Genomic DNA, 137838 nt, shown 5'->3' with positions numbered 1-137838 from the left:
CTTAAGAAATAAGAGCCATGCTAGTGTTTGCAGACATTAGGGGATATTTATGAAAATAAATAATATTTTGTCTTCATACTAAATGATTAGATAGAAAACAGGGCAGCTAGCTTAATGAAACTGCTAAAACAACTGTTTCTTACTCACAGACCTACTTTGAATATTCTTTTGTTTAAGTATGGCCAAAACTTGGAATATCCATTTTCTTATTCCTCATTCATTACCTGCCCAAAGATATTCTGTACGATGATTTAGAAGTTCTGAGTCTTTCATTTCACTCCATGTAAAATGATAGCAAATGTAATAATCTTTCCTGAAGGCAATAGGAAGCTGCATATCTGTACAGTGGTGCAAAAATTCTAAAAGCATTGCTGAGTTCTCATTTGCCGCCAGTTTTACACAATTTTAACTGCTCTAGGATTTATGTGCACAGCATAGCAGTGGAATAAATCTAATGTAGGCAAGCAAGAAAGCAAAATGTGTTTTTTCTTTCTAAACTATTAATTGTTACACAGTGTATGTTACATTGACAACTGCAGCAAAAGTTTACTTCTTGAATAAACTCTTCAGCATGCTAGGTCATTATCTTCATCACCAGCTAACATATTCTTAGAGGGTTTCTTTGATAAGCCTAGCATACTTACAGATTACATCTTTTAAAACAGGGCCAATGACCATTCTTTGGCCAGCTGAGGACGAATGGCACAGCACACGTCAGCACACACATCCAGATGGATCTTTCTCTACTCTCAGAACAAAAGTTGTTTTGTCCTCACTGCCTTATGATAACATCCCCTTGCACTTCTATTCATTAAGTGTCCAGACATTACCTAGGAGAAATCTAGCTGGGTGAGGTGCAGTATGGATAATCTCAGGCCAGTGCTCAAGTGTGCATCCTGGCATTGTTTCATTTACCTGTGTAGATGTGGCTGTAGCGACCACGGGAAGGAAAACCCAACGCTTGATCTGGAATATTTAGCATATATTTAGGCAGTATCTTTTCCCCTAATTTTTGAATGAGTTTCTATTGCTGAGAGAGAACTTGGATCAGACAAGGATGAAATGGCGTATTTTGGTGTTTCTTTTGGTAGTTTTGTCATCCTACTATCCTACCGTCCCCTCCTGTATGCAACTTCCTGCTGGGAAAGAGGCTAGAGCTGACTTGCCTATCTAATATGATGGTGACACAAGGTGTTATGGGCTACCTGGTGAGGAATCTGGGTTGAATATGTATGTCCCACTTCATCTGTAGTCCAGTCATACTCTAAGAATGCCTGCAAGAAACCATACGTGACTTTGAACTTTCCTGGAATGCTCTGCTGATTGCCCACTGCCTGAGTCTGGGCCACAATGCATCATTTTCTAACAGTTTGGATATTAGCCAAGTAGGAGCTCAAATGCTGGCTCTGCGCTAGGTTTAAGTACGTCCTTACAAAGATATGTTAGGACACTGAAGAAGAATCCACTTGAATGTGCTCAGAGATTGAGAGAACTGGTTCACAGGCATTTAAGGAGCAGCAAAGAGCTAACCACCTTTCATTCTTTCAGCAGTAATGCAATGCTGTATTAGGGTTTGGGTAAACCCAGAACCGGTGATTTCAGTGTGCCGCATTCTGGATACTACTGGGCTGCTGCAACCACCTCTAAGAGGTCTTAACCAGATGTTAACTAGGCAAGCTGTTAGAGGCAAGAGTAGCCCAAAGCCATTCCCTTATCATTCCTGTATTAATTGATCCCAAGTCTCCTGAAGTATATTACTTTACAAAGTCTGCTCACTTTACCCTATTCAATACATATATAGCACTTGCACAATGTTCCTCTTTTCTTATTCTTCTTCTTATAAACAAATTTCTCTCTCTCCCATTATATTCCTCATTTTCATCACTGCTGTCAAGCCTGCCAAGACAAACGATCAAAATCAGAACCAAGAATTCAGGCTGCACGTATGCTGTTGCAATAAAGCAAGTTACATTTTACATACATTTTCTTAGGTAGAGTCATGCCTCATATTTATCCTGAAATATCAAAGGGATTTTGATCTGCCTAATCACGACCAGGCATGACAGCATGTACTGTGCTGCACGGTTATGGCAGAGTACTGCTATGTGCCACTGCCAGTGTAAGGTGGAACAGTTTACTGTTTATAAGGCACTTATTGTAGGTGTCCTAAAATCCTCATACTTCAGCAGATTGCATACTTCCTCAGATTGCTCACCAGCCTGCTGAAGTCCTAACATTCTCTTTCCTATGCAGCTGCTTTCAGCAGAAGTTTAAAAAATATCGTATTGCCCCTTTGTGTTGCCACTGCGGCTGCTTTTAGAGGGAAAAGGCTGTGCAAAGCAGTGCAGGAAGACGTGGGCAGGAAATGCTGTGCTGTGGAAGATGTAAGAGAGCTCAATCTTTGACTAAAACCTTTAACATCCTCTCCATGTCTGTTCCTGCTTCAAAACATGTTGCAGCTGATCCCATGGGGATTTTATTCCTGCACTGAACTTCTCCATCACCCTCTGCTTAGTCTCCCACTGCATGGCATCCCTGAAGAATGCGAAATCCCTGTTTTGAGTGTGTGGCAGAATCCAGTCTGTTAAAGCAGCTTATAGGACCCATTATTAGGCATTCAAGCCCTGAAAAATTTAATATTTTAGAATAAAGTGATCTACATTGCAATGAAGAGAACACATGCAGCTAAATAATGTACTATTCTGGAGCAGAATCTAATATCAGGATGCTAGGATGCATTTATAATTGATGCATGAAATTGCCTCATTTGAAAAATTTCCTGACCTCTGGTGGTGAATGTCTGTTCTGCATGACTATTGTACAGTTCCCCAGTAACCATCATATTCCCAAATTTGTCTGTCCTGACTGACAAATATTAGGTTTTATTATTATTACTTGCAGACTGCTCTAATTTATTTAACCATAGCGTGGCTAACCTTCTATAATGGTATTATAAAGATGCCATTCTCTGTTAAATTTTCTCTGTGTTTCCACTTCTTTTCTACTGGGGGAGGATATAGGTCTTGCAAGGCCCCCAACCTGAAATCTACTGATGTGGGAGGCCACCAAAGTTCCCTGCTGATATTCCAAGCATTCACAGATATTCATTTATAGATCTCTCATAGTGAAACAACTCAGGATTATTAACCATCAGTTCTTAAAAATAATGCAAAATTCCAATCAGCTTTCTTAGGCAGAAGTTGCTTTTTCATGTCTATCAGCTGACCTAAGGCTAAATTATAGTTAGATGACTAGTCAGTCATCTCTGCAATGGACTAAGATACCAGGAGTTCAAACCTGTACAGTCAGTGAGAAAAAAGGGTAAAATGGTTCCACATAACAGAAGGTATAATGTTTTGAGGTTGGTTGCTAACTGTGAAATTCCTGTCAAAAACATGAATGTTGTACGATAGGTACCTCTGTAACCTCATTGTACTAAGCACTGAATGAAGACATATCAAAAAAATCATTTCTAGCCTGTAATCTTGGAGAAGTCGCTAAGACAGACATCATATGTATACCATATTATAGTAAATATATGCATTTCAGAGACATTTTCTTACTTTCCCTTTTACAGAACCTTATTCCCCAGCACAGACTTTCAGTCCTGTATAATTGCAGAAGTTCATTTTTTCTGAATTGCTGTGTTATCAAGATTTACTATTTCTGGAAAATTAACGATGGTCTTCAAAGGAAGCATAGGTCACAAGATAATCCATTACACTCCACTCAGTAGAAATTTTAGAATAACCAATGGAAGCAAAAGACCAGCCACAGACTGATCAGATTTACAGATGTCCTGTTTCTTTTAAATGTACTATATACAACTTGCTGTTTTGAGTATGAGTATTATGTATATTCTGAGTGCAAGTTCAGACATAACTGGTTGAGCTGTAGAGGCAAAAGAATAGAGAAATATTTAAGCTTTATCATAGACAAACATCGCAAAGCAAGCCCACCTCAGATTCTCTAGTTGAGATCAGCTAATGTCAAGAGGAAGCTAACTAACTGATGGAATGCACTCTCACTTTGATTACCAGAAGCAGAGGATCCTGATGCAGTCTTTTGATGAGATTATGAGATTATGCAGTAGAGTGGTTCTTTTAAGAGCTTCTCAAAAGCAAGTCCTATGCAAAAAGCTGAAAGAGCTCTATTCCTTTCTTTGAGTGCAAAGGGAAAAGTACTATTAACAGACACATTTATCCAAGAAAATAAACTTTTTCTCAGTTTCTCTAGAAACACTTGAAGAGCAACTGCAACAAACACAGATTTGTATTTTATGCAATAATAGGCTCTGAGAGAGGTTCACAAATGAGAAAAGGTCTATTTCCGTAAGTCAGCATTTCCTCTAAATTTCCGATTCCTTCTGAGGAGCTTCTGTGATAAAGAACACTCAAAGGTGGAGCAAGAGATCTGAGTAAACTATGATGATGCCCTGCCCACTGAGCACCTGAGTAAAACTCATACTATGGATTAAGTGGCAATTATCCTCCCTAGGAGAGGAGACAGGCCTGCAAAGAGGCATGTCGGCAATCAGAACTTGCTGTGCCTTTGTAGAGTCTCCGTTTGCTTGTAAGGTGGGACGTTCTTACATACACCACCTAAAGCAGAGGTGTTAACCTTCCCCATGTTTCTGGGTGGAGAACAATTTAAATTATTTTTCAACAGAAACATTTTCATTATTTATCAATAAATGATAAATGAATGACACATAGATAGACTATAATAACAGCAAAGCTTCAAGTCTTGTTGGACAACCAATTCATTCATAATAGTCTGCTTGGGTCCTAGTTTTTGAGAGTAGTTTTGTATCATGCTGGCTTCAGGATACCTAAGGTAAGTCCTAAGGAGATTTGACCTTTCTCCCTGTAATTTCTGCAAGGCCTCTGGGGAGATTGTACAGGATCATTTAGAATTTTCCTACTGACAGCAACTGCTGTGGAAATGCTACAGTACATATCCAGATAGCCTGGTGGCTTAAAATAGTTTCGAATAATTCAAGGTTTGGTGTTGTATTTTGGTGTAAGATTTCTTAAGCCAATTCAACTTCGCTAGCCTTAAAGTTTCTAATTTAACACCTATATTGCTATCCCAGTATAGCATATAGTATAGTATAGTAATCACAGAATCACAGAATCATTTAGGTTGGAAGGGACCTCTGGAGATCATCTAGTCCAACCTCCCTGCTCAAGCAGGGTCACCTGGAGCATATTGCCCAGGATCACATCCAGGCGGGTTTTGAATATCTCCAGCGAAGGAGACTCCACTACCTCGCTGGGCAACCTGTTCCAATGCTCTGTCACCCTCACAGTGAAGAAGTTTTTCCTCAGGTTCAGATGGAACTTCCTGTGGTTCAGTTTCTGCCCATTGCCTCTTGTCCTGTTGCTGGGCACCACGGAGAAGAGGCTGGCCTCATCCTCTTGACACTCCCCCTTCAGATACTTGTACACGTTGATGAGATCGCCTCTCAATCTTCTCTTCTCCAGGCTGAACAGGCCCAGCTCTTGCAGTCTTTCTTCATAGGAGAGATGCTCCAGTCCCCTCATCATCTTCAGAGCCCTCCGCTGGACTCTCTCCAGGAGTGCCATGTCTCTCTTGAACTGGGGAGCCCAGAGTTGGACACAGTACTCCAGGTGAGGCCTCCCCAGGGCTGAGGAGAGGGGCAGGATCACCTCCCTCCACCTGCTGGCAACACTCTGCCTCATGCACCCCAGCATACCATTGGCCTTCTTAGCCACAAGGGCACACTGCTGCCTCATGCTTAACTTGTTGTCCACCAGCACTCCCAGGTCCTTCTCGGCAGAGCTGCTTTCCAGCAGGTCAGCCCCCAGCCTGTACTGCTGCATGGGGTTCTTCCTCCCGAGGTGCAGGACCTTGCACTTGCCTTTGTTGAACTTCGGGAGGTTCCTCTCCGCCCACCTCTCCAGCCTGTCCAGGTCCCTCGGAATGGCAGCACAGCCTTCTGGTGTGTCAGCCTCTCCCCCCAGTTTTGGATCATCAGCACACTTGCTGAGGGTGCACTCTGAGCCTTCCTCCAGGTCATTGATGAATACATTGTACAAGATTGGACCCAGGACTGACCCCTGGGGGACACCGCTAGCTACAGGCCTCCAGCTAGACTCTGTGCCACTGACCCGAACCCTCTGAGCTCGGCCATCCAGCCAGTTCTCAAGCCACCTCACCGTCCACTCATCTAGCCCACACTTCCTGAGCTTACCTACAAGGATGTGATGGGAGACAGTGTCCAAAGCCTTGCTGAAGTCCAGGGAAGACAACATCCACTGCTCTGCCCTCATCTACCCAGCCAGGCATTCCGTCATAGAAGGCTATCCGATTGGTCAAGCATGATTTCCCTTTGGTCAATCCGTGCTGACGACTCCTGATCACCTGCTTGTCCTCCACATGCTTAGTGAGGACCTCCAGGAGGAGCTGTTGCATCGCCTTTCCAGGGATGGAGGGGAGGCTGACAGGCCTGTAGTTTCCTGGCTCCTCCTTCTTGCCCTTTTGGAAGACTGGCGTGACATTGGCTTTCTTGCAGTCCTCAGGCACCTCTCCTGATCTCCAGGACCTTTCCAAGGTGATGGAGAGTGGCCTAGCGATATCATCCGCCAGCTCCCTCAGCACTCGTGGGTGCATCCCATCGGGGCCCGTGGATTTATGGACGTCAGGTTTGGACAAAAGATCTCTAACCCGATCCTCCTCCACCAAGGGAGAGTCTTCCTTTCTCCAGCCTTCCTCTCTTGTCTCCAAGGTCTGGAATTCCTCAGGACTGGCCTTAGCAGTGAAGACGGAAGCAAAGAAGGCATTCAGCAACTCTGCCTTCTCTGTATCCTTTGTCACCAGGGCACCCGCCCCATTCAGCAGCGGGCCCACGTTTTCCCTAGTCTTCCTCTTGCTATTGATGTATTTGAAGAAGGCCTTCTTGTTGTCCTTGACATCCCTTGCCAGATTTAATTCCAAATGGGCCTTAGCCTTCCTTGTCGCATCCCTGCACGCTCTGACAACGTCCCTGTAGTCCTCCCAAGTGGCCTGTCCCCTTTTCCACATTCTGTACACTTCCTTCTGCTGCTGGAGTTTTGCCAGGAGTTCCTTGCTCAGCCATGCAGGTCTCCTGCCCGCTTTGCTCGACTTCTTCCTCAGAGGGATGCACTGCTCTTGAGCCTGGAGGAGGTGATGCTTGAATATTAACCAGCTTTCTTGGACCCCTCTTCCCTCCAGGGCCCTACCCCAGGAGATTCCCCTAAGTAGGTCCCTGAAGAGGCCAAAGTCAGCTCTCCTGAAGTCCAGCGTTGCAATCCTACTCATTGCCCTGCTCCCTCCTCGCAGGATCCTGAACTCCACCATCTCATGGTCACTGCAGCCAAGGCTGCCCCCAACCTTCACCTCTCCAACTAGGCCTTCTTGGTTTGTTAGTACAAGGTCTAGCATTGCCCCTCTCCTCGTTGGCGTCTCCAGCACCTGGGTCAAGAAATTATCATCAATCCTCTGCAGGAACCTCTTTGACGGTTTGTGCCTAGCTGTGTTGTCTTCCCAACAGATGTCAGGGTGGTTGAAGTCTCCCATGAGAACCAGGGCCTGTGATCGTGAGGCTACTTCCAGCTGTCGGTAGAAGGCCTCATGGACGACTTCCTCCTGATCAGGTGGCCTGTAGTAGACCCCCACAACAGTGTCACCCAGGTTAGCCTGCCCTTTAATCCTTACCCATAGGCTCTCAACCTGCTCTTCATCCACCCCGAGGCAGAGCTCCATACATTCTAGCTGCTCCCTCACATAAAGGGCAGCTCCACCACCTCGCCTTCCTGGCCTGTCTTTCCTAAAAAGCACATAGCCATCCATGACAGCATCCCAGTCATGTGAACTATCCCACCATGTCTCTGTAACTGCATAGGATAGGAAAGACAGGAAAGATCACATGTAGATGGATTTCAAAAACTCTTAGTTAGTCCAGTAGTTCTCATGAGTAAACAGTGGAAAAACTTTTAGTTGGTTTACTAAAAACACCAAGTGTGTGCTTTCCCCATATTGCATATAAAGTCTATGTCTACGTTTATCTCTATTCTCTCCAAGCTACTTTCCAATGTACTAGTGAGATTATTTGGAGATACCCCTTCTACTCTTCAAACTTTGAGAAACCCCTTCACCAGATCGTGTCCATTCCACAACATGGACTCATAATCCCTGTACATTATTGGAATGAGATAAAACAAAGCAGATAATAATGATCTTCAGAAGGATGCAGAAGGAAGTATAGAACCAGATTTAGAAGAGTAGTAAGGCTTCAATACTTTATTTAGAAACTTTAGCCAGGGAGTGATTAGTATTTAAGTAAGTCAGAAATGTAAACAACAGTGAGCACTGAGGACTGAAAAGATCTGGGCCCTCTCCTCAGACCCTCCTCCTCAGCTTGTACTGATTTTGCCCACATATCACTGAAATGAATTACTCTTTCGCCTCAAAAGTGCTTCATGTACAATTACAGTATGATTATCTCCTTCCTCCACTGCCACATCACAAAAGCAATATGATTCCTTAATCTGTTTCCATAGCCATCTGTTCACCTTGGCCATCTACTTGCTTGGCATGTTAAGTACAGTTTAATCAAAGCAGCGCTCTTCTAAATAGTTGGCATTGTCTTGTTAAAAGCACTGCAAGACCTAATCTCACCTTGAGCAAAAGCGAAGTGGTATTTCTAGTCAAGCCCCTGTCTTCCTCCTTCATTTACCAGAACCTCAGATACAGGTGCAGTTTCTTTTTTGAGATTGTCAAAACAGAGAATAATTTTATACTTCTTCTTGAGATACACTTCAGAAGCTAGTTTTTGAAAACAGTTTGCTGAAACAAGTCCTTATGCTTCAGAGAGAAATAACATATCTTTATCATCTGGGAAGTTCAGACTCCAGTGCTCTGAGGGCTCCCTTGGCATCTTATTTTTTTAGTTTCAGTCAAAGCTAAACAGAAAGGGTCAGTAAAATCCCTGCTTAACTTTTATAATAAAGGTAAAAATAAAAGATAAAAGGTCCTGAGTACTTCAAGCTCTGGAACCTGAAGCAACAAAAATACTGAGATGAAGTCAAATGGGTTTTGAATTTGGGGAGTGAGATAAAGTTAAGGAAATTATGATGAATGCCAACTATCAAGAGATATTACCAAGCAATAAGATCTAGTAAAAACAGCTATATTTTCTTACAGACAGGAAGGAAAAGTTCCAGCACTGCAGTTTTAACCTGGACTAAGTTAACTTTTACAGAATGATCTCTGTAGATGCAGAAGAATAATCTGAACAACCAACATTCTATGTATAGAAAAAGGTTCAGATGACGGTATAGGGGTCCCTGTCACTTATGAATGGGTTCACAATTAACAGCCAGAAACAAATAACAAAGTTTAATAATATGTATCACTGGTACCAATAGCAATTAAAAACTAGTAGTAACAACAAGAGTAGCAATATACAACTAACTAATCAGTAACTGTACATTCAACTCCCCACACAACATGCATCAGGAACAATTACAGTATTTACAAATACATGAGCTCAAACCGGTAAGGGGAAAGGTACCTGGTGGTTATGCAGGAAGGCGCGCGGCTTGGGGGGGAGGGGGGGAAGGGACAAGCAGACCACGCCCGGGCGGGGGGAGGAGGCGCCACTTCAAGCCCGAGGAGTCACCCCCGAGGCGGTGTGTCGCACCAGTTACTGCTCCCCGAAGGGGACGGAGGGGGGGGTATACGCACGTGTCCCCCGATGTTAGTGGAGGTGGGGGGTGGGTCCCTAGCTGCCTGATCCAGTGTCCCAGATCAGGGGGGCACAGCGGCGCTGGCTGTCCCGCAGCCTGCCGGGGAGCAGATCTTCCTTCGGTGGGGGGGGGGGGGGAAGGGGAAGAAAGCCTTGAAAAAGGTTGCCGAGGCTTCCTCTTCCCCAGTCACTTCTCTGAATTCAGCTCTCGTCACAAAAGCCGCTGCTGGGCTCGCATGTGCCCCTTTTATACCTATCCCGCTTTGGGCCCACAGGCAAGCGATTGGTCAATTTGTCTAGACCCCTGCTCTGAGTGGTCCGTTTTGGATCCCTAATTATAATGCGGACTTGTTTGCAGACTACTGTGTAGACTCACCCTCCTTCTGGAATATTCTGCTTGATTGACAGGTACAGGCCTCTAGGGCACATGTTAGCCCTCCACCAATGATTTTAAATTGTGGCAGTGGGAGATTTCTGTGGGCTAACCACAGTCACAGAGAGGACAGGGGGTGATTGACACCTTATGCCCATTGTTCAATAAAACCCCTTTTCCTAACTTTTCTGCTAAACCACACCTTCTATGAAAAGATGTGTGAGAGCCATGAGCATGATGTCAATCATGCTTTTTGATTGACTCAATCATAAATGCCTATTTATATTTCTCTGGCTGTATCTGAGTTACAAAGTCTGTGCTGATAGACTAATGGCAAAGACAAACTGATGACTATTTAAGTGAAGGTGCTAGAAAATAAACTTAGTTATTGTAGTGTCTTTTATAATTCTTTGAGAATATGGAGTCCGTAAAAAACAAACCTTTTAAAATGTCCAAGAAATTCTGCTTCTTTTTAATATACCCTTTAAAAGTATCTATTGAGTAGCCACAAGAAAGATAATGAATGTTCTAGAACTAACAATAATGGCAATTTGTCCCTTAAAAATTCTGTAGGCCACACTGTACCTATTTTTAAATGAGAATTGTAATATATAAGATTGAAAATGATTTGATGACCTGAAGTGGGACATTCCAGGAAAGAACAAAATGTTAAATACCTCAAACAATAAAGCAACAGAGCAGAAGATAAAATAGCCTGCCTAGCCACGTTCCAGATGTAGCAACATTGCAAGATGCATCTTTTCAGAATCCTGTGCCTTCATAAATAAATAACTTAACGGGTATGACCATGGAAAGATTTCTCTATTAGTGAGCTTTTGGCCAAGAGTAAAGACTTTTTTTTAATAGTAAACAGAAATCTGTTTTTCGTCCATTCATATTAGCTTCTAAAAAACTCATGTAGTTTCCCTAATATGATGAATCTGCTTAAGTAAGGGTTTAGACTAATTTAAAATCATTTTGGTTGGAAAATACAATGTATTGCTTTAGGTATGAGCAATGTTCCAAACATTCAGGAACTGAATACATATTACTAACAATACAGTCTGTGACAAAAGCTTTTTGGCTGCTTAGATTTCTTGTAACTTTTTGTGATTATTTGCTGTTCTTTACAGTACATGCTGCTGCTAAAAGCCTCAAAATGCTACACAAGTTAATCTTATATTTTAAATTAGCCTAGTCATATTTGTAAACACTCCTATCTCTCAGAACTAGATTTACTATACTACTTTTATTAGTTTCCATACTATATTATTTCATAACTATTGGGCTGGTTAACTAGTAGCTAGACATTTGATTGTCTTGCTTTCATAGACCAAATATTAGTACTTTCTTCCTAAGTTTTCCAGGAATCATTGATTTAACATATAAATATGTATAAAATAAACCTGCACGTATCACATAATGTTACGTAAAACAGTATAATGAACCTCCAGTGAATTTGTTAGGTACTAAAGTATTTTCCTGAAGAATGCTGTGCCCTCCCCATGATAATAAATTGGGTGTGGGCACACTGAAAACAGGAAAAATGAGCTGTCTATGCTGAGATCTCACTCCCTTAAAATTCCCTCTCTGCTGTTGTATTCGTTTCAGTTACGAAATCTTCAGAACACCCTTGCCTACTTCATGCCAGTGAGCTTCAGTTATTCTACAGTGCTCCTATACGTTCTATGAATCAGTGCATGCCACAAGTCCCTGCTGCTGTGGTAGCTCTACAGTTTCTTTACATCTTTGTGACAATTATGAAAAATTATTTCTCTTCATTCAGAAAATCCACTTTGTATTGAAGTTACTGCTGTTGCAATTTTATTGTCCAAAATTTTGTAATGTTACTAGACAAAAATTGTTCATTCTGAAGTATGCACTAATTAATGTTGCTCAGATTTGTCTAAGTGTCAGATTGATGTATAATAGCCTGCTACCTCCTCTTCAGTCTTTCTGAAATGTTCCTATCAGTAAACTTAGCATCTTTGCATTAGAGGAATAAATATTAGCAGAATAAAAGCTGGGAAATTTCAGAAGTCTCCAATGCCATCAGTTTAGGACAGGAGATTAAATCATTATCAGTTCTGATGGAGTTTTGTAATGATTAGTTATTGTATTCACAAAGACAGAAAAGAGGCTTCCAGACTATTCCAGATTTTCTTTTTTTCCTTTTTAAAGGGTTGTTTATACATGACAAGTGCTGTTTTAGAGGGATAAACAATGAAGAATTTTAAGAATTTTTTCTTAATGTAACTTCACAGATGGTTTTTGTATTCATCCCAGATTTGTACCCTCTTTCCAGCTTGTGCATGTTCTTTGTGAAGGAAGAGGCATTGTTTATTAGTAGGACAGTAAAGGGTACAGCTCATAGTGAATATAAGAAGCAAGGTACCGGACAAATCTATTACTTGCCTGGTTTCCATTCCCCATAGACTATTTAAAAGAGAAGAAGAGGAAGATTCATATTTTCCATGACCCTTTCAGACTTTCAGTTCTCTATGAAATGAAGATGCAGGATGCCTTCTTGATATACATGAAGTGCTTTCAAATGTCAAGGGTTTTGGCAGCAAGTGAAAAAATCCCAATCTGTACAACATGAAGTACTTAGGGAAAATTATGATTTCTGACAGTTTATTATTCTGCTAATGCTAAACATTTCTTTTTATAATGACAGTAAAAGGCTAACCCAAAGACTTAGCTTGGCTAATGCTGCCAAGCTTCCAAAACGTGCAGCTAATCATGAACTAAAGCTGTTAAAAGAAAGTTACAACCTTTTTTTTTTTTTTTTTTTTAAATAGAAAGCACTAGACAAACTGGGCTAGAGGCTCCTATTCCTTCTGTCACAATAGTTATATGGTAATGAAGTAATTATGTTGCGTAATTACTTTTCAAATAAAAATATGCTTGGAAATTTTGAATATATTGTTCTAAAAACTGTCTATATTGAAGATCAGAATCACAGTACGTACATTTACAGTTTTATAAGGCACAAAAGATTTACAAACTTTTGGCTCACTCCTAGACCAAGGCAAAAATTTTTCAACAAATTCTTTTTCTAACAGAAAGCTCTGATCCACACCAGTTAACCAGAACATTTAAATTCAGCAACGCTTACAGCAGTAAAAATTTCTCACACGCACCAAAGGAAAAAAAGATTCTAATAACGTTCATGAGTGAATGGTGCTACCGGAGATCTAGTAAATTAGCATCTAGAAGACTTTTGTCTGGGTCATCAGAAGAATGAAGCAGAGCTGCACCTAATAACATTCTTGGGAAAACACTGTTTACTGCCCAGCTATAACTCTGATCTAAATTTCAAAGTTAGTAGTTGGAATTGTGGAGCCCAAATAAAACTGATCTTTTTGTGAATTTTACAGTTTGGGATGATCTTTATTAATGAAGATCTGTTTTGTTGTGGCTTCTGAGCATATTTTTAATGATATACAATTGCTGAAAACATAGTGAATTATTCATTTAAATCAAGAGATGTGAGGCTGGAGAAAAGTGCTTTGGAAAGATAGGTAAGTCTTCAAACAAAAGAGAAAACAGTGCCGTTTATAAGACTCTAAAACTGCAATTTAAATAAAAATACATTGTGAGAAAACAACAACAGAATTGAGAATATCAGATCTGGATCAACAAACACTGTACGACAGGAAACTGTCTTGGAAACAAAGTCTAGGTTGAAAGGGAAAGAAGACTGATGTAACCCTTCTATGAAGTATGAAGTGTTGAAAATATCAGACCGTCTAGACACTGATGCCATAAATTATACACTTGTAGGAGTAGCAAAGGAAACGATGTCTTTAGGGCAGAAAATTATTTGCTATGTTTTTGCTGTGATTCTAAAGACGAAATCTTCAGTTAAAGTAACTACTTGCAAGTAAGTTTAAAGACACACAAGAAAAACTGCTTTCCAAGGTTTATTTGTAAGAAGCAAAGAATATGGTATTTTAGACATTAAAAATGGAAAGCTAGTAAGGCTTCTGCAAGAATACGCTATCCAAAAATTAAAAATTGGCAGCGGCTTTTTTCTTCTATATGTAATACATATCTTTTTTTTTCTTGTTCAGAAACATATCTTAAGGTCTGAAGCCTCTGTCATCCTTTTAACACTTTCTAAAGCTTTCATCCTTTACAACTTTTTAAAGCTGCTCTTCTGTTTTTGATTTTGATTCCTATTTATCTATTTTCAAGGAACATGGTAGACTTGTTTAAACTCTTTGCTCATCAGTTCCTAATCATCAGCTTTTGCCTTGTTAAAATGTTTGTATACATGTTTTAATATGCAATTACTTATTTCAAAATAATAATATTTTCTCCAAAAGCCCCTAAATATAAAAATAGTGTCCAGAATCGCTAAAAGTTTGTGAAAATAATGTACAAAACATCTGTGGATATATACAAGGAATACAGACCGCTTAAAATACTGTGTTCTAAAAATTAAAAGACCTTGCCAGTAATAAATACTAACAGTATACTGAATATAATTCTGCAGATGCATTGTCAGCTGCCCATAATTAGAATGAATAGTACCTATATAGAGAACAATAATTATTAAGAAACTGTCACTACATTGTGCCTCGGCTTCAAATGAACATCCTATGCAGACTTAGTTGTAGATAATGCATTCAGCCACAAAATTATCATTGTAGCAAATAAAAATAAAAATTAACAGGTTAAAGTATGAGCTACTTCATGATTAGCTATGTTATTTACCAGTTAATATAAAACTAGGAAAGCTAAGGTATCCCATAAATAATATCATATTCTAAAATAAAGACTGGTTGTCATTACTCCATTAGCAATAGAGTTTTCTTCCACCCTCCACTTAGTAACACCATTGTATATTACTTTATTTTGGTAAGTATTAGAAAGACTGATGTCCACAATTTACTGTTATGGAAGTAAGCAATCAAAGAACTCAAGTAATTGACTGGCTACCATGGAGAAAAAAGGTTTTTTTTTTTTTAAAAAAACAAAACTATCTATGAAGTGCTTGACCAAAAACCTGCTGAACAAAGCTGCATAAAGCCCAGGGATACTATTGGACATCAGCAGTCAGGTTTTAAATTTCAAATCTCAGTTTATCTTCTTATTTATTTTACTCATGTTCTAAGTAAATGGCCTGCTTCACCCCGATGGTAGTATCTATGCTGCTTGGGATGCAATACGTTGTCGGCTAGCTACATGAAATTATTACAGTCCCCCTTCCCTACCCTTCAGCTTAATTCATGACGAAGGCACAAGATGAATTTCTGTTTCCAGGAAGGACAGCATAAAATCAAACACTAGGGCTTCCTTATTTTGTTTTTTATGAAAATTAGATCTTTCCACTCTTTCTTTCTTAAAGGAGCCTTCTCTGGATAATGAGTGCAGTACTAGCAACTGCAGCGGTTTTATCACAAGTGCAGAAATATGTGGTAGGGTATGAAATATGGTCCAGAAATATCTGGTGTTCAGCTCAAGTTATTTGAAGAAGTCTGATTTGAGTTTCTAGCCCTCATGGGGCTGTCATAGCCCCAAAAAGATTGAAAACAGAGATTGTTGAATCTTTGACATCAGAAGATAACTTTATACATAACATACATCATTATTTTAATCTTAAAAGGTTTTAGACATTCAGTCATTTAGTCAGGGTTGCTTTCAGCATCTGATGCACTGTTTTTTAACGCTTATCGTTAGTGGATCCTTGGCATTTTATTTTTGTTGCTTATTTCTGAAACATTAGGGTGAACGTGGATTTTTTTTTTCTTTTTTTCTCCTGCAACCACAAGAACTAGAAACATCTTTGAAAGACATGAACACTGAAATTCTGTTCTAATGACAGGATTAAATGAGTAAAAGTTTAGGGCTTTGAAATAAACAGTAGCATAAAACTCAATATGGAATCATGAATTCACAACAGCTAGGTATTAAATCCTCTGTAGCAATCACATTTCATGCAAATTCTTGCATCTCTGCTGTCCCCTCTTTATGACCATGGCTTGGGAGACAAAGCATAGAGAATACCTGAAGGCTTTTCTGAATCTACCATGCTTGAATTGAGGATGTGAGACACAAGATTATGAAAAAATACCTTTCTCCTTCTCCCCGAATTTAAAATTTTAGCTAAAACACTCTCCCTGAAGGAGAGGACTTCTCTGATTTCAAGTTTCACTTTTGCTCTATCCTTCTACCTGCTTGCAATAGTTAGTCAACGGTTAATCCTTAGCCATTGGGTCAATGGCTTCAAGTAAAGCTTTTAGCGTATATACCACTGAACAATCAGACTTAACAGAGCTCTGTTGCACTGTATTAGCCCACGTTCCCACTCCCTCAAGTCCGGATGTCCTCCTGGGGCTGGGGGGAACAGATGGTATGGGCAATGGTTTTCATGTATCTGTCAGTCTCCAACCCAAACTTCTGATACCTACACTTGGTGAATTTAGCAGACTGGAGGTACCAGCCTTTCTCAGGGATCAGGAGGCTCAGAGACTGCAACTGACTTGTGTAATCACTATATATACTTTTTTTTTCTTCTATGTTAAAAAACATTTTGGTGACACTTTGAAGAAAATGAGCTCTCCTATGTTTTGGAGAAGGGGGAAGAGATGTTGTCATCTGGTCAATGAATATGTAATGCTCATTTTCTAGGTAGTCACTTGCAACCTTGAAGGCTGATTTACAGAGATGCTGAGAACCTGTCATGGGAGCAGTTACAGTCAATGCAAGCTTCTCTTTCTACCAAAAAGTTAATCAGAAAGCATACTCCAAAGGGAAAAAAAAAAGTGCCCACAAACTGGGTGCCCAAACTTAACTATTTTACAGTAAGTATAAAAATTCTTTTTTTATGATTTCTACCAGTGCAGTACCTCTCAATGTTGATGGTACTGTTGAACAAAACTGCAGCAAAAAAATGCAAAGGCTTGAACTGAAATTCTTACAAATAGAGTAAGACAATTCCTTTGCAGTCACTCATGCCCTACTCCCAATTTTGTTTCTCTTTTCTACTTTTGTACAGGCATCTTGAAAGGATAAATGATGGGGGAATTAGTATCTGTGATCAGGATTTAGAGTTTTGTTAATTTTTGGATGTAAAAACATTAAGATATTTTAGTAACTTTGTGCTGATTGACTCAGAATTGTGAACAGCACCTTCAAGTTATACTGTAGTAATTGGATTACTCTGAAATTTTGCAAGTAGTTTGCTCTCTAGACGATGAAAGGAATCAAACTGTCTTACAAGAAAGTTCAAAACTGAGGAGAATGAGGAACTGGAGAAATTCACCACAGTTGGAATATGGAAATTCTCTGATTACAGAACTGAAGAAAGCAGTGAACTAGTCACGATTCACAGTAAAATGAAGAGACAGAGAATCCAGATGACTGAGCAGTGGCCCAGACAAACTGTAACATTTTAAGTAATTCATCAGCATTCATTTTCACGGGGCTACAGAATACTTTTATTCAGTGTACTAAAGGAGACTTCTGTTACTTTGGATGGGACTTTAAGTATTAAAAATGCAAGCAATAGTTGAAAGCAAATTAAGAGCTACAGCATTTAACAGTTATAATATTAAAAAGTACCTGTGCACTTGTATGTCTGAGGCAAATAATAATGCACTTTGAAAGGTAAAGTTAGGAGAGCATGTTTTAGCTATAGCTTTCAGGTCATGAAATCACCTGCACTGAAACAAGTCAGAGTGAAAAAGAGAGCAGCACAGAATTTAGTGTCCTGTCAGTGCCCAATAACAGACAGGACAGTAACACTACTTACTAAGCTGTGGTTTTGTTGTCATTGTCTGGCAGCAAGATTATTTGTTTTAATGACCTTCTGCCATCAGGGGAAGCAATAGCTCTTTTGATTGGACATGCTGTACAATTAAGGACTAATTGGTATTCCACTGACGATATACAGTAGGTACTTCATTGTGCTGCTGACAGCACCTGATGGATGCTGCTTCAAGAACATTAAGGACTTAAAGGAAATTAGTTTGATAAGAAAAAAATTGCAGTGCCAAATTTTCAAGTTACCTACTAGTGTTCTATTTCACAAGAGATATTATCCTATCCAAATTTAATACACATCAGGCAAGAAGACACTAACATGAAAATAATCCTAAACATTACTGTGGCATCTGTCATATGTTGTATGTGGTTACTGTTGTATTACAGCTTTGAAACAACTGCACCTGAAAGCAGTGATAATTTAACGAGTGAAGTCTTAAGAGTACCAGTCTATCAAAACAGTCAAGTCTTGAGGCCAACAGGTTTCCTACCCATATTTGCTGTCATACTATGACTAACATATTCTGGATTCATCTCCTTTTTCCTACTGGAAATGTTACAGCAAGTCCTGATCATCAGTGCTGGGCTGTGAGACATCTAGAAACCCTGCATATACTAAGCAATTCTATGTTGTATTTGCAGCGGTGTAGCATGTCTAGAGTGTCGCCTAGCTATGTACTTAGCTATGTAATTAGCAGAGTGTAGAGTGTATCTAGTTATGTACGCTTAACACAGTGCGTTTTGGACACAATCTATTGTGCAGAACATAAGCAAGCAGTTGGGGGAGGCCTCAACAGCTACCCAAAATATGCATTGGTGTTTCTGTCCAGAAAACTCCAGAGAGAAATATGGCAACCTTCTGCTGTTTGAGTATGCAAACAGAATTCCAATGTACAGACAGCCAGTAAGCACTTCCACTAGTGAACTAGCCCTTGTGTCAGAAGCAGTTTGATTCAAGTATGATCCTGACTGTAGTGATAAAAGCTAACTGATCAGAATTTACACTTACTCATGCGTTAAAGACAACCTTTTAAAATGGCATGGGAACGCTAGACCCAGACTGAAAAATGTAAATAAGGGGCATTAGATTCAGAGATGCTGTGCATCCGCTAGCTCAGATGAGACTGGAGATTAGGAAGACAACTTCCGGAATGCAAGCCTCGCAATTATCTCCTGTATCCAGGAGAGAGACTAGACTACAGCAAAAACGGCTGTGTTGATAAACGGTTTTTTGAATCCAGTTCTTGTCTGTGTTAGCTTTGCAGACTAACATACTAAAAATTTATTCCAATAGTATATTTAGTAGCTGTAACTTACATTCTCACAATTTTCAAAATACACCATCTAACGTGGCATCATTTTCTGCTGCGACCGAGCAAAACATGATGCAGAAAAGGAGAATATGTCAAAGGGAAAGGTGGCCAGAACAGCCACAATACAGATCATCCTACTACAACATGCTTTTTACATGGCACTGTACTTAAAATTGGAGAGAATATGCTGCTACTACATCCATCCTTCTTTACCTGGCATTTTCTCATCGCAAGTAAATCCTGTATTGCTAGCTCAGGTAAAGAAGTGGAGGTAACGGGTGTTATAAAGCCTATATTATCAGGATAAGATTTGCAGCCCGTCTTTGCTGACTGGGCCAGGTCATCTGAGATTCAGGCTTCCATTTAAGTAACCAGATGAGCAAAGAAGGAATAGATAAAACAGGAAGCTGTGGTTCTAGATACATCATAAGCATTGAAGAACACATACAGAAAACACTAACTGCAACAAAATCAAATTGTAAAATTCTTGGTTTATAAACACCTCGCAATCATATGCTCACAGCCACTGATTTCAATAAGTGATGGATCAGGCTAAAGCTAAAAAGATGTTATGTGGAAAAAAAGAAGTGTAACTTTATTTTATTGTCATTCTTTAATATTTTAATCATTTCCAAACTTATGATTTAGAAGTGACTTGTAAACAGGTCTAAAATGCAAATTAGTAACTATATCCAAAGATTTGTTAAAAAAAAACAAAAAATCAAAACGCTATCCTGACAGTGATTCACAAGGCTTTTGTGCAACTAAGCACAGCACAAAAGGATCTAATGCTCTTGCTGGGCAACTTTCAAATAATTGCTTCTGTCATTAAAACCTCTCTATTTTTGAGAGGAAAGAAAGAAAAGAATTAGTTGAAATGGGAATAGGCCACTAAAGACAGACAAGAACACAGCAAAAGGTCCTTGAGATTTTTACATTCGGATTTTTACATAAGTAAACGACTTGTGTACTGTTATACTATCTCTGCTTAAGGATGTATGTTTATAGCTGTTTTGTCACCTAAAAAAAATGACTGCTCAGTACATATGCTAATAACTGAAAAAACTCAGCTTCCAAGGCCCTGAAAAATCTGTAGCCATTCAACAGACACCACTGGTAATATTTTTTCCAGATATAAAATTGGTATTTTGAAAACGAATTCAGAATACACAGGAATAAAACTAAAGACATTGTTGCATTAAAATATTCCTTTACATAATATAATTGCTAACTAGCTATTCAGTGTATTATCAGAGAAGGGATTCCATTACCAAAAAAAAAAAAAAAAGGACTAGTTGATTTTGGGATTTCTTTACTATTGTTAAATGCTATTTACAGAACAAAAGGATTGATAGAAATTTTTAAGAGTAACATAGGAGTTTTGTCTGGAGTTATACTTGTCCAGAAATTGTGTGGTAATCGCTCTATAGTTTAAAGTAATTCTTTTTGTAACTTTTAGAGTTTTCCTTTATTTTATACATTATATCTATTCACACACTTGTTCTCAATGAAAAGTTAAAAAGCAAGTAAACATCAAACTTTTCAAATTTTAGGAAAGTTTTTGCTCATGATTTCAGAGGCAGAAGCTGTAGAGGGACCACAACAAAGCAGTGCTCAGCAACATCCTCTGGGCCCCATCCCTGCCCATTTGCCCATCACCACCTCCATAGGTGCATAGTACAGGTCTTGTGCAATGCATTTCTAATGCTACCTTGCAATAGCTTGCAACTGCCAGCAGGAGAGAAGAGACTGCAACTGCCAGCAGGAGAGAAGAGACTGCAACTGCCAGCAGGAGAGAAGAGACTGCAACTGCCAGCAGGAGAGAAGAGACTGCAACTGCCAGCAGGAGAGAAGAGACTGCAACTGCCTGGACAGCCAGCTCCTTATTGATCCTAAACTGTTAAGTTCTAAAGCACTTGCCCTGACACATATACTCATCAAAACAATCACGAAATTTCTGGGCCACACTACTGACAACAGTTAAATGGGTGGTATTATTTCATAAAACTTTACCATCATAAATTCAGAGTAACTGGGAAGACAATTCCAATGTTTCTTAGACTGTTGGTGGAGGGAAAAAAACCCCACCTTCCAAGGTTCCTAGGTGGTTTGGGAGGTAGGGGAAGATCGTACCAGCAACTGAAAGGCTGGTTACTACTCAGTAAAATACCTATCATATCATTTTTCCTGGGACACCTCCAGAGGGCTTTGCTTGGTGCCCTCTCTGCTTCTTTCTGAAGCAGAGACTCTGATCCTGGTTCCTGTGCTACTTCTGCTCTCTCAACCCAGCTAGATCTCATATTCTATTTCATCCTATTTCCTCTCTTTCTCCCTAGTTTGAGCAAGCTCAGTTTCACCATGCCTCTGGATTCACCCTTCTGCAAGAATGTAATAGCAGTGAGCAACAACGGATGCAGGACCAGGCAGGGAGAGGGAATGAGAGGGACAGGTACACAGTGCTTTCAGTAGCAGATCTATGCATCAGTAGTTTGCAGTTTAGAAACGAGACAGAGACTGTATCTTGGATTCAGTAGTACAATTCCCTGGTTCCCTGATTTTGTCCAATTCCTGTTCAAATCCAGTTTTCATGTGAAGCATGAAAAGCACCCTCTTCACAGCATTCTTCCAGGGAAGGAAAACCAATCTCCATTACATATTTACAATTACTCGGTTTTGCACCTTCTCCTATTCAATCATTACTTCTCACATTGACTGATTCACTGGACATCAATGAGAACTCTGTAACACTTTCTTGGATACAGTTCACACACTCCTTTCCTTACTTATCACACACTGCTCATGCTTCACACTACAACTATTTAATTGGTTATATTTTATCACTCTCTCTGCGATTAGATTAACATTTTTGCTCATACTGACTGCTGGAATCACTCAACTGGGTGAAGCTAAACCTAAGTAAAGAGATTCAAGACCACACAAGGCGTGACAGGTTCCAAAGCCTAATAGGGCTCCTGGTTATTTTATGACTCAAGGCCTGTCATTAGAACAAAAAACATCATAATCAATAATCTCAACTATTGGCAACTGATGGTCTTTCTGACCCTGGCCTACCCAACATCTTAAGTGTACAAGTTCCACAGCTTAATTATAAGGACATACTTTTTTTTGTGCAAAGTAAGTTTGTTTTAAGTCTGCTATCTGGTTAGTTAACAGCCCTAGTTCTTGTACTGTGAAGGCACATCATCATTCCCTTTCACCTGCTTCACAGCAATTATTATATACTTCTGTCACGTTCTTCCTCGTTCATCTGTTTTCCAAGCTGAAGAGTCCTGTTCTATTTAACCTCATGTCCTGAAAAGCCTTTCTGAACAGGAAAACCCACTGCTGGGCACATACGTAGAGTAAATCACTAGATAACTGAAAGAGTGAAAAGAGTTAAAGCCCATTAATTTTACTGTGAGATAAACTTACTGAGATCAATTCAGGTACAGTAAAATAGATCTGATCAAGTTTTACTGCAAATGTTAGATGGATTGTTTTTATTGGCACTCTTTTTTGCCAAGTTGATATGCTTTAATTTCTCAAATTAAAAAAGGAAAACAAAAGATAGTATGTTATCACTGAACGCCAGTTCTGTGTGGCATAAGCTGACACCTGAACCCCTAAATGACCATGACAGGATGTGAGAGGAAACTGCAGAACTGACATACTGAAACAGCAGGAGAAAAAGGATGCATTTGAGAGGTTGGAAAAACAGGCTCCGTCATTTAGCAGCTTGTATTTGAAAGGAGGAAAAAAACTCATCATTTACAACAACCAAGTGTCTAACATTAGCAGCTGAGAGAGGCATTAAACGTTGTGCTACTGAAATATTTATAAAGGCATCTGGTTAACAGTAGTCACACAAGAGTTACTTATAAAAGATGTTGTAAGCTTTTTTAATTAAAATGTTTCAAATGCCTCTAGCTGAAAGTTTCAGCATTTAAGAAAAAACCCACACATGCCTGCATTTTATATCCTCCCTATCTTCCACTAGGAAAAAATGAGTAAGGCTGAGGGACACAGTCATTTTTTTCCCCCAATACTTCAAAAGCCAGTACATAGAATAAATCCATAACCTTCTGATTTGTTGCTCTTTGTTTCTGGAGTTGCTCACAATCCTTAACTCCATCCCGTCCTCCAGTCAGCTGAAGTGATGAAGAAAGAGTTTTATTCAGTCACAGACTTGGAGGTATTAGTTAAGACAGATCTGTAACCTCTGAGTCTTCTCCCAACTGGCAAGCAAGGTGGTATTGTCAACAGCAACAAACAACAGAAAGAGAAACATGGCTGAGAATGGCCTGGATGTTGTTTAAATTGTTGGCAAAAGATTCAGGAGTCATCAGGAAAACCAGATTCTAGGGCAGGATTCAATGCTGCCTTCATACTTCAGTGAGCTGTAAAACTTTGGCAATCAATCACACAAAAGGGGCCAAATTTCAAATCCAGCTAGGATGCATAAACAGAACTGCTTCCAGTCTACCAGCCATATTAATTGACATGAAGGTAGAAAGTAAAAATCTGGAAGTGGAGAAGGAAGGAAAAAGCATAACAGACTAAGCCAGGAACATGCAAAGATAATAGGGTCATGGTCAGCCAGGGAAAGTGTTGAGAGTGAAGCAACACTTGAAAAATGCAGTACATCTAGTCAGAAGAAAGCTACAAAAGGCTTTCAGCCTGTTTCAAATCTTTCTCCTAAGTGACTTCAGCCCTTTTTTTCCTCTCTTTCTCTCATGTTCATGCATGAAGTGCATTTTTCTTCTTCTGCCAGATCATTAATTTTAATGATAGACTCAACCCAACAATGTTTGCTGCAATACCCCAGTGCATGCCATCACTCAGCCAGTTTCCAACTCATGCAGCAGTGTTTGCTCCCCAAACCTATGCAAGTACAGTTTTCAAGTAAGACCAGGAGTCTTTGTATGAAGCAATTTCCAATAATCTGTTACATTAAGTGCATTTTCTTAATCTACAGCCCTAAGTCTAGGATGACTTATACTGAAAGAAAGTATTGCTGACTGTTTCTGACCTGTTCTTTCTCACCTACTGTGTAGTAAACTTTAACTCTCTTTAGAGTATTTTACATCTCCCAACTAATAACCTAAGTTTTGAATGTCATTAAACCCAAATATGTTTTCAGAAATAAGAAATTAATGAGGAGTAAACCCTCTTCTTAAAACACTTTCTTTACCCACCAGCTCTTCAATCGTGCTCCTCCCTACTGCTTTACACTAGGGCAAAGGGCCCCTCAAGCAAAGCCTCCTATACAGCTGGGAAAGGCTAGGCCAAGATAGCTGTCAGCTGCTAAAACCAACCTTGCCTGTAAGCTCCCGGCCGCCTGCAGCTCCCTTCGTGCCCTCAGCTCTCACCTCAGGGATGGCCACGGGAGAAGGTGAACGAGCCACAGCTGCCTCCACAAACACTAACGGAAAACCCGAAGCGGCCCAACAGCCATTCCCACTCCTTGCCAGAGCACCACGGCCAGCACAACAGCGGCACAACCTGGCCGGGAGCACCCTAAAGCGCCTGCCAGAAAGGAAGACGCCTCAGGCTCTCTGTGGAGGGAAGCAGCCCACCCCACCGCCACACCGCAGCGCAAACCCCAGGCCGGCGTCGAACCGGCCGGCAGTTCCCTAGAGAGAGCGCACCACGCGCTCCGCGTCGCCACGTGACCACGGACTCGTTTACCCGCTAGCCGCCTGAGAGACGCCATCCCCGGAAGTGAAAAGAGCAAGTGCGGGGAGAGGTCGGGAAGGGAGTGGCTAGCGCATGCGTGTAGCGATAGATGCGGGGGGGTCGGCAGCAGTCTCGGAAGTCTCTTAATGGTTGGGTCGCGGTGCAGGAGCCTCTCCTGACGCGGGAGGTAACTTCTGACTGCGGCGGGGCAGCGGTTGGAGCGCGCGGGGGGGCCAAGCTGTGGGCAGCCGTTGAGTGGGCGTGTGCGCGCCTTTTACGGCTGGGGGCGAGGCCGGGCAGCCGCGTGGCTGCGGCGGGTAGAGTCGCCCGTACCGCCGCTGCCCGAGGTGAGGTGATGTGAGGTGATGTGAGGCAGGGCAGACAGGATGGCGGTGCGTCGTGCTTCCCCTCGCCTCTGCCCAGTTCCTAGCGCTGCGATCTGCTGAGCCGGGAGAAAGACTGGCGCTGCGCTGAGGCCTGGGCTGGGTCTTCCCACTGTCATCATGTGTGGCAGCGATTTACACCGGGAGGCTCTCCAAGCTAGGAGGGCCCAGCGCGCGCTTGAAGCGAGGGAAGCAGCAGGCAAACGCAGCCTTGTTTGTGCTGGTGGCCGAGCTGGGCGGGAAGGCGCGCGGTGTCCTACAAAGGGAGAGGGTCGAGCAGTCCCTCGCGGCGGCCGTTAGCTGGGGCGGGGAGCGGAGAGGGAAGGCAGGGCTCGCTCATGCGCTGGCTGATCTCGCTGGTGAAGGTGCTATTTCTGGGAGTATGCATCTCTGCGGGTGTTTCTTCCGCGGTAATTATTTGCAAAAATGATTGCAAATACCTGCACTTACTGTCGCCCCCCCCCCCCGCGTTCTGGGAAAACTAACGAGGGAACGCTTGGAATTTTGATTTTTTTAGCAGAAGCGTGTCCCTTAAAATACTTAGTCCCTGCTAATATGTGGTCAAAGAGCTATATTATGAAGCTTATTTTAAGTACAAGAAAAGCCTCACCTAGAACTAAATTGGTACTTCTCTGAGCATGCTCTCATTATTTTAACCTCTTTTAGAAAACGGGTTTAGGCTAAGCTAAACAAAATTAAGCTTACTTACACCTGGGGAAGTGTTTATTGCCAATGACCTCATTGTGGTATGCAGCTTCATCTTATGTTGCCTGAGGCCACACATCTGGGAGAAATATTGGATCTGTAAGAAATTTAAGTGACCCTTCTTGCTTTGATCCTTTAGCAAATTATTAACATACCTTACAGATGATAAGGTGATCAGTTGTATGCAAACTGTTAAGTTTTTATTTTTTCAGAATTTTTCACTCCTTTTCTAGTAGGAAACTGCGATGGAGAGTAGAGTATCAGTCACTTGCCTTTTATCATTTTCCATACTGTTGTGTGAAAGTTGTCATCATGGAGTGGAGACAGCTACTGTTGTAGAGACAGCAGAGAAAACTTTCCCAGAAAAGGCAGCTGGCATCAATACTGACTTGGCAGGACTAATACAGAGATTTCACCTCCAAGAACTTTTTCATCGTTATGGGGAAAACAACACTCTAACAATTGAAGGATTTAGAAAACTGCTTCGAAACATAGGTATAGATAAAATGAAAAGGATTAAAATAGACCATGACCGTGATCATCACCTTCATCATAACTACGTTACATCGAGTAAAAACTCTGAGAAGACTGTTTGCCCAAACCGTGAATATGATGCTAACAAAGATCCCAGGAACAGACACTTACACGAACTGCACAAAGTAGAAAATGTAGAACATGAGCAAAACTTCATACGCAGCAAGAACACTGTTAATGAAATAACTGCATCCATCAGTACTACTCCCACAGATGGCAATTCTGAATTACAGAATTTGGGAACTGGAGAAGTGAAGTCAGTTGCTCGTTTAGGTCTGACTAGCTCTAATGTGACAGACAGCAGTAATACAAGTTGGCCCACTAATGGAAAAGCAAATGAATCTTTTATCTTTCCAAAGGAATCAGAAAGAGGAAGTTACCTGTATTCTAAATTTAAAAACCAAAATACCCAAGAGGTGAGACTAACTCTTTTACGTTCTTGGGAATTGATGTCCAGTAGGAATTTTGTTATGGCTTATTCGTTGCAGATGCTCATTTAACTGTTGTAGTGCAACAGTCAGTACTCCTAGCAGAATATGCAATTTTTCTTGAATCTTAACTCCTTATTTTAAATGAATATTATGTTCATGAGTTCAGATGGAAGAAAATATTTATACAATATAGTTAATGTATTTTTCATTTTTTCCTTTTTAGAAAAAAATTATTAACAATGAGTATAAACTTTTAAGTTTGAAAATCATATGTTCTTAGGCAGGTATATGAAAAGTTTGTAATATGTTGTAGGAAGACTTCTGTATTTTCCTCATGTAAAAGCATCAAGGGAAGTGAAGGTACTTAATAATACTGTTTTTCAAAATAAATATCTCACTGTGTAAGTGTATCCAAGCAGACACGTAAGTATGTAGTAATTGTTGACCTTGCGTCTAGAGCTTGTGTTTTCCTGCTAGCGTATAGCATAAAAAGCTAGCGTAGTATTGTGTTTCCCTGACTTGGAAATAAGTGAATGCTGTTAGAATTTTAGAGTAACTGTATTACCTTTTTGCTTCTTGTTTAGATAGATGTAACTTGGCATTAAATTTTATTAGTAGTATATAGTGAGTAGAAAATATAGTAAATTCTTTTGGTTCAACTTGTTATGCCTTAAAGCCATAATCTAATCTTATTTTCCAAATGATATGGTGAAAACAAAAAAAAAAAAAGTGATTGCACAGATCTTAAAGTACTGCCTCACAAGGATTAGATATTCCTATGGTAGATAGCATAGAATTGTAGGGAAGTAACTGACACCCTCTTTCCTTTCTTCTCCACTTCCTTCTTTGTCCACTCTTACTTCAAGTGTTTAGCTCATCTTATGCACCTTCAGTTTATGCTATACTGTAACAGAGGAGTGGGTGGAGTGTTGGGAAACAGGAAGGAACCAGCTGATGGTAGCAGATGCTACTAGTTTTAATAAATTCTCCCTTTGACAAAATAAAAGCAAAATTAGGTTAACCTGTGAAAAAAAGTTCAAATATAACAAAATTTGCAAAAATGTCTCACTATGTTCTGCATAATTGGAGCTGAAGTAATACTGCAGGAGCCAAAAGAGTAATTACTGAACCTCCCAAAACTGTAGGTCTTGCAGTAGGAAAACATTTGCTGGAGGAAGTACATCTAGAACATGTTTTGTGTGAGACTTTCCATAGTAATGACTTCTATTAAAAGGTCTTTAACCTTCTTATTACTTCCTTATATGGCCTCTCTAAATGGGAGGCAAAAATGTTAAACTTCTAATCTAACAACAGAGCATCTGATCTGCTTGTGCTGATAATTATGCATCAGCTAGCAGAACTACCAAGCTAGCTTTCTGGGCCAGAATGTGGGGAGAGGAGGAGAAAAGCACAGCTGTACTTCAGCTCTTAACAAAGAAAAAATCCAGTTAGAGGCTATATATAACACTGATTTGTGTGGGAAGTTCTTGCTGCATTGTGTGACTTTTTTTTTTTTTTGGTTTGTTTTTTTAACCAGTTTTCAGTTACTGTTGAGCTATTTTCATATGGAATCACTGTATTTACAGTTATCTTAAAAGACCCATATGTCCTAAGTTATCACGGTATTTTGCTTCTGGTTAGTCTTTATGTCTCTTTCCACAGTGTTCCAATGCATCAAAACTGATGCAGTCCCATGGAATAGGCACTCATGTGTGGTTGACTGCTACAGAATTTAGTTATCTCTGTCCAGCTATTATTAATCAAATTGATGGCAAATACTGCATAGTCCATGCAACCAGTGAAAAAGCTGAAACTCCTCCAAAAGGCTACTCTTTGCAAATAGGTAGGTTCATTTGTTTTTTTGTTTTTGTTTTGATTTGTTTTTTTAAGTATGGAATAAAAACTTCCTGGACCCTCCTTTATTTTAGTTCTAAAACTTTAGAAGCGTGTTTCAGCATTGCAATAACATTTTTTTGGTGCTTCTCCTCTCTATATCTAGAGAGAAGTCCTCATAGAGAAGTCTTCACCCTGTACCATTTGTTAACCTCAGATTAATCAAATGTTCAGTAGTATTTGATAACAGGAATGTTAAACAACTAAAATCTCATATAACACTTCTTTGTCTCTTTTACCAGCTTGGATTGGTGGCTTTATATCAATCTCTGTCATCAGTTTTCTTTCCTTACTGGGTGTTATATTGGTACCTCTGATGAATCGCGTATTTTTCAAATTTCTCCTAAGTTTTCTTGTGGCATTGGCTGTTGGAACTTTAAGTGGAGATGCTTTCTTACATCTTCTTCCACATGTAAGTGTTTATTTCATTATTTATCTCAAAACAGAAAATTTGACATCTGACTGTAGTTTTTATTGATGGTTTAAATATCTATTAACACCTATTCAATGAGTCATTTCTCAACCTTGTGAAGTAGACTATTAGATAGAAAGGTTTCTCGTTATTTGAACCTGTTTATATTATTCATTTCATATTCCCTACAGTGTAAAAACTTCATACCATGATCCCTCAATCTTTCCTATGTTTTTTCACTCATATGTGCTGCCAAATCAGCCTTGCAAATTCATAGTTTCTTGCACATAAGAATTATACAAAATGTTTTTTTTAGGCTTTTATTGCAATGCCACCTCTTTTTTCCCCTCCAGTTTCACAATCTTTATAGTTAGCAGAGGTGACTCACTATCTTTTAAATGTAGAACAGGAAATCAGCACTTATATTAATTGCGTATTTGTTGTAATGTTTTGATCAGAACTGAGTATTTCTGAGGTTCTGGGAAAACATTACTTGATAGGCTTTGAATTTATTTATTACTTTTATGTAATATTAAGAATGAAATGGTTGTTAAATTTCTACCTCTCTTGAAGCCCTTCATAAGCAGAAGCCCCCCAAAAAGTTAACTCGCTCTGGCTTTTGGCTGAAATGCACTGGAAAGGACTACAGATCCTATGCTGGGTTCAGAGCCCTGCCTGTATTTTATAGGGTTCTTCCTTTTTCTTTCAAGTAATTTTGAACTTGTCCTGTAAAGTCCATGTAAAATCTGAATGTGTATGTGTGAATGTGCACAAGGTGCCCTGCAAGTTAAAATGGTAAGTCTGGACTTAAGGAGGGGGGAAAAATAATGTGAGGAGTACTTTCTATGTTTGTTTTTTCTTATGTTTTTGGTTCTTCTGAATATAATGACTTTCTTCATTTGGCTCTGCCCTTAGTCTCATGGAAACCATCACCATCACCATGAAAAAACTCTACCTGAACAAAACAAAGGCTCTCTCTTCAAACATCTTGTTTTTCAAAGTATAGAAGAGAGTGCTTACCTGGATTCTACATGGAAGGGACTTACAGCACTTGGAGGCTTATATTTCATGTTTCTAGTGGAGCATTTGATCACTTTAATAAAGCAGTTTAAAGACAAGAAGAAAAAGGTAGAGAAAATATATTTTGAAGCTTTATTGCATGATGTTTTCTCAATACACTCTCATAAAAAGAAAAATTTATGTATATATCTGACTATTGATTGGATTTAATAGCAAGCCAATTTTTGCTGAATTGATTAGTGTTACAATTTTAGTTTAACCACATTTATTCTTTCAAACTAGATTGTAACAAGTTTGTTTGTGGTGTGTGTGTGTGTGTGTGTGTGTGTGTAGTCATGTAGGGAGGAATTATGAGAGCTATTTCCTTAACCAGACAAGTAGTACAGGCTTAACACCACAGTGAATTGTTTAATAAGCAAACATCCAAGTACACCCTTTGTTATCTCAGTTAGTGATCTGAGAAATTACTGCTTGTTACTGACTTCCTTCTGACCTCTCGAGGAGATAGTTATCTGCTTTTTTTATTTTTTAAACTCTTATATCAGATGAAGTAAGAGACCTCATGCAGTTATACCACCCTTCTATTGGAGGGGGCACTTGCACCAAATGGGTGACGGTGGCAGTAACTTCTTACTTACCACAAATAAGCATCTGACTACCTTATAAAAAGTAATGACTTTCTAAATGCAGACTTTCCTCCCCCTAGGTCCCTCCTTTCTAGTCTTTCCTTTTCTTCTCCAAAAAAGAAGAGAATTATACAGGTTTTGGATTATTATGGTTACGCTTTATGTGGAAGGTAGAGAATAGTATGATTTTGATGGATTGTAAATGTTGGTAACTCCAGTAAAGGCCAGTACAGCAAAGACACAGATAATGATGTCTTATTCAGTAAAAGTCAGGGATTTGTTTACTACTTTTCTTGAAGAAAAGCTTAACTACTAGTTATTTAGAAAGCTCAGAAAAAGCTAGTTTCGAGGCTACCACATAGCCTCTGTCTCCAGATTTTATTTTTAAATCTGTCATTAAGGCTGCAGTCTAAATTGCCATGTAAGCTCTTCAGCTTTGGTCACAGGAGGTTGTGTTGGGCAGAAGTGGTTTATACAGAAGTAAGCTGAAATAACTGTGAGTGACAGTATCATTTTCCCTAGTTAAATTTATCTGTAGTTAAATTTCTTCATTAAGAGATGTTGAAGAGTTCCAAGCAAGGGAAATATTTGCTATGTTCCTTATCTCTCAGCCATGGGAATGGATTTCCTGTTTTCTAGATATTAAGTCACTGATCATAAATTGGTGTGATACATACATTGGTCAGAGATGATTGTAGATTTTACAGATTTTACTTGGTTTTCCTTAAGCACATTTTAAAAACTGTTAACACTGACATACAATATTTTTTAAAAAAAAAAGAAAAAACACACACACAACGCTGGTGGAATTGCTTTTGTTCAGTATTTGGTGCATTTCACTTCTCAGATGAACTTCTGCTGTCCCTTACACACAATTAATTGGTAATTATGTTTGTTTCCCTGCCCCTCCTTTGCAGTCTGAGGAACTTTTCTTTTTTTTTCTTTTTTTCTTTTTTCTTTTTTTTTTTTTTTTTACTGTACTTAGCTGAGTTTCTAATAGTCCTCTTCTGCATTCTTTATATGGCTTCCATGTTGTCCTCCTTCTGTGTAGGCTTGCATAAATGTTGTGAATATCATGTTGCTCATGTATATCCTGAAAAATAAGTAACATATTCATAACTACAGTGTTTTCTTTTGGAATAAGAAAAAAAATGAAGATGATGGAGAAAGTAAGAAGTTTTCAGCGAATGAAGAAATGTTAGATACAGATGATCGTAAGTCTCAGTAATATTATTGCACAGTTGTTGATGTGCAACAGCAGAGTTAAAATACTGTATGTGACCAAAGGCATATATGTAGTTCCCTCTACATTTCTCATGTTAGACTGTTAGACATTGTGTGTAGAAATCTAAAGAAGAGACCATGCATGTCTTAAAATCCAGGATTGGTTGTTTTGCATATTTATTTAGTTTTAAGGTTGATAATCTAAAATTCCAGAAGTTAATTGAGACATTGAGAAAACCTGATCATTTGCAGTCCAATATCAGCTATAAGCAAAAACACACCTTATTAGATACTTGTCTGCTCTTGTTGCTAAAGTATTCTGATACTAGTTTACAATAAAATTCTGAAACAATTTTTATTGGTTTGTAAATTGCTTTCAATACTGCTTTCTTGTCTACTGAATTATCCAGTTTGAAAAATTCCTGTGTTTCAATACGAATAAACATTGAGTAGTCACCAGCATCATTCCCAAAATTTAATCTTGTTCAGCAAATTAAGGCATGGATTGTGACCAAAACGCATCATTTTCTGCATGAGTGATATTTAAAATTGGCATATTGTTACAGAAAGGCTTGTGCAAAATTGTGATATCTGTTCAAGCAGACTTCATGTCTAGTATCTATTTTAAGAATCACGACCTGCCTCTGTGTTCACACAGTTCTGACATGAGCTTATTGGAAATCAAGTGAGTAGGATGACAGTATAGAAAACTAGACTTACAGTATCTCTGTGCTTTGTAGTCTTAAATCCTGGGTTTGGTGTTCTCTGATTAGTACATGAGAAATTTTTGATGTAACTGTTTGCCTCTTAGTTTCCCAGGAGACTTTTACTTTGTTCTGTCTGCTATAATTGGACTATATTTGAATTGAAACTCTTGGAAATGAAAATTACATTATAACTTATTGTATTATAATTTAAGTCTTCAGGCCTCAGCTTAAGAGGAAAATAGAACTAGAGTCAATTTACTGCAGTAGAACAATATCAAAATAGTCTGAGAAGAGGGTATTTTTCCTCCATTTCCCGATGTAGTTTGTTCTCCTTGCTTAAATCCTGAGAGCTTATTATAAAGAAGCAACATTTCCTACCTGTAACTAAGTAGCAACATTGTTTCTAGCATGTGAATTGTCTTGTTCTGCTTAGAGATTTAGAAAGCAAAATGTCCTTTTGTACTTAAGAATGCAAGAATTTAATGATTTAAATCAGACTTGGGACTGTGTTTTCTACTACAGTTGATAACATCCCATGCATGCTCTCTTAGGAAGACTTAAAATTTTAGATGCTGATCCAACGTTGCACATGCTATAGGATAGTGCAGTTTTGAGCAGAAACTTTGCCTGAGCTGTAACTGGAACTCAGTTGTTAAGATTACCACTTGTTATTTCCACTAATGAAGATGTTTTGCAGAAAGCCTATTTGTTTTTGGTGTTGATGCTAAAAAGGCTTTCACTTTTTCAGAATAACTTCGTAAGTAAAGAATGAATTGTCAGTGATGCAGACAAAATGTCCTTTTGTTCATTCAGCTGCAGGTGAAGAATTTAACAAGTTTTAGGAATATTACGAGTCAGTTCAAATAGCTGTTAATGTTTGAGGACTGTATTTTTGGGGTGTCTGTACTGGTAGTTTTATATTTGAGTGTTTATTTTTCAAGCGTTCAAGCTTAAGAACTTGCATATAACCAATTATTTCCATATGATATTCAAGAAGGTTGCCAAAGTTATAGATATAACATAACCTTGCTCTCTTGCATTCTTATTCATTATCCATAGGATAAATAAATGGCAAATGCTCTTCAGGCTTTGTTTTTCTGAAGCAATTAAGTAATGGCCTTCATGCTGTGAAAATAAGACACAAAGAGCCCTATGCTATTGTACTTAAATTGCACTAGGTCTTATCTGAAAACCTCTTTATTTTCTTATTTAATTTTTTTTTTATGAAGTATTCATGGCTACAGTGTAGGGGAGTGCTTTCTTGGTAGGAGATTGAGAAACTAAGTTTATTGTTTTGCAGTAAAGGGAATAACCTCAAAAAATCTGACTCATGAAAAATAAGTCGTGGGAATGCTTGAAAAATTATTGGTACAAGTTGCTGGGGTTTCATCCTAAACTTTAAACTTAAACTAATAAGTGTATAATGTTACACTCTGGTTTTTTTTTGTAACAGGGCCTGAGGGCTACCTAGGGACAGATTCACAAGATCCACCGCCCTTCATTTCTCAGCAACCAGCAGTACAAGAAGAAGAAGAAGTTATGATAGCTCGTTCTCATCAAGAAGAGGTTGACAATGAATATGTATCCAGGGGCTGTAGAAACAAATGTCACTCTCACTTGCATGATACTTTAGGACAGACGGATCATCTTAGTCATCATCACCATGACTACCATCACATTCTACATCATCACCATCACCAGAACCATCACCCACATAGTCACAGTCAGCGCTATTCACGTGAAGAACTGAAGGATGCTGGGATAGCAACTCTGGCATGGATGGTGATTATGGGAGATGGACTACACAATTTTAGTGATGGCCTTGCAATTGGTAAGTGTTAGTTTCAATACTACTGCTCTGTCATCTGTGATAATAGCAAGTTCTTTTGCTGTTGGTTATCTTTTTTTTTTTTTTTTTTTGGAGCATAACTAATTAATGGTGGTTCTTTTAAGCCTAAACTTTTATCTGACAGTGGTTCCAAATGAATGAGAAAAGCCTCCAGTTTAACAAACTGTGGATCAGCGACAAATGCAACAAAGCTATGTGCTGCACTACGTTTCTTTATGAAATCTATGGACTTTGCTTTATTTTCTACCTTACTTAGAGCTAAGATTTTCAAAACTGAAGTTAGGCTCATAAACCAGTATTTAGGACTTAAAAAGCTGACTTTGTATTTCAGTGCCTACAAGTGCTCAGCAATTCTCTTGTGTTCTTTAAAAACAAGTGTGTCTTTTTGGTCACATAAAGTAATTGTGTGTTTTTTTCTACTTCAGTCACTAATATCACTGGCTGTTTTTATTTCTTTTTTTTTTTTCCTTCTCCATCTTCAATTGTATTCAATAAGGTCAGGTTCTATACTTTACACATCTGGCTTTCCTTATGCTAGGTCCTGATTACGCATCATCATCTATAAATTTCCCCAGAGCTTTGAAAGGCAGGGAAACGGGACCATGATTTGCCTTAGCCTGCAGATTATCCAAATGGATTAGGCAATAGAGGTGCACAGCTGTTGTTGCATGGCGGGAGGTAGACCCGCATTCAGTTCTACTGCATGATCAGTTTGGTCCAAGGCATTGTGTTCTCCAAGATGCGTAAAGCAAGCATATAAAATATAATATGGTTTTGCACAGCACTCCTATTGCATCCAGGTTGTGAGATCTTAACATTCTATACTGAAGAGCAGGATTGCAGCTCTTCTTCCTAGTACTTGCACTAATCTTCCAGCTGTGTTTTGTGTACCAGGAGTGAATAAGTGGGACACTAGTTAGGTGGTAATTCTCAGAAATATAAGTCACAGAGCAGATATCAATTAATTTGCTAAATGTTGCACTCGTGCAGGCTTTTAGATTAAGGATCTCTATATTAATTAAAGGAGCGTAGCTGATATGGCCTCCTTTAGATGCATTCAGTGTGCTGAACAGTCTCAAAACAGATGAGGCATCTCCTCTTGGAAATCATGCTGTACTCAAAAATGTAATCTTAAAGTCTAGTTTAATGACACAGCTCTGTTCTTAATTATGGGAATTTAACTCTGCTGTTTTAAAAAAAAAAAAAAAAAAAAAAAAGTACTTGTAGGAAAAAAAAAAAATCTTTTTGTTCCTATTCCGCTCATATCCCTATTTTTCCTGTGCATGTTGTAGCTCTTCAGTCTCTTTTGACAAAGCTTCAGTGAAAAGAATTTTGTTAATCACACACACAAAAAAAAGATTAAATATTGTCTTTTGGGCTTCTGCCTTTGAGGTCAGATTTGGTGCCTTCATTTTTCTAGAAGGTTGGACAATGGGAATTCTAGATGTAAAAGTAAGTTCTAGAAGTCAAAATTAACTCAGTAATCCCAAAATCTTATTCTAGTGTTTTATAATATTGACTTTAGTGTTTAAGACTGATCTGTGACTTTTCAGGTATTGGGTTCACTTCTAACTTGTATAGCACACTGGGGTCAGTTCAGCAGTACTAGTCATTCTATAAAATATATTGTATAAACAAGCTCATTCTTTTTTGAGGAGAAAATCCAATAGTAACTCAGTATTTATCACCGTAGAGTGTGCAGTTGTTTAGATTCAGTCAATTGTGAAGAGAGACCTTTGTTTTAATCTTTTTGGATGTTAATCTTCATGGAGTGTAAATTTCCTAGCAGATCAGTAGTGGAAGAAGAAAAGATTTGCATACAAATGGTATGGAAAATCAATTATCTCCTAGCATTAGGGAGGTCTGGGGAAAGGGCTGTGATGTGATGGTTATGAAGGAGGGAAAAATATAAGGAAGGTTAATAAAAGCTTTCTGAACAAGTGAGATCATTGGCTTTTGCAAGTCCTACTGTGTAGCTTGTTCAGACTAATGAAAAGGTGGATTTCTTTCTGTTCCGGACGTGCTTGAAGATACTATGCAAAGCATTGGTCGGATGATGTTGTAAAAAGGCCAGTACTGCTTACTGCAACGTTTTCCTGTATTTAAATGATGGTAAAAATTTTTGACTGAAGAGAGGCATAATTTAAGCCTTCACTTACAAGTTTTTACTTCATGTGATCGTTACTTCTTACTTTCATCAGTTATTCCTATTTTTTTCATTGAGTGTGTTATGTTAATTATGTAGGAATAAGATTGGAAAAAAATTCTTTTGTTAAAGCACAGAGCACTTGAATCTGACTAATTTGTATAAAGCAATCTTCTGTTCATATCACTAATTTTTTTCTGAACTTTTTTGTGTCTTCAGTTAAGTAACTAAAATACAGAAGCCTGTAGTCACGTTAGTTATACTAATCTTACCTATATATTTTCTTTATATAATTCTTTTGAGAGAGATAAGTGATGTCTTAAAAGTATATTTTAAAATACTGTGCCATTATTAAATCCCCTTCTTGAGAGGGTATAATATCAATTATATTAATGTAGCCTTCAATTTGAGTGTTATCTTTTTAAGACAAACATCTGTTTATCAGTGAAAAATAAAACCATAAAGTCATCTTAAGCTTGTACTTTGGCTATAACATCAGCCACCTAGGTACTTTGCAAAGCAGTCAGGTTTTGTTTGTCTTGCCTTTGTGGTCACTAAATTAGATTTAACTTAAGTGATTAAGTTGGATTCTTGTATTTTTAATTCTTCTCTAATAAGCGATAAGACTCAGAAAACATTGTACAGGGATGATAATATAGAGGAACTTGTAGGTTCAACTTGAGGATGCAGACATAGGAGAAAGTAGACCTTCTCCCATAAGACCTTCTGCATTCCTTTCCTTATCTAGTCTCCACAGGATTTGAAGCCCAATTGAATGCTGATGAATTATTTTTGTCCTGGTAAGAGATAACTAGCCATGCTGTCTCCCTCTCAAATCTGACTCAAAAACTCAAACTGTAAAACAACACTTGGAAAAAAGCAGTTTGCTATCTATAAGTGATTGATAGTGTTCAGTAATACTCCTGCAAGTCACGTAGCAGTTACACTAGTCTACCGAGTAATTTACAGGTATAACTGAGTGTTGTAGAGTGTGGTGTCAACCACTACTGCTGAAGATAGATGTGATCCTTGGCAATATGCTCTAGAGGACCCTGCTTGAGCAGGGAGGTTGGACTAGATGATCTCCAGAGGTCCCTTCCAACCTCAACCATTCTGTGAAGACTTAAGACAAAATAGCTATAATCTTGCACTCTACACCACTTTGCATTGGACTTCATAAATAGAGTTATAGGAATGGGTGACCATGAGAGGCCATGTAGTCCAACCTCCTGCTTGAAACATGACTCTTGGCAAGCACTAGGTTAGGTCAGTCATGGCTTTGCATAGCCAAGCCTTAAAAGTCTCTAACTTCCAAGGATGGTGATTCCACAACCTCTGGCTAAGCTCTTCTAGTGATATACTATTCTAATATATAGATATTCAATATTCTAATAGTGATATACTATTCTAATAAAGAAGTTTCTGCTTTCTGCTGAACCTCCCAACTTGTGATTTGCAACTTCTCCCTTTATGTCATCTGTCACTACTTTGACAAGTGAGGCTTCCTCATACTTGTAACTGCTTTTCAAGTAGTCGTAGGTTGCTGCTAGATCTCCCGTTCACTGGACTAAGGGGTTAAGCCTAAGGGGTTAAGGTTTTAGGCTCTAGGCTCTGACTTGTGAGCCCTCTGTAGGACAGGATTCCCATCCATCTTGAACTAGGGTGGGAGGAGCGAAGGGGAGGCAAAATGGAGTGGATATCTCGAACAGCCTCAGCAGTGCTTAGCAGAGGGGGATAAAAACTCCTCTTAGGCGAAGCAAGGCCAGCAGACTATGATTGCTCATTTTTTGTGGTTTGCCTCATCATCAGAGCACACTGTTGGCTCATGTTCAACTTGTTGTCCATCATAACCCTCAGGTCCTTTTCAGCAAGGCTGCTCTTCAGCCAGTCAGTTCCCATCTTGTACTGATGCATGAGGTTATTTTGCCCCGCATGCAGAACTCTGCACTTCTTTTGTTCAGTCTTCGTTTCCCAGTGTCTTGTGTGGTCTAAGGCTCTACTGCTTGACGGGTCAACTCACCTTCCGCTCCCCTTCCTACCCCTCCTCTCCCTCCTCCCCCCAAACTTAATGTCTTCTGCAAATTTGTTGATGGTACATCCTGTTTCATCATCAAGATCATTAATTAAGATATTGAAGAATATGGGTCCCATAAAGTGGCTCTCCCAGTGAGCTTTACTTTTTAGTATCTACCAGCCAGTCAGCAAGCCCTTTGAGTCCAGTCAGTTTCAAACTCATAAAACAGTCTGTATATCCAGCCCGTATTTCTTCCACTTACACATTAGGCTGCTGTGGGGAGATAGAACTTGACTTCTGACACTATTATATCTGTTGTCCCCTGTTTATATAGTCAGCTATTTCTTGATAAAAGATAGTGAGTTGGATCAAGCATTTGGAGATGGATTCCAAGTGGACATTTTTCAGGAGGACTTTCCAGGTACTGAGATGAGGCTGACTAGCCAAATGTTCTCTGAGTCTTTTTCCTTGCCTTTCTTAAAGATGAGAATAAGGTTAACTTTTTCCCAATCTTAGGGGACTTCTCTCCATGACCATGACCTATCATAGATGATAGAATGCAGCCTTGCAATACATCAGTCAACTCTGCCAGCACCCTTGGGTGAATCCCATTTGGCCCTATTCATCTGAGCATATCCAGATTTCATAAGTAATCTCTAAACCGTTGATTCTCTGCTGTTCTCCCTTTCATTCCACAGTGAAGCTGAGACCTATGAGCAGGCTTTGTCTATGAAGACTGAGACAAAAAAGGTACCGAGTACCTCAGTCTCTTCTTCTATGTCTCTTGCTTGTCTCCCTTCCCCATCCTTCAGTAGACCCATGTTTTTCCTGAACTTCATCTTGTAGCTAGCATGCCTGTAAAATTGCTTCTTTTTATCCTTAACGTATCTTGCTAGTCTTAGCTCTAACTGGCTTTTGGCCTTCCTATTTTGTTAAAAGTGCTTTTATCTTCCTTATTTCCTGGTTTTGTCTCTTTTTCCATTTCCTGTGTGGTCCCTTTTTGCATGTTAACTCCTTAAGAAGCTCCCTGCTTAGCCAGGTGGGTCTTCTGCCGAAAGTTCCAGAGTACCTGCACAAACAGGGTCTGTCACTCATGAACTCTCAAGTGTTCTTTAAAAATCAGCCAGCTCCTCTGGGCACTGTTTTGCTTTTGGCGGCTTTCTAGGGAATTCTCCCCAGCAATTCCTTAATTAAGCCAAAGCTTGCTTTACTAAAGTTCAGGGTCCTGGTTCTGCTGCTTCCCTTCCCAATCTTCTTCTGTATCCTGGGCTCAGTTACCTCATGCTTGCTGGAGCCTCGGCTCCCATTTGTGCTGTATTTGCCATCATCGTTGTTTCTTCCTTGTTTGTGAGCAGCAGGTAAAGTAGAGCACAAATCCTGGTTGGCCCCTATAGCATTTCTATCAGGAAGTTGGTCACCAGCACATGTTAGGAACTTCCTAGGTTGCATGCCTAATGCTGTTACCTTTGCAGCTGAAATATTCCATGAGCATCATGGTCTGCAATCTGGAGATGTTTTGTGTGGTTTTCATAGAAAGCCTTATAGGCCACCTTTTCTGTTAAGGTGGTCTGTAATACTATTTTTAGTGTTATTCTCCCCTCTGATCGTGACCAGGAGACTCTCAGTAGGCACAGGATTGCATTCATACTGAGCTTTATACTGAAGCTCTCCATAGTCAAGGAACTATTTACATGTGCATCTACTGAAACATAAAGAATACAAGCAAATCGCTTCCCCTCTTGCCATCTATCTTTCCTAGACAGTCTGCATCCATCTATGACAGGCCAGATGAGCTTTGGCTGTGCCTCTATCATCATGGATGTGGGCTCCAGGCAAGCAGCAGACTTCCCTGGAGAGTAGGTCTGGTGAGCAGGGAGCAGGTTGGGGCTTCTGTCCTGTACAGGAGGGAATTGCCTACCACTAAAAATCTTTTTTTTTTTTTTTTTTTTTTTTTTTTTTTTTTAAAAAGTGCTGGCCCTAATCTGACTATCTGAAATGCTGGGTGACAAATTGCTGGGCAGATCTCTCTTCCCCCCACCCCGTTGTTGCCAGAGTTGTCCTTGTTTTCTAGATTAACTGCCGTGAATGGGGATGGAGAGTTCTTCCTGTTGCTGGATGTTGCTATTCTCAGAATTCTGCCTATCTGGGAGTTGATGTTGGATTCCTGCTCTAGTCTTGCTTTGGTCCTACTTTCCTTCTCACCCTAAAGGGGCTTGTGCTCTTGCCTCTGCAGTCTTTGAAGACCCTCTCAATCTCCTGTTCATGATCCCTGATCCAAAGATGCCTGCTCATTTCTTCTTGCTCGGCCTTCTGAGTGCAACAGCACATATCTAAGAGGCAGAGCTGCTGTCCACCTTCAGGAGCTCTGTCTGGGTAGTGGTTGCTGGAGGTGGCTGCCCCAGCAGGGACAGAGGATTGCCTCCCATGGTCTCATTGCCACTGTAGCTCATTTTCTGTGAGCAGTACTTCTGGGTCCCCTGCATGCTGTCTGCTACTAAATGGCCTCACACCTGTTTGCACATCTTATTAGCTGTACCTTGTTTGCTGGCATACTCTGGATAAATAGAAAGCTAGATGTGATTCTGCTGCACCTTTCTGTGAGACTTTCCATACATGAGAACCTCTCATGCTGAGTCGTGATTCATGGACCACTTGTGCTGCATGCTGCTTCATCCTGAGCTGTCATCCAAAAAAGGAAAATAGTAAGTAATAGAGGAGAAAACAAAGATGAGCACTGTATTTCTAGGTCAAGGTCCCCCCCCCCCCCCCCCCCCGTCTTTAAAATTTAAAAAAAAAAAAAAAAGCACCATATGTTCAAGCTGTCTAGAATTCACAAATCTTTCACTGCTGGTTTCACACAATCATATACCCTCTCTTATTATTGAATTGGCAAGCCTTTTTTTTTTTTTTTAGTACCTGACTGAGGCAGCTGAGCTGTGCTCTTCCGTTCATATCTTTCAAAATCTAGTGGTTTTTGATGATATTTGTGTGTTCTGTTTTGTGGGGAGCTTGTGTTGTTGAATGGTGTTGGGCTTAATTCAGAAATTAGATAGTGAAATCTGGTTTTCTTTAACTAGATTAGAAGATTTTAAAATTCACTTCTGATTTTAAATGTATAAATCATGCACAAAAGCTGTTGAGTTAAATTTTAAATGCATTCACAAGCATAAGAAAAGTTTGAGTGAAACTAATATGAGTGTCCTAATCTAGTATGAGCATATGCAACAACTTTTCTGTGCTTGACATCTAAATATGTAGTAATGTTTGGGGTTTTTTTTTCCCTCCTTTTTGTAGGAGCAGCCTTTACTGAAGGATTATCTAGTGGTTTAAGTACTTCTGTGGCTGTATTTTGCCATGAATTACCTCATGAGCTAGGTAAGACCACGATATTTCAGTATGCTACTTGGGTACTTACAGGTGTGCTATGGAGAACTATAGTTTATTTTATTCTGTGGCACAGTAAAATTTGTTTGAATTATTGACGAGAGAACTTCAAGTTAGAAGTGCTGTTGAGCAGATAGTCTAACTTATTTCTAATAAAACATTCATTAAAATCTACACATCTCATCTATGAGCTTCATTTACAGCTCATTGTCTCTTGTGGTTATTTGCAACTTGTCCTGTATAGTTCATTTGTACTGTATTTGTTCTGAAGTACAGCATAAATTGTGAGTTGCAGGGGAATGCCCTTGTTGGAATTTAATTTTGTCATATCCCTGCTTAATTTTATTCTTGTGTTTGTGCTGTTGAAGTAAAGGTCATGAAATTACTCAAATGCCTGCTCAGTCTTGCGAAGAATTGCCTGTAGCTCTAAATTAAATTTGCAATTAGTTAAGTCTTTCCTAGAAGTACTTTGTCTTTTCAATTCAAGTGAATTCATACATGGCCATATTTCTCATCTGGAGGTATATGTCTTTAAGTTACAAATTTAGTATTTGATCCTTTTGCAATAAAGTTCATGAGAACAGAATTTAATGTTTAGTTTAACTCACAGTGAAGCTGATCTTGTTTTCAATGGTTGAATCCCTTTGAATGTGTAACTGGCATTTCTTTTTTTAGCTGTCAGGGCCATGATCATATCTGGTGTATAGAATGAGGGAAGAACAGTCAGACACCCCCCACATCCCCTTGTTTTTGTTAATGCTCTTGAAGTTGATCAGTTTTATTTAACTGACCTTTTAAACCTGTATGTATATACATCAAGCTACTTATTATTGTGCAGATGATAAATACATCAGATGACTCTTTATGTGGAGAAAATACCAGTTTTTATGACATGGTTAGAAATGAGTCTTGGTTATCCCAATATAAATTCTATAGGAATTGTGGAACTTGTATTAATTACATGTGCATCTACTAAACGTATGTATGAGTATAGAAAATAAATTGTTATGAATGTGATATCTTGGATTCAAATGTTTTGTTTGTTTGGCAAGCAAGAAAAATCTTTTAAAATTTGAATAGAAGACAAAATATTACACAAATACCTTTTTTTAAAAAGAGATCGTGGACTGGCATCATAATACTAAAACAAATGGAGGTAGCTAAAATTAGCTGGGGAGAAAAATCTGATTACTGTTCTCATGAAAATTATTTAATGACAGTATTAATACCAATTCAGCTTAATTTTGTAACGTCTTTTGGGGAAAAGCTGTTGTAACAAATTTCTCAACTCAACTTTGAAGACTGCTCTTGTTCACTTTAACTGGAGTGAAGTGTTCTTTTTGAATAGAATCAACTTTATTTTCAAAATGCCCTTAAAAAGATTGTATTTCAGTTCTTTTACATCAATATTATGTATCCAAACAAAACAGACATACTTTGAATGATGGGAAAAACTTTCTGGCTCATAATCTATTATTCTTTCAAGTAAAATTAAGACATTACAGGTCACTTACAGAAATGAATAAAGAAATTCAAAATTTAGAAACAAGTAGACCTAAAGCATAACAAACAGGTACAGGATAACAAATAGAACCATCTTGGCACTGTTGTTTTATGCTATTAAGTGGGGATTTTTATTTGTTTTAGAAACTGTGTTGGAATGCTCATGTGTATCAAGTACTGCAACATTTTATAGTGTTGGTTTAAATACTGAAGAGACTAAAAGCTTCTTCCAGAAATCCTAGAAGTATTGTAAATTTCATAGTACTGGCTGCTGTTGTTTTTCATGTGTTTTTATTTTTTGTGTTTCCAAGTAACTTCTAATTTTATGAAGAAAAACCATAAGACAACAGCATAAAAATAGCTTAGAGATATTATAAGCGCTAAAAAGAAATAATAACTGCAATAATTACATGTGGAGGAAAATTTTGTTTTTTCCTGCTGTAGGAGATTTTGCTGTGCTTCTAAAAGCTGGTATGACTGTCAAACAAGCTGTGCTTTATAATGCTCTGTCAGCTATGCTGGCCTATCTTGGAATGGCAACTGGGATTCTTATTGGTCATTATGCAGACAATGTTTCAATGTGGATATTTGCCCTTACTGCTGGCTTGTTCATGTATGTGGCACTTGTAGATATGGTAAGTGACTAGATCTTCTTAAATTTTACATAATATAGCTTAAGTATTAGTGCCAGTTATATTTTAACCATAAAAAAACCCTTCCATCTTTTCATCATCAATAAACTGTTTTTTGGGGGGGAATTGAGGACTAAATGTAAGTGCTTAGTTAAATATTCAGATGTGAGATTCCTTTTATTTACATTAATGTTGGAACAGAGCTTTTTTCTGCCTCTGTATTTAATTGGAGGCAGCTAACAGTGGAAATAGAGTAAAACATTTGCTTCTGACAGTGGCTGATGTAGCAGATAGTGTGCAACTTGCAGTCTGATTGGCTGTCAGCACCACCAAAGATGTGTTTGACTTTTGCAGTATATCAGTAAGGCCTCTTGGAATGAAGCCAGAATAGTATAGCCAAAATCTATACTGTTCCTCAGAAGTACATTTGTACAGAAGTACAAAGTACTTGATCAAACTTTCATGAACAATCACTGTCTGTCTAAGAATAAAATCTCTAAACTGGCTTGATTAAGTCAGTTGATAAATAAGCCAACCATTTATTCAGAGTATAATTAAGACATCAGCATAATTATGAAAACAGTTTTTTGTAATTAGAGACAGAGAGAGGTTGTAATGGTCTGAACAGCTCATAGGAAAGTAGATTCTGATACTGTTACTCATGTTGGCTCTCACCTTATTCAAGGAGTAGTATTAATCAAGTCAACAGGAATGACTACCAGAATAATATTCAACTTTCACATGCCTAATGGTGAAAGAGCCTGATTTTAAATAAGTATGTATTTTGAAGTAACATACCACTTTCTTGTTTGCTTAGGTGCCTGAAATGCTCCACAATGATGCTAGTGATCATGGATGTAGCCGCTGGGGATATTTCCTATTACAGAACGCTGGGATTCTGTTGGGTTTTGGGATAATGCTGCTTATCTCTGTATTTGAACATAAAATTGTATTCAGCATAAACCTGTAGTCCTGGTTTCCAGGAGCAAAGTTTAGTGTTAAATTATAAATGGTACAGCTTTACCCTCCCGCTTAAATTCTGTAATGCAGAGGTAGGTTTGTAGATTAGATATTTTTATTGGTGTGCTTTCCCCCTCCCCCTCCCCCCCCCCCAGTAGAAATGCATACTGTGTAAGTCTTTTCACTCAGTGTTTAGTGTTGCATATGGTACTGTGGAAAGTCACACTTAGTAAAGCATGGTGAAAGTGCCAAATCCATTAAAGGAGTATCATCATTTGGGGAGAAGGGATTTTTTAAAAATTTTTTGTGAATTTATTTACTGTATGTAACTATATGAAACTGGTATTTTTTACTTGAATAGTTTTGCCAGTATAAACAAATAAAACAGTGGTTTTTATTATAGCACAATCACAAACAGTTGATACAAAGCTCAGTGACCAGTGTAAAGCAAGATAAAGATATGTAATGAGTAGCATAGTTTTGGTAGTAATTAATCACTTCTGTTTCCATCTAGTCTATATGGAACGTCAGATGGGTCCACTTCCACCTTTTTAAGGTGGTTCTACTCAGAATAGCTTGTGGATTCTTTTTCTTCATTCAGCTTGATTTCCACTCCAAATAATTCATGTGAAATCCTGTTTTAAGTGTTTGTACTAAATGCGTTTTACTTGTTTGATCTTTTTTCATGTGAGATTATTGATTTCTCAAGTACAGCTATTTTATTGTAAAAGCATAGCTATGTCTCTAATATACTCAAATTCCATCAAAAAGAGTTTTAAAGTAGAGATATATTGCATTTATGCTGCCTGAAATGGCAATATTGTGTTACAGTCTGGTTACAGTCTGGTCTCCAATTGGGGTACAGTCTGGAGGAGTGCTATAGACTGAGACAACAGTCACTTACTACAACAGCTTTTTTAGTGTCAGTATGTTCTAGGGAATTAGCTGAGTGGGAGAGCTGAGTGGTTCCAGTTCAATGTGCTTGCATACTATAAACCTAAGCTATGCAAAACTACGTTCTTTGCAACAACTTAAGCTGGTGCATCCAAAAAAGCAAAAATTCTTTGACAGCATATATAGGGAAGCAGCACGTGAAATTAAGAATAATTATTGCTAATGTAATGTGTAGATTGAGCTTACTTTCTACAGTTTAAGATTTTCACCATCCTGAAAGCAACTAAGGGAAAGAAGGATGAAAAAAATCATTGTAAAAAAAAAAAATCTATATTTGCAGGGAAGACGGACAAACATTAGTTCACATAATTTCTTATTCATTATGTAAAAGTTAAGAGACATCATCTGAATCATGCTGTCTTAACTAAATAGCATTACATACTAGAAACGAAACCACTCAAACTAATTTCTGATCCCAATTTACCACTGCTTCAAATCGCAAGCTGAATGAAAAGTTTAAAGAGGAAGCATTTGATAATACCATGTCTGATACGTTAAATGGTCTGATAGATGTTCATCTTGCATAAAATTAAAATCAAAACTACCACATCACATCAGAAATGGATATTTCAAATGAATTGAAAGGTTTTTACCAGTTAAAAAACAGTGTTTCTGCAGCCAATGGAATATTACCTGGAATTATTCCCTTTTCCTTGTCCTTTGGTCTTTCCTCAGATTAACTAGACTGAGATTTAATCTTCTTTGCATATTCATAAGATGCTGATTTTTTTTTCAACATTTCTTAAGAAAGCTGAAATAATCAGCATAGGTCTGTTAAGGTTTTAATATTAATGGTGGAGCTCATATTGATGATTTATGTAAGGATGGATTTTTCTGTTTGTTTTTTGTGAAGAATTGTTACCAAATTTTAAAAAAATCTATAAGAAATGGATTGAACTTTGTTTCTGTACTTTAAAAAAAAAATCAAGTAATATCAACTTTTCAATAGCAGTAGAAAATTAAAGGGAAGGGACAAAGCGTGCTCAGTAAAACACTTTATTTGCTCCTTTTTCTTAAGTGCTGTAAAGGTCACCTTTCCTGTCTTACAAGAGGTTCCTCCTCTTAAGGATGGGAGGGTTCTGCTGACAATTCCCTGTAATTTCCTCTTCTAAAGTAGTTTGAGCAGTGCAGGAGCCAGCAGAGCTCATCATCATTCACCTGATCCATATGGTGATCCTGCAAGTTGAGAACTGCACCTTCAAAGGAAATCTCTCATTTGTTACATCCTCATGTATTCAGAGGAGGACAAGTTGATTTCCTCAGTATTTGAACATTGCATATGAAACAGGATTTCAGTCTCCTTGCCTTTCAGTAAGTGAAGAAAGGCATCTCTATAGCTATTGCAGCCTGAGGGGAGCCCCCTCAGGTGTTGGGGTCTTACCCAGCTCCCCCAAATCTGCATGTATATGAACCTGCATATCTCTTTGTTCAGTGATCCACAGAGAAGACCAGACTTTTCTGGGGAGTGCTCATTTTCTTCTTTTTTTTTTTTTTTTTTTCTTTTCCTGCTGACTTACATGCAGAAACCAATCCAGAACAGGACTTTCATGTTGAACAACACTATTGAGAAAATAGGTATGTTGAGGTGTATTCCTTCCATTCCTCAAGCATTTAGAAGTTCTTTTTTTTTTTTTTTTTTTAATTTCATTCTACACTTCTGAATTTTCATTCTGTCTCTGTACTTGCTTAAGAAGCAAACCTCTCTTAACAAAACAAAACTCAAAAAGCAGATGCAGTCTGCCAGGAGGAATTCTATAACTTGAGGTGTTGAGAAGCCATTCCATGGTATGATAGCAGTTTGGTATGTTTTCATGGTATCTCCTGGATTGTCCATTCTGTGCTACCTCAATATAATTTTTCTTACATTAGTCTTATTCTGATGTTTCCAAGCCTGAATTAATAGCTCAGAGTATGATGAAAATAGCATCTATATCCACACCCCTCTGCCATATATTCCATGCTCTTAAACTTTTAGCTCATGTGAACTCAATCTGAAGAGAAAGTAACTCTGAATTTTTCAAGCCACCTAAATTCTTAAGACACTTCTGCCCTTACCCTTACTGTGATCTTGCCTTGACTTTGTGATAACTGAAACTATGCCCCCAAAATGGCTGCTGATTCTCAGCTTCCCCTCACTAACCAGCCTTAGTGCTGAATTCATAATCTTTGGCTGATGTGAAGCTGTTAAGTTTCCAGCATGTGCACATCACTGCTTAATGTTGTAGAAAAACGAAGAAAGCCAAGACAAACAAAATGTCTCTCCCTCATGCGTGTGCGCACACATGCACGTTTCTGACTGCAGCCATAGCATAAACCTGTCAAAATTCTGAATCGTTCTTGCCTTGACTAATGCATTCTCGTCCACTCCGTCCTTCATTTTTGGCAGTGCCATCTAGCTCAGATCTCTGAAATTGTGGCTGCTTTTTCTCTAGAAGTCTCTTCCTGATCTCAGTCTTCAGTATGTGAAATGTCACCCTTGTTTTTTAAGTAGTCCAACTTGACCCGGTCCTGTCTAAATATTTCCCAGAGTGATGGTTCTAGTCACTATTAGAGCTTATATCTTTTTGTGCTTGTTCCCCTATTGCTCCTCATGAGCAGAAGACCTACCTGGACAAAAATTTGGTAAGGCTACTACTGTCATTCCCCTGCCACCCAAAAATCTCTTCACAACTGTGTTTTACTGAAATGCACTGAGATAGAACCTTACTGGATCCTAGTGGGTTTTATAGTGTTTGAGCACTATGTACGACTTTTTTTTTTTTTTGTTCTTTCATTTAGTGTCCTTTAGTCTCTCACCTTCCCTTCCACATCTTCGGTTATCAGAGAAAGCAGGCATGCTGAATCATTTTTTGGTCATGAGGAATTTCAAACTTGGGTGGGTCAAAGCTCTGTTTACTTTTTTTTTTTTGGTAGTGATTTTTGTTTGCCTACAGCCTTAAGAACTGTTAGTTAGTTCAGCTGAAGTACTTTCTTTTGAGTGTTTGGTGGATATGAAATAGGAAGCAGACATGTACCCTCGTGTTGCCTAAGAGATTTTAAGATCAGTGACAGAATTATCAAGATGAATCTACAAATTTCAGTCTGTGTTGTCAGTGAGCTCTTGGCTGGCTTTCTACATAATAAACTAACATCGAAATACGTCCACATCAGCATACGTTGCTAATGCAACAACATGAAAAAAAAAAAAATCTACTTTTAGAGCATGTGGAGAGAAATGACTAGATAACCTAGCCATAAGCACATCAGAAGGGGCTCTAATATTTGAATCTTTGGTGCAGATGTGAATCACTGACAACTGTCCAAACTAGTAATTGAGGAAAACTATATGCTGAAACTCACTACAGGGGTGTGCCACTATAGGAAAAATTTTTCTTCCTCCTCCTGTCAGCTTTATCATGTGGAATCTCTGCTTTCATTGAAATGGACTTGCATTTAAAGTACTCATGATTTGCCAAACAGATGGGATAGAGCCTCTAAGCAGCCCTTTATGTTTATGCGTGTATTTTTCTGTAGCAGCTTGCAGTAAGCCTGACTTCTCTGGCTGATAAATGAAAGTTGCTTGAAGTCTTGTATATCTTTGTCTACATATATGATATTGCAAACTTTAATTTTATATGCAACTTTATCTGCCTTATTTAGTGCCTATAACTGGACTTGCATATGGATGAACAGAATAAATAATTATATGATCCAAGTGATTTCCCTTGTCACATGCTCTTATAATGGTTTTTAGGCCTGACTTGCACATAAAAGGTGTGCCATATCAGCTTCCAGTGTAGCCTATGCAGCAGATTTACAGTAAAAAAGATCTGGACGTTATCACATGTATAGTTATTGGACCATAGTGCTGGTCTTTTGCTCTGTTTTGTCGCTAGGGTACTTCAGAATGATGTCAAGTGTGCTTCTGGAAGACATTTTAAAAATACAGAATTCAACTGTATTCAAGAATAAAGTGTAATTCACAGTGGCTCTCTTGCTGTCTGAATGTAGAGTCAAGCATTATTGCAACTCTTGTGGAAAAACTGTTATTCTGCTTGTCACAAAAGAGAAACAGAAGGCTGTTTCCATGAAATGTTTTTATCTAAAGTATTTTTTAGAAGCACTATAGAAATTGTATTGCTGTATGTTAGATTAAATAAACCACTCAACCAGATGGTATCTCTTGAACGTTTTTTTCCTCGCTGTTGTACTTGTGGTTAAGTTACTCTTGTACTTATCTGCATACAGACATTTTTAAGACTATAAAAATTATATTTTACATAACTTTAGTGCAACTATGTTTTTACTAGACTTGCTTATTAATTTATTTAAAGTAAAAGGCTATATATATATATTTATATATGCAGAGCCGTTACGTTTCCCTATAAACCTTATCTTTGTCCATAAGAAAGTGAATTAAAACAAAGATGCCAAAACTTTAATACACAAAATATTTTAAGAAAGATAATCGGTACAGACAAACATCGTCACAGGCTTCTGTTTAGTATCCTTATTCTTTCTGGAAATCAAATCCGTTCATTTCTGCAGGATATTGAAAACAGGAGCCCTTTCCCTGTAGAGTGAAGTTAAGGGCATTGAAGCTAGTGGAGTTGACTTTAGACGCGGTCAGGTACGTACGCCCCGCCGCGGGAGGAGAAAAATGGCCGCCTTGCCCCGGACTAGTCTGGCGCGCGACTCCACTCCCGCGCTTGCCCTTTGCTACTCACAAGCTCCGGATGCCGCGGCCGGAGCGCGGCTCGTGGGGAGTTCCGTACTCCGCGGCAGGGCTCGCCGCCAGGCAGGGCCCGGTGACTCCCCGGCTCGGCGGCGCGCACGCGGCCAAGCAACCCTGGGCATGGCGAGCAAGCCCGGCCGCGCCGGGCGGGGCCACCCGGGAGCATGCGTGCAGCGCTCCGGGCGGGAGGGGGCGGGGCGACCGCGGCAGCGGCTGCGGCAGGCCGGCCGTGCGGGCGGCATGGCCGCGGCGCAGGGCGGCGCGGAACGGTACTTTACGCGCTGGTACAAGCCAGGTACCGCGCCGGCCGGGCGGGAGGCGCGGGCTGGTGGCCGTTTTGCCTGTGCAGTCACTGATGTTTATGCCTTTGCAGATGTGAAGGGGCGGCCGTGCGAAGACTTCTGTGTGCTGCAGCACTCTAACAGGCGAGTAGCGGCTCCCGGCGGGCTCTTGGCCCCGCTGTGGGGGGGAGGGGCCGGGCCGGGCCGATCCGACGGGTGCTTTACCTGTGCGCTGTCATAGGGGCCTCCTCGGCCTTGGGCGCGGCTCAGGAGCCGGGCTGGCCGTTACCGATGCGTAAGGGTGCCTTGCGCCGGCCGCTCCTAGCAGTGCTGCGGAGTTGGACCGCCGCAGTGCGAGTAGCTGCCCGGCGTGGCACCCGCGTCCCTGAGGTGGCCCTCTGCTTGGTTGCTCAGCTAAGCGGCTGCCGGGAAACGCGACATCCGCTGAGTGCATGATTTTGCCCCGTCCGGCTCCTGGAGGGCTTTTGCAGTACTATCAATAGGTTTCACTTGGCAATTCAGGCATGCTGTATTAGCCCTCTCTTGACGATAGGCATCTGTGAGCAAATAAGACCTACAATTTTTTTTTTTTTTTAAATTGGGTGAAGTGACATTATGTCCCCTTCTCTAGAGCAGTTCAGGGGCTAGAGCACCTGTCTAGAACTTGGTTTGGTTCTGTATATTCTGACCAAGGACACTGATGTTAACATTGCCCATCCATTCACCCTGATGTCAGCTGTTCTGGACAGGGTATTCATCTGTGTCTTTTAATGCCCAAATACTACTGCTTAAAACAGCTTGAGGTGTATTGAGCATGAAGGGAAGAGCAGGAAACAGCTACCACCTGGTCCCTGGGGCTTTTGGCAGAGGTAGGCTCTGCTCTCTTCCCCAGGAACAGGTTTTCATTATTTATTCCTAATGAAACAGCTTTGACAAGAATAAGAGTAGTTCTTTTTTGAGAAATAATTGATGATGCTTTCTTAGAATATGTTTGACCAACCAGGTCTTTCCATTTTACCTATGCATGCAATGTAGTGAAATGTTTTGTACAAGGAGACATCCAACTCTCCTCACCTTTTTTCCTTGCATTTACAGGACAGCAGCGATTACTACTGTTGTTTATTTGCTTGCTTTTGTGATATCTTAAACTAAGAGGCACAACACTTCAGAAACCTCTTATGTGGGACAGGTGGAAAATATCAGGTGATCCTGGATTTTTCTGTAGAATAGAAGTGACAGAACTCTTACGGTTCCTCTATCCCTCTTTAATTACTACTCCAATAAGAACAGTGGACCTTGAATTGTTTTCCTCTTTTGAGCAGCTCAACAGATTCATACACTTCAAAAAAATGGAGCTATTTGTTAGAGCCCTGCAGTGCTGCTGTTGAGCCCATGTAACCTCTGTTCCTGAAATGGTCCTTAAAGTATCTTCAATATTAGAAGAGTAATTTTTTCAAAAGTCTTTTCAGTAATGATATTTAGAAGCACTCTATTTACCTTGATTCTGGGAAATCAATCAGCTTAATTCAAGCAAACAATTAGCCTTTTCTATTTGATATATCTAAATTGCTTTTAATTGTGCTTTTGTGTTTTCATGTGCTATAGACAGTGAATGCAAGATTAGGAAATGAAATTTCGTACACTCGTAACTGTTGCTTTTATTTTGTGACGTAGCTGGATCAGCTACAATGGAGTCATTTGGAATAAATCATTGACACTGTACCTTGTTTGCTCTGTTAATAAAATACCTTACATCCCCAGCTCCTGCCCCACTGCTCAAGTGTGTTCTAATTGCATTGTGGCTCGATGGCAACTTAAGTTTTTCTAACATGTTCTGCCAGAGACTAACTACTGTCTGCTACAGAAAGAGGCAGCATATCTTTCTTCAAATTGCCTATGTTTTTGAGGCAAGGTTAGAGAGAGGTGTTTGCTGTTGGCCTGTGGCTTATCTGCTTTTATTAAGGATTCAAAAAACAGTGAGAAAGTACTTGATATTAGTTTGGAGCCATCTCTGCTGAAGCTTTCAGAACCTTCTATATTGCTGTTTCATTTTCTAGTGTTTTGGAAACCAAAACTGGAGTACCTATTTAGTATATCTACTGTGAGAGTAACAGGTATGACAACCAGGACAAGAAAGGACACCCTCATGTTTATGCTAAATACTAAACATGCAGTTATTAGTCCTGGTCGCCTAACTGGCAAATACAAATATTTTTATATTAAACTATTGCATATTAGTTTCTAGCCATGGCAGACATAATTCTTATTCTCAAGACACTGTTTGTATTCTTGTTCCCAACATCCTTCCTTGCTTTGAAAGATGTGAGTCTCTTTTGGAGACTCCACTGAATAAACTAGCTCCCAGACTATCATGTACAAGTGTATCAATCTCTTAACTCGGAGCATAGAGATGGAAAGGTTAACTACGATTCAGATCTTGTTCATGGGGGGAAAAGGAAATTAAAAAAAATAGAAACATTTGTTCAAATATCTGTAGGTAAAGGTGATACTGTTACTTGGAATTCTGAAATAGCAGGGCCCTTGGCTTCTTTAGCAGCTTAGCTGAGCGCTGTAAAAATATTTTGCTTACCACAGCTATGCATGGAGCTATGGCTCAGTTTGATATTTCTAAGTAAGTAAGTGATGCAAAATTCTTCTCTGAATTATATATTACCAGGCCTCAGGTGTAATGATTAGATGACAGCCCCAAACCATCATCATCTTAGGAAAAGAAGAGGCTGGAATCAAGAGGCGGTAGCTTCACTGCTATCTTGCCTTAAGCTGCTATGCTTTTCTCCAGAAAGCTGATAGTGGCACATGAGGCATGCTGAAAGTATACACCAGACTCCAGCTCTCTTGCATGGAGTTATGGAGTACCTGCAGGTTACAGATGTGCAGGACAGATCTGACAATGTAAGAAGATCAAAACTATTCAGCATCTAAAGGGAAAGATCAGATTCTGTGCAATTGTTTTCATTGCAGTTAGCCTTCTGTTAACACATAATTCTGGTCCTCAGTTTTTATTTTAAACTGTTCTTGAACAGAAGCATAATTTTATATCTGTTCATTTATTGGCAAGTTCTAAGCAGTACATTATTGTGCATTAAGCCTGGTTCTAAAACAGTGGTGGAGCTAGCCTGATCTTTACAGGTTGGACTTGTTTTAAATTCTGCAGTTTTGTGACAAGAAATAAATAACCTATCTTTAGAAAAACATGAAATACAAACAACAGGTTAGCTGATGCCCAGATCACAGTAGCATTCATCTGCCTTAACTATTCACCCCTAATAGCCCTTATGTTCACCCTTAACTATTTTGAGAAACATTATGTGATTATTACAGACTTTTCCATCAAAAGGACTGTGTGAACATCTGCTTCAGCGATCACAACATAGGTACATTGAGTATGCGCCCATTGGGTAACACAGTGCTATCTTAGGAAGCGTGCTTGCTTTTGACTCCTGTTTAAAAGCTGTGGTTTTGTTTAACTAAGTAGTCTGCTGTTTTTTTGATGCTCCAGTCTAGTATTTCAAAAATAAAGAGATTTATTTATCTTCGCTGTGGATTGCTTTAAGTCAAAGTTCAGTTTTCAACTACATTTGGTACAGCAAACTCTTCAAGTGAGCTGCCCTGAGGAAAATGAGTCTGATTGATTGATTATCATTAATAGAGTGAAATTTTTAAAAGTAGGAAAAGAAAATTTGTCACTCAGCTGCCATCAGTAATTATCATCAGTTTTTCATCATGAGCTCAGGTAAATTGTTTTTTTAAGATTACCCTACTCAACGCCTGTGCTATCACCCAGACCTGGCTGTTCCTGCTGTCTCACTAGGCCTATGCGCATATTCTGTGACTCCTGCTGCAGTAAGTTGAACTATACTTTCTTACTAAACTATAGGGGGAAGAATATTGTGGAAGACTGGGCAGCCAACAATGAAAACCTTACTTCATTTGGGCTTATAGTCTAAAATTCTAGTAGTCAGTATCTTTTTTTTTTTTTTTTTTTTTAAAGTCCTACCAGTAAAGGCAAAGAAAGTTGTGGAGCTTGATGGCATCTTGGAGCACATTAGAGCATGACTTTTCACAAATTCAGTATAATAATTATAACTCTTGTTGCAGAATTTGTGTCATCACCTTGGCAGAAGCCCATCCTCTTCTTCAAAATGGAAAAAAAATTAAAAGCATTAATTACCAAATCAGTGCCAACTGTAGCAGACTTCAAAATAAGGTCTCTGGGAAGTCAAAAAGGGTATGGCCAGTTTTCATATTAACCTCTCAGACTGCCTGAGCCTTTCTGTCCTTTCTAGGATAGAAACTTACTAAGTTACCTTTGCATTTTAATACAGCTCCTCCACAGTTAAGAATTTAGACCATGTAAAGTGTTGTGTTTGACTGTTGCAAGCAAGGTGTGATTGATAGCGCTCATACAACACTGGTGGTTTCCAGTGCTTCTCAAACCAAGGCCGAATGCTGCTTTTAGTCATTTCTTCATAGCATACAGAAGGACGTGAACATCCCTTAATCGATAACTTGTTTCTGACAAAGCAGCAAGGATTCGGATAGTCATCTTTTTTTGTAAAAGATACCTAGAAAAACACACTTAGCAGATGGACTAGTTAAGGATGGGTCTTCAAATATGCCTAGTTAAAACTCATTTTATTAAGTTCAACTGTGTTATATTTTTCTCTTCTACTTGCTGATTTCAATCTGATTAAACTACAAAGCTGTTACTCCACAAGAAAGTTATGACTAGATTTGTAAACTCTTCATAAGCGCTCCTAGTTGATTTGTGCAGGTAACTAAGCTGTCATCTTCCCTTGGGAAGTGTAACTATGTAACTTGCAATGACCTATACCTATTCAGATTCCCTCCTTTGTTCGGAAGCTTACAAATTTCTTATATTGCTGATGGTAACACTTTAAAAAGCCCTATTTAACTCAAAGTAACTTTTTTCAAATGCAGGGAGCTCAGTTTTTAACAGAACTTGCCCCTCTGTGCAGGATATCCTCCTCAGATGGAGAAGAATACACCATCTATAGGTAAGAATTTTCCTCCATTTTCTTCTTACTTTGACATAGTGTGCACTCCTACTGAATCTAAATGCTTTCACAGTTGTATACGAGGGCGACTGATAGAAGTGAATGAAAACATTCTTAATAATCCAGCTATTCTGCAAGAAAAGGTAAGACACTTTCATGCTTTTTATATTCTAATTTTTATTTCACTACTAACTTTAGTCTTACGTTTTAGCCATCAACTGAGGGATACATAGCAGTCGTTCTGCCCAAATTTGAAGAAAGCAAGAGTATAACTCAAGGACTTCTGACGCAGAAGGAGTATGAAGAAGTTTTATTGAAACGTCTTAATTCTTCTTCATGAAATTAAGTATGCAGGTATCATCTGTATTTGATAATAAATGAATGACTTGTATTGTACACTATAACTTACATTATATTGAAAGGCCTAGTGTCTATTTTTAAAAGTGGAATTTAAACACTTGTTTCACACAAGAATAAAATGTTTCAAATAGTTTGTATATTAAAACTTGCTTTCTTTTTCTCTCTCACTTCTAGTATTACAAGTTTTTAAATTAGCATAGAATAGTATGTTGGAGTATTTATGTTCCACAGGTTTCTTTGTTTCTGCTCAGTGCAAGCAGAATACATACAGGAAAACCCCATGATTTAGCTGTCACTTAATTTACCTTAACTAATATTACATGGAGTATGACAAAGGTGACCTGAAGATAAAGTGTAACAGGAGCCTGTGTACAAAGAGCAGATAAACTTGAAAATAAGTATTTCACACCAGGTTATATTTTCATAGCATCCTGAAGTCAAATAATGCCCTTTGTACAGAAGTTTGTCATTATCAGTATCCATTTTTTAAATTCTAAATGATATAACGTAAAGTCTACTACTACTTCATTAGTTCTACATGCAATTCAAATTCTGCTCCATCAGTTTTAATCATAAAGACCTACAACTAAAGATGGTATAAGGAAAAAGGTTTTGAATTGAGAGTATTAATCACTTGGAAATATACTTTTGGGAACATGAATTATGTCAATGAGATTAAAATTCAACATTGCAGATATTGAAAGAATTTTTTTTTTCCCTAGACTACTTCACTGCAGGTATAACTCATAGCTAAGAAATATTTCAGTACTTTAGGCCACAGCCTTTCAGACTGTTTTCCTGATCATGTTTTATCATACATAGACTGAAATAGGCCAGAGATGAGTTTACAAACTTCAGCAGTAGTGTTACATATAGCATATTCAGCGCAAGGTTCTTTATGTAAAATGTCTATTAGCAGCATCTTTGGGTTGAAACATCCATTAAGACATTCATAAGCATTAATTACAAAACCAGTATCAATAGTGAGCATCGGAAATGCATTCACATTATAAAAATACATAACAGACCGACTGGTGGTGTAATTGTTAAGTAACAGGACACATATTAGATGTGACAAAGGTCAACATTTTTAATTCAGATTAACCTGGTTTGACTTTCTATAAAAGAAAGCGATACTGAAACTTCGGAAAGTGTTACTTTCAAATGGAGTTTTATGCATTTCTAAGTGCTGTAATTACTCGCTCTCTAAAAATGTCATATTTGTTATGTGATTTTCTAAAGACTTGATGCCAAACATTTCAGCTGTCCTTTCTGTGTAATGTGCATTTGTACCAGTTCGTACTCTATTCTCTCTCCACGGTGGAGCAGGTTTAAGACAGCCGTTTCCTGCTTTGTTCTGTAAGAGAACAGAGATTATTACTTTTTAAAATAAGATGACTTTTTAAATCTATTTAGTGTTGTGCACATGAATCAACTCACTTTTCTCAGTAATCTGCAGCAAAGTGGAAGAAGTTGGCATAACAGAGTCATCACATTCCTTGTTTTCTGAATGCATGTATCAGCCTAAAAAGACATTACAGTAGAACAACACCACTGATTACTTTTGTTAGGCAGTTGTTTAATAGATGAGATAGATGATGATAATCTATTTCAAGTTTGAATGGGTAATATTTGTCCTTCATAAGTATTTCTCCTTTAACTGAGGTTTTGCCTAGTGTTTTTGAATTTCTCTATATAGTACACTAAAGCAACAGCCTCCCTTCTGTTGACACAAGACTCAAGCTGGGAAGTGGACGAGCATGACACACATCCCAGAAGAACTAACTAATACTGCTAATGAGTTTATAGATGTAAGCCTTACCTCGACATCAGTTACAATAAAAGCTAGCTAAGAGTTAAAGACTTTTGAGTTTAAACCCCAACTCTCAGTATAGGTTACAAGATTGGGCCCTCCAGAAACATTAATTGCAATTTGCTAGTCTTTTACCACTATGTGGCTATAAACAGATGGGAGTTCCCATTTAGTTCCGTGAAAGAGTGCAGCTGTAAGTGGCAGTTATATACATCTTTATTCTGATATTACTCATATTTTTTACAAGTAAACTCTGGACAGTCTAGAACAGACTCTCTACCTTCCAAGAAGCAAGCACGTATTTCAGTAGTAGGGTCTCTGGCATTTGGGATGTATTCTGCTTATGTTAAGCATTAATAACAATAGAATAAAAATTATTACAGTGGTGGTATTATAAATTACCTTAATTAATACTTTCAGCAGTAAAGTCCTTCCTTCGTCACTGGGGTGCACTTAATTATAGTTCAAATTTCACTGAATAAAGTTCTAGTGGATTATAGTAAGATAAATACCATCTGATATTATTCAGCTGAGAATTCTCAGTTGCAGCATGATAAAATTCCAGTAGCGCTTTTCATCTAATGGGTAAGTAAGTCGAAGGAGATGTTGACTTACATTCTTTGACAGAAGTTCTCAGGAATTAAAAGCAATATAAAATAGAGGAAGCCTACAGACACCTTTCCACCTTCAAGAGCAGCTAAGGAAACGTTTCTGTATACTCTCTCACTAACGCTGAAATCCAGAACCCAAGTGCTAATCCTCAATGTTTTTAGCAATAGCAAAGAAAAACTTTATTAATTGTTATACTGATTCTTGGACTTTCAAGTTGGTAAGCTATGAGGTGGGGAAACTCCTCCTTAAAATATAAGCATTTCATCAATATTAATGATACGTCTTTGGCCACAGGGCTAGTTATACAAACTCAGACCATCCGTGCTCCCTAAAGAAAACATTCATATAAACCTGTAAAGTAACACTTACAAGTTACCCCCTGGCAGGTTTCCATGTACGCTAAGTGACAGTGCATCATATTTTTTTCCTCCTGTCAAAATCTCAGCATGACCAAGCATGAGGGAGGCAGAATAAACTTCACTGAAGCCCTTCTCTACTAACAGGAAAAAAATAAGTCCAGTGGTACTACAACAAAAAATAGAACCAAGAAAAGAATACACCTCTGCTGAAGAACTTTTTTCTCCAGGACAAGATAGTGCAATAAATTGCTTGGGTCACAGATACAAATGAGGAATTTCCCAATAGACAAAACATATTTTCGTCAACAGGAACAGTTCTTACTCTTCTGTGTCTACAATACTTGGCATATCAGCTTCTCAAAACATTTTGAAGTGTAAATCGTATTTCAGAAAGGACACAAGTTGAACTAACTTTCTCTTCTACATAAGGAACAGCAACAATGAGATATTGCATAGCAGAAAACAAACACTGCATAGCAGCATAAAATTTTGCATTTGCTTTTTTTTTTTTTTTTTTAAAATGGTCTTCTGTCACCCCAAGACATTGTGTTATCACAAATTGTTTCATAACAGGAATAGAAATCAGTAGGTCATTAGATTTCAAAATAGGTCAGGTCTTGTTTTTGTGATTTTTTTTTTTTTAATCTTACCTTTGTAAATGTAGCACTTTTACCCTGAACAGAAGCTTTAGCTGTAATCTGAAGCTGCTGGCACATAGGGATCAGTTTTTCAGTTTCCAACAGAAGCAATGGTTTACCATCGTCATGTAGCTAAAACGTGTTTCAAGAAGACAGATCTGCTTAGTGTTAAAGACTCCAATTACAAGTTAATGCTTAAAAGCTGGTTGTGTTGTCTCTCCATTATCATTAGTCATAAGGTGATGGACCTCAGGTGACAGTCATAAGGAATAACTATTTGAGTAGTCATACATTACCTGATCAGAAAAGGCATGAAAAGCTGAAGCAAGTTTTGTGCCCTCTGTAGCAAAAATCTGAATGGAGGAAAAGGAGTGTAACAAAATTAACCACAATTAAAGATTAGACTTTTTCTTTTCATTGTTCTTTTAATAAGTGGTATATTATAAAGTAAAAGAGTAGCAGGAAATATTTGCAATAGCTGTATACATTTATAATTAACAAGTCAACATTTCACAGTGACTTCTGAAATACCAAGCTACACTACAGCTGCCATTCTCCCATATAAGCGAATTTAAAGGCTTTCACTTTACATTAAAAAATGTTTTCCAGTTATTTTTTGTAATGGAGCAGTTCACAAAAGTTTTATGGGTGGAAGACACTTGCCATGTTTTTGTATTGTCCTGACAATGGTAACCAGTCTCCTGTTAAACATATGCACGTATCTTAAAATGTCACACTACGTTCCCTTATTTGACCTCTTGGTTTGTATTGTTCAAATTCTTATGTCTTCCTTTCTCATAAGGATACTGCTGCTCGGAGTAGGATAGAGTATCCATTAAACCATAACAGACTGAGCTAAGTAACAAAATGGAGACGCCTAATGCCTTGAAGTCCATCTATATATGCCGTAACAGACATTCAGTTTGGCATTACCACTCCTAACTGGAATCTGTCAAAGTTTAAAGAATGGTGTCTTAATTAAGCTACTATCTGAACACTAGAATGTTAGCTTTCAAGAAGTATACACCAGAGTTCTGCTGCTTAAAAACGACAATTACTAGTTCATTTGTGATATGCTGTACTTATGTGTAAGGGACTGAAGAGTTAAAGATCCAATTTGTTCTTCGTTCAGAGTTCCTAATTCCTATATATATATTTATATAAAAATAATATATTACCTCTGCTTGATGAAATAAATCCTGGGTAGTTTTCAGCAGTCCTTCTCCTCTATAGGAAACAATGAAAACAGACTATATTCCATGTACAGATTGCAGATTATTCTGCCGGCTACTTACATAATTTATAGGCACTCTCTCTCACACACGTGAGCACACACACATATGGTCTGTAAGACCAAAAGGCACGATGCGATCCCTAAATCCTTGTAGCATGTTTTGTACTATACCTCTGTTCGTGATAGGTATGGGTCAAATCTCCTAAATGCTTCTATTAAAATAAATTTGACAGTATAAGTGTTACAAACTACCTTTGCTCAAGTATTTAAAAAGCAATGGTTAAAGCTTTTTCATTAATATAAATATGCATGCTATAATGGCAGCACATTTCCACTAACTAACATTCTATCATTTCCCTTCCACCAAATTTGAAAAGAAGTTTAGACTGAAATATTCTTTGATGTGTGGACTCTGGAAAGGAATCTTATTTATTGGTTAGAAAAAAGGGTAATGTGCTTCCCTTCCCCCTGTGCCAGTAACTAAACCTCTCTTCTCTTCTCAGGTGAAGTCTTTCTGCAACACACAAAAGGAATTGAGAATTACGAGAATGAAAAATAGGGTATGCTACAAACTTACTAGCTGGAGAACACACACACACACACACCCCTTTTGAAAGCAGAAAAACTAAAAGTAAAGACAGTTAAGTACTAATCTTCAATTTCTCATAGTTAACTTTAGTTAACACAGTTAACAGTTACCTTTGAATAGTGTCAGTGCAATGCTTAAAAATGAACACACAAAGGTTAGAGTGAGTAGGGGAACATAGACAGTTCAGTCATTTAACTTGGTAATGCCCAAAGTGCTTTTGCACAAAAACAAAGCCATTTTAAGCATTAACTAAGTATATTTGTTTTACTAATCTACTTAAGCATTTTATACCAAAAAAACAAACAAAAAAAAAACAAAACCCCCCAGAAAACTAGGGTTTTTCCACTTAAGCAGGCATCCACACAACTGGACTATAAGATGTCACTCTTTTAGAGGATATTATGCAAATGCACAACAATAATTTATTATGGGAGCCCCATTTGAAAATTTTATATAAACACCTCAGTGGCTAAAGCACTATTAGGGAATTAGGCAGGAATAGTTCAGTTCTCATCAGCCGAATAAGGATAGAAATCTGTGTCTCTGGCATCCTGGATATTATTCTTACCTAGCAGTCCAGTAGTCTTGCATCAAAAACAACCCTACATTCTTTGAACAAAAAGACTAACCTTGCGTAGGCTAATTTCAGAAGATATCCCTTTCAGAACAGCAAAAATTAGCTCTTCTAATCTACAGTTATAAATCTGTGCTTTAATTCCCTTAGTTTTGAAAACAATCTATGAACATGCTTCTGTAAAATATTTTCCTCATCCAAAGATATTTAAATAGATATTCTGCAACAAAACAGATGTTTAACACTTAAAAAACCCATCTTGTTTTATTATTAAAGAGCTTAAAAGATCACAAGAATTTATAAAGCATAAGGATAGAAATGAAAACTTATTTTTGAAGGTATGCCAACGCTTTTACTCTTCTTATTCCTAACAAATACTTTTAATGCCTCTTCTCTTCACCAAAACATGCTTCATACAGCATAATTACCTGGTAAATAAGTATATGGAGTAGGCCATACTTGACATGCCTTGTACATGTTGCACAATCTTATTCTCCTGATCCTCCCATTTCTCTGTCTCAGAATCCACATCAGATGTGAGCAGAAACAGTTCTAAGCCAAGTTTTGCAATTTTTGCCTGTTCCTGTAAATGGTAAATGTATTTATGACAAGCAAAAAAACATATTCTTCAGTCAAAAGAAAAAATAATTAAAAGATTTGTTACTAAAAAGATGGCATCTTACCTCAGTATCCAATTTGACTGGCTTTAATGCTTTCAGATTTGCATTATGCTTCTGTTTCAAATGAAAAATAACTTTTTTAAATAAAAGGAATTGGTAATAATTTTATTAAGTCATAAGAAATGGCTATATACTCAAAAGTATACTTTGCAGGAACATTTCAATGGCTCAGACGGACTTTTCAGTAGAAGCTGAGCATCTGTTCTGATTTGGTTGTTCTTCTGCAATGGCAGATGGGAGCGTTATCTGTGCCAACAAACACAGTAAAGTTTTAAGGAAAATATCTCTCCCACAGTTCTGAGCCTCAGTGTCTCTTCTCCATTTCCTCACATCTCTTTCTGTTTCCCTCAAAATCCTCAGTAATTCTTAATACAAAATAAACAATCTTAACCAAGGACTACGGCAATAGTTTTTCCATCTGGGATGATACGGCTGTTAACAGGGACTAGATGAATCGACTTCCAAACTGATCTTGGGTTAAACCTGTTGGCGTGATAACATAGGTGGTTCTTTCTGTGTCACCTTGCTGAAATAGCTGGAAATACTCAGACTTCAATCTTTCTATGTGTTTCCCTCCTTTATTTAAGTCCTAAGTATCCAAAAAATATCTGTCTGGCTGCAAGCCAAATCTTGGATCAGATTAAACAATAATTATTGGTTTTATTGGTATGAGTGGAATACCTAATAAGATAAGGTAGAGGTTCCCAACTGCACTGCACATATCCACAGTAATTTAAGAGCTGTTTCAAATCAGTCTGCATGTAACAGAGAGCAGCAGTTCCTGGCCTCAACTTTGTGTGCTGGTGCTGTCACAGTGCAAAAACAGCAGAAACTAATGAATACTGGAGCTACAGTCCACATTCAGAAACTGCACTAGAGTGTGCCAGAATAGGAAGTACAAAGCTGGAATCATAGCTTGTAGAGGTAAGCACTGAGCCATAGGAGGAGGTAGGGTGATGAGCAGTGCAGGACAGAGGACCTTGTTTGAGAATCAGAAACAGCTGCTATTAATGCAAATGAAGATCAGGAATCCCAGGGTGGGGGGGTAGAAGGGTGGGACACAAAACCAAAAAAACAACCACTATTCATTGCGAGTCTGGATAAAATTCTTCTGGGCAAGAATGAAATACTGCTATTCAAGTTCCTACTACAATCTGCTGCCTAGTGTTTAGCTTTAATGGCAGCGACCTCCCTAATTTTTAAAATTTTGAATTCTATGAATGTCTATCCAGATCAGACACTATAATTCTGCATATGTACTAGAAATGTGAGAAGTTGATCTCACAGTAAAAGACTTAGCAAACAGTTTAAGATTTGATGTTTCTAAATCTCATTTAAGTTTGACTGTATTATATATTGCAGATGCAATTCAAGATCTTGCTTTTAAGGTAGTGTCTTTAAACAAACAAACAAAATAAAAAAAAGACACACGCACAACGGAACTTTATTCTGGCTCTCTATATAAATACAAACTTTCGGCTATAACCTATGGCAGATACTTCAGCTGCTGGGTGAAAGGGAATTCAAGAAAACACACACTCTAGAACAAGTAAGTTTCTCATTCCAGAAATAACTAATACTATTCATCCAAATCTTAAGATTTGAAGAAACTTCCAAATATATCGGACTTGTACTTTTCTCCATTCTAATGTTCAGCCATGCTATTGGAATAAGAGAACTAGGAGAATCACATAAGCAGTTACCAGTCTGCTTTTAAAATATGGTTTGACATTAATACTATAAAGAAAAATCTGTATATGCAATTAAGTACAAGTGTGAAACATCACTACTGCACTGTTTACAACTACAACATGGCCTAGCGTGCCATTGATAATGGGGAAGCAGCACAGTCACAATTAAATAGATGTAACAAGAAGCCTTAACTAATTTGATCTACAGGAATAGGTTGGCTTACATGCAGGGATAGCATGGGCATCAGCCAGGCACAGCAGAACTTTGGGGTGGCAGTAGGGAGAAGAGACCATGACAAGAGTCACAACACTGGGAAGAGAAGACAGTCGAGTGAATGAGCACTGGAAGAGGTTGCCCAGAGAGGCTGTGGAGTCTCCTTCACTGAAGATATTCAAAACCTGCCTGGACACGATCCTGGGAAATATGCTCTAGAGGACCCTGCTTGAGCAGGGGGGTTGGACTAGATGATCTCCAGAGGTCCCGTCCAACCTAAACCATTCTGTGATTCTGGGATCCCAAAAGATAACACGTCAGTTAGAAGTTACTCCATGAACAAAAGTTTCATTTCCTATGGATGCAATCTATATTTTCCATCTACTACCAAACTCTCTAATAACCCTAATTCCCCCAATTCTGTGCGTCTTGCAAAGAAAACATAGAAAAAGAAGACCTTTCAGAAGACAGCAAAGCAGAATTGTTTAAATCCTGGGAACAAAAGTTATTAGTGGAAGTGTTTTTAAAAGGCATGTGAATCATTATGTGGAAACCTGGCTTAAACATCTCTTCTTTAAATTTTGGTTCAAGTTCAGAAGCTTTGTCAAGCCACTGAGGGACAAAAAAAAGAACCTATCAAAAGTCACTGAATGATCCGTTTTCCAGTCTCAGTATTTACTTCCACACGTGTGAAATTCACCCACGTTCACCCACCTAACGTTATTTATATTCTGTTTAAATCTATGAATTGTGTTTATAATGAACTGACCTTTTCTCTTTCCCTCTTCATTAAGGGTCAGAAGTATTTTATTGTGTTTGAAGCCACAGAATTGCTTACATGGGAACAAGGAGATGGGTGATTATTTCACACCCAAGCTCCTCAATGCTGTATACTAAGGAAAGAAAGGCAAGGAGAGAAAGAAACAAGCTACAGCTTACAGTACCTTCTAAGATCATTCTTCCCCTCCCTCCTCCCAGTGAAAAGATTTAGTATGTAACAAATGAATTAAATGAATGATCACATTACTAATAGGATTTAGGTGGTTTCCTCACACACAGATGCACTCAGAAAAAATGTAATATTGATTCTAATCGCTAAGGATATTAATTAGCTCACAACTAAACCTTGACATTTGGTGCAGCTTTTTCACTGCATTAAAAACATTGAGGCTCAAACAGGGAAACAAGAATCCATTATTTAAAGAGCATTTCATCACGCTCAGGTGCGGTCATCTGTCCAAAACAGGTCAGCTCAGACAACAACGTAAACAAAATAAGTCCTGGTAATCTTTTTTATTTATTTTACTGTATATTGCAGCAAACACTTACTGTTTCTGCTAGAGATAATGCATTTATTATTATATAGCATGAGAGTAAAGTTTTGTGCACAAAATGTCCTATTATAAAACAAGAATTAAAGTTCACCTACAATCAAAATAAGTGATTGAAGTGAGTTATGTAACTAGTTACCCTAGTTTTCAATGTTTGTTTTTCATTTAAAAAGCTTTAAATTTGACACTGTCAGCCATCCAGTCAACATGCATGTTACCAAGATATGGCTGCATCCTCATCAAGGTGTAATATGGGAAGAAGTCCATTAGCCAGTTAGCATACATGATGCAAATACAACAGTCCCAAAAGCAACTTACCCCTGGTCTGGGCAGTGATAGGTAGACACGCTTCTCTCCTAAGAGGAACACACATATTTATACCAAAATTTGTATGCAGATTTGAATGAATGGGACACATGCCTTGCTTCATCCTTCCTCAAGTTCTGGTACTATAAAAAACAAATTACTTACCTGCAATTCCTCCTTTTTGACTATTACAGAGGTTTTCCACTCTGTCTTAGGCTTCCAGAGATCAGCAAGCCAAGAACTCCTTACTGTTCAGTTTTTAGCTTTCAGTACTGGGAGTTAAGCATAGCTCCTCTTAACAGTTTCACCCACTCACATGAGCTCTAGTCCCTTGCATTGAACCCACAACTAAGTAAAGAGGCTCTCTCTCCAATGACTGAGCCGCTATCACTGCGTGCACTGATTTGGTTGCAAAGTACAGCAAACAGAGCGGTAACTCCGTGTAAGGCTTTTCTCAGTGTCAGTTGAATGGCATAGTATGTGGAATAGGCAAGGCCACTAGTGAGTTACGGAGATTTTTCTAAAAAACACCTATAAAACTCTTATGTACACTATATTTTATAAAGAAAAAAAAAAAGCATTTTACATGCTTATTAGATTTCTTATATTCCCAGAGGCCTCAGTTATTTCAGTCTGAGCAAGAGATAGGAAGAAAAAAAAAATCCCTTTAGGTATTTTCTAGAAGTGCATAAGAAAAGATTACTGGTAAAAAGGGAAACAGTGCCTGGACTAGTAGCCAAGAGTTACCAGAAGACTTAAACATCTATAAAGACTTATATTTATTACAACAAAGTCAGGAGAGGAAAGTCCATCAAATTAAAAAAAAAAAAAAACACACACACAAAAACAAACACTAAGAGCTACTGAAAAATGGACTTTACCCTAAAGCAACAAGGGGCCACTACAGGGGACATCAGTACCATGCATCATCTCTGTGCAAACATCTGGACAAAACAGAAGACAAGCAACAAACCCCTCGAGGATTGTTGTTTCCTCCTGTTGTATCAATTTCTAAGGAAATCCCATTCTGAATCTTCAGAAGACGGTTCTGTTGTGCACTGATGATTTTTGGAACTATGCTGTCTCCCATCATAAGCTCTATGCTGACACAATGGACTTTTTTTTTTTTTTTTAATTTTTCAGCAAGCTGGTAACTGTCTCTTGACCCTGAGAAGTATGGCAGTTTGAATTCTATTTTCCCAAGTTCACTTCTTCTTTCTCCTCTCCAGAAGTTTTAAAGTTTTACAAGAAGGGAAGTGAGCTATCAAGCTCTCTCTCTATTTTTTTTCAGGATGTAGAGTTATTCAGATATTAATTGCCTAAACACTCATCCAAGTGCAGACTTCTCAATAAGGACTGATAGAAAGTAAATTACAAAGAATATGTTCTCAATGACTACATGTCAAGACATCAGCTAATCAGCCACAGTACTTTGAAGAAAGCATATAAGAAGTACCAGGAACAAAAGCTAACTCATAATTTTAAAATACTGTAGCATAAAAGAAGTTCTTTTATGCTATGTCAAAACTTGCTGTACTATATATACAAAAAAAAAAATAGAAGTTTAAACCCAGAAAGCTTTGTGATCAGAAGAAACAGAATACAACTGCATACTTAGGGGACCACCCCATTACAAAAAATATGAGTAATAAAAATTATCCTTATCCAAGTGGAAAGAGGAATGAACGAAAATAAGAAAAGAGTTTGCTTTTGCTCTTCTGGCAATTGACATTATGTTGCTTTGCAAGATTTAATTGCTGACTATATTCAAAAAAAGGAAGGACCAGGCTATTTATTGCTTGGAAGAAGTGCAAAGAACAAAAAAGATGAGGGCTTAACTACCAGGACTTCTGTGAGGCAAAAAGCAGGGAATAAAATGGAGTTCCCAGGCTATCATGTAATGGAACCTAAAGATCCAACAGCAAGAATTATAAGCATGTCTTCCTTTGTTGTAAAGGTAGGTGAAGTTACACAAAAACTCACTGGACCCACAAATACCATGCATTTTAAAAGCAAAGATCAGTTCAAGCCAGAGATGAGTAGTTTCTGATGAAGATGGATTATCTACATCCACATAACCACATAATTTAATTCCATTGATGGAATACACATTTTTCCAGCTATTTAATTTTAATGTTTTGGAAGTCAGATTTTGGCTAAAACAGCAAAAGACTTTTTCTGCTGTGTTACAATCTTCCTTTTATTTCTTCCAGTCTGCCTTCTGTTTCCCTAATGTGTTTTCCCTAATGTTTTCCCTCTCTTTTTTAATTTTTACTATTTCACTCTCTATCTTCCAACTCTACTTACCACACTTCTGCTTTCTAAGAGTTCTAGATGTGTTTTCCCCCCCCACCTCACCCCATTCTCTATTTTAATTTATTTAAATCCTGCTTTTGACCTTATTTCTTATCTCACACTAGAATGTCTTCATCCCTGCTCCTTCCTTCTTTCTAGAATTCTACTTTCCCAATTCTAAAATTATGACCTGCACCTTCTATCCATCCACTATGGTCCTCCCAAATCCTAACAATCAATCAATTTTTTCAAATCAAGTAGGCAAAACAAAAAAAGAAGGATAGAAAAGGAATTTATCCTTGCAAGTTATTATAACACTGAAGAGCAAGTTACAAGGGAGTCATCAAGGGGATTATTCACATTCTTGTCCAACATGTTGAAACCAGAAAGACAGAAGAAAGAAAAAGATTGGCTGGCACCCAAATGATTGGATAGTGTCCTCAATGAAAGATACTTTCATTAGGTGATTGACTGCAAAATGCAAGAGATTCAAAGTTAAGTATCTAACTTAAAATAGTAATTTTAGGCTTTCTGTATAGTCAGTGGAGAGCAAATAGGCACCTCCACTAGCTTAACCAAATCACTAAATTTACCTAAACCACTCTTCAGAAGTGCCAGTCTCTCTCTCCTTAGACTTCAGGAGGGAGCTCAGACAACACACTTAACTTTTCATAAACATTAACATTATGCAGAATGGGCACTATTGCATTAAACAGTGTTTAAGGATTAAGAAAAACAAGTCCAACTCTACCTCACTCAACAGGTCTGCACAGCATTAAGAGGTGTTCAGAATACGTATGAAGGCTACTTCTCTGTGCAGTGCACACGCATACAAGCACACACACATACTCCCCCATGTGCACACACACACACAGAACCCAAGACGAGCCCAATTCAAACTAAGCATAAAATGGTGTAATCCCATTAAAACTGAACAAAATACTGACTTACTTCAAAGCTAAATTTGACTCCCTATCCATGTAAATTTTGAACCTCAGTATGAAAAATGCCTAACTTGCTAATATAATAAAAAACATTCGACAAAGAATTATGCAATTGTAAAAATCAACAAATGAGTTTAAACAATATGAATCTACTATAATCAGAAAAATGCTTATTTTATTAGATGTGTCCAGCACATTTTAGTCACCATTCAGTTTTTGCCTCTGAACTCTCTAACCAAAGCCAAACATTAGAGCATTAGTACAAAAATTCAAGTTTTTAAACCAAGGAGAAAATATATATAATTTCTTGCTGTAATTTTATCTTATACTATACACAACCACAATTTACTACAAATAAAGCACTCGTTACATTTTACTCTGTACAATGAAGAAACTTTTACCAACCTCAGCATTAAGACAAGGAGCATGAGTCAGAAGGAGTAAGATCTTATACAATATGACCTGGACAGGCTGGAGAGGTGGGCGGAGAGGAACCTCCTGAAGTTCAACAAAGGCAAGTGCAAGGTCCTGCACCTCGGGAGGAAGAACCCCATGCAGCAGTACAGGCTGGGGGGCTGACCTGCTGGAAAGCAGCTCTGCCGAGAGGGACCTGGGAGTGCTGGTGGACAACAAGTTAAGCATGAGGCAGCAGTGTGCCCTTGTGGCCAAGAAGGCCAATGGTATGCTGGGGTGCATTAGGCAGAGTGTTGCCAGCAGGTGGAGGGAGGTGATCCTGCCCCTCTCCTCAGCCCTGGGGAGGCCTCCCCTGGAGTGCTGTGTCCAATTCTGGGCTCCCCAGTACAAGAGAGGCATGGCCCTACTGGAGAGAGTCCAGCGGAGGGCTACCAAGATGATGAGGGGACTGGAGCATCCGTCCTATGAAGAAAGGCTGAGAGAGCCTGGGCCTGTTCAGTCTGGAGAAGAGAAGACTGAGAGGCAATCTCATCAACGTGTACAAGTATCTGAAGGGGGAGTGTCAAGAGGATGAGGCCAGTCTCTTCTCCGTGGTGCCCAGCAACAGGACAGGAGGCAACGGGCAGAAACTGAACCACAGGAAGTTCCATCTGAACAAGAGGAAAAACTTCTTTCCTGTGAGGGTGACAGAGCATTGGCACAGGTTGCCCAGAGAGGCTGTGGAGTCTCCTTCGCTGGAGATATCCAGACGGGTTTTGAATGTGATCCTGGGCAATATGCTCTAGAGGTCCCTGCTTGAGCAGGGGGGTTGGACTAGATGATCTCCAGAGGTCCCTTCCAACCTCAACCATTCTGTGATTCTGTAACATTGTGAAACTCCATTTTGTTTGTAAAATTTTTGTGAATGCCACTCTTACCTCCAATCTCTTACTAAACAAATAGTTTAGTCTAATTTTTCGCTTGGGTCACGTACAATGTTTTTCTAGGAGGAAAAAAATGTTGGAACTGCTGAGGTGACTGTTGGGGTGTTTTCCGAAAACAAAAAGGGTTTTTTAATTGTTGTTCATTTGCATTTTTTTCAGTCACTCTGAAGTCCAACAAAGGAAAGCATGCAAACAAAAGGACTAGTAGACAACACAAAAGACAATTTTGTAGAAAACAGCTCAATACAGGAGACCAAATTATTTCTGAAGAGATACTGATAACTAATATGAAACAATCAGATTCACAGACTGAGTGAAGTCCTTTACTAGGCTGGGCTGTGAGGCAAGATTCCTTAAGCATCTTTTTGGCAGTACAAGACTTAATGCACCTAAGGCAATATAAAGAACACAGGTTACACTTACTACCTTAACAGTGTTGGTATTAAAACACTTTATGGTAAAGGAAAGACTGAGGTGACAAGCAACACTATAACAAAAACACATGAGTCTGTTTATGTCCAACAGGTAAAGCTGGTTTCATTGCGCCCAGGCCCACACACACGATAGACACTAACATGCTTAGCAACTCCTATCCATCCCTTTCTCTCTGCTGCAAGCAGCAATGTTACAGATGCCTTGTGCAATGGTTCTTTAAAGAAACTGGGAAATAGGATTTGCAGAAAATGCTTGTTATCTGCTATCAATATCCATAAGAGAACAAAAAGTTATTAACTGCAAAATAGGTTGGGAATGCGCCGTAACACTTTAAAAACTATTCATTTTGAGAGCCCAGTATGTGCTCTGCTGTTGCTTCCTGGTTCTGGTCCTAATATTTTAAATACAGAGATATATATATATATATATATATATATATACACACACACACACACATATACACACACACACACACATAAAAGGTTTTCACCCCACCCTGCTAGACCACTGTATGAATATGAAAATCAAAAAGCTGCATCCAGTCCTGCAAATTTCAAATTCATTTTAACACAATAAACATAGCAATAAGTTAAGCAATATGTTAAAGAAATCAAATTTAAGAAAGCTGATACATCATTGGCTTTCCCCCGCAAAAACAATGCGGGTTAAAAGGATCCGGCCCATAAACAGGACCTCAGATCTAATCGATTGCTATACATCTTTAAACAGCATTCCAGACTAAGGAGGAAAAACAAGTAGAGTAACAGTCAGGTATTGCCCAAGTACCTCAGATTCCTTTTAAACTCTACTATACACAGTGATTGCAAACCCACTCAGAATTTCACTCTATTTTCAGTTTACAAGCCTTCAGAATTAGACACGCATTCCTCTTGCTACCAGCCAACAGTTTAAGATATTACTGCTCCATGGCTGTTTGTTTACCGTCTTTGAAACAAAGCTGGCAGAAAAGAACAAATGAGCACCCACCAGCTCAGCTCAAACAACTTTCGACAGCAGTTTAAGCTAAGCTGAGTATATTCACACATTCTTCTTCCATAATGCTTCTGTGGGAAAGTAACATGGAGTGAAGAAGCAACAATAATTAGCTGAGCAGTGGTAAAACCTTAAGCTACCAAAGCTGCTTACTAGGTGAAGGTTTATCTAAGCCCTTAAACCTTGCAGAAAATTGTGTGACTTTCCATATGCAAGATGAATTCTCATGTACTGCTTGCACAAAAACTTCTTCAGTAGGGAAAGTTCAACTACCAAAATAAATTCTAATCGTCAAAAGAAGGCTCGTGTAAATGGCAGGATGAAGAATATAATTGACAAAGCGTCATCTAACCTGAATATGGATGTACTTGTTCTATATCTTAGATAGACATAGGGACTTCAGTATTTTGTAACTAAATCTTAACTTTTCAACCTGAGTGCTTTTCTTAAAAATATATGATATTCAGTATATTATATTAAATTATAATTGCATACAGATAGAAAGCCTGAAACAAACACATAGCCACAAGAAGTATAACACCAGGCTACACTGAAGTCATCATTTGGAAAAAAATAAGTTGCATAAAAATAAAGAACAAAATAGCTTTTTTTAAAAAGATAAATTGCCCTACTCTGAAGGTACTAAAAGCAGAGTAAACATAGATTTGTTCCTTAAGATTTCAAGGTTCTCTTCTACATCTTGTACAAATACCAATAAACTTACCAACCAGAGACAATATCCAAAGATTGTGCAGAGTCGTCAGAGATTCCATCCAGGAGAAAGGACAGCAGTTCAAAAATCAAATAACTACATTCACTACATTATGAAATGATTACAATGCAAGCTGACAGTATAGAATTCATACATATTTTCCAGAAATATTGAAAAAGAATTAAATATATCATATAACTCAAGTTACACTTTGATTCATTGTCTATACAAAACCAATACATTTGTGTATTACCACCTAGATTCCATATTGCCATATAGGGATGTGGGACTGTTTCATGTTTACTTACTATATGAAGAAAATAGTAATTCCTAAATCACAGTTAAAATGTTTACACTACATTTTGTTTTGGAAGCTGCATTTTTCTATGCGTACATAGCATTCTTACCTCTTCTTCCTTCAAAGACATCATTGATTTCTCTTAACAACATGGACATGTCACTCAGTTGAGACTCCCAAGCCTCACAGAACACCTCAAGATTTTCTTTTGCAATCTTACTAGATGGATGTAATGCCAGCGTTTCTGCAGCAGAAATTATCTGGAGAGAGAACAAAATATTTGTTATACAAAGAAATCCTGGTAAATAGTGTGGCATAGTGTTGGAGAAGAGAAGACTGAGAGGGGGATCTCATCAACGTGAAGTATCTGAAGGGGGGGGGTGTCAAGAGGATGAGGCCAGTCTCTTCTCCGTGGTGCCCAGCAACAGGACAAGAGGCAACGGGCAGAAACTGAACCACAGGAAGTTCCATCTGAACATGAGGAAAAACTTCTTCACTGTGAGGGTGACAGAGCATTGGCACAGGTTGCCCAGAGAGGCTGTGGAGTCTCCTTCGCTGGAGATATTCAAAACCCGCCTGGATGTGATCCTGGGCAATATGCTCTAGAGGACCCTGCTTGAGCCAGGGGGGTTGGACTAGATGATCTCCAGAGGTCCCTTCCAACCTCAACCATTCTGTGATATGAATGCACAATTCACAGGTGAAACACAAAATTAAACTGTTACTATTACACCTGTGTAGGACATTTGCAGGCTTGATAATCTTCCTTGTGCATCCTTTTAGCAATAATATACTTAAGCCCAACAATAAAAGATAAGTCTTTCTAAAAACTTCTTTGTACATTTCAACATTACATCTCCAAAAAAATCATATAGTGAATTTTTATTTCACTGAAGTAGCCAGATAAAAGCTTGGCATACCTGTGGGCCAGTGACCTGAAAGGTATCTTCTGCATGTATGCAAGTAATTTCGAGAGGTTCTGTTCCAGAAACATGCCTCAACAAACGACACACCTAAACATTTTTTTAACATTTAAAGAAAAAAGAATGGTAAAAATATGCTTTCATTACTAATGCAAAAAGGCACAAAATAAATTAATAACTTCCTTTCAGAAACTTTTCTGGGACGACCCAGATCAGTTCTCTCACTGAGGGTTTACAATACACATTCCAAGTCAGGATTTAGCTCTGATTTCTGAAGAAAAAACAACAACAACAACTTCAACAATATTTATGGCTGAATAAGTCTGAAAATAATCAGACATTTAAGGAACTTAAGAACTGTAGCATAAATGACTTCACTAAGAGAGGATTACTCAGCCATTACTAACCACATGGAAAACTTAGGTTTTCGTCATCCAGGGGACTGAAATGTCTTTGAGCAAAACAGTGTCAAATTAACTTAGGGAAGAAATACTGTTTCCTTTTACAGTAAACAAGTGTCCACTCTTTGCGATAACATTAACAGCAAACTTTGGGCTGAGAATGAACACAGAACTGTTTTCAGATTACAGGGAGAATTTAAGACAGACAAAGCAGATATGAAACTAACTTCACTGTCCATCACAAGAAATACTATAGGGCCTCACATAAAACCATAATTTTACCTCAGGGTTATGTCTGAAAAAAAAAAATCACTGTGTTTCACTAAAAAAGGAACATTAATCAGTCACAGAAAAAGGGAACATTAAAGCTGAAATAAAAACAAGAGTTGATTTGTCAGTCCCTGAAGTTCAATGGTGTTGATTCTATATAGTCATGCTTTTGGGACGAATCCTCAAGCCCCACACAGTATCAGTAACTTTTAGAAATTAATGAGTACTAAATGCTATACAGGCATAGCTTCCAGTATCACCATGTTCCAGATCAAAATAATGCATCTTTGTGTATCTCCTACTGGTACAACTACTTCTGCTCTACCTTTAGTCCATAGTATGTGACAGAATTTGAGGAAGTGAAGCAGACCATGCACATGTACACTCTTGGAATTATTCTAATTATTTAAAAATAATAATAATAAAAAAAAAATCTTTCTCCATAGTACACAAAAAAACCCAAGATCAGGACTGGGAAGTTCTATTTGAGTAGAGACTACAAACCTGTCCTCTCAAAAAAAAAAACAACCAAAAACAAAAAAACCCAACCTCAACAGACCAAAATTGTATAAAGAGTCCTAAATACTTCTAGTACAAATGCAGATTATGAAACTCAGGTCCTCCTCACTCCATCTAGGCGAGTGCTCCAATACTATCTTAGCAAGCCTTGCTCTCACACTATATGCCCTTCTTATGCATCTCTCAGCCTCTGCATAACATTGTACAGCACAAATATGGCAGGCTGAGAGGCAACTCTTACTACCTTGGGAAGGGGAGAAAAAAAAAAAAAAAAAAGCCTTACTGTTAACATCATCACTATAAGAAGAGATCTGAAGGGACCTGAAAGAAATTCAGGTTCCTGAGCTGATATTCTCTGTGTTATCTCACAATGCAGGTTGGGAAGAGAGTGAGGAGAGCTCGTTAACTGCAAGCATGCATCTCTAATGCTGCCAATTCATGCTTGTTCTGAATCGTATTACCTTCATGAACTCACAAATAAATTTCTCTAGCTGCTAGGTTAGTGAGCAAAAAGGAATATCTGGTAAACAGTCTCTCTATAGGCATTCCTAAGAGCTACTGTCTCTCAGCAAGATGTGGTAAGACTTGGAACTTGTTCATGTAAGTGTGAATATTAATGTACAACACTGTGCATATATTAGTGAACATTATATGAACAGATACACACTGCTTTTCATGAAGGACAAAAGATCTTCAGTGGCCCTCTGAAGACTGACAAAAAATGCAGAAATAAGATCTTCAGAACGGTTGAGTTCATTGGATTAAGGAACTTAACTTTAGCTTCTGAGCATTCTTAAAATGTGTCTTTGGGTTTAGTTGTTACCAGTTGCCTACTGCTTAAAGGAAAAGCTATTATGCTATGATCTCACTTGGATTTAGAAATCTAGCTTTTAATTAATATTTTGGCTCCAAAAATATACATACAGACAATACCTTGAACCAAACAATGAGTTTGAGTCTAGATCTAGTCTAGATCCACAAGCAGAATTATTTTTACAACAGTGTGCCCACTGGATATATCTGACTCAGACACTACCAAAAACAATATGAAATTCAGTAGTATATTAGGAAAATCCTTAAAGAAAAGCCACCAGACCAAGACCTTCCTAAGGAATAATTAAGACAGGTCTGGCCAGAAATTTTCTAAGAGTCTTAGAAAGTGAAAGCAACTGCGTACTCACCTCAACAAGTTGCTCTTTCTGCTCGGATAGCTTACAAGTATATTCTGCTATAGCTTCCAGATTTCCTTCTACTCCTGTAATTTTTAATGCTTTCAGAACCAAATGATCTCTATGATACTTCAGCAGATCTGCTGCCAAAGATGTTGCTGCACTGTGGAGCTTGAGTAGCATTAAAAAGAAGAAGAACAACAAAAAAGAGAAACCTTAGAAGGAAAAAAAAAAAATGCATCCAATACAAAATGAAATCACCTTAATGAATTTTTCCAAGAAGCAGAACGTTTACTGTCATGAAAGCTCATATATACAGATTGCAAATTATCTAGGGCTTTAATTCTTCAATTACTATTCCAGGTACAAAGAAAATCCACTGCTCAAAAAAAAGTACATGGACAAACAAAAGAGCAGCTGGGTAGAATCAGGACATGAATCTATCATACTGCCTTCTGATGATCTCACAGCTAGAATAGACAGGTGTACAAATTTGTGGGACAACAAGTTCAGCATGAGCATGAAACAATGACCACTCCATTTCTCATGGAAAGCAAACACTAACAGAACCAGATGAAGGCCACACAGCATCTGAATTTCCAGTACATTAGACACTAACTTTCCATTAATAAATTAGATTCTCCGTAGTGCAAACAAAAACTTGAATATAACCAGATTGTGACAACATTTTAGACAAGTAAAAAGCACCCTGACTGCAAGGAAACTAAAGCCAGAGCTGAATCTGAGAGAAGTCTCAAAAACACTCTCCCTACACTCCCAACAAGTAAGGAGAAGCTCCCCCTTGAAATACATCCCTAAATCCAGGCACTCCTTAGGATTCATGGAAACTGTGCTGTGAAGAACCAGATCTGCTTGACAATTCTTGCTATAAGTAACAGCCGCTGCTAGTTCTCATGACCAAAGTGAGTTAACCTGGGCTCTGTAATTCATTTTAAAAGCAATGTTGGTAAAAGCAAAAGATACAGCAAGCTGTTTTAGACATAGAAAAATACAAGACTTCTCAGTCATGACAGTATTATTACATTCGTTTTTCTGGACTGCACTGAATATACAACAAACTTAGGTTCTCATAAAGAAAGTTTTTTTTTTTTTTTGTTAAAGTTCTTACAAACGCAATGAAGACTTTGATAATGTGACACTAGGTGGGCCTTGACAGAGAGGATTCTGTACTAAAGAAAATGTTTTCTAGAATTATATATGTTTTTGTTTTTACTTAGACTCTACCTGTTTTCCTCCCTTCCTCTGGCAATACTTCCTGTGCGGACCAGTATAAGCAAGCCTTTCTAAATATACTACAAGTAAGAAACCTGAATTGTTGCCTCAAAGCTTCCTACTTCTTTTTTAAAGCAGAAAAATTAAATCTATGAAAACCAGTTATAAACTATTTATATAGCGTTGCTTGCATGTCATTACAAATTCGCACACACCACTAATCTTGGAAATGCAGTCAACTCTGAATATCTGCAAAACTTACATGACTATATATCATGATCTAATACCATAATTGGCTCACACTTAATTCCGTTCTGAAGTGTTAGCACAAAGATCATCTTGGTTTTTTCCATAAAATGGAAATGGCTACTTTTAACAAGGTTGCCTTGTGTTGTCAGTATCTCAACAACATTTTAATTAGTGCCACAGTACTTAAATTTCATCAGCAGAGAGTTGCTGATTGATCCACTGCAGCACCAAAAAAAAAAAAAAAAAAAAAAAAAATCAGAAAAAGAGTAACAAGACAGTCCTCTTCAACCATACACAAAAAAAACTTATAGCTGCTCTGGGATGAGAGACAAATCTAATCACTGTACAGGGAACAATGAAGGACATAATATTCTAAATTTACTTACTGATTATCATTAATCTTGTGCATTTTAAAAAGCTCTTACTAAGCAATCTTTCATATTCTATAGGTCACAAAAGCAAGGCATACCAAAGCTAGGATCTGCTAGTCTACAAATCTAAACTCATTCAATTTCCTCCGCTATTTGAAAACAGCTTGCTATGTTTTCAGCAATATTGCTTTTAATATGGGGCTTATCACAGGGCATAAGTAACACACTACTCTGTTTTTTTTTTTAATATGCTACCTCTGATTGTTAATTTATAGGAGATAATTCTCTATTATTGTCCTCTGACAAAGTGGTTTACCTTAAGTGTGGTAAGTGTGTAGTTTTTGTTGCATTTTGTTTGACATTTTTATAATTACTAGAGATCTGGGGGCAGGATAGCATGGTAAGATTTACATTTACAGAGCTACAAGCAAAAATACAAGATATTAACAATTTCTTCTGCATACCATATTCCAGCCTCTCTGTCTTTATGATCTATTTAATTACATAGTTGCATACTATTTTGACAGGGAACCCTTTCTCCTCATTCAGTGCAGATGTTACTCAAAGCATTATTCAAACCTGAGAATGGCATGACTTTGTCATCTGCAGAACTGCTACTTCAGATATTCCAAGAAGCAGATAGTAGAAAATGGAACAGATGACTGCAGAAAGAGGGTGGTCTTATAGTTAAAGCAACTGAATGCCATTCTGGAAAAGAAGGTCTGCTATTGACTGCCTACATAATGATGACCAAAGTAAAAATTATTAGTCCAAGATAACAAATTATGCATTCTCCATTTCCGAGTCCTAACATACAGCCCAACAACCAAAGCACAGAAGACTTATCTGCAACTAAAGCAGTTTTGAAGCACTGTTCAGATCTTCAGGACAACTGCAGAAATGACAAATTGTAGGTTCAAATCTCTAATTTTGCCTCTATTAAGTATTATGCAGCATGATTTTTGAACACACAAAGTTAGTTTGTGACAGATAAAGCTAGCTGAAAAATGGCTGTTAGTCAAGTCTTCCCAGTTATAGCAGCTCAGAGCTCAGTTTGAGCAAATTTACCATACTTCTCTAACATCTTTGCACTATTGTATAGCCTAGTGCAAGAACATCATTGTTCTCTTCATTTCTCCATCTGGTTAAAGGAATAATAACAGGAAGGAATTGAAAAGGCATCTGAATGTTTTACAAATACTTAGGAAGCTACCAGAAATGAGTAATTCTGATTTTGGCTTTAATCTGTGGAGCGGACAAGGCACAAAACCTATCCAGTAAGTAAGAGGAAAAGACCTTGATCAGCAAATGCAATGCATCCCATGCACCAAATGAAGCATCTTATATCTTTTTTTTATGTGAGGATTGGTGACATCTAGCATGCTTGCATTTGGGAAAAGAAATTTATTCATTCAAGCATACACTACAAGAAAAAGTTTCAATCAGTGAATGCATTCATCCACAAGCAAAATTTAGCTATTACACTTAAAGTATTGATTATATACATGATACTCACTTCCAACTTATTTGATTGTTGTGGTAGTTAGCAAAGGGCCTGTGTATCCAACATTTCTCATCAATTATATGAAAGGACACAGAAAAGGTTTGCATACAACCTCCCTAATACAATTGATTAGCTACTCTAGTCTATAGATACTAGTTTAGAGTACAGGATCTTATTTTACAACTTTATGCCTGAATCACACAGAATGGTTGAGGTTGGAAGGGACCTCTGGAGATCATCTAGTCCAATCCCCCTGGCTCAAGCGGGGTCCTCTAGAGCATGTTGTCCAGGATCGTGTCCAGACAGCTTTTGAATATCTCCGGAGGAGACTCCGCAACCTCACTGGGCAACCTCTTCCAGTGCTCCATCACCCTCACAGTAAAGAGGTTTTTCCTCATATTCAGATGGAACTTCCTGTTTGTGCCTGTTGCCTCTCATCCTATCACTGAGAAGGGATAGGCACCACGGAGAAGAGTCTGGCCCCGTTCTCTTGGCACCTTCCCCTCAGATACTTATACACATTGATCAGATGCCACCTGAGCCTTCTCTTCTCCAGGCTGAACAGCTCCCTCAGCCTTTCCTCACAGGAGAGATTATTCAGTCCCTTCCTCATCTTAGTAGCCCTTCGCTGACTCGAAAAGTAAGAAATTCAGGTTTTCTTCACTTTGTGCTTGTTTAAGCTATACCTACCTCTCTTTTAAGTTCATTCATGCACTGGCACATTTTTAAAATGGCTACTTCCAAGTCTTCCATGGGATCTTTTGTCTTCTGGTTTTGCTACAAACAGAAAAGCACAAGGCAAAAACATCAGACAAAAGGCAAAAACATCAGACAAAACCCAGCAAATCTCACCTTCACATCACATATTATTATTTCAAATTGCTTTAAAAGATCAACATTTATTTCTAAATGTAATATTTTCAGTTGCCCATCTTGTATGTATTTTACTTTAAGAATTATTTTATGAGACATCTATCACTAAATAAAAACTGAGAATAATAGTGAGGTCAGATAACTAACTGTTTCTGGTCAGCAGAAATTTGTTTCTGAACCTCACTGAGCTCTATTCGGGAAATATCTTTTTCTATAAAGCTTAAGAAAACCTTTTTTGGAACCTGCAGCTATCTAAACATCCTAAAATAGAGTATCAGTTTTCTTTTATATTAAAAAAAGCCTAATACTCTTTTAAAATCAAGTGATATCTAAAATGTTATCTAAAATGTTATCCAAAATGTTTTCTATTGAACCCCAAAAAAATTACTTAAAGTATCATCTTTATAATTGTTTACAAGATTTAGATTATTATCCAATTTAAGCAAATACTGTAGCTAACAACATTTGGTTCAGTCAACTTCAAGACAGAGTTTCAACTTCTGTAAATACTACCTATCTATAGAATGAAAAAAATGTGACAAGACATATGTTGGGAAGAGAATTAAGAAGTAGTGATTTTGCATCCTTCTCCAAAATATATCCCTCAGTGGCATCATTAATATGGCCATAGTTGCAATGACATTAGCTCCTCACAGTTTAGATTAACATATATATACTTATACATATACACATTCCTAATGTGTGTGTATGAATATTATTATACATGCACATCCTCCATTTTACTTTAAGAAAAAAAATCCACCCAAACCAATATGATTGTTTCATCATGTACTCTTAATTTTCAAGTCTCAATGCTACCTGTCCTTCAAATTTAATACTTTCCTTCAAGTAACTTCTCTGGAAGTACAACATCATAAACTTATTTTTAATATAAGCATATTGTAAACTCACTACAGTGCTCTTCTTTTTTATTTGTTTTTTTACTGTGCACACTTTAGGTCCATCTATGTGCAACTTTTTTTTTTTTTTTTTTTTTAAAAATAAACCTAAGCAAAGGAAGATCCTAGCCAAAAGGACATTATTTAGCTTACAAGAAAAAATAAAACAAGATATTACCTTGCAAGCTTATGAGCTGGAAGAGATACAGCAAGAATTTCAGAACCATTTAAAATTCAACCAATAGCATTAGAGTCTCTGGTATGCTCCAGATAGTTTGCATTAGTATGCATTAACATAGAATAATGCAAACAAGAGAAGACAGGTGATGTCAGTCTATAATTCATAACTCACCTATGTTAATAACACTTCTATTTTAAAATAGACTCTGAAATACTCTTCACTTAACACTCACAGTTACTCTGCTTGTTAACAGGAAATATATTGAGTACGGTGAGTGGAAAGGGCAATAACTTGGCACTAAGAGGTTTACATATCTCTGGTTGCGTCCATCAGAAAACACTAGTCCATCAGAAAATATTCACCCTCTGAGGAAGCTGCTGAGCTCAAATTGAAAAAAAAAAACATCTCAGTGAGTTGATGCTATTGTATCTGCTCACTGAGGCCTTAGTCAAAGACAGGCTAAGTTATTTATTAATGAAAATACCTGATGCGTAAGCACACAGGTACACACTTTTTTTTATTTTCACTTTTTTTTTTTTTTAAATATATATAAAATCTTCTTTGTACTAGGAGCTCATTTTTATCAACTCAAATGCAACACACAAATTAGATGTCTAGAGCTGATCTCTTGAGTTTCCACCAGTAACAAAGCTTAAAACTGAGTTAAACACAGCTTTAGGGTTTTTTTTTTAATAATTACAGTATTTTTTGCAAGTAATAATGTATTTTCTTTGTAATAACAGGAACAAGACTGCAATCAAGGGAGCATCAGAAACAGAAACTGCATTTTCCATCTTTGCTTTTCCTCCTTTGTGTGCACGTATCTTCTACTGTTTTCAAGGAACAGGGTAAGATGAATGATAGATACAGGCTTAATGTACTTTTTCTCTAAAAAGGAAAATTACAGACAAATAAATAAATGCTTTCTCTCTCTCTCTGAGAAAAAAATAACAGTTGATTTTTAGAATATTTCCCACTTCAATAGTTCAACTGTTTTTAATCTGTTATTGAAAATTAGAAATAGAAACCGTGGTCACTACCATGGGATCAAAACAACTTAAGTCTCTGAAGTACTCATCCAAAAGACTTAACTGTTTAGGACTGCTCAACAACACTTACTAGCCTCCTCCTTTCAACTAATAGCATGAAAATTAGCCTACCGCCTAGTGACTAAAATTTAGAAGTCTAAGTCTAAAGCAATACTACTGCAAAAGGAGGACAGAATGTATTGAAGCTGCAAAAGTACAGACAATCTCAGCCTTCTCTCAAGACAGATGCACATAATTCTTTCTTCCTAGACCAAAAGAAACATTGCATTAAACATTCCTTTCCAAAGTAGAGGTGAAAAGATTTACTTTGCTAAAAAGCTCTTACAGCTTGCATCCACACTGAAACCAGCAGCTCTAGTTCCATTTTAGCCTGTTTAGACAGCTCCAAAATGTGTTCTCTGTGCTCATGACTGGTATAGGCAGAATCTGTAAAGTCCTCTGTATGTTCCAGGATAACTTCCAGCATTGTTGAAAGGTTCTCTTTTGACAGAAAATAAAGATTCTCACGAAGACCCTCCACTGTATTCTGAAAAGAAGTATTTCAATTCCTTGTGAATTTACATGATTATTTTGTTGTGACACAAATGCAGAAAGTAGATGCATCATTTTACGTGTTATTTTTCTCCTCAGCAATTTTTTAATCACTGAATTTCAAAGCAATCAAAAAATTTGCTGGTATCTAGATTTTCAGTTTAGTGTTGGGGTTTTTTTAACCTAATAATACAATCAGTAAATTATTGGCCACTCATAAGAATGAACAGTAAATATGTTATTGTTTTTCTGCTGTCAATAAAAAGCTTCTCAGTTCAGTAACAGTTTCAGAAAGTAATTGTGTATTCAGGTTTTGTTTGGTCTTTACAAGTTCTTCCACATTCACATCAACTATTTGGTGTATTGTTTTTAAATATTTACCTGCAGTAAAAGGAATACCTTGAGACATATCATAAAAAAGCCAATCGAATTTGGGGGGCAAAGGGGGTATCAGAATCAAAACGTACCACAGACTCCACAGAAAGGTGATACGCTTGTTCGTTAACTGTTCTTAATGAAATGAGAAATTTAGAAGAGACTTTATCAGGAAAAATAAAGTGAGCTAGAAGACACAATTTCAATTCAGCATACTTCCTTCAAAGTATTCTGAAATACTCAAAGTTTGAGCTGCTAAATGATTTTCTTGGATAAATATTTGTGTGTGAGATCTTAAAAACACTTCCAGTTATGAACCAAGAATTCTTCAACAATAGCTATTTTTAATGAAGTTCTGCTCAGTATACCAATCCATCAATTTATCCAATATTAAAGGCATACTCAACCAAGCATTAAGTTTGGAACATACTCTGATCTATGATCCAGGAGGAGATGGTAAATATCAGAAAGTGTATTTTGGCAACAACAAAGAAATTCTAAGCATCTTTTGTCAGATTCTCTTATACTTTGGAAGAGTTACTTAGGTTACGCTACTGAAGAGAAGTAACTCCCCCATCTGGAGTTCAAAAAAGATTTTTGTTTTAGTACTAGCTCTGGTGTAATTTATTAAACTATAGAAAACAATACCAATTCTATTCTTACCTTGAATTCTTTGATGCCAGAATATATACTGATGGAGGCTAATTCGTTTTCTCCATCTGATCTAGAGTCAGTTACAATTTCTATTACCTGCTCCAAAGCTAGTCTCATCTGGTGAAATACCCCATCTTTGTTTACACGAGCAGATTCACAGTCTGGATGCCTCAGACAAGTCTTTTAAAAAAGCAAAATAAGTATTACCAAAGAGTACATATGCAATATAATGAAATGAATGCTTCCTGCTAAAGCAAGTCTAAAGAACGTGTTTAGAATATTATAAATTTTTTCTGTTAAAATGTTATTAAGTAGCATTCCTAGCATTACTCAAAATAAAAAGATTTTTCTGTTCACATATTTTTTTAGTATGAAGTTTAAAACAGTGCTGAGAAAAAACAGACAGTTGTCCTACCAGATAGCATGTCCTGTGATTGATCCAGGCTGGGTATAAAAGGAATACTCTTACTCAAGAATACTCACCTTTGAAGCAGTCAAGAGCATCATGGTGCATTTCTCAAGAACCGCCCTAGATGCTGCCATTCTGGCCTTTTTCTTCTCATCCTTCAAATCCTAAACACCAAGAAAACATTTTGAATATTGCATAATATGGGAGGATGCTCCCAGCTTCCACCCCCCCCCCCCCAAATCTGGTACCAGTTACAAGCAGCGTATGTTCCTGTACCTCACACTCTAAAGGGGAGGATGTCAAGATCTTGAGATAAGGCCTGCTTGGATGTCAGAACCTTGACTCCTCTTACCACTGGAGCAGTGCTAATTATTGTGGTCTGGAATTAGCTCCTCCTTGTCAGGACCCTGAGAGACAACACCTGCTTTCACTGCTGGGGCAGTGTTAATCATTGAGGACTGGAACTAACTCCTTCTTCACCACCACTGCAAGAGTAAAGCAGTCATTTGTAGTCACTCAAACTCCTCTCTTCAGTGCTGAAGAGTGCTCAAGGCAGCTAGCCTGCCATTGGGGGTGTTCGGCCACCTCACCCTCCCCCCCACACACACTCCGTGACTGTGGGTGCAATTGTCACGACAGAGGAGAGTTGAACCCTGCAGCAACCAAAAGTAAAGGACTGCAACTGCATGGAGAGAACTGCAACTGGCCTAGCAACTCCACCTCCACCTTCCCCTGAAGGGTATAAATAGGTTGGCCCCGGAGACTATCTTTGGTTCTTTGTGGGTGACAGTGGGTCTTGTCAACTTGTGGAACCCCTTGGGATGGGGATGCCCTCCTGAGTTACTTCCCTGGGATTAAGTGTACGTTGACTGCTGAGGCAATGGTAGGTAAGATCAACCAGAATTGGTTTGCCTAGTTCATTCATTTGGGTAATTACAATTAGTATAAATTAACTAGCTTTGTCTGTTTACTAAGTAGTTACTGTTAGCATAACTTTTAGTGTAACTAGAAAATAAGTATTTTAGTAGAGCTAAGTTTCTGTTAATAAGAATATTTGCTTTGTACTGTTGCAACTTATGTAGTAAACTTTGATCTTTAAAATAAGTTGTGAAGTCATGCAGTAAATCTCCTTTCCCCCCTTCCTCGTGCCACACAAAACCCACAGGGTTGGGGACTGTAAGGTAGTGGTTGGTCCCACGACACATAGTATCTAAAATGTTAACTGCTCATAAGACTGGAAAAAGGAAACTCTCTTGCAGATGGATGAGTTGTGAGAAAGCTTCTTTATGCATCTGAAAACTGCTATTTTCAGCTTAACACATGATCCAGAACTTGCTTTTATTGAGAGATTTTAATTTATGCATTTATTCTTGGCTCTATTCAATTCAGATTTCAAAGAGAGATGTCAGAGATACAGAACATGCTATGGAAACCCTTGCTAATTTCACTATGCTTATCATATAGCATTATTCATAAAACAGGAAAGCAAGCAAAAAAAAAACACCCAACTAAAAAATCCATTTGAAATGGGTGAGCAGTAGGCAGAGAAAGAGAGAACCAGCTTTTCATTGTACTGTAATGGAATACAAGAAAACTTCTTTATATGGGAAAAATTTAGTCTAAATTGGGAAGGAGGAGCAAATCTCTCAACATGTAGGAGGCCTAACAAAAGGAAGGCATTACAATTAAGATTTTTTTGAAGGCTAGAAACATGAGCTGAATGCTTCTTGAGGGTTAAGGAGTAGACAACTGAGTGGGACTTCCAATGAAACTAAGTCCAGTTATCTGCTACTGCAGTTACCTATGTCATATAATCCTTTCTATAAATCGATCAAGCCATATCTTAAAAGTAGTGGGTTTTTTCATCCTGTTGCTACTGGGAAGTCCAAGCCCTTCATCATGCAAAAGCTTAGAAAGCTTATTTCCCAGTCTAAGTGCATTCATTTGCAGTTTATAATCATTTCTACAAAAATAGCAAGATGCATTTTTCATCAAGACTCTGTCACTCATCTTGAAATATGTGATATAGAATGGACAAAGCTGTTCCCACCTGAAAAGAGAACAACTTAAAAGTCACCCCGAAAAGGACATAAAGAGCTCCACAATAACCACGTCAGACTTACTTTGGAAACTTTACCATTGTCCCTGTAGAAAGTAATACAGTACATATTTGTACCCATCCTTGTAACTGCAGCTTCACATAGATTTGTGTCTTCCAAAGCAGGTTCTTGTATTTATGAAGGTATGTCAGAACAGATCTTTTTGCAAGATCTAGCTCAAAAATATTCCCAAACTGGTTAGGCCCTGAAAAAGTGTTCAACCCTGGTCACGATGGCAATTAAGCAAGTATCAGGGAAGGGGATGGGAAAGAATGAATTTACAACACTGTATTTCAAATTAAGTTCGGGTTTGAATAAGAACTACGGGATGAAATTGAAAAACCTGAATTAGCAAAAAAAAAAAAAAATTATTGCAGCAGTCCATTTTGCCATTTAAAAAAAAAAAACTTATTTAACAGATTCAGAAAAATCTTTTTTCAAGTCATCAAGTTCTAAAAAACATCTTGTTTCTGAAATTCTTACACTACGTTCTGGAAAATCTGACCACATTCAAGAGCTTCTGGCATACATATAATTATACAAAGGAAAGGATGTTTCCTCCCAATAGAACTAATAGCTCCATACAGCAACCTAAACACTATAAAGTGAGCGTAATCAAAAAAGTCCTGACAGAATTTAAAAAATATTAATGAAATACTCTTTCCAAAAGAGTCGAGTGAGCAAGGAGGAGAGAGCCAAAGCCCATTGAATACTGGAAATCAAAAATAGAGTGTATTCCTACACTTAATAGGAATGCATCTTTCCAAGGAACAGCTGTTGTGAACATTTCAGGGAAAAATAGAGAGTTCATCTCCAGGCACAGATTTCCTCTAACTATATGTAGTTTTTCCAAACCTGGTTCTTTGAGCATATTCTTAGGAGTCTCAGGACATATCACCAGGAAAAAAAGGTATGTGGTATGTGTTTTTACAAAACATATTTTTTCTGAAGACTGTTGTGTCATGTCAGAAAAGGCTACTTTTATTCATTTATACACAGCTTCTGAATTCTGCTGGATATCAGGGACTCTGTATATCAATATCAGACCACTAGTTCAATCATGAATAGGGGATTTGATTGCCAAGGCAAACAGTGCTCACAGGATGGAAGCATCAATAAACAGAGAGGCAAATTTCCACGATGAACTGATGACTGAATAATAAAGATGAGCAGGGTCCCTTTGTAAGTGATCTAATGAGGCTGACCATTCAAAGCAACAGGAGGATATAGAAGTTCCTACCAGCTGTTTTAGAAAACAAATGAATTTTCAAATAATATTTTACAACAGAAGCACCAAGCTTTCTCCAAAAATGAAAGAAGCTTTAGAAAGAGGAGCTGAATACAAGAAGGAAAAGCCATTACCCTGACATGCTTTGACCTTAACCTAGAAAAACACTCCATAAAAGAGAAAAAATACAAGCAGATGTTTTATTAGGATCTAAAGACATCTTCTGAGCTTTCTAAAACAACTACTCTGCTTTCAAAGCCTTTCATTACATGCAAACATCAAATGTTTCTGTGAAGTAACAGAAGACAAATTTTGTATCAGAGTAACAAGCCAGACAAGCTAGAGCCATAGATAGAGACTGAAGCCAAAAGACAACTAGAGAAGCTCAAATAACATACATCCAGGCTACTGGAAGATACACAGAGCAAATAACACAGTGATGTCTCTCAGTGTGAGCTTTAACACCAAAGGATGCTTTTTGGGTGGAGCAAGGGAAGAATTTAGGTTTCAGAGATAGGATGCTGGGGTTTTGTTTTGCAACAGTTAATCATCCCAAAAGAATACAAATCTTCTAGTGAATCAGATGAAAAGCAATACTTACAATGTCTCTCATAGCTTTTTATTAATACTTACATTTTGTCGATCCCCAGTTAAATGGGCAAACTCCACCATTTCATTTCCAAACTGGCTGAAGATTTGTACAAACTCCTGGAAACTTCCGACTTTCTCTAGCTGTTCCATTATTGCAAGAACCTGTAAGATGTTAAAGGAAAATACTGTAGATTACCACAAACATTAAACAAAAAACATTATTAGTAAATTAGGAACTTTACTATTTGCAAATGCTTCTAAAGCAGAGGGGTTAAAATTTACATATTTTGTCACAAATTAAATATTAAGAACTCAACAGCTGGAAATAAAGTATAAATAAATAATCATACTTCATTCAAAATGACTCATTTATTCTGACACCTCAAAAAAAACATTTTCCTCACCCTTTCCATTATCAAGATTAACAGTATTACAGAATTCAGTTTCTATATTTAGGCAAAATATTACTGTCATATTAAATTTAAAAATACAAGTACTCAAAATTAATGTAGATATGATACCCATATGCAGTAATTTTCAGTTTAAAAGTTCATTTTCAGATGCATATTTTTCAAAACTTAATGCCACAGTTGTATGGTCAGACAGCTGTTTTTATTGAGTGGCAGTTTGCACTAAAAAAGATGCATTCCACAGAAAAAACAAAGAAGTTACAAATGAGTTAATACATAACATTTCATAACAGTAACTTTTTCTAACCCTAAAAATCTTCATTATCTCTTATAAAACAAAGAACTAAATGAACCCAAACTGTATCAAGCTCAGACTCAAGATATATAAAAGTATGTGAAACTACCATTTTGTAAGAATTCAGCAAAAACAACTGTCACATAGCTTCTAAGTTAGTTAAGCTCTCCTGCTGAGGTCACTAGAATATAGTTTAAAGTGGGTTAACATTAGGGATTTTCATGTTATATGTATGGTTTCTAAACCCAATGTGATCTTTCAGACCTACTAAATGACTTCACAAGGGAAGATAGTCCCTGTGATAGTGAAACACAATTTTTCATTGTATTTAAGACTGGAGATAGATACCCTATGAAAACTGAACAAACTGTACTTAAAGGGAAAAACTTAAACTCACTTTTCTCTTTCCCATGCCAAAATAATCTTTCCCCCAACTAAAGAAGTAGTCTCCATAACTGATTATGACAAGTTATTTCCTCCCTGCAACCCAGAAAAACTGCCCAAGAAGCAACCATTCTTTTGTAACACCACCTCCTCAAACTCACAGTCAGAATCCATGTAAAGCAACTACCCAACTAAGTCCTATGAGTACTGTGGAACTGACTGATCATTGCTGCAATACTAGACAGCAGTATCAATCTGTGTATCTTACCATTATTGTATGCAGTCAGTTCCACAAATCCTGCAGAAACAAGAACTTTAAGGATTCAGATGTTGATGCATGAGCATGGCTAACGTGGAAAAGACAAGGACTTTGAAGTCAGGAGCACAGAGATGAAAGTAAGAAAACAGCAGTCAGTATGTGAGTGAAGAAAGCAGAGAACCACAGAACAGGGAAAGTGAGGATGAAGGGAAAGGGGACGGGAAAGAAAAGGTGAATGTGGGGAAGGGAGAAAAGATACAAATTAAGGTCCAATTTTATCTTCCTAAAATGGAAAAAAAAAAAAAAAACATAAGGAGTAATTATACTCAACCTTCCTTGGTTTAACCAAGCATAGTACTTCATTAAGCTTGTCTTGGTTGCAAGTAATCTGCCACAGCAACCCTGGGGCACGTGTTTCTTCCATGACAAATCTCTTGTTAAATTAAAATTTCAGTGAAAGCACATGCATTTTCATTACACCTAACAATTCTATGACATTCCAGGTATAACTGACATTATAAGAAATTACAGATAGGAAGAAACAGTATAGATAGCTCTAAATTGTCTAAAACTTACTCAAGAAGGTGTTAAAACATCTGAGATGTTTTCAAATCTTTTCATTTTAAAATTTTTTTCAACATCTAACATACAAATAGTAATTAGAATTCATATTTTTAAATTCACAGTTAAAATATGTATCAAAACCACTTTCACACTACTGTTAATATCTAATTTAGAACTTAGTATTACAGAGCTGCTGCTGCACCATGAATGTAGCTTTTCAGACTGAAGTCTTAGACTGGCATCACTTCAGGGCACATCCATATTTTGATCTGATCTGCACAGTACAGCAACACCCCCACTATTCACTACTTCTTTATCCATTGTTCCAGCACTCCTAATTGATGACAGTAAGCAGAACAAGATGTGAAGCTCACTGATGAAGTAACTAAGTCTGCTGACAGTAAAGCAAATTTTGTAATGGATGGAAGATGTGGGTAGGGGCTTAGGAACTGCACGTAATTTAAAAATATAGAGACAATATATATGGTATGGCAGATGAAGAGGCAGGAACAGGATCACCAGGATCATGAGCCAGAGAAGAGGTTGGGTTTTGGACTGGATCACCATTCCAGAAGATCTCAATCACCTCATCACCCTATTTTTCCATCTTTCACCTTTAATTGACTTAACTACTCTTCCTTGTCATCATCTTACTCATATGAATTAAAATGCGGCTTTTCAGAAAGAGGCAGCAAGAAAATTGGCACTAAAAGTTTAACGTTAGGCTTTCAGTCTCAGATGAAGCAGCTGAGATGCTGTGGAATAGTCAATCTCTTCAAAAGCCAGCATGTGCTCCAGTTGACAATACTGATGCTGCTCCTGTCTCTCTATTCTCTATACCATGTATATTATACTGTCCCTGAGTATTTGATTTGTGTGCATGTCTTAAGTCCCGGCCCACATCTCCCCTCTATCACTCGCTGTATTTCTTACGGGGAAAAAATGCTTTGCTATCCATCATATTCCTCGCTGGTATGCTTTTCAAGAATGCATCCTCCATAGATAGGAGGCATCATTTGTTTGGCTCGATTCTAGAGATGTGAATCACCCTAACAGTATCATAAACAGAACCAGAGATTCTCAAACATGTAGACTATGCTTAGAAAGGAGAATGCTGTGAACCCAAAAAGACCACAAAAACTATGCTGACTAGAGCAATTACAGTTAGAAACACTCAGTTTGGAATATTAGACTTTATTTTAAATAGTAAAATACCTTCAGAATTAAATTGTATTTCTATACCTATGCTTGTTGTATTCACATTACTGTAGCATGTAGGACAATATATATTACATATTTACATACATATTTAAAGCAATCATTAACCATGCCCATGCCATGCTGAAAGGATAGATGACTCCTTATCCCTCCCTAATATAAGCATTTGTACAGTTACTCTGTAGCCTAAATCTGTATTAAAACCAGCCACTTTTGTAAAGGAAAATGAATTCAGATCACTGCATAGCTCCAGGGGTGGGCTGAAGAAACGGTCGCGAAAGGCAGGAAAAGGCAGTAAATGGTCCTATGGCAACAACTCTGGTGTCTGATTCAAGAAAAGACTAAGCTATAAATAGCTACTGCAAATTAACACAGACACAACTGCCACCACTTTCACCAACTACTGGGAAAAGGAGAGAGTACTAAGACAGCAAATTAGTGCTGCTGAAGTCTAGAGCCAAACTGAAGCAGGTGTAACTGGCACTGTATTTTCTGAGCCTTGGACTCAACTAAGCACCTTTCATCTAGCGGTTGGACAACAGAGAACATGGAAAGCAAATTGGGACAGAAGAAGATAGAGAGATAGCATTAGGGGTTAGATGAGGAAAGAAGGGCTGTATATGGGATTAGGAGTTGAAAATTAAGATAAAGAAACAGATCCCATAAAGCTCTCATTTTTTAAACATAAGGTTCCTTCTATTTTTATTTTAGTATATCAGGGAAAAAAAAATGTATCCTATAGTCAAGACCATGTAGTATATGAAGCAGATTATGTTTAAGGTTAAGTGGACCTTCATGTATTATTTAGGTCAATTAAGTAGTTTCAAGATGGACAAAAGGTAAATTGCACAAAACTTTAAATCTATAAATCCCTCTTCACTAGTACAGACTCTTATCATCATACTTCACAGCTTTTTGCTTTAGACGCATTTAGAATGCTATCGACTTGTTCCTCACAGTAGAAACATCCTGTCTTTAAAATAAACATTCTCCTAGGTAATGACAGACATTCTTTCCACCTCACAGCAAATATAAAGTTAAATAAACAGTAACATAGCCTCTTCTCCAACAAATTAAGTGAATGATGCTAGCCTGGTCACATAAAATGTAAAAAGTCACCACAAATTTTTATTTTATTCCTGCTGACTTACCACCACCACATTTCACATATTTGGTACATAAACTTATGTAAAACATTTATTTTAACCACTTTATTTTGCACTTTCCCTAGAAATACAATGAAAATATCAGTTCATTTAGCACCCACTCTTATGCATTGACTGCAGATATCAGTTAAACAAAATTAAAAAGAAGCTACATATACCTTGTTTCTGGAAGTTATAATTTGCTTAATAACGATTCTGTCTGCTAACACGAGCACCTTTGTCACAGAAGAAAGTAGCAACCTTGCAGCTTTTACAACACCTGTTTTGTCTGTAAAAATTGTTATGTGGCTATCAGATTCTGGATTATCCAAGCCTGCTACATCCGTAAGCTGTGCAATTGTTTCACCTGTAGAGAAAAATAAATAAATAAATAAAGCTTCATACTTATAACAAATGAAACTAGGCCATTAAGCATTCTTGACTCTTACCTTTGGTGGATAAAACAACTGTTGCAAACTTATCTACAGTTCCATTTAATTTAATTTTATTATTTTTATTGACTGTTGGTGGTACCCTCTCCAAATTTAAATTTTGGCTATTCAATACTGCTCTATTCTTCCATTTCTAAGGCACACCCATGTTCTTAAAGGAGTCTAATTTGGGGGGGGGGGGGGGTAGAGGGAGTGAGGAAATACTCACAGGAGATTTTTCCAGTTTTAATAGCAAAAGTCAAATCAATGCCTACACAGGCAGCACCATCATCCTGGAGGACTGGGATGCAGCAAGGAAGGAAGAACTACAAATTCCCTTTCATTTTCCAAATTCCTGTTAGTATTCCCATAATTTGTGGGGTTTATATTGCTGTTAAAACCTTCAGGCATGAAGAATAAAGAGCTTCCAAACAACCATATAACTTATAGGATTGAAGCATTTTAATGAGACTACTGCACTTTATGTTCATGAGAAGACCATCAAACAGTATGCTATCAGAGACAGAAAAGGAAAAAAGACAAGAAGCACTGATAAATAACAAATCTTCAGTTCACAAACATCTTTTTATTCAACTATCATTCAATACAATAATAGTTAAAATGGGCTATTTGACCAACTATATTTTTAATGCAATTAAAAACTTCCATATTCCAATGCAGCCAATGGATCTCCTTGTCTACTGAGAGAATCACAAGACCCTATCCAATTAAATCTTTTGGAGTACCTTAGATAATGCTGGAATAGGAGGAGAGGCAGTTTCCTGTTCTACAATTGCAGAAAGACTGCTGAAGGAGGCTGAACTCAGGCTAGCTCTAGAACATCACATACTTTTTGTTAGAACACCAGACAAGATGATCAACCACAACTAACCTGTAGATCATCCTTGAAGATAATATCTAGGACGTTTGATTGAGTCCTGTAAGACTTACCTCCAGAACCCTGACTAAGGCAATTCACCTAAATGTGTAAGATATTCACTTCAAAAACTGATAAACCTAGGAGTCTCCAGCTATCTTACCTCATATGAAGAACTTGTGGATGTGTTATTAATCAGAAAATACCATATACAAATACTATAGAACAAGGAAGGTCTGACAGTCCTTCAAAATACAGAGCTTTAAGATTCATAGTGTTTATGTACAGATTTCTTTCCTGTGACAACCATAATCCCCGAACTCTTAAGTTGCCTGAATAGGTACTGCATTCTAGTAGGAAACTTCCTGTACCTTGCTGGGACCAAGTCAGGTCATAAGAGCATATACTAATAATCAGAAGGTCTCTCTATTAGAAGTATACAGTATACATATACATATTAACATGATATACAGAGGAGTATACACTTTGAGATGGTTGACAAAATGAGTTCCATTGTTGAAAGGCCTGAATAGAAGCAAAAAAATTTAAGTACAGTTAATACCCACACAACAGTATGGGCAGCCAGATACGCTCACAGTGAAGCCGTAAGGTTGGGTAAGAACATCATTTAACACTGAAACAGATTGGCTGCTGCCTTCCCCACAGTTAAATTCATTTCAGGTCACTGCATTCTCTAGTTGGAACTGTTCAACTTTGTCTGGAAATTAATCTCAACCTCTTCCTTTGCCCTCCCAAAATATATGTGACAAGTTAAAATCCTGTAGCAACACACAAAAAGCAACTAAAACGGAGTGCTTTCGGTAACCAAGGAAAGATGCACAATATCATTATCCCTTATCTTATGCTAAGGGATTCACCTTTCTAAAAGTCAGCATCATGTCTTAATGTAATCAGAAAACACAGAAGGAGCTGCAACACCTCAGCTCTACAGAGCTCTAGCAACTTGTGACTTCTGACAACAGAACAAAGACTCCTTTCTCTGACTGCAGATCTGCAACTACAGGACAGGAATGGTGCCCTGGGAATGAAGAGGAAAAGACTGCATTAGGGAGTATTTAAGCCAGCTGAGAATACATAACCCCATGGAACACATTAGGATGCATTTGAGGGTGCTGAGGAAGCAGTTCAGTGTCATTGTAAGGCTACTTTCTATCATGTTTGAGACAGATCACTGCAATTGGGAGAGATTTCTGATAATAGAAAAAGTCAATTATCACACCCATCCTCAAGAAGGGTAGGGAGGAAAATTCTGGGAATTACAGGCCAGTCATCCTCACTTCAGTCTCCAGGAATATTAACATAATCATCCTGGAAGCCGTTTCCATAGGAAGCACAAAAAGGCAATTGGGTAGAACCAGCTTGCACTTAAAAGGGCAAATAGTGCCTGATCAATCTGAATGCCTTCTATGATGAGATCTCTCTCACCGTGGGCAAGAAAGCAATGAACGTGGTGCATCTTGACCTTAGCAAGGCCTTGACGTGGTCTCCCATAGTGTCCTTATAGCCAATTTGTGAGATATGAACTGGATAAGTGAACAAAAAGGTAGATGGAAAACTGGACTGTTGTGCTCAAGAGATTGGTGCAAAGTCCAATTGGTGGTCAGTTACCAGCAGAGAGTTACACTGGGAGAGGTGTGCAGAGATGTTGCAGAGCCTGCATTCTTGGAGATATTCGAAACTCAATGGGACAAGGCCCTGAGCATCATGCTTTAACTGGACCAGCTGGATTAGATGAGCTCTAGAAGTCCCTTCCAACCTAAATTATTCTGTTTATTCATTTTAAATTGTTGCTTTTTAGTCTTTTTATTTATTCCTTCTCTAAGGAAAGAATAAGGAAGAGAAGGCAAAAATACAAGAAAGCTGTTTACTGCTTCCATTTTACTGTCTGTCTTTCCTTTATGGACATACATTCAACAGGCAAAAACACTGAAAAGTGTTATGGCACTAACTCATTCTTGATAGGTGTTTTCTCTTTTAAATTAACCAGTTTTTCCTTTGTTTTGGGGGCAGTGGGAGGGGGAATCAAAGACACGCATCCAGAAACGTGCTTCTTTGAGATATGTTCCACTGCTATACTGCCTTTGTAAACACTGAAACAGTGCAGGAATAGTGTTAGGGAAAATCTGTTACAAGATCCTGTGGAGTGTTTGTTTTATAATTCTACTTTATTTCACTCAATCAAATAACAAGGTTTATTGCAAGGATGTGGTCATAACAAGTCTAAAACGCTTCAGATCACTGCTTATACCGTTCATGAGTCAGATACAACATTCTTCTTCCTTCAAAGCTTCTGCAGGATACGCAATGAATTTAAGGACTCCATACTTCTGTTTGTAGTTAAGACACTTCGTGTTTCAATACTGAAGAATTTAGAGCATATCTTATATGCCTAGTGGTTATTTTTCTTGCTCTTCATGTCTCCCTTTATTTTTTAGGCAGCATCTTATGTATTGGCTAAAATGAAGTATAAATAGTTCTGCTGTACTAGTCTTCACTGCGGAGGATGTTGTGGAGCTATCTCATTCCAAGAATGTCCTGAATCTGTTCCTAAACAGCAAGGGCTTTCTACTGCCCATGCTATGAGAACATGGAAGATCAACACCTCAAAAATCAAACACAGACAGACAGGAAATGGTCAGATTTAGCTACTTACACATCTGTGAATACTTTATTACAGCAAAAACAAAACTTCTCTAACACAGAATTACAGAGTTAAGCTATTGCTTTACACATGAAATCACATAAGCTTCACTTTATTGTTACTGCTTGACACTGCTTTACTGTATATATAATTTTTACAACGTAGAACATTTGAAGTGATAGGAAACTGGTTTCAGAATAGTTCTTAATTTTTTTGCTTCCTATGACTGTGCAACTGGAAATAAAGAAAAAACAAATGCCTAGTGCAATCTCAGTCGACAAGAAGCAGTTACCACTTATACAAAGTTTACTTTAGAAAGGCTTCTTCTTCACCTACTTCTCCCTTCATTTCATCTCTGCTTTGCAAGGGTAAAATAAGAAGTTTTCAGGTCCACATCTTCCCTCACAGAACTCAAATAGTTGAAGCAAACTACAGCTCCCCACAAATCCTTTCCCTTCCCCAGAATAAGGGCTGGTGCATGAAGCAGTAAGCCATGGCTGGTGCAAGTTCCTAGAATGTTGTGGGAACTCTTACCCCCCCCCCCAAGAAAACAAACAAAAAAACTAAATACCCACCACAAACAATCTCCCCGCCAAACCCCCCCCCCCCCCCCCCACAAACCAGGCAGCAAACATGTTCGGTATACTGAATATTCTATGCAAGTCTTCAGTTAGATCTGAAATAGCTCAGAAAGAATAACTGACCCCTGCCAAGGTAAACTTGAGGCTTGACTGAAAACTAAACAGTCTATATCCTCACTCCTCCAGATTAAGGCACATCACTGGATAACAGGAAATAGAATTTATGACATAAAGGAAGTATAACCATTTCGTAAAAGAAAACAGTGCAGTAAGCCTAGTTTTGATTCTGAGCTCTTCCTGGATACACAGATAAGGGAAAAAGGAAAAAAAAAGAGAAAGAAAAGAAAGAAAGAAAGAAAAAGAGCACTTGGCCACAGCAAACCTAACTGGCAAGACAAGAAATGGAGGTTCAGATTGCTTTGGTCTTCTAACAGTTGAGATTATCAATGTAAACTTTGGTTACTCAGGCTTGTCAGGACTTTACTTGGATCTCTGGAGGGGAAACATACACTTTACATAGCAAATGGAATGTTTTGAAAATTAGGACATTTTATTTGCAGCCAAGTCTACTGAAGGGACTATGAATTTTCAGAAGTTGACTTAGAGTAGCCCTTCAAATCACAGAAAGTCATTAATCATCAGCATGTCTCAAGACAGAAGTTCTCATTGTTGAGGGATTTTCAGAGGACTTCTTACAGTAACATGCTCAACTTGTCAATATCATGGTTTTTTGGCACAAAAATAAATTTCTACATAGGTAGAATAGGTTAATGTATGCATCCCAAACAGTTTGGGGCCAACACATTGATTTAGCAAGAAATATATCATCGAGGACAACAAAAGGTACATTCAGGCTTTTGAGCTTTAATTTAAAAAACAGAAACAAATCAAAAAACCACACACAAATCCATTGTTTGTCTTAAAGGATCAGTTTGAAGAACAGTAATCCATCCCTTGGAGTGGAGCACTGCTCCTTTCTGCAGTTACCAAAAGACATTAGTGTTGATGTGGTAACAAATAAGTGGAAGCTCAAGATAGGCTTTCTGCTTACTGTGGCTTCAGTGGATACAATCCGTCACACACCTGTAGTTACTTCTACCTGCTAAAGGAGGAAAAACTTCAAGCAGATCTCCCCATTATCTGAATGTACTTTAAAAAAAAAAAAAAAAACCCACCACCACCAAAAGGAACGTTCTCTCAGATGTGACCCTCTTGAAGACTGCACTCCAGACCTAAGAATATGCATTTGCTATCACTAAAGTATCATTCAAGGAACAATACTTAATATGTAGGAATGTAGTTTCGAGGATAACACTGACATTCTTTTACTGTACCAGAGATTGTAACCTACTATTTCCTTAGAAAAGGGTTTTGGGGGCATTGTCTGGACTTCAAATTCAATCCCCGCATCCAGAGAGTTTGCAGCGAAGTTGATACAGCAAAAAGGTAAACACTAAGATTTTCATTTTTACCAGGGTGAGTCAACTTACTGAGTCCTGATAAAATATGGGTTGACACTGACCTTCATTCAGATTTATAATGCAGTGACCTCAACAGTCTAACACTAAAATTACTTGAAATACTCCACTTTTAGCTTGACAATAGTAAGCTCTAAACCCATATTCTCAAAATTCTGCTCTTTGTCTGTAGTGGCATCACAAAACAAACAACAGTCAGGTAATTCTTTGTGGCAAGAGATCACATAAAAGCTACCACACAATTCTATCCTCTGCTCATAAAATGACAGATATTTAAGTAAGTGACAAGATCAGGTAATAAATCAAGCCTCAAATGAACCAGCAGAAGAGGGTCAAACTAAATTAAACAACCGATTAAATTTCTTACATTATTCCTGACACTAAACATACGAGAACCAGAAGCTGCACAAAACACAAGAGGTTACAAGTTTATTGAACAACAACATACCTGCTCTCTTTGCCTCAATGCAAGCAACACTCATTTCCTTTTTCAACTCATGATTTTCGTTGGCTATGGTTTCACCTACGGTAACAAATCTTGCCACTGCCAGGTTAACTGCTTGGCCCACTCGCTGAATTGCTTGCAGAGTCTTGTCTGAACGCTTTGGTTTATCCTTATAATTAATAAGGGTAGTTATCTGTAAACAAGAGTTAGTTATTAGAACTATATGCAACAAGCTATTTCAATTTCAATATTAAAAGCAAGATGAGAATTGAACACAGTAATAGATTTTTAGTACACCTTACTAACAAAATTTAGTGTTGAATCATGAAGCATCATTTAAGTTCTTCCACAGGAAAAAAAAAAAAGTTGGAGTATAATTAAGTTTGCTCATCTATTGTGATCTCAGCTCATTTCACTTCTTAAAAGAATTGAGAGATTTTTCCTTCCCAGTTGCAATATTAAAATAAACTGCTCTAGGTCTCTCAGCTTTCACATCAAGAAGGACCCAGTAAAAGCTGGAGTCTACTAGTTGGCATACCAACATCATTTTAGGTTTGCCAGCATTAGAAAACTTGCAAAGTTTTTGTGCTGCCAGGTAACTATACACACTCATCAGCTAGGACTCAGAAAGTCAAGCCCTTATTACTGAAAGAAGCCTTTGTAAAATATGTTTTATCCAACTGAGTAAGACAGACTAAGGAGGAATGAGGAATAACACAGTCCTTAAATAAAAAGAAGAATCATTTACCTTTTAGAAACCACCTTTTTCTATTCCATCCATTTCCCCACTAAAATATCCACTGTACTCGTAAGTTAAACTTCCCAAATTACTTGTGCTTTTTCTGGAATGTAGAAGAGGTTGCTGTTTTGATGTTAGTTAGTAAAACAATTTCTGGGGTTATTCTTATTCTAAACTCTGCATTCTGTATCAGTCTTTCTGCCCTGTAGTACACTGTGCTAGTTCTTGGATCACACTGACCAGAGATCACCTTCTGGCTCATGCAGTCTGTAAGAGATTGTTTGACCAGAACACCAAATACAAGGAAATTAACAAAAAGAGAACCCTCTCCCGCCCAAAGAGAAAGGCAGGCTTACAGAAGTAGGTTTTCAACCCAGGCAAAAAAGAAACATGAGAATAGTGTGCAGGATTTCAGTTAGTCAGAATTAACTAACTACAAACAGCATAGCAGCTTTACACTTTTGGTATGACACCAATTTTCTGAGATGCAGGACAGAAGCCCAACACCGTAGTTACAAGCATCCTAAACCAGCAAAAAAGCGAACATTGTTGCCGGAATAGGCAGTCCTGCCTGTCGTTCTCCTCCTCTCTCATATTTGCAATGAATTTATCTGATATGGGTTAAAACTGAATTGTGGAGAAGGTAATGTTTGTTAGTTTAGTTTTACTCCAAATCAGTTTCCCGGTCCAGTTCACTGCATAGCTGTATGAATAGTTTTGGTGGCAAAAGGGAAAGAGTACAGACCAGAGAGAGAAAGATGGACAACAGTGCAGTTTAAAACACTTGCAGAACTACATTGTAAGGCTGCTCATCAGTACTACAACCCTAGGGGCTCAAATGTCTCCACTGAAGGAATTTCAGAATTGCATGGATCACTTTGCTGACATTTTTAATCACCTCAGCTATGTCAGTTTAATCACAGCTGACTTATCCCACACCATTCACTCCTTCATTCTTCCTACCAGTCTAGCCTATGGTATAGCAATAGTACAAAAGCTGCATCTGTAACATTCACATCAGAAACGAGGAAATAGAAGGAATCAGTACGAGAACTGTTCTACTTCATCATTTGATCAATGCCCAAGTCTTTCATCTGCCACATCACTTAATGAGTTGTATTTCTTGGTAAATGTTGCAGTATTTGTGAATGCCTTACAAGTCATGGGGCTAGTTTGGTTAAACTAGCAGTGTTAACCCCTTTGCAATGGAAAGCATCAATACTTTGTAGGGCACTTTGCACTGAAAACAAACAAAACCCCACAGCACTTTTGACAAAAGTAAAGACACCAGAGAAAGCAAAGAACTTCCCAGATAAAGTGTGTTCCCCTTTCCAAGGACTGCTAAGGGGATAGAAGAACATTTTGTACCAGTACAACATATCACTGTAGAAATGTATCTTCTGCCCACTGCCATCTTAAATATGCCCTCCTATCTCTGACTTGTACCCAAGCAATAAGCTCTAAAGGAAGGCTATTTTCTATGGTTTATAGAATGGATCTTTTCTGCAAGATACCAGTTCACTAACCTCCCTCCCCAAAGCCTACGAGCCCCTGATGCTCAGCCACTGAAAAATACCAGGTTAGGATGAAAACAGGGTCCTACTAAAGAGTAAACTAAGCAAACATCTCAACACCTTCAGGTTCACTCTATAGTAGAAGCAATATTCCCCATACTCGAATTAAACCCCCCCCCACACACACACAATTATCATCAGTGGAAATTCAAATTAACAATATCAAATTGATACTTGGTTAAAAATAGCTGTAATATGCAGTTCTCCCAAATTCTTGCACTGTAAATCCTTTGAACATGCTCAGGATAACACTGAAAAAATATGAAAATAACAATGCAGAATGAAAGAAATGATCCATTACAAATCATTAAGTGCATTTTAATTCCAAATGTTACTGTAGAGACATGTAAATCATAAAATCACTAAGATGTCACATTTTAAGTTACTTTTCAGAAATACTTTTAAGAGAGATATGGGTGAAGTTTAAAATTCTACCACTTCTTTAGCATTCCCTTTATAGGGAAACAGCAGTTCTATATGATTTCAGGAAAGGACACTCCCCTACAAAAAACACTCCCCACCTCACTAGATGGAGTAAAAAGCAGCAGTTTTCTTGGCAGGTACCACCACCAGTGTCAGCTACCCTATGACACCCACTTAAGAAGCTCATATTTGCAAATAATCTGAGCTTGGAAACCTATGATCTACTCACAGCAGCTAATGATTTGCAACTACCTTCTGGAATAGCGAACTCTTAGCTGCACAATATCCTTTCTAAAAATTAGAGCCACTACAGTAACTATCTTAACATTGGAATGGAAGGAACTTTGTTGAGCTACATTATTTTTTCCAGAGAAATCAAAGGCTATATTGGTTGCCAGTGAAAAACAAATACTGGAAAAGCACTAAAAGGTTAGTCAAGGAGTTTGAAACATATCAGAACAAAAACAACTTCATATAATATCTATTTAAAGTGTGATCAACACTATGTCACTAGATGTGGTGAATGTACACTGTGCTAATAAAGTAAAATTTATACAGGAGGTTAGTTATAAAGATGTAAGTAGCAAACAGCCCTCAAATAGGAATAAGTCAATCAGGATGAAAGAAAGAGGTAGAGAATGGCATGAAATAAACATCAGTTACAGGAGAAAAGGCTGTCTCTGGTTCTAAAAAGGAGGAATTAGACATACACCAAATGTAAAACACAATGTAACTGGAATGAGAAAAGGTCTTCGGAAATAGATGGGCTGTTCATAACCTGCCACCTGCAGAGAATACAGCTGTGTAAACAACAAGAACATGTAATCTTGAGAAATATCATTTTCTTCCCATCAAGAAGTGTTAAAAATAACAGGAAATACTCAGGAATATCCTCCATTTAAAATAAAGTTATGAAAAAGCTGAGGCACAATGCATAGGAGAAAATTTGCTTTAATATCATATTTCACACCAACAGCAATTGCAGTTTCAGACTTCTCAATGAAGACTTAACATTTTCATTAACAATCAAAGTTAAAGGACTAATAAGCAAGATCTTAACTGAACAAGGAGAGGAATTTCACTTGTATATTATGTGACAAATTGATGGAAACTGTAATGCTAATAATGACTGGAGTGATTAATTGACTAGATCAGACTTAAAAAAAAATCGCTAAGCAGTATTATCGGGGGGATAGGGAAGGGGAAACATACAATTCAATTTAGCAACTAGCATTACAGGGTTAATAAGCTAGACTTCTAAACTGAAGAATAAGCAAAACTTTTTTGCTCCTGATGTTTAAACAACATTTAAATCAAAGGTATAAAATTGGACAAGTTAAATGGAGAAAAAGCAAAGAGGCACAAGAAACCTGGAACTGTCAAGGAACTGTCTCTCCAACCAATCTTCCTCCAAAGATACCCTAAAAGCCTATCAGACACCAAATTAGTGAAACCTTTTATTATTTGAGGCTATTTCAGATTATAAAGAATTACTTTTTCCTTCACACTACTGTGACCAGCAGCTACCATCCAGTTACCATCTCATCAGAACTATTATAGCTGTGTTTCTTCCAGATTTTTTAAAAGTAGAGATCCCCATGACTCCAAGAACATGATCTAGGCTCTACTTCAAATTTAATGCTCCCTAATATTTAATTTGTGGTCTTCAGATGTCGTATCATTTAGTCACTAGCCTTTGTGGTGTTTGGGTAGGCGTAAACAAGCAAAAAGATTATCTGAAACTCTTTCTGTGCAAAAGAAATGCATGGTATATTGTTTACTTTAGGATGTACTGGTCAAGGGCTAGAAAGGAATCAGTCTTTTTGATGGTACTTATATTTTGTTGAATGGGGCTCTTATGCTACTCCCATGGAGTGAGTGCTTATCTGAGATTCCAAATCAATAGGAATATGCTGTCTCTCAGTATACTGTCAGTTACATCTTTTGTCATTTGTTATGAGCAGCCTTAAAAAAATGGTCTTTTCCTAAATCTTTTACTGAAACTAACATATAGCCTGAAGCAAAGTGTAAGATACACCTTATATTTATGGAAATAAATTCAATTGTGACAGTTCACAAACAACTGTTTTCAGAGCCTTCTGAATGAAGAGCCTTCATTCAGAGAAAGCACATGACAGCATGCTTAGCTAAAAATATTCTAATGTAATCAGTGTAATCAAGTCTTGCATGACAGAATTAAGCGATCCTTACATGACTTAGTTTCAGGGAGTATTTATAGACTACTATATATAACATCAAAGGAAACCTAGCTATTTCACAGCCACTCCCACAAAAACAGAAGTTACACTGGAAGGCACTCTACAAACACCTCCCTGGGAAACTGCCCATGCTGTACATAGGATGATTTAGACTTGCACAAACTGCATTTGTTACTGCTTCAACCAAAATATTTTTCTCTTCTTGCTACACAAATATTCCAAGTTATTTTCTCTGTATAATGAGGACTAGTTATAGTCTTGTAGTATTCGCTCCTCTTCTGTTTTGTGTATTTTCTCCTTTCTATCTTATAAAAAGGAATTTTCTACCATTATGAAAATAAGGGAATGACAACAATGGAAAGCCTTTGCTAAGAAAGGGCAGTAGCAGTACACGTGAGACAAGAAGCTATAAAACCTACAACAGAAGCATGCTGTAAAGAAAATTTTGCCACATTTGATAGCGTCTGTAGCAAAGCTGGTCAAAACAAGCAGCCTTCCCCAAACCACTCACACTTTTAGTAGTTCATATTGAGTTGAGTGGGAACTACTTCTAATATTGTTTTAATTACTGTATCTCACTAGCTCTTAAGTACTATTTGAAGACATGCAGACACAGGTCTTCACAGCCTCATTTAGCCAGACAGCAGCACGCACTTATCCTGACACCTCCATCTGCTACAGAATATGAGTATAGATGTGAGAGTGCACAGAAGTGGCAGCTAGTATTAGACATCCAGTCCAAAAGGACAACAAGCAGAATTGCCATGTAGACTTCTCATCACAAAAGAGGAGCCTGGGGGAATCTGGAAAAATAGACAAAGACTATCTGCTTATCTGTCCCAGAAATCAAAGTCTGTTAAGATCAGATGCCTGTCCAGGCATTAATGAAAGCCTTATCAAGTATTTTAAAGATGTCTGGCTAATGCGCAGGTTTGGGGGAATCTGAAGGCCGCATCTTCCTACCCAGTTTTTACTTGTAGGATTTTCCTACAAATAAACTTTGTAGGAATTCAACTTTTAAAGTTTTGGAAGGAAAAAAAACAAAAAACACCTTATCAACCCATAAGCTGGTCACTTATCTGTGGGCAAATGCCAACATACTCGGAGAAGCCTCTGACAGCCACTCCTGTGTAGCGTCTAACAAGCTGATAAGCCATCTTCGAAAAGAAAGATGGCACAATCCAACATGCACTGATGAGAAGCTGACCAGCAACGCAAGAACAGCCCTACCAAGTCAGATCAGTGGTCCATCTAACCTAGTATCTTATCTTCTACAGTGGAGAAACATACACTCCTAGAAAAGAGTGCAAGAATAAAAGAAGCAGGTGAGACACTAGGTGTATTAAACTCTTACACAGATTTTTGGTTAGCTGCAAGTGATATTTCATTTTAATACAAAAGAAGCTTTATTTGTAGTTTCCTCACTCAGAAAAGCTTCAATAGGCTTAAATATTTAAGGGGTGAGCACAGACTTCACCTTTCAGGTCTAGGTGTCAAGACCTACATCATATCCCTCTTTGTAAAGTTTGCCAGCAAAGTCAGAGTACTCAACTTCAAATATAAATTCAAATACATATCTTCTCAGTTATTAGTACTATTGCCACGCACTTGTTACACATTCTTATAATTGTTCAGAGACTAAGCAAAAGGACTCAGCTCATAGCAAGATCACACTATGGTAGTGAATATGGTTCTCTCTGTGATGAATGCATTCCTAGAAAACCAAGCATTCCTTAAATTTTGATTTACAAACCAAATAGCATCAAAAAGATGATTATCCAAAATGTGAAGATACAGGTGAACTTGTTCACCTGAAATGCAGTGTTTCTATGACACCAATTTATTTCTCCCAGTGGGTTTTTTGTTTTAAATGAGAAAATAAGGCAAGCTCTGAAAACTTTATTTTCAGTGGGATTACTTTTTCTTTTTTTTTTTTTTTTTTTTTGCAAGTTGTTGAGAAAGGAAACTCTGGAAAAAAAATGAAACATAGCTGACAGATCAGTTGCTTTCAATCTGTGAATTCCTATATATCATTTGAAAGTTTGAAATACTCATTAAAAAAAAAAGCATATCTCCCTTACAATAATATTATTGTAGTTAACATTTTTAATATTCACTTTTCATAGGCTCCTTAAAAACCAGGGTTCCCCAATGATTCACTGACATGAAGCAGAAAAGTACATGGAAACTGACCTGAATGCCTGGCACTCCCCTTCTTCTTTGCACACATAGAAGAAAGCAGGAAAAGGATCTTTGAAAAATGCTCAGTGACTTGATCGTTGATCAAAACAGTAACCATAAACAGAAACTAACTTGTTACATTCCTTATAAGTCAGAGAACTTCCCTACCTTCTCCCCACAAAAGATGTCTTCAGAATTTCTACAGAAATGAGCAAGGATGATAAAAATCTTGATTTCAAGATAATCCAAGTTCCAGTTTCCTTCTCCTTCTGGAAATAAGTATGGAAGTCTAGAGACTGAAGCCTGCACCTTTTTGAGCAATTGGACACTTATGAGCTGGTAAAAAAAAATCAATCTTTAAATGAACGTCCAATTTAAACTCTGAATATATATGTGCATCAACAAGTACAAGGAACATCAGAAAATATGTATTTATCCTAAAACGTATCCAAAAATAAAGTGACATTTAATGTACTTTTCATTGTGAACAAGCCTCTAACTACTGTCTTTAAGTTCTGATGAAGTGCAAGATTGCATAACTAAAAATGTGAACATGAGCTAACAGACCCAATAATCTGTTTTAGGGATGTAAAACCCATCAAAACATCATTTTCCTCCTCTCCCACTGCCCTCCAGTTCAGTATATTCTTACCTGAACAGGCAGATTTCATAATTAAAGCTATTACCCCTTCTTCATTCTGCACCTAGAGATCCTGTGCTTAAGCAAGTTTAAGAAAACAAACCAACTTAAGAGGGAAGTTTGTTGTTTAAAACGTACTCTGTGAGAAGTGGCTGAAACAGATGCAGACATGTTTTCTGCACCAGAGAGATGCAAGTCTCAGAAATAACAATTTACTAACATGACCAGATAAACCCCAAAACCAGAGACTGAATGGCAAATAATTACTGTGGCTTTCCTGCCTAACTGGCCTTTTTATGATACCTAAACTTTTACTGCTTGTGCAAACAATGTCTGTGTATGCTTATATCATTCATAGCCAGTTCTGAGCTTCTCTTATTCAATAAAAGCGTCTTTTGTGGAACTAAGACTTCAGATATTGTAATAAAGGATGTAATAGAAACAAGGTACTGATATTGCCTGCAATTGAGAACTCTTTCAGTTCAATTCAGGAATATTCTGGTCTTCCAGATGTGGAAAAAGTTGCTTGTTGGCTCCATCAACAGGCAGTTTCACTGGTGTGAATATCAGCTACTCAAACTGCCTTGCACTAGATATTGCAGACAGGAAAGTTCTGAGTCTTTTTTTTTTTTTTTTTTTTTTTTTAAGAGAAGGCTTCCTTAGCAGCATTTTCACGTACTACTTAAATTCAGAATAACACCTCATTTCTTCTTGAAAAGCACTTACTTACCTAGGAATTAATAGAGAAGTAAAACATGCTCTGGAAAAGGCTAGGCAAACGAAACTATTATCCACCCAGAGGAGTTAAAAAAAAAAACAAAAAAAAGCATAATCCAGGAACCACTCTCTTATTCACTTTCGTTCAAGATCCTGTTCATTCTTTTGATTGCTTTCTTGATACAATCAAGATCAACAAAAACTCATTCAATTGTAAGATTTAAGAATATTTAAACGTATCCCCAAGTTGCAATGCAGAATCTTTGATAACGAAAAGGAATATTCCATACACTGGTCTATTGCCTGCATTTCAAGCACTTGCAACTTTGGACAATATTATACCTCTAAATACTGTTGACACCTGTGAATAAAAAACATAGGGTTTACTACATTAAACTACCAGACCCCATTTTTAGCTTTACTCTTAGTTGAAAAAAAAAATTTGTATGTGTTTAGCATACTAATTGGTTATATTCATTCTGCTTAATCAAAAAGTCAATACAAAATGTTGCTCAAAGACAAAACGGACTGTGTAATTTTTCCACATACCTGTGAAAGAACCTCAGCATTTTTCACATATGATTTCTGTAACTTTGTGTTTAGAGTTACCTTACCACTTGATAATTCATTTTATGTTTAAAATAAGAAAGCATGTCATTCACTATTTGTAATACTCTATTTTGTAATAGAGTGGATTAAGAGTTATGAGTTGGGACCAGATTCTATCACTGCTACTTAGGAACCCCACTAGTTTTGAACAAGGCTATTAATCAAGTACAACACAACTCAAAGAGTAACAATGATTGTTTAAGGTTCTATCCAGTAAGGGTTATGTTTAACCTGTGAATTAACGAAAGTAAAATACATCCATGTAGAAAGTAATGGGTCATATTACCATACAGCAGTTTTAATAAAGCTATAATGAGAGTTGTTTGCAGTCATTAATTCATTATTCATCCTTTGGAGATTTTAGCAGCTAATCTGTCTAAAACCACCTGTTAACAATTCTGAATAATAAGAAAGCTAGTCTACTTCTTTTCATTGCAGGATCACTGTGAGGCAGTTGTGATTTAATGCTCACAGAAGGCGGTTGCTTTCCAAGAACTACAAAAATGTGTTTCATCTATAGAAAAGCTGTTAAATCAGATCTTTGAAACATAAGATTCTATTAAAAAAGAGCAACTGATTTTCAGCTAAGTCAATACAAAGTATCTTACTTCAGCTTTTTGACATGTTACTTTAACTCATTTATCATATCAGAATAAGGTATTGTGCATCGCACAGAAAAGGTAAGTTTAAGTTAAAGTCATTTTCACCATCCAAGGGGTAACAGAAAAAAACCTACGACTACTTCATAGTTGTTTCATGGCAATACTACTATTCATGTGATAAAATATTCAAATGTAATTTTTCCTCATAAAGTAGAATATTATTAATGATATTCTAATACTAGGAAATTATATTTTAATCATGTCAATGAAATAAGTAAAGCACTCTCGTGCTCTTCAACATACCTTAAAAAACGCAACTGTAAATAGCTGTATCTGTTGCCCATTCAGTATTTCATAGCAATCTTGCTTCAATGATTAAACAGTTGCCAATTAAAAACTAGCCTCAATAAAGAGAAAGCTAGAACTACACTAGCCCAGAGATACAGTAAAGAATGTATGGCAACTGATAGAATACCTACAGAATGACACAAAACCTACATTTGAGAGGACAAACTCAGATGCATAAATCAAAGAAAAAGAAGCAGGCTCCTTAAGGGACAGAGTATCCAGTGCAGGTTCCTCCTCTGAATAACAGCTGGACTTCCGCAAGCCTAGTTTTCCAGAAAAAGTACATTTGTATGGAGGAAGAGTTTCATAACACGGAACACAAGCTTATAACTTGATCCACAAAACCTATGCAATCAGAGGGGGAAGGAGAGTCAACCAGGTAGTTACTAATTGAAAGTAATGAGGTGGAACTCTCTACAAAGGCAGCACACCATATGCTTGCAGATGTAATTGCAGAGTTAACTTGTGTAACTCTGCATCCATGGCACAGTTTTATCTGCAGTACAGAATGTATAGTAAAGAGTTTAACAGGAGGTTTGCTTCACTCAGTACAAGTTACGACACAAGTCTCTGTGCAGCAATTCACAGATTTACTACTTAACAGGACGTAGTGACAGGTCTCAAGTCTTAAGTGACCAACAAACTAACCTACACAGAAGAAAATACTGGAAAAGGAGAAAAGTAGCTTCCCAAAGAGTTGATTTGTGAGTTACCAGAATTTTTAAAGATGCTGAAGGATAAAGACTGGCACTCAAGAAGGTTTTTAAAAGAAGCGCTTATGACGTTTTTCTCAGGTGCACAGCAGAAAGCAAGGAGTTTAAGGTAAACACAGATTATCCTACTTTTTTCAAGAAGGAATTTTCCCATCCTCCAAAAAGATTTGAAGGATCTGAGCCCCAGCCTAGGCACCATATAGGAACAAGAGCAGCCAACAACTTAAGAAACTTTGGAGGTGGGAAAGGGAAAGACCTAGAGGTACCAGAAAACGCCTAGTGAAACAAAACAAGCAAGGGACTTGCTAGAACACATCTCTCAGTTTGTCTACTGGATAGGAAATGCAAGTAGTTGAAAGGGATGAGAGCTTGGACTGACTACTGAAGTTCAGGAAGGGAATGAGACTGCACATATTCATTAGTTTTAAGAATGTTAGTCAGAGAAGGATAAGAGCACATATTAGAGACACTTCTCTAATTTGTAAAGTCTGTAAAGAAACAAAAAATAATGTATTTGATTTCCAAATGTTCAAAGTAAACGTGCCTGTAGTCAACACACTACTATGACTACAGACATTCAAGCATCAGAATGTATATGACTGATGCACAATGTGGAAGAAGGGCAGATAAAAATCAAAATAGGCAAACTTTTTTTTCCTCAATTATTTTAGGCTTCACTATTCTGAGTTCTGCTGCTATTAGGTGTACAACAGGAGCATCCAAGTAGTTTCCAGGCATCTGAGAACATCTAGGGCAAATACGACCACAAAACAGTTTTCCCAAACGCAATGTTAGCCTACAGACAAAATTCAAAGACAAATGCCATGGAAAGGTGGCAGACTGAACTCTACGCCTAGAGTTTTACACATCTCTGTTAAGACTTTCCAAAAGAATAAGCCTGTTCAATTCCACAGAGAATAATATCAGTTCTGCTAACCTAAAGCAACTTATCAGTTCTTACAGGCCACTTCATTTCTTCAGGACTGTCAGCCTGACATTATACTCGGTTAACTCCCTAACATAGCTTTGCCCCATCCTTTTGACAGAAAATAAGGGCAGAGCAGAGTAGCTATTCATATTCGTGCTGAACTACAGAAGAAAGTGAAAAGATCGCTATACTAGAATCTACCTCTGTGATAGACTCAGAGAAATTTGCGCAGAATCTATTGACTATAGAAGAGGCCATAAAACAATTAGATAAAATGAAAAGGAACAACTTGCCAACCTTAGATGCTATTCTCTCAAGATTCCAAGGAACTCAAAGATGCAATAGCTGACATTAGCTTTATCATGCAATCTCTTACTGAAAACTAGACTGATACTGATGGAGAATGGCCTGACCTTTGTACAAGGCAAATCAATACCAGAAGTAAGGAAGAACATTAGTGGACACCTAACAAATATGATATACTAGAAAAGATTCAATGTGATGTTTCTTAAAAATTGTGCCTCACAAAACTATGCACTTCTCTTGCAGAGATAAGCAACTATATGGATATGTACTCTACTGAAAAAAATAAGAATCAAAGTGCAAACCAAAACTTTTAAAGGAAACTAAGCAGTTCTCTGAAAAATAGAGACAGTCCTTTGCATGAATATTTACCTGATTAAGAGATGGAAGGAAGTAGGAAGAGCAAAAGAAGGCAAGAAGTAAATAGTGGCTTATAACAGTGGAAGAGGATGACCAATGGAGTTGCACAGAAACCTGTTCTAGGAATCACAGAATCACAGAAACATTTAGGTTGGGAGGGACCTCTGGAGATCATCTAGTCCCAATCTCCCTGCTCAAGCAGGGTCACCTAGAGCATATTGCCCAGGATCACATCCAGGCGGGTTTTGAATATCTCCAGCGAAGGAGACTCCACTACCTTGCTGGGTAACCTCTTCCAGCGCTCTGTCACCCTCACAGTGAAGAAGTTTTTCCTCTTGTTCAGATGGAACTTCCTGTGGTTCAGTTTCTGCCCGTTGCCTCCTGTCCTGTTGCTGGGCACCACGGAGAAGAGGCTGGCCTCATCCTCTTGACACTCCCCCTTCAGATACTTATACACATTGATGAGATTGCCTCTCAGTCTTCTCTTCTCCAGGCTCAACAGGCCCAGGCTCTCTCAGCCTTTCTTCGTAGGAGAGGTGCTCCAGCCCTCTAATCATCTTGGTAGCCCTCCGCTGGACTCGCTCCAGGAGTGCCATGTCTCTCTTGTACTGGGGAGCCCAGAACTGGACACAGTACTCCAGGGGAGGCCTCCCCAGGGCTGAGGAGAGGGGCAGGATCACCTCCCTCCACCTGCTGGCAACGCTCTGCCTAATGCACCCCAGGAGACCATTGGCCTTCTTGGCCACAAGGGCACACTGCTGCCTCATGTTTAACTTGTTGTCCACCAGCACTCCCAGGTCCTTCTCTGCAGAGCTACTTTCCAGCAGGTCAGCCCCCCAGCCTGTACTGCTGCATGGGGTTCTTCCTCCCGAGGTGCAGGACCTTGCACTTGCCTTTGTTGAACTTCAGGAGGTTCCTCTCCGCCCACCTCTCCAGCCTGTCCAGGTCCCTCGGAATGGCAGCACAGCCTTCTGGTGTGTCAGCCACTCCCCCCAGTTTTGGATCATCACCACACTTGCTGAGGGTGCACTCTGAGCCTTCCTCCAGGTCATTGATGAATATATTGAACGAGACTGGAGCCAGGACTGACCCCTGGGGGACACCGCTAGCTACAGGCCTCCAGCTAGACTCTGCGCCACTGACCACAACCCTCTGAGCTCGGCCATCCAGCCAGTTCTCAAGCCACCTCACCGTCCACTCATCTAGCCCACAAACAAATATATGTTCAAAGTTCCACCTCAGTGGACTTCTTCCATATGTCATATTGTGAAGTTCTACAAATACTTGTTCTGCAGTTTCTCAGAATGGTTCCTTGGAAGAGCTCCTTCCAAACAGACTCCTACAGCTGTGAAGATACCTGACCATGGCTAGACCTGCAAACAGATATATGCTGAGGAAGTCCCTGGTGGAGCCACATCCTGGAAAGTGATTTTTCCCCTTGGCCTTTCCTCAACTACTTTAACAGATTGCTTTTATAGGAGTAGTACTGACTGCTTTGCCCACCCTTCTTGACCTGCATTGCCAGAAACTTTCCATAAAAGAAATCTAAACCAATATTGATTAGACTGGAAATAAATTAGACATCTCCTTTGTTCCTGCTATTTAGAAGAAAACTGTACTATTTACACGAGAAAAACTGAATTAAAGACACCTATCCACTAAAAGAGAATTCTATTTATTCTGAAAAAAATTGTGGGTTTTGACCCATAAAACCATATTTTCTGAATTTTATCACATATGCTTTGTGCTATACTGTAGAATGACTCTGTCCAGAGTATGGATATGTAGACAGTTAGAAAAAAATATTAGTAAATATGGAATACTGTGGCTTGAGTCTGCAGTTGTGGCCCTATTATAAAAGGGCCACATTAAGCTCTAAACAGATTCAGGTAAAATGAAGACCAAGCTCAAGTTTATAAATACTAACCTTAAAAAAAGTACTATACATCAATTAGTACAATGTACTAAACAGTGCATCAATTAAGGGTCTACGCAGCCATTTTTTGCTAAAAAAGGAAAAAGAGGTTTGGCTAAACAAAGGAGATTGAAAGCGAGTCTGACAGACATAGCATCCTATTGTCTTCCTCTTTGCTTAAAAGAAGTAGTGAAAACCAATAACAACGCTCTGAGTATTTTTTTCCAGTAGCATACAAATACAAGTTTTTTTTTTTTTAAACTGAACAAAATAGTTCCAGAAATAAACTTATTAACCTCAGAGCAAAAAAAAAAAAAAAAACTTTGCAAGTGTATTTTGTACAAGCAGAAAAATAAAGTCCCAAACACTTCTGCAGATACGCAGCTCGTGTAAACTGAGCAGCATATAGAAACAAGTAAAACAATCTATATTAATAAACACCATTTCTGCAAAAATACCCAAGCAAAGAAAACCTACAGTTAACAGCCAGACCTCTACTTAACAATTTACAAGAAATAGTAAAGAAAGAATTCATAAAACAGCACAGCAAGTAGTTCACTGAACATGCCCTATGGAATGCCCTACAGCTGACGTCATTAGCAACTTTATAGGCTGATCTGACTGGAACTCTTAGTACTCAAGATTCAAGGGAATAAGCTCACCTGAAGTTCAGAGCACTTTACCAGGAAAAGAATAAGAACTGAGTACTCAGAAATGCTCAGAACACATTGTATTGTACACGTGAAAGATGTGGAACATTTCTGGAAGACACAGTCATAGATTTTGTGGTCAACAACAAATCATGCATGACATGTTACATGTGCAGTGAATCCACAATGAAGCAAGACCACCATTATTATTCCAGAAGAATAAGAATTCTTCACAGAGATCTGTCAAAAGTAAGAATTTAAACTTTTGCAATTAAGTTTGCCCTCTGCAATTGTTTCTTTGCTTGTTCGTTTTCAAGCTTCCTAAAAGTAGTCTCAATATTTTACCTCCCTGAATTGCTTCAGGAGTGGAAAATTCATTGAACTTTATCTTTGATTTGATTTTGCCTTCAAAGCAAAATCCTGGAGATGGAATTCTTTGAACTGATGGAGACTTCTTTAAACAGAGGACAACTAACTGCACTGGTAAGTACAGAACCTCAATTACCCTACTGCAAACCTTTCCTGATGCCTGGCTGTTACAAATGCAAAATGAGGCTCACAAAAGTTTGCTTCCAGATGGGCTATGTTAGTATAGATACCACTTTCCATCACAAGGGCTAGTGATTTTTGTATGAATGCTACACATTGTATAAAGACTTTGTGTGGATGTCATAGGTTTCTACCTGCTAACGTTTATAACCAGTATAAAAATAACCAGTATAAAAGCACAAAAATACTATAAAGAAAATACTGAAAAATAATGAATCAAAATAATATACACAAAGAAGAACAAATTTATCAGGTGTATCAAACTCTAATTTTGAAACTTAGGAGTTGATAAAATGAAGTGGTCTGCATATATTTACCACTTAAAGAATCACATACATTCACCACTTAAGACCACTTTAGGGAAGAAAAAAAAAAAAAATCAGACTTTTAAGCCTAGCTGGCACTGTGTGGGACACATTAAGAGGTCACAAAAGCACAGTTTACATGTTATTTAACTTTTTAAAATTCAAGTAGTAGCCTCGGATGTGATCAGAATTCAAATGAATGCAACATTCAGGCCTGACAGTGAAAATAACTACGTTTAGACAAATCCCCTGAAAATCGACTGCTTTCTCCAGTATCAAAAAGTTAGAAAAAGAGAATATTCACAAGCTGAAAAACCGAAGGCAAGAGACTTGAAAAGCCTCTTGAAATACTTTTGTTTTAAGAGCAACGTTAATAGTTCCAGCCGCATAACTTACACACATTTCACCACTCAGGCACATGAAGAGAAGCCAAACCAACGCCGTCTCCCAGCTCCTGCGCTCCAAACTGCAGCATCCCGCGTTTAAAACACGTACGGCAACGCAGTGGCTTGCCACAGGCGTTACGCAACGCCACCGCAACCTTGCGGGAAACTTCGGCGCCAGGAGTTTTACCGGGGGACACGTGTGAGAGGGCGCGCACCCCTCCAGGTGCCTCTCCGGAGCCCGCCGCCCTCTGGGAGCGGCATTCCTGCCCCCTCCCCCGCACAGGGCCCTGAAGGAGCGGGAGATCCCGTCCCAGGCCAGATGGCGGGACCCAGCCCCAGCGGGATCTCCGGGACCAGGATGCTGGTTGAGAAGAAAACAGGAGGGAGAGGGAGCAGCAAAGTGAAGCTGCCTCCGCAAACAGGGGAACTACAGAGCGGCGAGAGCCGAGCGCACAAACTTCTGCCGCGGCCAAGCTCAGAGCCGGCCGAGAAGGGGGGCAACCGGACCCACCCGCGCCATGCCTCCGCCGGCGGTTGGAACCGCTCCCTTCCGCCCTACCCCCGGCTGGGGGAGGGAGGACAGGCTCAGCGGTGCGGATTTCTACCTGCGACACCAGCGGAACCAACGTTTGCTCCACGGAGCGCGTGCGGATCTCCAGTCCTGCGTCCGTCCCCAATCCCGACGAGGACGACGAGGAAACACCACTGCTGCTGCACGGAGACATGGCCATGGCGGGGAGCAGAGAAGGACCCCCAACTCCCTCGAAACCAACTCCCCTCCTCCCGGCCGCTACCCACACGACAGCCTGCGCTGCCCTGCCCCGCCCCCGCCAGCCAGGGCACCGCTGCCTTGCCGAAGCGCACAGAGATGCCGCACGCGCGCGCGCTCAACCTCCTCCCCCCCCCCACGGCCCCTTCCACGCCCCCTTGGGATGGGATGGGATTTAAAGCGACAGTTCCAGTTTCTGCACTCTCCTCACCAGGCGCTAGCACCACAACTACCGGCAGCCTTCCCCCCACCCTGCACTCGCCTCTCCCACGCCGTGTCCCGGAGCGGGGCGCTTCCGCCAACCCCCGCCGCGCAGGCGAGCGCGCGTAGCCTCCCGGCTTCCCCTTCCCCCCACGCGGCGGGTAAGCGAGTGCAGCCGTGCTGCGGCCGTGTTCCCGGGACTGGGCGGGTGAGTGGCACCCGTGTCCCGTATCAGCCTCGCTACCTCCCCGCTGCCCACGCAGGGCTCTACGCTGAACTTTCGAGCCGCTGGAGGAAGGACTGGTGCTTGCCCCCTCGGCAGCCGCCCCGACCTGGTTTGCGTTTTCCTTGCCGTAGGTAGGCGGCCTCTCCCAGGATGGCGGCGTCGGAGGGTCGAAACACCCAGGTTCGAGGATCCGTGCCTGGGTGTGGAAGTCTCTTCCCTGTGCATGTTTGCAGCTGGGGCAAGGGTCCACGCTCTGCAGTGGCTGCAGGGCTTGGGTAGCCTTCCAGAAAACGAGAGTCCAGGTGCGTAGCCAGACTTCTGCTTCACCCACCCTAGCCAGCACAAATTTGAGGGGAAGGGTAGTCCCAGGCAGGAAATCAGGGACACGGGTACAGGGGGAACTGGAAAGTTAGCTACACAGTCACTGTATTACTGAAGATTATTTAAGTCAAGATTAGTTTATTTTATGTGATCTCTGCAAAGGTTGGTTAGCTGTATTAAATTAAATTTCTTCTTCCCCTTTTGCAGCCTCCCAGTGAAAAACTCACCTCCCTCCTTTCAATGATTTGTTTCCTATGCCTGCACATTGGCTGGTTTAGAGGACAACTTTCATATGTATCTGACATTACCCAGCTTTGGTGCTAAAGCAGAACATCTATGGATGATTTAGCAAGAAGAATGCAAAAATATTTTCAAATGAATGAATGTTTTCTTTGGCTTTAGGAACGGACTAAACTCACCTCCCCACATTAGTTTATGACCTATAGTCTAGAAATATCAATGCATGACTGCTTACTCATCTAATCTGACTATGTATTTGATAATGCTGATTCTTCTACAGGCCTGTCTGCCCAAACTTGTGGGAACAGTAGCAAGCTCTTATGGCTGTGATCCAAACTACCAAGGTGCAGAGCAGCTCTAGTCCAGAATGGGGGTAACTCAATGCATGGAGCCAACAAGCCCTACTTAGGATTTAGGCTCACGAACTACTCTAACATAGCTATTTAGTTTCCTAGTCAGAACTGATTTGTGTTTAACTACTCTGAGCTCAGACAAAACAACTGTGTAAAATGTCTTTTGGCTTTTTTACATTTTTTACAAAGATTTTGTCTCATTTTCTGTCTTCAGAAACACTTCTGACCTATTTGATTACAACATCTCTAGCTAAATATTGAAACCTGGACAGAAGGTTAAAAAGGATAGCATCTGTTGTCCTACAGAGTCTTCCATATTTATTAAAAAAGAAAATTGTCAGAACTACTAGTATAACCCTAGATAAAAGTATGACCCTATTCCTAGCTCTTCAGGAAATTGGTTTCATATCATATTTTCTAAACATGGTCTCATATCATACTTTCTAAAATGACACCTTTACAGCATCAAGTATTACAGGAAAGAACTGAAGACTTAAATCTACTGTGGTACAAAATCATTTAGATGGTGGGGTAGACTTTGAAATAAATGTGAGTCATGTTTGATAAAAGTGGTTTAGAACACACTTGTGATTTCTTGTTTTTTTTCCTCTGTTTCTCTGAAATTCTATCCATTTACTTAAAACATCTCTCATTCTTTTCCACATCATTTGTTCTCCCTTTATATCTTTCTCAATACCTTGATTCTAAGCCTTCCAGAACATTTATTGTCTTCTATTATGTTTTAGTGCTTAGGACAAGCCTGGATGCAAACTCCACAAGGCTGTACAGGGGACTTTGGATTGTATGAGCTGAGGCATACATCAGACAAAGTGTCAGTAGTGCAAGAGAGAGGGAGAGACAACTACATTCCTTTGGGATATAGTTTCCCTGCACCATTTTACTTCACATTGAAAAAGAAAACAAGTTTTGTCCTGAGGAAAAAAAAAAAAAGACAACAAAAATAGCATTTTAAAATCCTTTTCTACTCAGATTGGGCAAACGTCCTGATTTGTGAGTAGGAATTTTGCAACTGCTTTCTGCAGGCAGAAGTCCTATTCACAATCTACCACTGTCTTCTCCTTTCCTTTTGCCTTCACTAGAGAAGTAGCATTAGTAAGTCAAGCTAGTGACAACATTGTCTAGCTCTCTCACTTCATGTCCTTCCAGTTTAAACGTGGAAACCACATGCTCTGCTTCCAGGTCCTGTGTTAGACAAACAGTGCATTTTGTGATGGTTTTAATTTAACACAATTGAAAAGCTCTAGAATGCTGCATACTGACATCTTTGAAGATATCTTGAGGAGATCTTCAAACATGATAGCCTGGAGGTTAATTGTGCTTTTTAATTATATTAAGGCAATTTGAATGAGCCACTGTGATAGATAACAACTACACCTTTGGCATGACAACACACACTTCAGAGGGAGCAGTCTAAATGTATAATGCACAGAGCTAGAATGTTTTTCTCCTATCATTCTCAGCCCATGTGACAGATTCAGGAAAGCAATAGCCCACCATCCCAAAGAAAATGCTCCTCACTCCTATAATGCAGGAGGAGGACCACTGGCCACTGCAGTTTCTAGATAGCTACTACTGTTCACCTCTACCTGTTATCTGAAAGGTATCTGAAGTACAAGGATAGAGGACAAGAGTCATGCCTAATGGACTATATTTCTAACCTCATAACTTTGTCAGTTATCAAGGGGAAGGAAGTGTTTCGTATCCCCACAGCATTATGAACAGGTCAATCTATTCTTCCTCATATCTCTTCTAGACTTTACCCAAGGATGGGACACCTTCTGCTCCTCTGTCCATGATCTCCCACAAGCTTGGGTTCCCACATAAAAGGTAAACCACAGCATTGTTAAGTCCCTGCTTTTCTCATGTTCCCTAGTCTAGCTCTTCATCTCTCCCTCTTCTTCCTGATGCACCTTTTGTAGGAGAAAACAGCCCAGCACATGGCTGAGCCAAAAGTCTCAGTCTGTTCTCTAATGTCCCATGTGCCCCAACAATGACAACTCTCCTAAGAAGGAGAGCTGTTTTGAGCTTTTACGCATAGTTAGGCCATGGATGATGGCCTCTTAGCTTTAATGGGAATGATATGAAATGTACTAATGAGTAAACACATCTTATTCCACCTGTACTTTGACTTGTCTGAAGAGGTTGCCAATCAGCCTCAGCTTACCTTCTAGCCAGTCATCACTGTCCAGGTGATGGAATAGCACCTCCTCTTACCTTCCAGCTAAGATGTGTGTGTGTGTGTGTGTGTTTTCCCTGGGCTATTTAAAGCAAAATGAGATTAAGGTTAAGCTTAAACGGTAAAACTGTTTTTGCTAATCTGGTCATTTTGACTGGAATAAGGTCACCAATGAGGGCAGAAACCTTTTCAACTGTGAGAAACCTTGTGTCTAACCCTTAGGAAACAGGTTGTTAGAGCTGTTATGTGTGCATTGTTGAGACATACATAGTAAAGCAGATACCATGTAACAATGAAATCAGTCAATACAGGTTTGAACTTGTGTGTTGTGAAGAAGAACCTAAAAGTTTGTGGCCCAAAGAGCAGTTGGTCTAGGAAACACAGCACAGAGAACAAGGAAATGCTGGAAAAAATAGCTGATGAGATCAGAGGACTTTTCAGTAAATTTGGTAACTGAGCAGTTTTACATGTATATTTATAATTAATCAAATAAGACATAGGAATTACCTAAATTAATAACACTTTGAGGATGGATTCCAAAAGCTGGTAATTGCTCTTTTATCCTCCCACGTAGGACATCCCAAATATGCAGAGGTAACAGGAAGTAGTGCCTCCATTGCTTCCTAGATAGATATATATATTCCTAGATATACCAGCTGTAGTCTGGAATGCAGAGCTTAGTGCTAAGGATCAGATTAGGGCTAAGGATCAGATTGCTTTCCTTGAGCTCCCTCTCTCTTTCCTCCAGGTGAGGATAAAGTTGGAGCAGAGTGGAAGGGGAAAGCACATCAATCATCTTTCCAGATGAAAATTAGAAATCTACTCTAAAGTAATCTTAGAGTAGCTTAGACTTACCTAGATTTAGACTTACTTTGATTACCTCCAGTTTCCTCTAAAACTTGACAATCATTTTTTTGCTTCAGTGTTAGAGTGAAACTGTAAAATCCGTAGTTTAAAGGCTACTAAAACTTTTAAGGTTTTGAGAAATGTTAGAAGATAGAAGGCAAGTTTTCCTCAAATGTCTAATCTTTGTTATTAATGATTATTATCTCCAAATAATATAAAGAACACTTCTTTAAAAAACAATCTTTTATGTTTACCACCTACTCCATAGTAAAATACTTCACTTTACAAAGCTAATATTTATTTTCTAAACAGTATTTTATGAAGTGGCTAAACATTTTTGTTATTTTATGAATTACTAGTTTCACAATATGATTGTAAGAGTTGTTACACAAATTATGAAGAAGAAGGGGATGTAAACATAATGTATGGACATATTTAAAGGACTACAGTTAGTGTCCATTTTTATCCTGAATGCTTATTCAAAATGCCCATGTACCCATGCAGCCAGAGTGATTTCAGTCAGTGGCTCCCTTTGAGTTTAAAAGGTGGCAGCTGTCAAAATCTTCAGCAAATAACAACTATTTGGCCATGCTACCAAATGTGGTCTCTCTCCAAAACACTTCTGTGATGATGTAATGATTGAATCCTTATGACTACTGTGAAGAAAATCAGTGTTTGACAACCCATCTTGGCTTGACTACACATAAGCACATAAGTATACACAGCACATAAGAATACAGTTACCCATGCTAGTTCTCCAAAAAGTGTAAGACCCCAGTATGGTTCACAAATCCAAGTACCATCAACAGACTTCTGTTCTAGGTAGCTTATTTTTGATAATATATCTAGGTATAAAGTGTAAATTTCCTATGACATGCTGAAGGCAAAGAGCATAAAAGCTTAAGTCAACCAATCGGTTAGAGGAAGATAGTTAAAACCAAGGTCTGAGGAATATTTTCCCACCTTTTCACTGAAGTTTCTTCCTCAAGCCACCTGTGATTGTAGCAGCTATGTATCTGAGGTAGGAGAGAACAAGAGAACAATTTTCAGCCCTGTAAGATTTCTTTAGTGTTAGTAGTGTTAGTATGAGACTTTATTGGCAAGGAAAAGGATACACCAATGGATACAACTCAAGTTGCCTAAGACTTCCATTATAAGACCCATGCTTTCAGTTGCATGTAAGTATGCTGAACTTCAAAACTTTGAGGTGGTTCTCCCAGACAGGTGCTCGTCTCAGAATGCTTCATTTGTTTAACTTTCAGGAGAAATGACATAGCTTCATTAAAAAAATGAGGTTAGGGAAGGAATACGTTTTTCAAAATTGAATAATTCTTACCGTTGTTTTGCTGAGAAGATCCAGGCTGGCTCAAGAAAGTGAAATTTAATGACAGGTATGTAAATAGGATGGGACAGTCAGAGAAGTGCCTTTTATAGTCCCTATAACAGTTTGCCTAAGTTTGGCTGAAGTATAAATTTCTGAAAACTGCTTTTCAGATACATTCTATAGAATGTCCTTAAAGTCCAACAGCTAAATTTTCTGAAACCTCTAGATGCACTGAGCAGGACTATTTGAGATAACTGCTTCAAGACTGAGCAGGGCTTTAAGTGCCGAGTTGAGGCTTTCCATAGCTAGAGACTACTGAGGAACTGCAGTAACTACCTTCATTAAAGTCTTGCTGTGTGAGAATCAGATTTTGATTTCTGCACTGATATGAGATACTGCAGGAGAAGCTGAAACTATTCTGTTATCAACTGATGAGTCTAGTTTTCTTTTCTTATTCATAGTTTCCTTGTCTTGTCCTTTAATAAATATTCCTGGTATGTAGATATGAGGATAAAGCCTACTGATGTTGGTGTGACAGCTTTTGGAGGTGAAAAGTCTCATCAGTTAAATTCAGCTTTGAATTTGCCCTTATTTCAAAAGGGATATCTGAAAAATAAAGTTTCCACTAGAACTGTTAGTAGGAGTTAAAGAGTAGTTTTACAAAATCATACTCTAGGAATGGTAGATTTGCATGGGGCTAAGATTTAGAATACAGGATCTTTTTCAGATTAACTCTATATAATGGATTTATCAATGAGTTTGTATACACTTTGGAACTCTCAATGCTACTGTTAGATATCAGGCAAAATTAGTTCCTAGATAAGCTTAAAATAAGCAATAACTTGGGTTTTTTTCCTTGCACTCCATGCAACCGCACTTTCACACTTTTATATTTTTCATAGTACTATGGCTGAAGCTCATTCCATCTGGGATCATGTTCTAAACAATAGCTAACACATGAGTCTTTCGAAGAAGGTAGGAGCAACCTCAGAGTAAGCAGATATAAGATAATCATCCCTTATGAAAGTCTTAAATTGACCTGTAGTTAAGTCTTAATTGACCTGGGTTAAGCTTTGCAGCAAAACCTTTTTTCTCTTTCAAAACTTTTATCCTAGTGCTGAATATTTTTGTATGTTCCTGTGGGTCATAAAGCAAATATGGAGGATTGAGGGTTTGAAAAAATCTGTAGCCTGCAAAATCTTTAAGAGCATTTGCCACCTAGCAACAGCTAGGAACATGTGTCTCTTTAGAACAATCAGTAATTGTGCAATTCAGAAAAAAAAAAAAAACACCACAATCTTTATAACCGCAATCATAAGTTATGTAGGAAGAAAAAATCCAGCAAAAGACTCAGGTTACATCACTAACAAAAGAATTTCATTACCATAAGAAGTCCCTAACAGGGTGACAAATAATCAAGATTAAAAAGAACATGTGAGACCAGCAGAAAGGGAAACAATGATGTTCCTATTATAGCAGGGGCCTGTACAATAAATGCTTTTTCAGCTTTTTCAGTTTGAGTTGTGCTGAATAACTTGGTGATTTTAATTCATCAGCAAATGAATGCTTAGGTTAGAAGCTATTTTCTTTTCAAATTTGCATTTACTAGCTTAGTCAAGCAATAAATACCACATTCCTTGAGAAGTTTGACTTGTCGGTATATTATTTTAAAATGTACCGTTTAGAAATATTAATGATTTCAAAATCACTAACATACTTTGTTAGTTTGCAGGGGTATGTAAGAATGGGGATAACATGAAAGAGTAATTGCAACACGCATGAGATGACTGACTATCAATATCCCATTGGTCTGCATTTCATGATGTTAATGGGATAACAGGAAGAAACTGCACAGATGCTAGAGCGCAGCCAACAGAGGCAGCAAACAGACGCAGCAGTTTGCGCAGCAGTGTCTGGGCTCTGCCTGCGCCTTTTGTAGGCCTTGTTGGAAGTTGTGGAGACTTTCTGGGGACCCCCGAGGAACTAGACGGTGCTTGCTGCTAGCAGGAAGGGAGAGCTGGGCAAGGACTCCTGCAGGGGACCTTGACTTAACTTCTCCTGGGAAGTTCTAGCTAGGTGGGGCTGCTGCTAACGAGCTCTCTGGGCTGCCCTGGTCAGAGGGAGTTGGGGCTTTTGTTTCAGGCGGCTCCTGATTGGGTGGGTCAAGCACCTTGTGAGTCACTGCTAGGCAGAGGCCTATATAAGAGCCAGGCCTAGAGCACAGCCCCCAGAGCACAGCCAACAGATGCAGCAGTTTGTGCAGCAGTTTGTGCAGAAGGGTGCCAGAAGGCAAGGAAGGCACCTCTCCATTTTGCACATTTTGCACAGTGGTGTGTCCTTCCCCGGGGCATGGTCATGACACGCCGCAGAGCACGTTCCCCAGTGGCTGCTGGAGCTGCTGCATTGGCTGTGTCTGAGGCCTCAACCCAGACAGACCCTCAGACAGCAGATGCAGCCCTGCAGGTGTCAGGCTGCAGGGAGTGCCTGGGGCCTCTCCGTGGGGCCTGGGCTGACAGTCAGCTCTCCTGTGTGAGGTGTGCTGTGGTTGACCAGTTGCGTCACCAGATAAAGGAGTTACGGGAGGAGGTTAGTAGGCTGCGTAGCATCCGAGAGGATGAGCGGGAGATTGACAGGGCGTTCTCGGAGACTGTTCAGCTCCGGGAGTCCCCACCCCCCACTGCAGCGGAGTTGTCAGAGGGCTCTGTACCGTGTGTAAAGGTGCATCATAACGCTGTTGAAGAGGGCCGGAAGCTGGTGACCTCTCATAGAAGGAGAAAGGCTCTTGCTCCTCCTCAAGACTTACCCTTGAAGAACAAGTTTAGCGCCCTCCAAGCCGAGGAGGAGCTGGGCATGGCTCCAAGGGAGGCAACTGGCCTGGCAGACCCTGTGCCGTGCAGGAACCCCCGGAAGAAGCGGCGAGTGATTGTTGTGGGTGACTCCCTGCTGCAGGGGACAGAGGCACCTATCTGCCGACCTGATCTCTTGTCCAGAGAGGTTTGCTGCCTGCCAGGGGCTCGAAGAAGAGATGTCGTGGAAAGACTGCCAAGGCTTGTCCACGCATCGGACTACTACCCTCTGCTGATCTTCCATGTGGGTGCTAATGACACGAAAGGCAAACTGGAAACCATCAAACAGGACTTCGGAGCTCTGGGAATGGTGGTGAAGGGTCTGGGAGCCCAGGTCTCTTTCTCCTCAATCTTGCCTGTGAGGGGAAAGGACAGGAGGAGGAGTAGACGAGTTTTCCAAGTTAACAGCTGGCTGCGCCGCTGGTGTTGGCACCAGGGCTTTGGTTTCTACGACCATGGGACCCTGTTTGAAGATCAACAGCTGATGGGGAGCGACGGGATCCACCTTACCAAGCGGGGCACGCGCGTCTTTGCCAACAGATTGGCCAGTCTGGTAAGGAGGGCTTTAAACTAGGCAAGATGGGGGAAGGGGAGTGGTATAGTGGCAGAAGAGTCAGTAAAACACCGCTCAAGTCAGGATGCCTCCAGTGGGTGCATACAGCCAGGGGAGACAGCATGCAACATGGCTATGGAGGATCCTCTTGCACCTCTCCTGGGAAGCTTGCATGCTTGATTGGCTCTCTGAAATGCCTGTATACCAATGCACGCAGCATGGGGAATAAGCAGGAAGAGTTAGGGATCTGTGTGCGGTCGCAGGGCCATGATCTCATTGCAGTGACAGAGACATGGTGGGATAGTTCACATGACTGGGATGCTGTCATGGATGGCTACGTGCTTTTTAGGAAAGACAGGCCAGGAAGGCGAGGTGGTGGAGTTGCTCTTTATGTGAGGGAGCAGCTAGAATGTATGGAGCTCTGCCTCGGGGTGGATGAAGAGCAGGTTGAGAGCCTATGGGTAAGGATTAAAGGGCAGGCTAACCTGGGTGACACTGTTGTGGGGGTTTACTACAGGCCACCTGACCAGGAGGAAGTCATCAATGAGGCCTTCTACCGACAGCTGGAAGTAGCCTCACAATCACAGGCCCTGGTTCTCATGGGGGACTTCAACCACCCTGACATCTGTTGGCAAGACAACACAGCTAGGCACAAACCGTCAAAGAGGTTCCTGCAGAGGATTGATGATAATTTCTTGACCCAGGTGCTGGAGACGCCAACGAGGAGAGGGGCAATGCTAGACCTTGTACTAACAAACCAAGAAGGCCTAGTTGGAGAGGTGAAGGTTGGGGGCAGCCTTGGCTGCAGTGACCATGAGATGGTGGAGTTCAGGATCCTACGAGGAGGGAGCAGGGCAATGAGTAGGATTGCAACGCTGGACTTCAGGAGAGCTGACTTTGGCCTCTTCAGGGACCTACTTAGGGGAATCTCCTGGGGTAGGGCCCTGGAGGGAAGAGGGGTCCAAGAAAGCTGGTTAATATTCAAGCGTCACTTCCTCCAGGCTCAAGAGCAGTGCATCCCTCTGAGGAAGAAGTCGAGCAAAGCGGGCAGGAGACCTGCATGGCTGAGCAAGGAACTCCTGGCAAAACTCCAGCAGAAGAAGGAAGTGTACAGAATGTGGAAAAGGGGACAGGCCACTTGGGAGGACTACAGGGACGTTGTCAGAGCGTGCAGGGATGTGACAAGGAAGGCTAAGGCCCAGTTGGAATTAAATCTGGCAAGGGATGTCAAGGACAACAAGAAGGCCTTCTTCAAATACATCAATAGCAAGAGGAAGACTAGGGAAAACGTGGGCCCGCTGCTGAATGGGGCGGGTGCCCTGGTGACAAAGGATACAGAGAAGGCAGAGTTGCTGAATGCCTTCTTTGCTTCCGTCTTCACTGCTAAGGCCAGTCCTGAGGAATTCCAGACCTTGGAGACAAGAGAGGAAGGCTGGAGAAAGGAAGACTCTCCCTTGGTTGAGGAGGATCGGGTTAGAGATCTTTTGTCCAAACTTGACGTCCATAAATCCACGGGCCCCGATGGGATGCACCCACGAGTGCTGAGGGAGCTGGCGGATGATATCGCTAGGCCACTCTCCATCACCTTGGAAAGGTCCTGGAGATCAGGAGAGGTGCCTGAGGACTGGAAGAAAGCCAATGTCACGCCAGTCTTCCAAAAGGGCAAGAAGGAGGAGCCAGGAAACTACAGGCCTGTCAGCCTCCCCTCCATCCCTGGAACAGCCCTGGAACAGCTCCTCCTGGAGGTCCTCACTAAGCATGTGGAGGACAAGCAGGTGATCAGGAGTCGTCAGCACGGATTGACCAAAGGGAAATCATGCTTGACCAATCGGATAGCCTTCTATGACGGAATGCCTGGCTGGGTAGATGAGGGCAGAGCAGTGGATGTTGTCTCCCTGGACTTCAGCAAGACTTTGGACACTGTCTCCCATCACATCCTCCTAGGTAAGCGCAGGAAGTGTGGGCTAGACGAGTGGACGGTGAGGTGGCTTGAGAACTGGCTGGATGGCCGAGCTCAGAGGGTTCGGGTCAGTGGCACAGAGTCAAGTTGGAGGCCTGTGGCTAGTGGTGTCCCCCAGGGGTCAGTCCTGGCTCCAGTCTTGTTCAATGTATTCATCAATGACCTGGAGGAAGGGACAGAGTGCACCCTCAGCAAGTGTGGTGATGATCCAAAACTGGGGGGAGTGGCTGACACACCAGAAGGCTGTGCTGCCATTCCGAGGGACCTGGACAGGCTGGAGAGGTGGGCGGAGAGGAACCTCCTGAAGTTCAACAAAGGCAAAGGTCCTGCACCCAGGCAGGAATAATCCCATACACCAGTACAGGCTGGGGGCTGACCTGCTGGAAAGTAGCTCTGCAGAGAAGGACCTAGGAGTGCTGGTGGACAACAGGTTAAACATGAGCCAGCAGTGTGCCCTTGTGGTCAAGAAGGCCAATGGTCTCCTGGGGTGCATGAGGCAGAGTGTTGCCAGCAGGTGGAGGGAGGTGATCCTGCCCCTCTCCTCAGCCCTGGGGAGGCCTCACCTGGAGTACTGTGTCCAGTTCTGGGCTCCCCAGTTCAAGAGAGACATGGCACTCCTGGAGAGAGTCCAGTGGAGGGCTACCAAGATGATTAGAGGGCTGGAGCACCTCTCCTATGAAGAAAGACTGCAAGAGCTGGGCCTGTTCAGCCTGGAGAAGAGAAGACTTGAGAGGCGATCTCATCAACGTGTACAAGTATCTGAAGGGGGAGTGTCAAGAGGATGAGGCCAGCCTCTTCTCCGTGGTGCCCAGCAACAGGACAAGAGGCAATGGGCAGAAACTGAACCACAGGAAGTTCCATCTGAACAAGAGGAAAAACTTCTTCACTGTGAGGGTGACAGAGCACTGGAACAGGTTGCCCAGCGAGGTAGTGGAGTCTCCTTCGCTGGAGATATTCAAAACCCGTCTGCACGTGATCCTGGGCTCTAGGTGACCCTGCTTGAGCAGGGAGGTTGGACTAGATCTCCAGAGGTCCCTTCCAACCTAAACGATTCTGTGATTCTGTAATAATACACATGAACCATCCTGTTGATTCTATTTAGACTGCTCTCATGCATAGGTCTTTGCAACATCTATGAATATATTTCATTGGATATCAGTTATCCTAGTTGTTCTATTTTCTTCTTTTTTTTTCTTAGACAGACTAATTAGGGATATCCAAGGACAGTGCATCTTTCATGCTTCCCAGATCTTTGAACTATTGATATTTGTTAGGGGCTTTACCCATGTCACGTTGTTAAATTAAGAATCCATAACCTGTATCTGTTCTAAAAAAAATGGGCAGCTTCAAGACATATATTCATAGCACTATTTAAAATTCCATACCAGTAGGGTACTAAAAAATACTTAGTTTCAATATACATCATTTTTAAAGTGTGCACCATAGTTTCTCGGTTAACAACTAAAACCCAACCAAGAGATTAGTAATATGCATTACTAACAAACTACTTTTAATGCTACAAGATAGACCACATATTCTTCCTAAGTTAGGCTAACTACACTATTTAGAGAAATCATTAGCCTAACCCCTTAAAGGCAGCTAGTTGGATTCAGTTCTGTTTCTGGCAGCAGGAGAGTACATTTACCGTCTTTGTGATGACTCTACTTTTGTCCTGTGCTACTAATGCTGATAATGAAAGGCATTTCATTCCTATGTATTCAGTTCTTTCTATATTTTATTTCCTTTCTAATGAGATGTATGTAAGTTGAGGAAAAAAACCAACAAAAACTTCTCTGCCCTCTGCTGATTATATGGTTCAGCTGCTCACCCTAAAACACCAAGTATTCCAGAAGCGGTAGTAGCTGACCTCACCTTCTAGTAATGAATTCAGTTATGCCTCTGCTTTTCAGAGATACAGACTCTTCTAGACAAAGATTAGTGATGAGTCTGGCAGAATGGAGATAGGTTTGTTCTCAGCAGAGGGAACAATGGCTTCTTATGGTCCTCTCTTGGCAGTTCTGCTCCAGAAGAACCAGCTGCGGCTTCTCTGAGAAAGTGTTTTTTTTAAGAGTTTTTCCTCTAATTCAAAGGAAAGCGCAGAAAGATGATCCAGCCTTAGCTAGCACTCCCTTTTCTGGATTATTTGTGTGTGGCTGGTAGAAGAATTGATGTGAGTATTAAATTCTCTATCTTTTACTTTATCTAGATTCCCAACCTTGGAGAGCATTCTGGGACAAAAGAAGTGGGAAATGGCATGATTGTCACGCATGACCTTATACTACTCCTAGAAGGAAATGATACACACAGTTTAACTGAGTAGGTGTTTTAATGATTTCTGGTCGAGACATGCTACTGCGTACAATTTTATGCTTTTCCAGTAGATGATAGTCAGAGCTTTGGAACTGATAATAGAAGGGAAACTTAGAAGAGTTTGTTAGTTGAGAAGATAAGACTGTACTGACTTCAGCCTTGGTAGAAGAAAATACAGGAAACTATGATCAAGGATAAAAGGGCTAAATTTACTTCATCCCTTTCAAATTTGTATCTGAGATCATTATCTTATTGTTAATAGCTCCCCTCTTTGAGCTAAATCATGCAGTTTAGTAATTTGTTCCTGCATCCAAAAAAATCAGTGTCATCCAACAAGGACATTTAAACTCTTCATACTTTTCTAAACCACACAGCTGTTAAGTGCTAACCAATTCATCTTAAGCCATACAATCTGAAAAAGCATTCTGCGGGCTGTTTTAATTTTATTTCATGGAAGAGTTCTGTGTTCTCAAGAGCCATATTTAAAATGTAACCCCACTGGCAAATAAAAATAGCTGAGTGTCCTCCCTTCCACAGCACTAAAACACAAACATGCAAGACAGGCAGATGAAGCAGGACAAAGCTTTCTTTTTAGAATCATTTCTCTAACATATTTTGCCAAGCAACATGATTGTTGTTCCAGTATAACAGAAACAAAATAACCTTCAACTGTCATTGTTTCTGTTCTAGGACTTAAATAATTGGAAAAGACTGTAAATCTGAGATTCATACAAGAATCCCTATTACAAGACCCTAGTACAAGCTAAGTTCCCAGACATCCTATGAATATGAATCATAATGTTTAGATGAATATAGTATAGCTTTGTTCAACAAAATAAAGAAACATTGGATAAGTTACAATATGTGGTACAGACTTACAAAGCTGGTAGTTCCTGAAGATGCCTCTTTATCTGAGATTCAGGAGCTACATATGAGCTATGGTAAAGGAAACCTGAACTAGCCAGTTACATCAAAGCTGAAGTGTCTTTGTGCAGCAGCATCTAGTCATGTATGAGTAACATGGCACAGATGCATGTAATGTCTTAGGAAAGACTAAATAGAGCATTAGCTTTGTTTGCTAGTAGCCTAGCAAATAAATGGTCACAACTTAATACAGTGAATATCACTTCTTTCAATTTTTTTTTCAGCATATCCTTTATCAGAAAACGTTTAGCCAGACTTTCTTGCATTTCTTTTACTGTATTGTTTTGTCATGTTCTACTGAATACTGAATTTCTTGTACTCTCCTGAATTACATACTCAACTGAATTTCTTGTACTCTACTGTAGTTTGCTATCTGAAAGCTCAAACATAGGCTGACCTCATTGGTTATAGATTCCCTGGTAACTTCTGTTCCTTGGTTGAATATGTAACTTTTATCAGATTTCTAAGGTGAATATTTTCCAAAGTAAATTTAGAATTACTTTCAGCAAATATTTTGTAGTGAGATTGAAATTCATTATGCAAGCATATAACAGATGGTAACATTCAAATGAATGATTATAGAAAATCAATTAACTTGAATTTAAATATTTATGGAGAAAAAATTGTAGTATTTATCCAGTACTCTTTTCAAAAGATTTTGTAATCTCTGTTTAAAAAAGAAGGGCAAACCTGCAAACTTTTCTGGCTAGGAATTGGAATGATTTTCTTAAAGAAACATGTCTTCACATCATGAAAAATAGCCCTGTAGCTCCTAAGCTTGCTTTATTAAATCCTCCTAAAAATAATTTTGAAATTTCTTTACTTAATTTCTTTGGTCAGATAATGTGTCTAACCTGTATTTCTTCTCTGTAATCATTTTCTATATGGGGAACATTTATCTCAAGGGAATTTGAGTGATTCAAGAGAGGAGATTCTATTTTGACATAATTTTAATAATACCATTCTGATAATGTCTTTATTATTTAAAATATTAGTTTTATGGATCCTACCATCCAATAATGCAGTCCGCAATAACTGAAAGCTTGCTGATGAAATCTGTGTATTTGGACTAGTTTTCTATTGTTTATCGGTTTTTATGTGGAATGAAATTTATCCAGCATAACTGAAGTATTAGCTGGTGCAAAAAGATTACTCAAGGACCTGTTGCTGAGGCATTTCCATTCTGTGCCACTGTTCAGATACTTAGATAACCAGCAGATTCATCACTATTGGCAAATGAACTGTGCTGCTACATTTTGAAGTAGAGAATTGGAGGAAATTTACTTTTGAAGGTAAATTTTATGGACTTATTATTGTCAAGTTTTAAAAAGATATTTATTTACTATAAAAAAAGAGATAGCTTTTGTAAATTTTAAGTGTGTAAGATCCATGAATACGAATCATTGATGATACATCCTATACTTTGCAGTTAAACTACGCTTGATTGATAGTATTTCATTCTTTACACAGTTCAACTTTTCAGTTACCTTTCTGTTCTGCTGCTGCCTAAATAATAAATTTTTTCTTCTAATGTTATGAGAAAAACACTCATTTTCTTGTTAGCCAGAAAAAAACCCCAAAAGTTTGCCATCCCTTTCAAGTGAATTTATCAAGCTGCAATGTGGTCTGCAGAGTTAAAATGTGAAAATAAAAGAAATAGTCTCATAAATGCCTGTACAAGTTTTTCCAAGAATGCAGCCACTGCTCAGAAGAGGAGACAAGGAGGACTGGTGAAGTATAAAACACTTTGCAGACTAATTTGCAGTTCTGCAGTGAATGCCTTTATTTGGCTGGTGCCTTTCCCTTCCCTTCCTTCTCAAAGGCATCAGATTTCTAGGAGAGAGTGAACGTTAAATTCTTTTTGGCATTTCTTACAGGGAAAAGCCAAAAGGACTAATGATCTGGGACTAACTTCAAGACGTTTGCTTTTCCATTAAATCTTTAAAGGCAAGATTTTTATCTTAAAAATTAACTGGATATTTATTTCTGTCCTAGTTTACAGATTTACGAGGATAATAAAGAGTTAATTAATTTAGACAACAAATCTGTAGTCAAGTCAGAAATAGAAGCCTGGGTCCCCTACTCTGTGTGTTTTTGTTAATATATATGTGATAGCCCATGTGTTTTCATTTGATGATATTTTGAATTGTTAGGAAGCTGCCTAAGTAGAAGCTGGTCATTTTTGGATTATACTTTTAACTGGTATCATCATCTAACTATGAACTGCATCAAGCATCAGTCTGGCTACTTGTTTCTCTCACAGCCCATCCATTTTCTTCTACACTATGACTGTACAGAGAACACTTTTAAGCTGGTGTGCAGGATACTCCTCCACTTATGCAAATCTCTTATGATATTCTAATTTACTGCTTAAGAGAAGTTAGCAGCCTAATAGCTAGGTAAGAAGTAGTTAAGGATCATTCATATTTAAAATACAATTTTAATTATTGAAGCAAAATGTGCCAGACACATTATAAACATACAAAGATAGTATTATGTATAGGAGATTGCTCCTTAATAGGCATATTTTTATAGTAAAGCCCAAAGATACTTCAGGGTTTCTTTCATGCTGACTATTAGTACCGTTAATGAAGTGAGAAACTATATCAGCAAAAAAACTAGGGCAGGTTATCAATTCATTTGATAACCTATCAAAACATTTGATAAAGTGTCATAATTATACAAGGATCACAGCAGAGACAGATAATGGTGATGAAAGAAGCACAAAGGCTGCATAGAATGTAAGGGGTTTTTAGCTGTCAGGGAAATTTGAAAGTTGATTTGTTACTCTTGTTAGTATCACAGCGCTAAATGGAAAAATACCCTTTAAACACCGGTTAAGCAAACGGATTTAAAGCTTTCTCTAAAAAAAAAAAAAACAAAAAACAAAAAACAAAAAAGAACACTGGCTTTTCACCAAGTAATTCAGCCTGTGTGAAGGAGAAGGGTAGTTAAACCATCCTGGGAACTCTGACTCACAATGTCACACATCCTCCTCACTCCAGAGGGGAAACAGTTTGCACCACCCTTTTTCCTGGCACAGCTTGCTTTCTATTCTCCAAGTCTGGGATGCAGCCGAGCCCACACACTGATAAGGCCAAGGTTCTTTGTACACGCTGCCCACCTCAAAAAGAGGAGAAATCAGTCCACCAACATCTTCTTGCTGTCTCATATAGGACGTGAGGTAGTTCTTCCTCTTCTATGTTGGATTTGAAAAGGGCTTAAAACTGACTAAATGTTTGTGCAAATGTTGACATTCTGGATGTTTTTAACGTCATAAATCACAATGTTACTAATCTGACCAATATTTTAGTGAAATTACTGTTACTTCTTGGCACATTTTCATCAATTTTAATACAATGAGAACTTCTGTTTTTCAGTTTACCTTAAATATACTTTGTTCAGGGGCCAGCAAATGTGTACTTACCGCTTAAATGCATCAGATATGGTTGCTGAGGCTGAACATGTGGGCAAGGTTTTATGCTAGCTCTCTGAAATCTGACCTTCAGTTCTGGTTTACTGATCTCTCCTGCCCATTCACGGGAGCAATTAAATTGAAGGGTACAGGCACTCTCATTAGTTATGCTACAATTATTTTTAAACGTCAAGTTTAAATCATCATGCGTTCAGCTACTAATTTGATACTGGTCCTCTGTGAGACCAAACATCAGTGACTTTCGACACTGTTTCCCATCACATCCTCCTAGGTAAGCTCAGGAAGTGTGGGCTAGACGAGTGGATGGTGAGGTGGCTTGAGAACTGGCTGGATGGCCGAGCTCAGAGGGTTGTGGTCAGTGGTGCAGAGTCTAGCTGGAGGCCTGTAGCTAGCGGTGTCCCCCAGGGGTCAGTCCTGGCTCCAGTCTTGTTCAATGTATTCATCAATGACCTGGAGGAAGGCTCAGAGTGCACCCTCAGCAAGTGTGCTGATGATCCAAAACTGGGAGGAGAGGCTAACACACCACAAGACTGTGCTGCCATTCCGAGGGACCTGGACAGGCTGGAGAGGTGGGCGGAGAGGAACCTCCTGAAGTTCAACAAAGGCAAAGGTCCTGCACCTCGGGAGGAAGAACCCCATGCAGCAGTACAGGCTGGGGGCTGACCTGCTGGAAAGTAGCTCTGCAGAGAAGGACCTGGGAGTGCTGGTGGACAACAGGTTAAACATGAGGCAGCAGTGTGCCCTTGTGGTCAAGAAGGCCAATGGTCTCCTGGGGTGCATTAGGCAGAATGTTGCCAGCAGGTGGAGGGAGGTGATCCTGCCCCTCTCCTCAGCCCTGGGGAGGCCTCACCTGGAGTACTGTGTCCAGTTCTGGGCTCCCCAGTACAAGAGAGACATGGCACTCCTGGAGAGAGTCCAGCGGAGGGTTACCAAGATGATTAGAGGGCTGGAGCACCTCTCCTATGAAGAAAGACTGCAAGAGCTGGGCCTGTTGAGCCTGGAGAAGAGAAGACTGAGAGGGGATCTCATCAACGTGTACAAGTATCTGAAGGGGGGGTGCCAAGAGGATGGGGCCAGACTCTTTTCATTCGTGCCCAGCGATAGGATGAGAGCCAACAGGCAGAAACTGAACCGCAGGCAGTTCCATCTGAACATGAGGAAAAACTTCTTTCCTGTGAGGGTGACAGAGCGCTGGAAGAGGTTGCCCAGCGAGGTAGTGGAGTCTCCTTCGCTGGAGATATTCAAAACCCGCCTGGATGTGATCCTGGGCAATATGCTCTAGAGGACCCTGTTTGAGCAGGGAGGTTGGACTAGATGACCTCCAGAGGTCCCTTCCAACCTTGGCCGTTCTGTGATTCTGTATCCTTTGTCAGGAGAGCATCTACTCCATTCAGCAGCGGACCCACGTTTTCCCTAGTCTTCCTCTTGCTATTGATGTATTTGAAGAACCCCTTCTTGTTGTCCTTGACATCCCTTGCCAGATTTAATTCCAAATGGGCCTTAGCCTTCCTTGTCACATCCCTGCACGCTCTGACAACGTCCCTGTATTCCTCCCAAGTGGCCTGTCCCCTCTTCCACATTCTGTACGCTTCCTTCTTCTGCTGGAGTTTTGCCAGGAGTTCCTTGCTCAGCCATGCAGGTCTCCTGCCCGCTTTGCTCGACTTCTTCCTCAAAGGGATGCACTGCTCTTGAGCCTGGAGGAGGTGATGTTTGAATATTAACCAGCTTTCTTGGATCCCTCTTCCTTCTAGGGCCCTACCCCATGAGATTCCCCTAAGTAGGTCCCTGAAGAGGCCAGAGTTAGCTCTCCTGAAGTCCAGCGTTGCAATCCTACTCATTGCCCTGCTCCCTCCTCGCAGGATCCTGAACTCCACCATCTCATGGTCACTGCAGCCAAGGCTGCCCCCAACCTTCACCTCTCCAACTAGACCTTCTTTGTTTGTTAGTACAAGGTCTAGCATTGCCCCTCTCCTCGTTGGCGTCTCCAGCACCTGGGTCAAGAAATTATCATCAATCCTCTGCAGGAACCTCTTTGACGGTTTGTGCCTAGCTGTGCTGTCTTGCCAACAGATGTCAGGGTGGTTGAAGTCCCCCATGAGAACCAGGGCCTGTGATTGTGAGGCTACTTCCAGCTGTCAGTAGAAGGCCTCATGGACGACTTCCTCCTGATCAGGTGTCCTGTAGTAAACCCCCACAACAGTGTCACCCAGGTTAGCCTGCCCTTTAATCCTTACCCATGGGCTCTCAACCTGCTCTTCATCCACCCCGAGGCAGAGCTCCATACATTCTAGTTGCTCCCTCACATAAAAAGCAACTCCACCCTTGGCCTTCCTGGCCTGTCTTTCCTAAAAAGCACGTAGCCAACCAGGACAGCCTTCCAGTCATGTGAACTATCCCACCATGTCTCTGTCACTGCAATGAGATCATGGCCCTGCGACCGCACACAGATCTCTAATTCTTCCTGTTTATTCCCCATGCTGCGTGCATTGGTATACAGGCATTTCAGAGAGCCAATCAAGCATGCAAGCTTCCCAGGAGAGGTGCAAGAGGATCCTCCATAGTTACATCCCGTGTGCACTTCCCCCGCTGCAGGCACCCACTGGAGGCATCCTGACTTGAGCGGTGTTTTACTGACTACCCTGTCTCTATAACTCTCCCCGTTCCCTATCTTTTCCCCATCTTTCCTAGTTTAAAGCCCTCCTTACCAGGCTAGCCAATCTGTTGGCAAAGACGTGCGTGCCCCACTTAGTAATGTGGATCCCATCTCTCCCCATCAGCTGTTGATCTTCAAACAGGGTCCCATAGTCATAGAAACGAAAATCCTGTTGCCAACACCAGCGGCACAGACAGTTGTTAACTTGGAAAACTCGTCTACTCCTCCTCCCGTCCTTTCCCCTCACAGGCAGGATTGAGGAGAAAACGACCTGGGCTCCCAGACCCTTGCCCCAGAGCTCCGAAGTCCTGTTTGATAGTTTCCAATTTGGCCTTGGTATGATTAGTGCCCACATGGCAGAGCAGCAGAAGGTAATAGTCAGACGTGTGCAGTCTTTCTGTGACATCTCTGATTTGAGCCCCTGGCAGGCAGCAAACCTCTCTGGACAAGAGATCAGGTCGGCAGATAGGTGCCTCTGTCCCCTGCAGCAGGCAGTCGCCCACAACAATCACTCGCCGTTTCTTCCGGGGGTTCCTGCACGGCACAG

General features: G+C 39.0%; 3 protein-coding genes and 1 long non-coding RNA gene across 14 annotated transcripts; 2 read left to right on the top strand and 2 right to left on the bottom strand.

Annotated features, from left to right (window-relative positions):
- Positions 1-24928: 24928 nt before the first annotated feature.
- Positions 24929-50398, top strand: SLC39A6 (solute carrier family 39 member 6). 6 transcript variants are annotated; one of them, XM_068936305.1, is made up of 10 exons: positions 24929-25055; positions 26190-26906; positions 28584-28764; positions 29057-29226; positions 30142-30354; positions 32017-32086; positions 34257-34634; positions 42107-42187; positions 44144-44334; positions 45149-50398. In XM_068936305.1, exons 2-10 carry the CDS (start codon positions 26202-26204, stop codon positions 45299-45301), a joined length of 2142 nt encoding a protein of 713 aa, XP_068792406.1. In that variant the 5' UTR covers positions 24929-25055; positions 26190-26201; the 3' UTR covers positions 45302-50398. The 6 variants fall into 6 exon arrangements, with proteins under 6 accessions (XP_068792406.1, XP_068792404.1, XP_068792409.1 ...); XM_068936303.1 differs by having other exon boundaries at positions 24953-25055; positions 26193-26906; XM_068936308.1 differs by having other exon boundaries at positions 24953-25055; positions 26169-26906.
- LOC104149034 (uncharacterized) lies at positions 30365-51129 on the bottom strand. Of its 3 annotated transcripts, none has more exons than XR_695266.2 (4): positions 50952-51129; positions 45130-45260; positions 41349-41491; positions 30365-31965 (listed from the first exon to the last, which is right to left on the bottom strand). It is a non-coding gene; the product is annotated as an uncharacterized lncRNA (long non-coding RNA). The 3 variants fall into 3 exon arrangements; XR_695267.2 differs by having other exon boundaries at positions 41404-41491; XR_011139824.1 differs by lacking the exon at positions 41349-41491 and having other exon boundaries at positions 50952-51125.
- Positions 51130-51149: 20 nt separating this feature from the next.
- On the top strand, positions 51150-56806 carry ABITRAM (actin binding transcription modulator). Its single transcript, XM_068936310.1, has 6 exons — positions 51150-51254; positions 51333-51384; positions 55360-55489; positions 56203-56279; positions 56353-56422; positions 56491-56806. The coding sequence occupies exons 1-6, from the start codon at positions 51200-51202 to the stop codon at positions 56617-56619; spliced, it is 513 nt and encodes a 170-aa protein (XP_068792411.1). The 5' UTR covers positions 51150-51199; the 3' UTR covers positions 56620-56806.
- CTNNAL1 (catenin alpha like 1) lies at positions 56575-117039 on the bottom strand. 4 transcript variants are annotated; one of them, XM_009682474.2, is made up of 19 exons: positions 116738-117039; positions 99975-100164; positions 93677-93864; positions 89265-89384; positions 85379-85468; positions 84905-85075; positions 83661-83861; positions 81024-81110; positions 76989-77147; positions 74615-74707; positions 73804-73954; positions 66693-66730; positions 63142-63192; positions 62887-63041; positions 61240-61288; positions 60358-60414; positions 60074-60193; positions 58080-58163; positions 56575-57996 (listed from the first exon to the last, which is right to left on the bottom strand). In XM_009682474.2, the coding sequence occupies exons 1-19, from the start codon at positions 116861-116863 to the stop codon at positions 57835-57837; spliced, it is 2292 nt and encodes a 763-aa protein (XP_009680769.1). In that variant the 5' UTR covers positions 116864-117039; the 3' UTR covers positions 56575-57834. The 4 variants fall into 4 exon arrangements, with proteins under 4 accessions (XP_009680769.1, XP_068792401.1, XP_068792402.1 ...); XM_068936300.1 differs by having other exon boundaries at positions 116143-117028; XM_068936301.1 differs by lacking the exons at positions 74615-74707; positions 76989-77147.
- Between the last annotated feature and the right edge of the window lie 20799 nt (positions 117040-137838).

The sequence above is a fragment of the Struthio camelus genome, chromosome 2 (genome assembly GCF_040807025.1).
Source record: "Struthio camelus isolate bStrCam1 chromosome 2, bStrCam1.hap1, whole genome shotgun sequence".
NCBI classification, from domain to species: Eukaryota; Metazoa; Chordata; class Aves; order Struthioniformes; family Struthionidae; genus Struthio; species Struthio camelus.
This window is presented reverse-complemented; position numbering and strand designations above follow the sequence as displayed.

Bases quoted from the DNA above. Each gene is read 5' to 3' on its own strand.
- SLC39A6 (XM_068936303.1), top strand. From the start codon at position 24,978: ATGCGGGGGGGTCGGCAGCAGTCTCGGAAGTCTCTTAATGGTTGGGTC. The intron at 28,765-29,056 runs GTAGGTTCATTT...CTCTTTTACCAG, and splicing joins AGGCTACTCTTTGCAAATAG to CTTGGATTGGTGGCTTTATA. The intron at 29,227-30,141 runs GTAAGTGTTTAT...CTCTGCCCTTAG, and splicing joins TCTTACATCTTCTTCCACAT to TCTCATGGAAACCATCACCA.
- ABITRAM (XM_068936310.1), top strand. From the start codon at position 51,200: ATGGCCGCGGCGCAGGGCGGCGCGGAACGGTACTTTACGCGCTGGTAC. The intron at 51,385-55,359 runs GCGAGTAGCGGC...CTCTTGTTGCAG, and splicing joins GTGCTGCAGCACTCTAACAG to AATTTGTGTCATCACCTTGG. The intron at 56,280-56,352 runs GTAAGAATTTTC...ATGCTTTCACAG, and splicing joins GAAGAATACACCATCTATAG to TTGTATACGAGGGCGACTGA.
- CTNNAL1 (XM_009682474.2), bottom strand. From the start codon at position 116,863: ATGGCCATGTCTCCGTGCAGCAGCAGTGGTGTTTCCTCGTCGTCCTCG. The intron at 63,193-66,692 runs GTAAGTTGCTTT...CATTTGAAACAG, and splicing joins TATCACTGCCCAGACCAGGG to AAGCATAATGCAAATCTGAA. The intron at 61,289-62,886 runs GTAATTATGCTG...TGTTTCCTATAG, and splicing joins TCCATATACTTATTTACCAG to AGGAGAAGGACTGCTGAAAA.